The sequence below is a fragment of the Gastrolobium bilobum genome, unplaced genomic scaffold (genome assembly GCF_033153095.1).
Source record: "Gastrolobium bilobum isolate Gb01-03AN ecotype WA unplaced genomic scaffold, APGP_CSIRO_Gbil_v1 utg4102, whole genome shotgun sequence".
NCBI classification, from domain to species: domain Eukaryota; kingdom Viridiplantae; phylum Streptophyta; class Magnoliopsida; order Fabales; family Fabaceae; genus Gastrolobium; species Gastrolobium bilobum.
In genome coordinates, this window is record NW_026896431.1 from 74,938 (window position 1) to 219,116 (window position 144,179).

A 144,179-nucleotide genomic window follows, 5' to 3' on the forward strand; every position below is an offset into this window, starting at 1 on the left:
AACACAATGGGTAGGATCGAAGGTTACAGTACAATTCAAATCTTTTGTAATTTTGTGAATAGAAAGAAGATTCGTGGAGAGTTTAGGAACATGAAGAACATCCTTAAGATGTAAGGACTGCTGTAAGTTTATCTCACCAGAACCCGCAACTGATGTATGAGAGCCATCAGCTACGGCTATTGTATGAGTTCCAATGGTAGGATGATAAGAAGTAAATGAGTCAGCACAACAAGCCATATGATCAGTAGCACCAGAATCAACAACCCAAGAATGTTTAAAATCATTACATGAAGAAATGAAAGAATAAGTTTTGGAGCTCATACCAGTCATAGTCAAAGCACTAGTATCAGATGGCTTACTCATAGAATCAAGAATGGTTCAGAGCCGTTCCAACTCATCCGGACGAAATGCAGGTTGGGTCTTATTAGGTGCAGGAGTTATTTCAGTGGAAGTAAAATGCGCTTGACCACGCAACCTTGCCATCTTTTCTAAGACAGTTTGCTTTCCATTGAGGCGAAAACATAGATCTTTGATATGACCTGTTCTTTCACCATAAGAACACCATCGATCATCTCTTCTAGAAGATGCACCATCAGAAAACTTGGTAAAGGAACTCCTTTGAGAAGAGGCCATACTGCACAAAACTTGTCAAAGAATAGCACCAAGTATCCAAAAAATACGGAAAAAATACCAAACGACGTCCGATCTGAGAAAAAATCACAGATCCAGAAAGAGGATGAAGAGAAGATCAGAACGCTGTTGACCGGAGCTGGAAAGAAGTAGTCACGCGCCGGTGGAGGTGTCGGCGAGTGGGCCTCACTCGCTGGGAGTGTGGGAGCGCGTGCGGCGGCCGCCGGAGCTTGGATTTTCACCGTGAGGTCGTCCGGAGGTGGCGGTCCCTTCTGTGGCTGAGCGGAGTCCAAACGGTCACCAGAAAGTACTGTTCCAGTGATGAACAGTAGTGGGTTTGAGTCGTTCTTAAGAGATCCGGCCGTCAATTGATTGTAAAAGGTCCACAGACTGATAGATCAGAGAAAAAAAGGTTTGAAAACAGGTCCTCTCGATCCAAAAAAGGTCCCCGGAAAAAATTTCCGGTGGCGGCTGATTGGCGGCGAGATGAGGAAAGGAGAAGCGGTAATTGCGGAAGCAGAGCCCTCAGGATCGAGAGCTCTGATACCAACTTGAAAGAAAAGGGTATTTGAAATATTATTGAATTGTGTATAATCTGTACAAAGGGTTCTCTATTTATAGAGAATACTTGACCTAATTTTGACCTAATGGGCTTGGCCCAATACAACAAATAAATAACTAAATAATAACTAAATAATTATTATTTACAACACTTAGGAATCACGAATAGCATTTTTATTTGCTAGGGACTAAAGAGGACATTGTAAAATTTGCTGAGAACTATAAAAAAGTATTTACTCTTTATCATAATTGAGTGGACGAAGTCAGGCAATAGCATTTTCAAATTCAGGTCAATTATTCAAGTTTTTATTTTTATTTTTGGTAAACCAATTATTAAAGTTTATATTGTAAAAAAACATTTCGAGAATATTTTATCGGATTAAGAAAATAAATGAATTACAGCACGTATAATCAATTCTTGACCAGAATAAAGAAAATCTCATATTTTATTTTTCTGTTGCTATTTTCAATTAACGAATCAGTTTACACGCATGATTACATGCATAACGAATATTTTTATTTTTTTTCATAAACTAAATTATTATAAATTTCAAAATACTGCACGTTAGTGCTCTTCGTTTTTTATAACTATTTTGGCTTGGCCTCTCCATTTTGACTGCCGGCAGTTTTAGTCATTTATGACGGTCAATGGTACATGAATTTCCAAATTTTAAAAGGAAAAAATGTGTGTCATTTTAAAGGTTGTAAAGTTATGTCATTTTAACAGAGAGAATACATAGATAAAGGAGGAGAGAGAGTTGACAAAAAAAATAAAGGTATGAGTACCACTTCTTTGTGAGAGTGAAATGATATAAGTTGTGTCATTTAAAAGGATAGACATTTTTCCCATTTTAAAATCAGTTTTAAATATAAATCAACGTTTATCTTAAGTCCTATCTATTAAATTTATTGAATTGGAATATATTTAGTTAAGTGCGTGGATCAATTTTTATTTTATTAACAGACGTGTACCACTCTAGATTTTAATTTTTCTAAAAAAATAACATGCCAATCTTGATTTTATTTTTAATAAAATTCAAATACAAATTATCTTTCAATTAATTATATATTTTAATATATATATATATATATATATATATATATATATATATATTAGGAAAAACATTTTTCCTGCAACTTGAGATAAGTTTATCTCTAGGTACTTCAAAATTACGTCGTTTTGTTTATTTATTTCTTTATATTAATTGATTTATCTTTGAATGATTATAATATCTTTTTTCTCTCTCTTCCTTTATCACCATTGATCCATCTTTGTACGGTTGTAATTTAGTAGCCGTAGATAAAATTATCTCAAGTAACTTGAGAAACGATAAACCTATATATATATATATATATATATATATATATATATATATATATATATATATATATATGAAAAATATTTCTGCAGCCACTTTAGATAAGGTTGTCTACAACTGTCTCTTTTTAACTAAGTATGATCGGTCATACCTTAAAATTGCATTTTTTCTCTCCGCCACGTTAGTCGACAGTGTCTGAGGAAAGAGAAAAAAAGAACAGCTTTATTATTATAACTAAGTATGACCGGTCATACTTAGTGAAAAACAGTAGCTGTAGATAACCTTATCTAAAGTGGCTGTAGAAATACTTATATATATATATATATATATATATATATATATATATATATATATATATATGGTTTTATAATAGTTATGTAAAACAATTGACTTTGTGCATAGAGATTCACCATTTTTTTTATTTTATGGTGTTGTTAACAATCATGGATTGAATAGTATTATTTTGACTTGATGGCATAATATTATCTTTTAATTATTAAATCACGTGGGCTTCATGTTGATGCATGGTTTTGGCTTCGTGACGGAATTTTTTAATATATTCTAGGATTTTTATATAATTTTTACTTAAAAATTAATACTTGGATAAAAAAAAATTCTGTCTTCTTTCATCTCTTTCCTCAATTGTCTCTCTCTCTTTCTCTTATCTTCATTCTGCCAAATTCGTTTTGCTCCTGGACCATAGAAATATTGGTCCTTCAAGACATAGTGTTCTCTTTTATTTTCAAGATTCGTTTTTGATTTTGAAATTCAACTTTATTGTTTTATTTCTTTATTACTTTTCTCTTATTAAATTATTATTTATTTGTTTTAAACTGATTTATTTTTATGAGCAATAATTCACTTCAAAACGCGTTGATTTTATATATAAATTTTGAATGCACGATTACTATTATAAATATAGAGCGATTATATTTACATCATTTTAGTTTTGCGATTCTTACTATTTGATTGATTACTATTAAATCAATGATAATTAATTTTTTTTATTTTTTAACTGTTGATTTTAAATTGATCCAACTATAATTAATCAAATAATAATAATAATAAAACTAAAACAGTAATAATTATAACCTCCTTATAAATAATTCCTAATACAACTGTTTTTATATGAAATTTAATGAAGTTGTTTTTTATTGAATATATTTATTATGTCATATACTGTCACATGTTCACAAAATTCTAATTTAGAAATGATTCTGTTCACAAATATCGGTCCAATGGAACTAGTGCTCCATGACACATGACAGCGTATATCCCGGAGAGATATCTCTTTCTTTATATCTTATCCCCTTTGACGGTTTAATTTCAATAAACAATACTACTTAAGTATTATTGCAAACATTTTTTAAGGTTGTGACTCTTTTCTTTTAAGAAATCACGAGATATTCTTATTCTGTTTGAATATGAGACTAAATCTCATGAGAATGCAAATTTAGTTTAATTCTGATCACAAAGTATTTTAATAGGTTTCAAATCCACGCTGTACATAAGTAAAATCAACTCATATGAAATTCAATTAATAAGTGAGACATATGGCTTGTGACATGCTATGTGGTTAGTTATGCAACGTCACAACTTTCTATTCTTTTGAAGTTTTAATTGTCAAAAAATAAAGTTTCAAGTCTTTATATTCTAATATAAATATTTTTAAAGAAATTTGAAAATACTAATGTTAAAAATTATCTCAATTTCTATTTTACAATTTTCTCTCCACATAACTACATCAATGCACAATATGTAATAATATATTAATCTATCGTTATATATTAAATTAAAATTCTTTTGAGACTAATTAAATATTTATCTATTAATCTCTCTTAAACATCATTCTTAACATTTAAAAATAAATAAATTTAAAATGTTTCAGTAAATTATAAATATTTTATAATTTATATTTTACCCAATTTTAAAAGTACGTACCCGTACAGCTACAATCCTTGATATACTTACTAAAATACCTAAATCACAATATACTTTTAAGATTTCCTATCAATGTAACAAAATGCAAAAAGATAGTAGTAATCGTGAGTGAAATATGTGCAGTATTATCCTCTGTAATCCTAAAAATCTTCAATATCTTCTTCGGTTTGAACTAATCTTCTTTTGCTACTATAGCAACCTTAGTTTATAATATATTCTTCAATACCTACAACCACAACCTTAGTTTGGACCACATCTATGGGTTATATCTCCATACTCGGCACACAAATCATCAGTGTTTTGAAAACAACGGGCATTACATGATGTTAGGGTCTTCTTCACCCAACCACAATTACGCTAGTTAGTATGAAGTGGAGAGCCAGCTAGTTTTAATTTTTGCAATAACTTATTAAAATTCTCTATCACAAATTTTCGCTTTTAAACCTAGCCTCAATGAATTAAACAGATAATACGTCGCAGCAAATATTTTGAAAATTTAATTATGTACCGTCCATGTTGTTTTTTACATCTAATTCATTTATGTAAAACCATCATTAAATCCGTGATAGATCATATCAAAAAAGTGACTCATGGATCATAAAGTAAAAGATTCTTTTGAAAGTAAATCTACCAAACAAGGGAAAAAGATAAAAAGAAGAGAATCTCAAGATCGTAATAGACAAGTTGAGACCTTTTTTGTGAACCAGTTATTTGTCCGACTAATAGTCATTTATAGCCATAGCTCAAGCTGATAGGAAAAAATATTTTAGAAACTTGTTTAAAATATATAAGAACTTTTCATTCTTTCGCAGGGTTCCAATTTGGACGTACCCTTTTGAAAAGGCCAAAGAATGAGTGGCGAGTAAAGCTTTCAGGGATTGCTATAAATCTAAGAATATTCTGTGCAATTAATTGTTCAGAAAGTTAACAATATAAACTTCAGTGTACAACACATATATGGATACAAAATAATGTATATGAAGGCAAAAATGAAGCTCATTGTGAAATTATATGGTGATTGAGATAAATTGTATGCATTCTTGCCCAATGGCTAACGTACATGACCCAGATGAATATGGGTTATGTCTTCAAACTTGATACACATGAATATTTTGACGAACGTTGATTTTATCTCGACAATGTCATCTTTCATAGATTTTTTTGAACATTTCACCTGTGCATTGAGGTCTTTAAATACCATAAACCGATACTTCAAATTTGATGGCATTCATCTTTATGAAAAATACAAATAAACTCTTTTGATTGTGACGTTATAAGATGGAGATGGATATGTGCTGACAATTTATAGCCATAAAGATGAAGGTCATTGTGAAATTATATGGTGATTGAGATAAATTGTATGCATTCTTGCCCAATGGCTAACGTACATGACCCAGATGAATGTGGGTTATGTCTTCAAACTTGATACACATGAATATTTTGATGAACAACGTCGATTTTATCTCGACAAGGTCATTTTTCATAGATTTTTTTGAACATTTCACCAGTGCATTGAGGTCTTTAAATACTATAAACCAATACTTCAAATTGATGGCATTCGTCTTTATGAAAAATACAAATAAACTCTTTTGATTGTGACGTTATAAGATGGAGATGGATATGTGCTGACAATTGCCTTTATTGTTGTTCTTCTAAGTGAGAAGTTGGAACATTGGTCGTAATTTCTTAGCCTTCTTCTACGTTTTCATATTACATGGAGGCATGGTATTTGTCTAATATCTAATCTTCTGCACCAGGTATATATAGGGGAGTGTAACCTTTCTAGACTTCATAGCCTTATGCATCACAATGCATATATAGTGCATCCAGTTCACCCTAATGTCGTGAAGGATGGCCCACATAAGAACAAAATCACCTTCCAGCACCTTCGAGTGATTATGCGGGTGCTGGAAAATAATGTGTATGATGATATAATTTAATATACGGAGGACTGCTTTTAGTACAACATCAAAATCATATCGTAGGAGCTCCGTCCAGATAGGAGCAGTCATGATATTATCAACCCTGCAGATGCGGGATGTAAGCTCGCCCTATGAGTAGTTGAGGTTCTGGTAGAAGGCCCTCACCGTAATCTTCTAATACGGGCACTTCATCTCAACAATCACCAATAAATGCGTCTGTCCCAACATTGTCACAATGTCGAACCCCTTCACGGTGAAGAATGCTGAATCCAGTGATTTCGGCTCACAAATGGCGCGACTCATGAAGGACTTCACGAACCGATCATATGCTGCGATGTCATCCTCAAATAAATATCCAAATGGCATGTCAAGAGCCTCCGTAACAGCTGGCTATGGCTGAGAGGATGAGGACCAGTCATGGCGGCGATTTTTCCTTCGCTCGGAGGGCACAACTTTCTTCAAACCTTGTCAGTCAGTCATTTTTCACAATTTCAACCTAAAAAAACACAAAGGTTGTATGAAAAACACAAAACACAAAATAAAAAAAGAAGAAGAAGACAAACACAACCAATTGAGAATATGGTTGGAGGCTACCAAAAGGATGAGAATATGTTTCAGAGGCACATATGAAGCAAAACCAATTGAAGTCTTGTAAATTGGAGAACTTGAACATAATGACTAATCTTTATACTTTAAAAAGCAATATGGTGGAGGCTGAAACAGCCTTGAAGGTTAGGAAATCATCTCTTACACTTTTGCTATATTAGATAATTTAGAAGTTGATTATAAATAATTTTCTAAATATATTTAGGTCTATATGTAGTACGTTTCATTCCATTTTTTGGGTAGGGTTCATCCAAAAAAGCTAAACAGAAAGTACTACTCAAGCACTAAAGACATATGCAAAATATCCACAACAAAAAATACTTTGATAATCCCAAATAAATTATTCACTAAAGACACAACTCAAGTCTACAACTCTTATATAATGACCAACCATCCTTCCAAGTTAAATGTATGAGTTAGGCACAAATCTAATGGACTCAAAAACAGCTTTGACATCCACACACTTTCAACTTAGTTCATCAACATAGAGATGCTATGGAATGTGCAATATTGTAAGGCAACAAATTGGAGATTGTAATTTAACAAATCAATTTATATCTTTCGCCCAACTAGCATTCATTTCTCTATGAAAGCACTACTCAAGCATTCTATCATATAGTTTGTCTACAAATGAAATAAAAATTGAATTAAATGGTCAAAACATTGCAGTAATTAGATTAAGCTTGATTCACAAGACTAAAAACACACAAAAAAAAAAAAACACCTGAACCGATTGCTAGGGCCTACTTGAGTTGTATGGATTGTAACGATGATAGAGGAATAATACGCAGATGAAGACGATGGCAAACGGAGACGACGCAAACGGAGATGACGGCGATGAGAAAGAATGTGAGGGAAGGAATGTCAGCACGTTATACTCGAGTAACTAATTTAAAGAATTTCCCAAATTATGAGCAATATCCGGTTAGTGCACATGTGTGTTCGAGCATAGCCTATTTTTTCCCGTAAGATACTTGAGTATATCTCTATATACTCGAGTATATTATTGGGCCCCCAACGGATCAAATAGAGACAGATAGGTGAAATATTTTGGTATGAGGGTAAATTAGTAATTTTTTATTAATTTAAGGGCACAATAGTAAAAAAACCATAATTCATTCATAATTTTTTTTAATATATTGACAGGTTGAAATTTTCAACCTTTTTTAAAAAATAGAGCGAGACGAGTTCGGCGATTTTGAGGCAGATTAGAGATGAGGCAAGTTACTCGTTTTACTACCTCTGTCATTTAATGACTAATGCCACAGTGCAAATATTAATTATTTATTAGCAATCGGTTATACTTAACCAACTTTAAAAAGAATTATTATAAAATAAATTTAGGCGAATTACAAGTTTAAATTTATAAACCTTAACGTTAGAATATATATATATATATATATATATATATATATATATATATATATATATATTTTGGTATGCACGTTAGAATATTTTTTACTTGATCATCATTTTTACTAGTTAGCTTGAAATTACATCAACAGGTAATTACATAAAAAATTATTATAAAATCAACAATAAGGAATCAACAACTCATCGTAAATACAATATTCATAAAGGTATGATTACAACTCCCTTTAAAAAAATTATGAAATAATAATAATAAAGGAATATTTATCTTTTTAAAGAATAGTTATTTTACTTAAAATTAATATTTTATTTTATTTTTAATTTTTTTTAAAAAAATTCACTTGCTTCCACCATGAATTTTATTTCTCTCACCATAAAATACAATAATTTTGAATAAAATGATATAATTCTATGTTTTTTAAAAGAACAAACGTCAATTCCTAATAATAATGAGAAAGAGTTAAGGAGGAAATACTGTTGAGTTTTGATAATAAAAGTTACGTTAATTCATGGACATTGAAAAAAAAAAACAAAAAACAAAGGAAGGTCTCAAACAAATGTTCGCTCTTCCTTGCATTTCAAATTTTCAATCTTCATTTCTTATACAAACATCATGCAATCACGTTGCCAAACATATATAATGAGCTTTTTAATTTTTTAATTTTTGTGGGAAAAAACGTGTAATACTCAGATCTGGAGTATATATTGGGCTTCATAAGTTGTTGCCCAAACTCTTGGGTCTAAAAGAATCGTAATGATAGTGAGGGGGAAATAAAATATATAAAAATGGCAAAAGGTAAGACAAAGAAATGGGAAAATATATTTTTATGTTGTTGGAGAATGTTTTTCTCTCTTACACATACATCGATTTTCGTGTTTTTTTTTTTTTTTTTTTATAAGTGAATGGATCCCATACATAATTATTTCTATAATATGAGAGATCTTCTCTCCTATTGCATGAGATTAATAAAGTTCCAAAAGAAACAATTAAAAAAATAACAAAAGGAAATATACAAATAGAGCGAGAGAACTATGTACCCAAAAAGGGCAGGATGGAGGGGCAATCAAAGCACAAAGCATGTGACATGAACTCATGAGGTGTGAACTGTTTGCTTTAAATCAAATCGGCCCCTTTCTCCTTCAATTTCTCCTTTGTTTAAAGTTTGAACTGCGAATATGGATTCAATCATTGTGAAAAAAGCGATAGAGGACTCATAAGTTGTCCACACATGAGCCCAATTTCAGTGCGCACTCCTTTCATGATAGCTGAGTGAGGCAAGAATTAAGTAATTTGAAAAAGAAAAAAAAAATACCGTGGTGAAAAATATATTATAAACTCAACGCTAAATGATCGTAATGTATGCTGGTGTCAAGGAATTGAACATACGAGGGATGAGATAATGTGTTTGATCTTTTCCAGTATCATCTTTAGAAAAAATTTAAAGTTTTAATCACAAGACCTACTCTAAATCGAACTAATTATGAAATAATGAATTAATTGAAATATTTCCAAAATATTCATAAGGTAAGAAAATTGTGAATTGTCGCTTTCATTTTTTCCTGTTATATTTAGAAAGTACTTTTACTAAAACTTTCCAGATTTCAAATATTTTTCTTATTATATTTAAAATTATTACGATGCTTAAATACATAAATTATGTCAAAATCTTTTTTTTTTTTTTTGTAATAATTATGTCAAAATCTTAACTTGATGTATATATATATTAGAATTTTCAACATTGTGAAGAATGTATTAATGTAGTTAATTTAATAATTATTTTTTATATTGGCCCATGCTTTGGTCATTGGAACAGAATAAAGTTGGTCAGTTATTGACCACAAAATTCCTTTTACCAACTTATCTGCTAATTAAGTAATTTACATTTTATTTAACTTATGTAATATTTGATTGATTGTTATAGCAATATCGTAACAAGATTACGATAATGTTTTTCTTATTATATTTAAAATTATTATAATTACCAATAAAGATGAGCACAATTGGTTAAGAATTAGGTTTATACCTTCTTATTTTTGTTCTTTCTCTTTTTTGGGGTCACGTTATAGGTGTAAACATTAGGATAGAAGAAAAGTGACTTGGAGGAAGAACAAACCTTAATATCGAGAACCATTTACTTTCGAGATGAGAACACTGAAACCATCTTCTGTAACCTTTAGCAAACCCTGCAAATCATAATTATGATTGTTCTTTAACATTGCAGCATATATTTTATCTTGAAGTCTTTTGGCTTTTTCTTAAGAAAGTTAGAGGCTAGAAAAATAATAACCATGCTCTTCTTGCAATTAATTCAATATCCACACCATAATATGTCAGACTCATATACTGTAAGACATGTTTTTCCCCTGAGAGTTTATCTTTACCTTCAGAGTATCACATACAAAGAGACCAATTTTTTTTTTTTTTTTGATAAACTACTATTATTTTCTACGGGAGACAATTCTGTTCGGAACGAGTCTAGAATTAAGGCTTCAAATTCCTCTCAAAGATAGTACTAGGGAGACCACCTTCTTTTGTTGTTGTGATTCCTAACAAAGTATGACTATCAATATTTTTCCAATTCTCCCAATTTCATTCCTGCGCATTCTTTTAATCCAACCATCTCGAGTAGCTGTATAGATAGTTCCTTCTTTATACACACAAACATCTTCTTGATGCATCGGAAATCCTTCTCCAAGTTTAATAACATTCTGTCAAGGAAACAATATTAAAGAGAAAAAGTTATAAATACTAATTCTTGAACGCCATAAGACCATATAAGAAGTGTTAACTTTTCACGTTCAATTAGTTGATTTGGTTGAAGTTAAAGATGAAGGTAAACTGGATCTATGGGTGAGAAGTAGAAGACTTGAACTGTGAAAGCAGCTAAAACTGCCAGAACCAAGCTTGAACTCACCCCATATGAATGTGAGTTCGTATTACTTATGTGAGAATTTTATTGGTGAACGATTTGTAATTTTCTTATAAATTTTCAAAGAAATTGGTTGTCTTTTTAGCATTAGTTGGATACCAATGTCTAATTCCATTTAAATTTTTATGCAAAAATAAATAAATTATTATTATGATGCTTAGTTACATAAAATATGTCAAAATTTTAAATTGGAGATTTCAACAATTGTTTATGGAATATCTATTCATGCATTTAATTCATTAGTTATTTTCTTTTTTGGTTGGTTAATGCTTTACTGGTTGAAACATAGCGAAGTTATCAAATAATTAACACAAAATTTGTATAGAATGATTAATGTTGTTGTGCACAATTTAATATAAATACATGAAATATATGCATACTATACTGGACATAAAAGTGATCCTTGGATAATTTAATATAAATAGGAACGGACTATTTAATTAATATAATGGTTAATTAAAAATCTATATTTATTGCGTATAGTACTGTAAAAAATATATATACAAATAAGTCAGCAATAAAAAAACCTGCGCTCTAGTTGTAAATAAAATAATAAAATAATATTATATTAATAAAACTAATTAAATCAAGTTATTTAAATCTTTTTAATTTTTCCTAAAATCGAAGCAATTAAATTGGCAATATAATAGGTTAATTTTCATGTGCTGTTAGTGGGTGTCAAACGCAAATCCTCCCATTGAAAGTTATGACACCAATCATTATGCCACAATAAGTTATTAATTTTAGTGCTCTTATTATATTTATTATATACATAATATAAATTTTATTATATTACCACAAAATAAATTAAAATATTTTTATATCTTAACAAATTAAAGAAATACAAATTAAAAAATAAAATAAAATGAGTTTTATTTATTGTTTGATATAATGTATTGAGTTTTTTTAATAAAAAAATTATCTAATTCAAAATATTTTAGATTAAAATAAATAAATATTTTTAAACAAATAAATCAAATGAGAAAGAAAAAATTTTAAAAAAATTTCCTTAGAATTTATATTTTTAATTTATTAAGATAGAAAATTTCTCTGATGTAAACTAGGTCATAGACTCTTGTAAGCCCACCTAAACTCAAGTGAAGAAACCGGATTACCGAAAAGGTCAAAGTCAAAGTTGTCGTCATTTTGTATTGAGAGTGAGAGCCAAAAGCCGCATACATTGTGTCGCTATAATCCCATTCCACCCAATATTCGCTAATACGGTCCAAAGTCCAAACCCCTTTCTCTGCTTTCCTTCACTTCATACACAAGCCAACGACCAATCACCGTCATAGGATTCCTCCGTTCTTTCATATCTTCATTCAAAATCGGACACGTGTTCGCGCTCCACAGGGCAGGTCGCACAGGATTGCTCCCTCCTTCTGTGTTCTCTCTCTTTTCTTTCTTTCTGCTTTCGCAGTGACTCTGTCTGTCAGTGCTCATCAAATCACTAGCAGCTCCAAGATATAGAGGGGTTTGTGATGCTGAGGCAAAAGCGAAGCAGCATGGATATGATTCCTGGGAAGATCAGAAAACGAGGGTGTTCCTCGTCGGCATCGTCTTCGTCATCCGTGCTTCACAACTACAGGTTCAAAAGGGCTATTCTGGTAGGCAAGAGGGGCGGATCCACTACACCCGTGCCCACATGGAAACTCATGAGCTCGAGATCTCCGCTGCGACCACTTGAATCCCCAAAGTACCCTCCATCACAGACGGGTAGCAAGGCCAAGCAAGCTCCGGTGTCGGCGAGGAAGCTCGCCGCAACGCTGTGGGAGATGAACGAGATTCCTTCTCCGTCGCCCAGCGTCAGGGAAATGCAAGACGATACGAGGTTGAAGAAGGAACACAGAGCAAGGGAAAGGTTGGCAAAGTCCTCGCGTTCTGGTTCTTTGCCTCCTCATTTGTCCGATCCATCACATAGTCCTGTCTCAGAGGTCCCTTTTTTTTTCTTTAATATTTATATTATTATTATTCTTTGGTTAACTCACTCGAAATTATATTTCTGTCTGTGACCTATTGAATTGTTGATATTTTATGAATTCAGTAAATAATGTGGAATGTTTGGAGTGTGGAATTTATAAAACCATTAACGGTGATTGATTTTTTTATTTATTTTTGTAGAGAATGGATCGATCTGGAACAGGTAGTCGCCATAGAAGAACTCCATCCATTTCTCACAGGCCGAGGCTTACAGAACACCATGTTGGCCCTTTAGATTCTCTTAGCAATGTCAGTCACATGGAGGTATCTAATTCAGAGTTTTATCTCGTTTTCTAACATCCCAACAACCTCGTTTCTAGGCATTGCATACTTCCCGTTCCCGAACACCTTGTTAATATTTTGGAGTTCCATGCCCTTCTCACCCATTAATTTAATAGTTCCATGGGGTTGCTGAAAGGTTAATGAAATTGCTTTATGATATGTAAATGCAATATTTATGCTTAGACAACTTATAACATGCTGATGTCTTCTCTGTTAGTACTGGAATGGCCAAATTACATATCAAAGTTGATGTATACTTTTTTTTGTTACTTTGGATTGAGGTTTTAAATTTTGTCCTTATTGTTGTTTTTAGGTGTTGAAATCTATCCCTCTGGCATGAAATGCCCTGTCGTGTATAGCACTATTTTTGACAACTCAGTTGCTTATATTTTTCCACTGATTTTTGGACAAATTAGGAGCTTCTTACAAGTTACAATGAAAATGCTGTGTAGGTGCCAACTCCCAAGGATTTGTATGCACACGGTCCCTTGTTGATGCCCTTACCAGTAATTATATTTTTAATACATCTGCTGGTAGTTTGATGGCACTGCTGACAGATTAATATGACTTGTTCATGATGTGCAAGTAGAATATTTATGCGGAAACTGATTATAAACTGCCAATGAGTTTTCTGTTCATATCGTAATGGCCACACTACATATCAAAGTTAATTTATACATTTTTTTGTCACTTTGAATGGAGAGTTCAGTTTTGTTCTTTGTTAACTTTATACGATTTGAAATGTAACGCTGGCACAAAACACGCTGTCATGTACATGCATAATTTAACATACAATTGCGTGCACAATGCCTCATGTTATATGACTCAGCTTTTTGATAATTTAAAATTTCTGTTGAATAATATGTGATTTGCATAAATCCTTATAGATGCATCTTGGTTTTGTTGCAGACTGAAACCAGATCTCGAGCACAGACTCCTGCTTCCTCTACTGTTGGAGTTAAAACACGTTTGAAAGATGTTAGTAATGCTTTAACAACATCCAAAGAGCTACTTAAAATTATAAACCGCATGTGGGGTCATGAAGATCGTCCCTCTTCTAGTATGTCCCTTATCTCAGCTTTACATACAGAGCTGGAGAGGGCTCGCCTACAGGTCAATCAGCTTATCCAGGAACAGCGCTCGGAGCTGAATGAGATAAGTTACTTGATGAAGTGTTTTGCTGAAGAAAAGGCCGCATGGAAAAGCAAGGAGCAAGAAATTGTTGAGGCTGCAATTGAATCTGTTGCGGGAGAACTTGGTGTTGAGAGGAAGCTCAGGAGACGGTTTGAAAGCTTGAACAAGAAGCTTGGGAGAGAACTGGCTGAGACCAAAGCTATCCTTCTTAAGGTGGTGAAAGAACTTGAAAGTGAGAAGAGAGCAAGAGAAATTATTGAACAAGTATGTGATGAGTTAGCAAGAGATGTTGGTGAAGATAAATCGGAGATAGAGAAACAAAAGAGAGTATCTACAAAAGTTTGTGAAGAGGTAGAAAAAGAAAAGGAAATGATGCAGTTAGCTGATATGTTACGTGAGGAGAGAGCTCAAAAGAAACTCTCTGATGCAAAATATCAGCTTGAGGAAAAGAATGCAGTTGTTGATGAGCTCAGGAATCAACTTGAAGCTTTTCTGGGAAACAAACAAGTTAGAGAAAAAGGACGCAGTTCCACTCACTTGAATGGTGAAGAAATTGTTGCATATTTAGGTAGAAGCCGATTAGGTTCCCATCATAATGAAGATAAAGAAGATGATGGAGAGGTTGACAATGGAGTAGAATGTGAAGAGGAATATGCTGAAAGTGACCTGCATTCTATAGAGTTAAATATGGACAACAACAACAAGAGCTATAACTGGACCTACCCTTCTGAAAGCAGATTTGATACCAGAAGATTTCCAATTGAGGAAGAAGTGAAAGGTAGGAGGTCTACCTCTGGGAGAGCTTCAAGGCGAAGCACATCTCTGCAAAGGAGTATATCAGATGGAATGGAATGGGGAGTCCAACCTGAGAAGCTTCAAAATTCAGGAGAAGGAATAGACTGGGAAAGCTTTTATGAACTGGAGAAACAAGCTCAAGTAAAAGGTCATGGCGATGAAATGCAAGGCTATAAATCAGTGAAAGGTCTAAGAGATCAGATATTGGCCGGTTCCAGGCTTGGATCTTCCAGAGGTTATGCCAGTCCAACTAGACAATTTTCTCAGCCTTGGCCATCACGTGATCTCACGAATACCTTCCAGGAGAGACCTGCTATATTGCAGGGCAATGGTCTAAAATCAAGGTTAGGGGAAACCAGGGGTGAGAGCCAGAATGTAAGGAAGTCGAAAAGGTGAGAAGATGCTCATCTCTTTTGACATAATGCTTTGCTTGCCAAGAGGCTATCATGAACGATGGCTGGTAAAAATGAAGGACTGCCAATATCATGACACAATGCTCATATCCGTTTAAGTTTTATTTTGCTGATAGCCATGGCTGCTAACCTTGCAGCACTCGCTGCTTAAATTTTCATTTGACCATACACAGGTATGGTCGTGTTTGTAGAGTTCAGAACATGCGTTATAAATATAACCCGCGAGTTTTTCTTTTCTCCTGTAATATATGCTGAAGCTGATTAAGAACATTTTGTCTTTTTTTTTTTCCTTTTGTATTTAAGGATGCTACTTTGTCTCCCACAAGGTGCTTCAATGAGTGAGGAGGATCCAATTAACTTGATTTTGACATTTCCTCGAAATAAGGATGAATAATGAGCCAAAATTATTGAAGTTGAGGGGTTGGAATTTGGAACTAATATTCGCAATTTAATTATTTTCTGCCAAAGGGTGGTTCTGTCTCTTCCCGTGTCTTTGAATATTTGAGAAATGTTAGCCAAGCGCGAGGGGAACTATAACAATTATTGGTTTGATCATGCAAGCGCATGCTCCTTTTTTTATTTTATTATTGGACTAGAAGAATTTGCTATAAGGGCATGTTGGGTAAAAAATTTCCTTTAAAAAGAGAGAGAAAATAATCGTTTTTTCAATTGCTTTTAACAAGTTTTGATTAAAAGTTTTTTTTTTTAACTTTAAAATAAGTAAATCAAAACAAACGGGAAATCTTAAAAGTTAAATTGAAAATTTAATTAAATAAAATCAGAAATAAACTTTATTTCCAAATTTATATAAAAAAAGTTCCCGAATATCTTTTATTTTCAATTTAAAGAAGGGGAAGGATATTGTGACAACTAAATTGTGTTACTACCAAGTGACTACCAATCAATCTCACCGTTAGATCGATTATGTTGATACAAAGATTATATTTATTTCCATCTTTGTATGGTTATGATTCCTCATATTTAAAGTGAAAGCATTAAATATGAAAAATCATAACCATACAAAAGTGAAAATAAATATAAATTGTTAAATTTAGGAAATTATGACCATACAAAGATGGAAATAAATATAACCGTTGGATCAACATAACCAATCTAACGGTGAGATTGATTGGTAATCACTTGATAGTAACACAACTTAGTTGTCACAATATCCTTCCCCTTTAAAGAGAGTGGAGATTGACCTATACATTTTCCAAAGAGAGAGAAAGAGAAGAGAAATTCACCTATGCATCTAGAAAAAAAAAACAGAGTGATGGCACCTAATTTTGATGTATCAAAGTGATATTAACTTAAAGGATCATTCATATAAACAAAAAAATGAAATTCTTTACAAAGAAAAAAGAAAAAGAAAAAAGTAAGGACAATGGCTAAAGTAGAGTGTTCTAAATACTGGATGTACAATTGTTAATATAATTGATTTATTTTTCCTTTATTTGATAGATTATAAGTTAAACTAAAGGAAAAAAAATATATTATAAGATTTATTTATGCTGATTTTATATATGAAATATATTATTCTATCTATTAATGATAGAGAAATATAACCTATCTCATAGAATCATTCACAAAATAATATTCAGAATTTATCATATTTGATGTCAGAGAAAGCATCGTGCGCAAATGCAAGCTTTTCCCTCCAATTTCCATGCGTTCAATCTGTCAACATTATGCCTCTCCTCGGTCAGCTGCGAGCATCGCAACCCTCCTGAAGGTGTGCAAGAGTAGTGAACATCTCCAGCAAGTCCATGCTTGCATCATCAAAAGAGGTCTCGAGCAAGATCACTTCCTCATTTCCCACTTCATTTCCCTCGCCAACTCTCTTGCCACTCTCGCTTATTCTGTCGCCGTCTTCGATCGCCTTCTCATGCCTACTTCCTTCCTCTGGAACACTCTCATCAAATTCCATTGCCAAAAGAGTTCTTTTTCCGATACCCTCTCTGTTTTTGTTCGCATGAAGGCAGATGGGGCTCTTCCCGATAGCTACACATACCCTTCAGTGATTAAAGCCTGTTCCATCATGTGCAATGCCCGGGAAGGAAAATCGGTCCATGGGTCGGCTTTGAGGTGTGGAGTGGAAGGGGATCTCTTCGTGGGCACCAGCTTGATTGATATGTATGGCAAGTGTGGGGAGATTGGTGATGCTCGCAAGGTGTTTGATCGAATGTCTGAGAGAAATGTGGTTTCTTGGACGGCTGTGGTTGTTGGGTATGTCACTGTTGGGGATATAGTGGAGGCAAAGAAGATGTTTGATGTGATGCCGCAGAGGAATGTGGCTTCCTGGAACGCGATGATGCGAGGGTTTGTAAAGGTGGGAGATTTGAGCAGTGCTAGGGGTGTGTTTGATGCTATGCCTGAAAGGAATGTGGTTTCTTTCACGACCATGATTGATGGCTATGCGAAGGTTGGTGATATGGCAGCCTCAAGGTTCTTGTTTGAACAAGCTACGGAAAAGGATATTGTTGCATGGTCTGCTTTGATAACAGGGTACGTCCAGAATGGTCAGCCTAATCAGGCGTTGAAAGTCTTTCTTGAGATGGAATCAAAGAATGTGAAGCCTGATGAGTTCATATTGGTTAGCTTGATGACGGCTTCATCTCAGTTGGGTTGTTTAGAACTGGCTCAATGGGTTGATTCTTATGTAAACAATAGCTCTATTGATCTTCAGCAAGACCATGTAATTTCAGCACTTCTGGATATGAATGCAAAATGCGGAAACATGGAAAGGGCATTAAAATTGTTTAAAGAAATGCCAAAACGGGATTTAGTCTCATATTGTTCAATGATACAAGGGTTGTCAATTCATGGGCGTGGCGAAGAGGCGGTGAATCTATTTAACAGGATGCTGATGGAAGGGCTAACTCCGGATGAAGTGGCTTTCACAATCATCCTGACAGTTTGTAGTCATGCCGGCCTTGTTGACAAGGGTTGGAGCTACTTCCAGTCCATGCAGCAAAAATACGGCATGAGTCCTTCCCCTGATCACTATGCATGTATGGTTGATCTTCTAAGCCGGTCAGGGCAATTAAGGGATGCTTATGAACTTATAAAATTAATGCATGTGGAGCCTCATGCTGGTGCCTGGGGTGCACTTCTTGGGGCATGTAAACTATACGGTGATTCAGAATTAGGAGAGATTGTTGCTAATCGACTTTTTGAGCTTGAGCCTCAAAATGCAGCTAACTATGTGCTGTTGTCTAACATCTATGCAGCAGCAGAGCGATGGATAGATGTTTCCCTTGTGAGAGATAAGATGAGGGAAAGGAGAGTGCGGAAGATACCTGGTTGCAGTAAAATTTAGTCCAGAGCTGAATTCTTTGGGTATTTTAAGCTTTCACAATTCCATGTATCAAGTTCTCAATTGGTTAATTTGGTTGCAGAAAATGGAAAGTGATGTAATTCTTTTGCAGTTGATCTGGAAGCTAAACAGTTGCTGTATGATTGTTAAATTGTAAATGGAGTTGACGGGATTAAAGTTTTTTCCGGTTTTCATTTACTGCCATGTATCAACTAAGCTTGGGGTCTTAATTTTGAGAAACAGGTTTTTACACAGCAACTTCATTGTTGCTCTGGATTTTTTGATACTGGAACTGCGAAACAAACAGGTCGGATGCAATTCTTGGTGATGTATTGTCAGGGTTAGATTTAAACTGCAGTTTTCTGTATTGCTGAAAAAGGGATTATTGTAGCATGATCAGGGTTAGATTTTTTGGAAGCTTTTCATTGACGATTAAGATCCTGTTTGTATTAGATACTTATGTTGGTCATGTTGACTAAAAGGAACAGTAAATATTAATCCTATAAACGCTATCAATAATAGTAAATGGTGCATAGGAAATCATGTATTTCCTATCTGTTTCGGTTAAAATTTTAACCAAACGCACTGTAAATATGTTATATTGGCTCAGCCAACTTAATGATTTTGAATAATCACACTTTTTTTTTCCCTCATGGGCTGTCCCATCCTTTTGAATAATCACACTCTAAGCATGAGTTTAAACACTCGGGTCAGTAGTCCCGTCTGATGGTCATGCGATTCCGGAGAGATCTATTGAAGCTTGCTATACGTGAGTGTGAATTTGGATGCACTGACGTGGGAGTAAATCTACTTGACTATACTATAATTTTATTTTATTTTTTATTTTAAAAAAAAGAAACTTTGAATACCTGGCAAAATATGCAGTCCAGGACGAGAAACATTTGGTCCCAGTTGCATTTTGCCGCCGCCGGTAGCAAAATATATAATATAATTTGTTCAGGATATATAATATAATTTGTTCAGGAAAAGATTCCAACCTGATTATTCTTAGTCGGTAGCAGCTGCTAACTTTGTCGAATTACCTCGGCATTATAAACTCGGGGAATGCGATCCGTGACAGATACAAACAAGATTGCTATACAAAAAGCTTGTCTCTTTGTTAAGAAGAACATGGGACTATAAAGTTTTGTCTCTAATTTCATATTCCAACACATTAATTGTTCCTCCTCTCCCTTTCTCTCTGTCTCATAGATCACGCAATGGCAAGTTCAACCTTTGCAGTCAACCGAAGGTATGTGTTAATAGTAACATATAATACAAACTTCCATACTTATTGCATAAACATTGAAAGGTTTCTAAATGGAATTAAGGCCTACTATGAACCCTTTCTTCTGTGCAGGTTGGAAGGAAAAGTGGCACTGATAACCGGCGGAGCCAGTGGCATTGGGAAACGCACTGCAGAAGTATTCGCACAGCATGGAGCCAAAGTAATGATTGCAGACATCCAAGATGAACTTGGACATTCTGTTGCTCAATCCATAGGGCCCTCAATTTGTTCATACGTCCACTGCGATGTCACTGACGAGAACCAAGTCAAAAATGCAGTGGACACAACCGTAGAAACATATGGGAAGCTAGACATCATGTTCAACAACGCCGGCATAGTTGATCCCAACAAGCCCCGAATCATTGACAATGATAAGGCAGATTTCGAGCGCGTGCTCAGTGTCAATGTCACAGGTGTTTTCCTGGGCATGAAACACGCATCACAGGCCATGATCCCAGCTCGTACGGGTAGCATTATATCTACGGCTAGCATAAGCTCTTACCTTGGTGGTGCTGCTTCGCATGCATATTGTTGTGCTAAACATGCTGTTGTTGGTTTAACTAAAAATGCAGCCGTTGAGCTTGGCCAATTCGGGATAAGGGTGAATTGTTTGTCACCTTACGCTCTTGCAACTCCTTTGGCCACCAAGTTTGTTGGAGCTAGTGATGAGGAGTTTGAGAATATAATGAGCTCGCAGGCTAATCTCAAGGGTGTGACCCTTAAAGTTGATGATGTAGCAAATGCAGCACTTTATTTTGCTAGTGATGATTCAAGGTATGTGAGTGGTCATAATTTGCTCATAGATGGAGGATACAGCATTGTTAATCCCTCGTTTCCAATGTTTAACTACTCGAACTCTTGATTTTCTCTGTTGGGGTAGTAGAAACACTGCAATAAGGCCTCGTATTGAGCTAGTGCTTGTGGGATTGGGCTTTGATTGTAATACTCTGCTGTTACTCGGATGCTTAGGCTGCTTCTGAAAATTATATAATTTGTGATCTTGGAATTGTCCTACTTGAATCTATACAAGAATAAATCAAAACAAATATGAATAATTAAGTGTATGTTTGGCCTGAAATTTGCAAAATTGATTTTGGATTAACTTGAATTTAGTCAAAAGAAAATTTGTACTGAAGTGTTTCATATTTAGACACCTCTATCTGAAAAATAATTTTGGAGAAAAAAATATTGATCAAAATCAATTTAATGTATAATGTAAAGAACTCTGGGATACACCACCTAAAAAGCTAGCTCAAAGGGTGAGAGTGTCCAAGGCCTTATAAAGGCCATATTAGTTGTCCATCCAATCAATGTGGGACTATATACCTCAACACGTCCCCTCACGCAAGAGCCCTTTAGGCTAGAAGTGTGGAAATTGCACAGGCCCATTTTTGGTTTACCTTTTTGTGCTTTTTTTTTTTTTAATTCCACTTTTTAAAGCGAGGGACGGTGAGGCTCTGATACCATGTAAAGAACCTTGGGATACACCACCCCGAAAGCTAGCTCAAAGGGTGGGAGTGTCCAAGGCCTTATAAAGGCCATATTAGTTGTCCATCCAATCAATGTGGGACTATATATCTCAACATGTAATAACATGATTCTATTGTATAATTACCAGAGAAAACATAAGTTTCATTCTAAATTAAAAAAAAAATTAAAATGATGGGTGCAAATTATTAACGAAGGGCGAAAGTGGAAATATCCCTGTTTGAATACTGGTTTTAAAAATAATTTTTTGGTTTTCAGGAAAAAAAATTCGTCACGTAATGTTTATTTTGTAAAAAAAAGTTTTAAGAATTGTAATTATTTTTTTATTTTTAAAATCATATTTAGAGACCATATCACAGTTATTTTAATTTTGTGTTTTGATTTTCAACTTTCAAAATAATAAAAGCACATAAAACATATATTTTCATAACTGTTTTACAAAACAATTTTAACTGAAAAAAATTAGAACACAATGAAAATATCCTTGCACAACTTTCGAAGTGCATATCAAACTTCATGTACGCTAGTATCCTTTGAACAAATTAAAGGTACCTAAATGTTTATCTTTAAAAAAAGAAATTTAGAGTAGCCCAAGCTTTGGAGCTTCTTCGAAAGTTGTCTAGTATTGTTTTAAGTGCCGGTAAAACCTGAGCCAGCCGCATGGCCCATACCACGATTTTTTATCATTGTGCACCTTAATTAATAAAAAATTACCACTTTGCTCTCGTACCAAAACATATTACTCATATGCCCCTGTTTGACTGTTGATCAAATAATATACTCGAGTATATAGCCTTATACTGGAGTATCCTGCGAAAAAGAAAGCTAAACTCAAGCACGCAGATGGACTGCCTGGGTAATATTCATCTGCTGGATATTTGTTGAATTATTTATCCAAGTATTGTTCGCGGATAGGGTTTTTTAAAACCCAACCACTCATTCTTCCTGCCCCATAACAGATACCCGAGTAGAGCTGTGAATAAGAGGAAACTTTTGGTACCTTCGCCCTCATTGACTCATTGAAATCCATTGTTCTTTCCTCCTCCCCCATCATCCTTCCTCCACCACTGTTCCTGCCTTCAACCGATTGAAAACGAAGAAAGATATGTCTTTTGGGATTTTGGTTTTCGATGAACCTAACCCAAAACGTATTTTCGATGTCAATGTCTTGATTTTCGTTTGTGGGTACCTCTTTATTTTTCACTTCACCCTGTCTTTGCTGCTTGTGCCTCTTAATAATATAACAGTGAAAATAAGAAGAGGTACCCACATGGTTGACATATTAAGAGGCACAAGCAGCGAATTAAGTGAAAAATAAAGAGGTACCCACAAACGAAAATCAGGACATTGACACCGAAAATGCATTTTAGGTTAAGGTTCATTGAAAACTAAAAACCCAAAAGACATACCTTTCTTCATTTTCAATCGGTTGAAGGCAAGAACAATGGTGGAGGAAGGATGATGGTGGAAGAAGGAACAGTGGATTTCAGTGTGTCAATGAGGGTGAAGGCCCTAAAATTTCCCTCTTATTCGCAGCTCTACCCTGGTATCCGTTATGAGGGAGGAAGAATGAGGGGTTGAGTTTTAAAAAACCCTACCCACGAACAATACTCGGGTATATATCCCCATGGATACTTGGGGTAAATAATTCAAGAAATGCCCAAAAGAAGAACACTACTGGGTAGTCCATTTGCATGCTCAAGTTTAGCTTTCTTTTCGCAGGATACTTGAGTATAAGACCATATATTCGAGTATATTGTTGGGTCAACGATAGAAAAAGAGCATATGAGTGATATATTTTGAGATAGAGGTGAAGTGGTAAATTTTTATTAATTAAAAGTCACAATGGTAAAAAAAAAACTTTTAATCTTAGTGGGAATGTTTACTTTAGTTTTAGAAAAAAAATTGAAGTGAGCAGTATTCGTCTTAAACTCGAATGTATAATATAATTTGTTCAGGATAAGATTCCCACTTGATTATTCTTAGTTGGTATCGGCTGCTAACTTTGTCGAATTACCTCAATGTATCACCTTGGGGAATGCGATCCGGGATAGATACATACAAGGACGGCATTGTCGTGAAACTAATCAATTTATGTAACCAAGATGGTACAAGTTAAATTATGTGGTTGTTAATAATAAATTTATATTTAAATAAAGTATTTAAATAATAAAATATGAGTTATTTTGGCCTACTTCATTATTGGTATGCTCAAGGCTTTATCTCTTTGTTAAGAAGAACACGGGACTATAAAGTTTGTCTCTAATTTCATATTCTAACAAATTAATTGTTCCTCCTCTCCCTTTCTCTCTGTCTCATAGATCACGCAATGGCAAGTTCAACCTCTGCAGTCAACCGAAGGTATGTGTTAATAGTAACATATAATACAAACTTCCATACTCATTCATAAACATTGAAAGATTTCTAAATGGAATTAAGGCCTACTATGAACCCTTTCTTCTGTGCAGGTTGGAAGGAAAAGTGGCACTGATAACCGGGGGAGCCAGTGGCATTGGGAAACGCACTGCAGAAGTATTCGCCCTGCATGGAGCCAAAGTAATGATTGTAGACATCCAAGATGAACTTGGACATTCTGTTGCTCAATCCATAGGGCCCTCAATTTGTTCATACGTCCATTGCGATGTCACTGACGAGAACCAAGTAAAAAATGCAGTGGACACAACCGTAGAAACATATGGGAAGCTAGACATCATGTTCAACAACGCTGGCATAGGCGGTTCCAACAAAACCCGAATCATCGACAATGACAAAGCAGATTTCGAGCGCGTGCTCAGTGTCAATGTCACAGGTTTGTAAATAATCATTTCATCTTTCACCTAAAAATTTATGTTATTGCTAGAGAATAAATATAAAACCATTAAAAGTTTCATCACCTATAACTTTAAGCTTTTAGATTAGTTATATAGTTGTCTTAATTATGTGATATTAGAGTTTCCGTGATCACGAGATTACGAGTTTAATCATTATCGCCTCTTACTTTTTGCTGAGATTAAATGAACACAAAATAAACTAAAAAATAAATTTTGAATATGAAGAATATGTTAAAGAAATATAATATAAAATCATTAAGAGTCCATTATGTACTATCTTAAATTTTTTGATTGAAATAATTCTTTTAAATTATTACTTATAATTATTTAATCTAAAAAATTAAGTTCTTAGATGAAGTAGCTATTAATGATTTTATATTTATTGTTTTTTACAAAGGTGTTTTCCTCGGCATAAAACACGCATCACAGGCCATGATCCCAGCTCGTACGGGTAGCATTATATCTACGGCTAGCGTAAGCTCTTACGTTGGTGGTGCTGCTTGCCATGCATATTGTTGTGCTAAACATGCTGTCGTTGGTTTAACTAAAAATGCAGCCGTTGAGCTTGGCCAATTCGGGATAAGGGTTAATTGCTTGTCACCTTACGCTCTTGCAACTCCATTGGCCACCAAGTTTGTTGGAGTTAATGATGAGGAGCTTGAGAATATAACGAACTCGATGGCTAATCTCAAGGGTGTGACCCTTAAAGCTGGTGATATAGCAAATGCAGCACTATATTTTGCCAGTGATGATTCAAGGTATGTCAGTGGTCATAATTTGCTCATAGATGGGGGATTCAGCATTGTTAATCCATCGTTTCAAATGTTTAATTACTCACACTCTTGATTTTCTCTGTGGGGCATTAGAAACACTGCAATAAGGGCCCGTATTGAGCTAGCGCTTGTGGGATTGGGCTTTGACTATAATACTCTGTTGTTACTCCTGATGCTTAGGCTGTTTCTGAAAATTATATGTTTGTGATCTTGGAACTATCCTACCAGAATCCATACAAGAATAAATCAAAGCAAATATGAATAATTAAGTGTACATTTTTGGCCTGAAATTTGCAAAATTGATTCTGGATTAACTTGAATTTAGTCAAAAGAAAATTTATACGGAATATTTAAAAAATACTTTTAAAAAATATATATTTATTAGTCTTTTTTCCGCCAAATTTCTATGCATGTTGTGATTTATTACGAATTAAAAAAAAATAGATAGGAATGTTAAAGTTAAAAGAGAGATAAAAGTTTATATATAAAGAAAAAATCATGCATTCAAATAAAAAGTAGCATAATAAATTCACTGAAAAAGAAAGCATTTAAAGAAGAGACATGTAACGTTTAAATAAAGAGAAATGTATACCCAACCAAGCCAGCCTAAATAAAAGTATTCAAAATTGTTATATAAGAATAGATTTTAGTTATATATATCCTGGTAAATTTAGAAAAGATATCAGTCACATGTTTTCTCTTAAGGAGCTCTAACTAGCACTAACTAACCAGCTCTAACTAATTGAAAAGCTTTATTATTTTTCTTTTGTTAATAATAATTTTTTACCTAGCTAATAAAAGTATAACATTTATTCTTTATACAATCGCAATGGACTTTAGACAGCGTTATGAATTTCGACCCATTTTCCTATGTAAAGAACTGACCTCAGATGAAAAGAGAAAGGAAAATGTGTTATTTACATATATTCAAATGAAAAAAATGGGAACGGCTCCGTCAAGCAACGGAGCTCTCCTCCATTAAGCAACGGCTCCGTCAAAGCCCATTCTTCTCCAATGGCCCAATCCAACCCGTTGAAGCCCACTTCCCTTGGCCATCGTCAGACCCTCTCCTAGCAATTAATTCTAGTTATTTTATTTACTTTTTAAACAATTTCAGGGTCCAGCAGTCAATTTGTAATAGTGGGAACGCTAACCAGTTTATGTGAGCCAGAAACTCAGGAAGCCTATACTCCAGACGTTGGGGCTAACAAAGGTTTCATAAAATAGTTATTAGAGGATATTGTGTTATGTAGTGGTCAGTGGGTCAAATATATATCACTTATTAAACTGGATTTATATAAAAATATATAATAAATACAGGGGAAAGCATTTATGCTTTAAAAGCAGAAAATATGGTCTATGACACGGAGAGAAAACATGTTTGGTTCAGATTGAAAAACATGATGGGATCCACTTCAAATTATCTCTCATAATATTTTCTGCCTTTAAAACAGAAATGTTTTTTTCATAAATGTAATAATAAAAATATTATAACTAATAATTTGATATGACTTAATGATTGGTATTACAAATTTGCTCGAACAATCCAAATGCCGGACCTATTAATGATTCGATTTCTGTTTCAACCATTTGGACTGACCTGTCCAGTTTAATTTCAACGAATCTGGTTTCCCGTATATTTTGATGATATTGATAAATATATAAAAGTCAGCATCAGTGGAATAAGATAGGAAAACAAAAGTTAAGAGCAAAAGTCACCCATATAGACTATAGTTTAATTACAAATTTGCTCGAACAATCCAATTGCCGGACCCGTTAATGATTCGATTTCTGGTTCAACCATTTGGACTGACCTATACAGTTTAATTTCAACAACACTGGTTTCCGGTATATTTTGGTGATATTGATAAAGGGAGTGATGTTTGTTATGTTGTAAAAGATATATTTTATCTTTTATAAATGGGTTTTATAAGAGTTATGTTGTAGGAAAAATGATTCTGTTATGTTATAGAGATTCGTTTTGCGTACCGTAGTTTTTTGTTTTTTTAAAACATGCGGGCCCCACAAAATATTGTGTGTGTAGGAGAGTTGTTGTAGTCATGTTAAATGATAGATGTAAATCCCATTATAAATATATATATATATATATATATATATATATATATATATATATATATATAGGGAAATAGAAGTATAATGTTATAGGAAAGTTGTTATGTTATAGAGATAGAGATTGTGGGACCCACACTTGTTTTATTTTTTTATTTTTGAAAACACATGTGGGTCCCACATTTCCTATCTCTATAACATAACCATAAAAATTTCCTACAACATTATTCTTCTTATTCCCATATATATATTATATGGGAAAAATAAATCTTAGGTTGTAGGAGATTCTAATATCATGTCATAAATACACCATGTGTGGAACCCATCTATTTAAAAAAAACAAAAAAATGAGTGGCACACCTTTTTATGGTGTGTGTAGGAAGTGTTTGTTTTCTCATGCAACATGAGAAAAACAAACCCATATATATATATATATATATATATATATATATATATATATATATATATATATAGGCAGGATCCTTTGACACCGGTGTCAAAGGAAAAGTTTGACACCTCATCTGAGAGCCTTATATTAAAAAAAATCAATGGTGTCACATGCTTACAAATCAGAATCGTTGATTTTTTTTAATCTAACGGCTCTCAGATGAGGTGTCAAATTTTTTTTTTTGATACCGGTGTCAAAGGATCCTGTCTCATATATATATAATTGTGTGAGGCTTATATTTTTATTTTTTTTTCTTTTCTCTTCATATGACGTCACATAAGCCACACTTTTGTATGTGTATACAGAAGATAAAATATATCTCTTATAACATAAGAAACATTGAGGTTAATATTTTTTATATTGTAAGAAATATATTTTATCTTCTATATATTCATAAAAGTATGTAGGCTCATTGGAATAAGATAGGAAAACAAAAATTAAGAGCGAAAGTCACTTATATAGAGTATGCATGACAACCTTCTTGAAATCAGCTTTTTTTTTTTTTAATTTTTGTTCTAGGGAACATAAATGGATAAAAAAACTAGCTTGGTAAAATCAGTTTATTTTTTTTGTTTTCGGGATGAACAAGTTTAATTTTTGTGCTAAGAAACAGAAAAAAGAATAAAAAATTGATTTTTTTTTTGTTCCAGGACAGAAAATGAGAAATATTTGACTCTCTTAGTCACTTTCCACCACTACCATCATCATTATCCGACACAACCACCGCCACCATCGTCGTACCACCAGTGCTGTCGTCACCACCACCAACACGTTGTCATCGCCACCATCACCACCACCTCCACCTCCACTCATCGCCATCATCACCAACATCACTACTACCAATGTTGTCAAAATTGAGTTTTTACGTAGAAACGGAAGGGGAATATAGAACGTAAATCGTAGAAACGAGACGAAACGTAAAATTTTTACTACTTAAGGTCAAGATACAAAATTTTATATATATATATATATATATATATATATATATACATGTAAAAATTTTCACATAAATCACTACTAAATATTTAATAAATAACTTCATTTTTAAAAGATATAAGTCACATAATTATATAAGACATAAGTCCAAAAATATTAAAAGAGAAAATTGAATTTAAAAAAATTCACATAAATTACTACTCAAAATTTAATAAATAACTTCATTTTTAAAAGATATAAGTCACATAATTATATAAGACATAAGTCCAAAAATATTAAAAGAGAAAATTGAATTTAAAAAAATTCACATAAATCACTACTCAAAATTTAATAAATAACTTTATTTTTAAAAGTTATAAGTCACAAAACTATATAAGACATAAGTCCAAAAACATTAAAAGAGAAAATTGAATTTAAAAAATTTGAAAATAGGATTTTTAAAAATAAAAAATAAAAAAATGAGTTTAAGTAAAAACATAAAAACTTGTGTGTCTACCATTTTTATGTTTTTACACGACATTTTTATCCGTTTCAACTAAGAACCATTTCTACTTATGTTTTAATACGATTTTACATTGCGTTTCTACGTTTTTACGTTTTTAGTTTAGTTTTTGACAACAATAACTACCGCCAAGCTACCATCACCACCACCACCATCACTACTACTACCTCTGTCGTTACCACCTACACCAACCACCATTGCAGCCACTGCCGACTCTATCACCAAGCAATCGCCACCACCATTGCAGCTACTGCCGACTCTATCACCAAGCAATCGCCACCACCGCCATCACCACCACGACGCCACCACTACCACATCACCAACCATCACCACCACCGCCATAATTATCACCACCATTGTCGCAATCACTGTCATCAGACTCATCACCATCACCATTGTCGCAGCCACAGCTGTTACCACCACCATCACGTTCAGTGGCGAACTCAGAAATTTTTATTTATGTCTGCATATTTATTGACGAGGATTTGAAGGCAGCGCCTCCAGAAAAGTTTTTTTTTTAATTTTTTTTAAATGTATTAAAAAATAAAAAAAATATAAACAAGAAAAGAGGAAAAAAAACTTCAGCTTAATATAAAAAAATAATAATCAAATGTCTTGTAAAGTTGATTTTTATGTTGTTATTTTTTCTATTTTCAATATTCAGAATTTTGAGATGTTATAAATAATAATTATATGCAAATTGTTAAATGGCTTACCGAATAGTTAATTTTTACAAGAAGTCCCATGCCTTGACGAATACTTTTTTCTCCAATTATCGAATAGTTAATTATTTGTTCTCCAAAATTTGTGTCTGCAATTGCAGACATGCAACACAGTGGATCCACCCATGATCACGTCATCACCGCCGCCCCTACCACTACCACACCATATGAAAATGAAAGTGATGATCTGAAAAAAATTTATGCTTAATAGAAATATTTTTTATTATATTATTTGTTGTGTTATCAAATGCAATTTTCATTCTCAGAATAAAAATTGAAAATGTTATCAAACATATTTTTTTCTTAGAAACTATTTCAAAACACAAAAATAGAAAAGAATTATTTCTTTCAGAAATAATACAAAGGAACAAAATAATTGTCATGCACATCCATAATTTTCTAGCTATAAACACAAAAATGAGAGTGAGTTCTATCACTTTCTCTCTCTTATTTCTTTATATTTTTTCTCTTTTTCATTTTTATGTACGTGGCGGTACGAAAACTATTTCTTCCACAATAGTTTAATGGGATTAGCATTTGTCATTTAATATGACACAACAAATTTTTCTACACACACAATATTTTCTGGGACCCACACTTTTTGAAGAAAAAAAAGAAATTACGATACGCAAAACGAATCTCTATATCATTACACAATCACTTTTCCTACTACATAACTCTTATAAAATCCTAGTTTAATTTCAAATTTGCTCGAACAAATCCAATTGCCGGACCCATTAATGATTCGATTTCTGGTTCAACCATTTGCAGTGACCTGTCGAGTTTAATGGTTTCCGGTATATTTTGATGACATTGATAAATATATAAAAGTCAGCATCAGTGGAATAAGATAGTAAAACAAAAATTAAGATCAAAAGTTACCTATATAGTTTGACTTTGTTTGGTTACCTTAAAAACAAAAGAGAAAATGGCTCAAAGAACTCAAGGTATTTCCATCTCGATGGCTGCCACGAACTGATAGGTTTTTGATGTGTTCATCAAAATATTGTCGGGGCTTCTAATAAAGAGAAAGTTGAAGGACAAATATGTCAAATATAATAAGTTTAAGCATGATCCTTGCCAAGAAGCATGCCACATTTTGCATCTTTGCAATGAAGAATGGCATCTGGACACTTCTTAGAGGAGTTATACCACCCGGTTTCCGTTAAATCTAATCAATTTAATAAATAACATAAATTAAAGTTTTTTTTTAAAAAATTATTATAAAAGTTAAGTTTAAGGGGGTCAACTTGTTTAATTGAATATAATATATCATAATAATTATCACTTATTGACATATTTAATTGTCTAATTTTATTAGTATATTTAAAGGTCTTATTATAATTAAGAAAAGGAAAATGTGTTATATACATATATCTTAAAAAATACATCTCTTCACGTCCATTAAAAGGGTTAATTTATATCAGAAAGTAAATAGTAAAAATATGATTGTTTATAATTAAATGATAAAATTTGTATAAAAAAAGTTTATATTTTCAACATTGATTTAAGAAAAAAGGGGACTTTTGAGATAAACAAAAAATATAAACAGTAATTACTACCGGTGCTCGTGATCTGAATTGGATTAATTTTAAAGCAAAAATTATCTTATCATATTCTTTCGGTTTGATTATTTAATCCTTCATTAAGTTTGGATTTTTTTTTTAAATTCAATACAATTCAATTTTATTCGATTTGCATTATATCGATTTTAGATTTTTTGAAAAGAAAAAAATTTCAATCATACAAATTATTAGTTATATCAAAATAAAATCATTCAAAATTATAAAACATTGAAAGATTCAACTCTTAAAACTAAAATAAGTCTTAAAACGCATGAAGAGTTGTAATAGACAATAAAAGATAAATCAAGATAGTTTGCTGGCTATCAATAACATCCAAAATTTTAAATCTATACAATAATAAGATTCCAAGTTACCATCTTTTAAAAATAATAAATACATAATACATAATACATTAGATCAGTTTGGATTAGATTTATTTTTATCAACCAAATTAAAAATCGATCTAATCTGATTAAAATATTTACTTTTTTGTTATCAATTTTTTAATTGGATCATCGCAATTTGAATTACTTGATGAAAACTCTAATAGTGTGGGTGGAACTGGAAACAATTAATTGAGACATTGGCAGAGGCTACAGATACACTTCACTATTTACTTTCTCTCTTCTTTTATTTCTCTCGTCGGATTTAGTAAAATAATATAATATCAGTATAACAAGTTAAAAAAAAAATAGCACGAAGCTGTATTTATAATGGGACGACTATAATTTATTAAAATTATATTTATAGTTTTGTTCGTTAATGTTAAATTATTTTCACAGTTAAAATTTTTTATAGTCACTTTTAACTGTAGAATATTTTATCTTTGCAATTACACATTCTGCTAATTTAAATGAATTAAACTGTTCAAATGATTTTTTAAAATTATTTTAATACATTATTAATGTTATAAAAATTTATCATGTCATTTAATCTTATATGATAAATTCGTTATTAATTGCATGATTCATTTGTAGGACGGTAGGACCCAATTCATATGTTTTCATGTCGCATCGTCCTGTCGGTGCAGATGTACAAGTTGCTAATCCGTGCCACACTCACGATAATATTAAGCTAACTACTAACGAAAGTGACAAATGGAATCGAATAGAAGTAAAGATTATATTTAAAGTTTGTTTTTAATTTTAAATACGGTGGAGTATTTTTTTTTGCCTAGCTCGTGCATGCTGTAGTTGACTTGACTGCATTAATTAAGAGTAGTTGTTGGATCACTTGACAAAAAAATTTAAATATTATAAATATATAAAAAAAAGTAATATTTTGGAATATATTTATGAATGTATAATAATTAATTGCGTCCAAATGGGCACGTTAGGGGTTGGGTTGTGCCTAAATTTAGCCGTGATTTACACGGAAATTGATGACTTTTTAACAGTTTTGTAAAATTTTATAAGTTCATAATTTTTTACTGGAGTATTCAAATTAGATATTTTTTTTATTTCACATAATTTTTTAAAATCTACGTGCTAACAAATATCTGGCGGGAATTTTGTCAAAAAAATGCTTCTTACCCTATTTGACATATTTTATTAATGAATGAACCATATAAGATTCCTCCTCATCGTTACCCTTTATAAAAAGATTTACATCCAGTGAGTGAAAGTTAAAAAATACATATTTTATTATAAACATAACTTTACAATCCTTTTATTTTATTATCTATTTTTTTCCATTGGGAAAGTCATATAATTATCACTAATCAGTTCTCAAACGTCAAATTTGAGTAGAAGTTTCGTCTACCATAAACACAGTTCTAATTTATAACGGGTGTCATAACCACAAGAGTGTTTAAACCCAAAAAAGCCCCTGAGTTCTCTTTAAACCAGTGCCATGAGCTACAACATGTGTCATCGATTTCTTAACAGTGTATAAAATTTTAGAATACAAATACCTACTTTCTGGCGAGTTAAATAAGTTTTACATAATCTTTCTTCTCCATTATTATAGCCACAATTATTTGTTAGAGTCGGAAAGTAAAAATAAGAATAGAAATTAAATAATGTTATTCACATTCAGAGAGATAAAATGTGCCAAACGGGGCACAAGAAAGTATTTTTTTGGGAAAAATTTGACAAGGGATTTGCTAACGCGTAAATCTCGGAAAGTTGTCGGGAATAAAAATCACTTGATTCAGACACCAAATTAAAAGTTATGACTTTCCCCAATTTTACGGTAAAACTGTTAAAAAATTTGAGCCACATGTCATCTCCGCTGCGTCGCGCCCAAAATGAGGTGCAACCCAGCCTCTAAAACGCTTACTTTTTGGGCGTGACTGGTTGTTATACATTCGTAAATAGGTTTCAAAATATTATTTTTTTTGTATTTTCTTATTTAATTTAACTGCGCCTATGTGTGCTCGCATGCATGGTCTGTCCCAAGCTAGGATAAAAGAGGAGGGTTGGCGTCAGATGTAGCGAACTGGCATTAAAAAGAAGCTATATTTTATGTGATGAACCCTTATGATTTTTCGTTGGGGCGTACCCTTCATAGCGACGCGTTGCATTGGGCCTCGGATGTAGCGAAAAATAGACTAGAGCCCTTGCCAGAAGGCAAGGCGTTGCATCGGGCCCTATGTGTAATGAAAAATATGCTAGGGTCTTTGCCTCAAGGCAAGGCGCCAGGTCTTCACCTAGATTTGGTGAGAAGTATGTCAAGGTCCAAACACGCAGATGGGCGAGCGTGGCAGGAAAGTACAACCCAGGGGTTAAGGATACGATTGGGAAGCTGGAACATAGGAACCTTAACGGGTAAATTGAAAGAGTTAGTAGATGTTTTTTCTAGAAAGAAAGTGAATATTGTTTTCTTGCAGGAAAGTAAGTGGGCTGGAGAAAAGGCCAAGGAAGTGGATGGAACTGGTTTCAAGGTATGGTACACAGGTATAAACAAGAGTAGAAATAGTGTTGAAATTATGATCGATAAAAGTTTCAGAGATAAAGTTGTGGACGTCAAAAGGAAAGACGACATGATTATTTTGATTAAGCTTGTAGTGGGTGATTTAATCTTGAATATCCTCGGTGTGTATGCACCCTAAGTTGGATTGCAACCAAATGATAAAAGTCAATTTTGGGAAGACTTGGAGGAGGTTTTGAGGGGAATACCACGAGAGGAGAAGATTTTCTTAGGAGGAGATCTAAATAGTCATGCTGGTAAAAGCAATGGAGGTTTTGATAGAATTCATGGAGGTTTTGGCTATGGGACGAGAAACGAGACTGGAGAAGATATCTTGAATGTTGCACTAGCCTACGATTTGATGCTAGCGAACACCTTTTTTCAAAAAAGGGAGTCACATCTAATCACATATCATAGTGGCCAAAATCATAGTCAGGTTGATTTCTTCATGGCTAGAAGAGAAGATAGAACTTCTTGTGTTGACTGTAAGGTCTACCCTGTAGAGTGTGTAGCTACGCAGCATAAGCTAGTAGTCCTGGAGGTTCGGTTCAACAAAGTACTTACAATGAAGAAGAGGACGCAGAACCCAAGGATAAGATGGTGGAAGCTTAATGAGGAAAAAGATAAAGAGTTCAATGAAAAAATGTTGCACGAAGGACCTTGGGAGTTTGAAGGAGGAGCAAATGCAATATGGAATGAGATGGCTATGTATATACAGAATATGGGAAGGAGGGTGTTAGGAGAAAGCAAAGGAAATGGATTTCATACAAAGGAAACATGGTGGTGGAATGAAGAGGTGCAAGAGGCAATTAAACATAAGAAGGAATGTGTAACATCACAGGCGCTGACGAGGGCGGGGAGTGATCGCCGGTGCAAAAGGGCATGGTACGAAAGGGCACAAACAAGGAGCGGCTCCTGGCAGGCTTCTAGGGACGGGGGTACATGGATGAATCGAATCAACACCCGAAAGAGAGGGATTCCAGAGACTGTGCTTGTATGGAATAGTACAGTTGGGAATAGCTTATAAGAATTAATTGGTACTACCTATACTAACAAGATGCATCTTCTTTTCGGTAGCCCGAAACGGAAGAACTCTATAGTTAAGCGTGCTTGACTTGGAGCAATTCTGGGATGGGTGACCTCCTGGGAAGCTTTCCCAGGAAGTGTGTGAGTGAGGAAAAAGCACACTGAAAAATCTCATGTTAGTATGTGGGAATAGTCATTGATTCTTGAAGCGGCCGGGCGTTATAGAATGCTTTAGATCTTTGCATAAAAGTCCCAGTGAAGAGAACTTGCAAAAGTTTAGATTGGCGAGAAAAAAATGCAAAGAAAATAGTGCGAGAAGCTAGAGACAAGGTTTTCGCCGATTTGTATAAAAAATTTAGGAGCAAGGATGGTGAAAAAGGTATATATAAACTTGCAAAAATAAGGGATAAGAAAAGTAAAGACCTCACCCAGGTTAGATGCATCAAGGATGAAAATCAAAAACTTTTGGTGAGAGATAAAGATGTAAATGAAAGATGGATGAACTACTTCAACAAGTTGTTTAATGGGGATGGCGATATAATTGAGGTGGGCTTGGAGGATGATTTGAATAGAAGATTTGTGCACAGAATTAATACACATGAAGTTAAGGAGACTTTAAAGAGGATGAAGACTAATAAAGCCTTGGGACCTAATGGTGTCTCTATTGAAGTGTGGAGAGGCCTGGGGATATGGCAATAAAATGATTGACCAATCTTTTCAATAAGATTCTTCAGATAAATAAGATTCCTGATGCATAGAGGAAAAGTATGATTGTTCCTATTTACAAAAACAAGGGAGATATACGGAGATATACAGAATTATTCTAACTATAGAGGCATTAAGCTAATGAGCCATACTATGAAGTTGTGGAGAGGGTTATTGAACATCGCTTGAGAAGAGATACCAAGATTTCTGTAAATCAATTTGGATTTATGCCAGGACGATGTACCATGGAAGCCATTTTCTTGATGCGGCAATTAATGGAAAGATATCGAGAAAAGAAGAAGGACTTACATATGGTGTTCATAGATCTTGAGAAAGCATACGATAGGGTTCCAAGGAAAGTTTTATGGTGGGTTCTTGAGAAGAAAAAAGTACCATCAAAGTATCTAAAGGCAATCAATGATATATATGATGGGGCTACTATATGTGTGAAAGCTTGTAACAGAACATCAAGTTATTTTCCTATCACAGTAGGTGTACACCAAGGTTCAGCTCTAAGTCCTTACCTCTTTGCCTTAGTTATGGATGAACTAACAAAAGATATTTAAGAGGAAGTGCCATGGTGTATGCTTTTTGCAAATGATATTGTGCTTATTGATGAGAACAAAGACGGTGTTAATAGAAAACTTGAATTGTGGAGAAGCACGTTGGAATCTAAAGGATTCACATTAAGTCGGAGCAAGACTGAGTATTTGAAGTGTGAGTTCTCTCTGGTAAGAGATGTAGACCAAGATCCCATGCATCTAAGTGGTCAAGAGGTACCCAAGAAAGATGCTTTTAGATACCTGGAATCCATTTTGCAAAAAAGGTGGAGAGATTGATGATGATGTAAATCATAGAATCAGAGCGGGTGGATGAAATGGCGTAGTGCATCTGAATTTTTGTGTGATCGCAAAATCCGCCTTAAGTTAAAAGGAAAATTCTATTGAACGGCAGTAAAACCTGCAATGCTATATGGAGCTGAATGTTGGCCAACACATAGGCAACATGAGCATAAAATGAGAGTAGCAGAGATGAGGATGTTAAGGTGGATGTGTGGTTATATGAGGATGGGTAAGATAAGAAATGAAGATATTCAATGAAAAGGTAGGAGTACTACCAGTGGCTGAAAAGATGAGAGAACAAAGATTGAGGTGGTTTGGGCACGTAATGAGAAGGCCCATGGATGCTCCCGTAAGAACAAAAGTTTGTTATCAAGAGCTCAACACACAAAAAGGTAGAGGTAGACCGAAACTTACTTGGGGGAATGTAGTAAAACAAGATTTAACGGAGTGAGATATAGATTGGCGGACAGTAATGCCTTAAAACGGAATGGAGAAAAGCTATAAGCATGGTGGAGGATTAGACCCGTTGTTATTCCTATGTTCCATATGGTCCATTTTTAGTCCGTTTCCTCTTCATTTTCCCTTCTTCTTCTTTTCCCCTTCTTTTATACATACATATATATATATATATATATATATATATATATATATATATATATATATATATATTACTATTTTATTTATTTATTTTTCTTTTTCTTTTTTCAACCTTTTCGTATCTTTTATTTGAGTTCATCTATCACCGACTCCAATTAATTTGGGATAAATGTGTTGTTGTTGTTGATGTTGATTTTCTTATTTAATTTATAATATTTAAATTTTTTAGCCTCGTTTTGGTTGGTGACTTTCATTTTCTATTGTTTTAACATCTGCCCTTTTTTATTTGGGCCCCTTTGATCTTGACATTCGCTCACAAAATTATCTCCACACAAAGCTTCTATATATTTAGGAATATTGGCATTGAAACTTATAATACCCATTTACTTTGTTGCTATAGTGCTGGTTCAAGACGAGCAAATCCTTCTCCATGGCTTCAATTACGAAAAGGTAGGTTCGGACTTTGATTTCTTTCATCCATATGTATGAATCAAATTTGAAAATTTTAATTAACAAGAAATGTGTCATATATATCTTGCAGGCTAGAAGGTAAAGTGGCAATAATCACAGGAGGTGCTAGCGGCATTGGAGCCGCTACTGCTAAACTATTTGTTCAACACGGTGCTAATGTAATTATTGCTGACGTTCAAGACCAGTTAGGCATGTCCCTTTGCAAAAGTCTTGGCACAAATGCCACCATTCTCTACGTTCATTGCGATGTAACTTGTGATTCAGATGTCGAAAACGTGGTTGATATGGCAGTGTCCAAGTACGGTAAGCTTGATATAATGTACAACAACGCTGGCATAACCGGCGACTCGAATCACTTACCAATATTGGCTTCTACTAATGAAGACTTCAAAAGGGTTTTCGAAGTTAACGTTTATGGAGCTTTCTTGGGTGCCAAATATGCTGCTAGGTTCATGATCCCAGCAAAGAGTGGGGTCATTCTTTTTACTTCAAGTGTTGCTTCAGTAATTGGTGGCGAGACAACACATGCTTATTCTATGTCAAAGCACGCAGTAGTGGGGCTTATGAAGAATTTGTGCGTAGAACTTGGGCAGTATGGGATTAGAGTCAATAGCATCTCCCCTGGAGGCATTGCTACCCCAATGCTATACAATGCACTGAAGATGAACAAGAATGAGGCAGAGGAATTTCTATACTCAGCTTCAGTGTTAAAAGAGGCAATTCTTGAGGTTGAGGACATAGCTGAGGCAGCACTTTATTTGAGCAGTGATGAGTCAAAGTTCGTGAGTGGAGTCAACCTTGTATTGGACGGGGGTTATAGCACGACTAATGGGTCATTCACTTCTGCACTGAGAGGTCTAATGAACCAAACTACCAACCACATACAGTAACCCAGTTCTATACACATACATAATAAGCCTATCTCTTCGATCTTTATATTTTGTGGGTGTCCTATTAGTCCGCTGCGTGAAACAATTTAGTTTTAATTGGTGCTTTTACTTGGTTAAAATGTGTGGCGTATTACCTTCCTATAACAAAAAAATGTTGTTTATCTTCTATCTATTATTATATAATATCAAAGACTAATCTAAACTATGCTCTTCCTTTAAATATTATTATAACTAATTTTAGCAGCTCGGTATTTATTTTATTTCTATACTCCCCTGTTGTTTGTATGTAGGAAATTAAGAATAAAGTTTTGGTGCGATATAATAAAATTCTAAACAAGGGAGATGTTCTACTAGCTTGAGCGAGATGACCCAATGTTCTCCGAGGGATTAGTACACAATTTTCTGCAATTATCTTGACAGAACATTCATTTGTACGGTGATCATTCATTTTTTTCTGCCCCGTTATAAAGAAGGAAAAGGAAATAGTAGGCTAATTAATAACGTGCAGGCCCAACTAAAGTTCTTGGTTGAAATTGAATCTAGGAATTAAATAACATTTAAAAAAGTTTGGAACCACTTGAACTATATTCCTGAAAACGGCACTCTCAAAAGATTAAGAAAGCTTATTAGTGATGCAACCGGTTGGTCAGGTACTGCTACTTTCGGTGGCTTTTGTTTGCATATGAATCAAAATCCATACCTCTATTGTTCTAGTGGCATTTTGGTGGACGGTGGCAAAAAAATAAAAAAACAATAGCAACAATGTTATTCAAACTGGGAAGAAGAAAAATGCGTTTACGCGTTAAATCTTCAGCCTATAAATAGAATTCATTATCAACAGTTTTTTGCATCCCAAAAATTTCACAATATAGACAGAAAACTCAAGTTTTCCTTGAGTATTATTTTGAATGAAGAGTATTCTCTTAATATAAGAAAGAGAGTAATATTGATTTCTCTTTATATTTAAAGAGATTATAATTTCTTTCACTTAATGAAAATCTTTTTTTGATATTATCTGTGATTTTTTCCAATTTGAATTTTTCATGTAAATTTTTTGTATCACTTCATTGGTTTTTGTCAATCTCTTAACTGGTGAAATTAAAATAAAATTAATTATGCCATTTGTATTTTAAAAAGATAATTATTTAATTATTATTGAATAACACGAAAAGACTCACTGAAATTACGTGTACCTAACTCATTGATATATATGGTTAATAATATTTTAAAATTTGTATTTCCTCTCCACTCTATTTTACCAAGGCAATACTTTATTGGGTTTATCATCTATCATTTAACATGACCACAAAAATTTTCCTACACACACAACATTTTGTGGGGCCCGCAGCAAAAAAAAAAAAAAAACTTCGGCACGCAAAACGAATCTCTATAACATAACACAATCACTTTTCCTACAACATAACTCTTATAAAACCCTACTTTTTATTACATAACAATTAGTCACAAGATTGCTCTACCTAATTACAGCTGTATACATTTTGAGATTTTAAATCTGTACAATTTGTCCATCAGCGGTCAATCAACATTTAACAAAAGCACTATTCTTGACCATCATGATTACAAATCCACTATTTACCTTAAAATATATATTTTTTTTTTATAGACACCTTAAAATTTATTATGCGTCTTTATCTATCTAACAAATTTTTTCATGTTTTTCAAAATAACAAAAGAGAATATAATTGATGATGATGCACAATTATATTTTTGTGATATTTTTAACCACAGAAGAGGATTTAAATGTGTGTTTAATATATCAAATAATGGTAGTTCCATTAATATTAGAGAACTGAGCAAGTGAAATAAGAGTATCTATTCAATTCTCTTCCGTATTATTTTTAAGATATGTTTAAAGTCTTAATCTCGAGATCCACCACAATTCAACTAATCACGAAGTGATGAACTGATTGGAATATCTCAAAAAAAAAAAAATTGTGTGTCTAATATTTATAAATTTAATTATTTGATGTTGGTGCACAATTATCCCAAAGAGTTCATAGATTAAATAAGAAAACAATTCTTTTAATGTAAATTATTCTTAAAATGAATAAGTAAGGATGTGTTTATTTTTTAATTTTAATGACTTAAAATCACGATGCACTTTAAATTAAATTAAAAATAAATATAATCTTACTTACTCATTTCAAATACTAATTTTTTTTAAAGAAAAATATTGTCCTACATATAAATATGGAAAAATATTTTCTCATGTTGCAGGAGAATTCAATTCTTATGTGGGTGACCCTTCGATTTACGTGCAAAACTTTTTTTTTTAATAAATGTGGGACCCACCACTAGTTGAGTCACAACATGAGAATTGAATTCTCATGCAACATGAGAAAATCAAACCCCTATAAATATTCACGAAGACAAAAATGTCATCTATAATATAACAAATCTGTTCATCAAAACATTGCACCATGTTGTTGAGATATTCAAGTGTGATGAGTCTCACATTGGTTGGTAATGAGCTAAGTGAAGAGTATACAAGTGAAAGGACCCATGAACTCAATGCCTTAAGGTTTTGGGTTGAGACATGGTGTCGGATCCACTTGCTACAGTTGATTTAGTCTTAGCTCATTGGTGGTGACCCCCCGCCACGAGCTTCCCCTGGACCCGCTTGACATTGGAGTTTGAGGGAACGAATTTCCCAACAGTGGTATCAGAGCCGGGCTCGAGCTAGCCTAGTGATTGGCTAAGAGACGGGTCGAGTACTTTGCGCTTCGGGTACTCGGTTGAGGGGGAGCATACCAGTGGTGGATTTCACACTTGAGGGGAAGATTGTTGAGATATTCAAGTGTGATGAGTCTCACATTGGTTGGTAATGAGCTAAGTGAAGAGTATATAAGTGAAAGGACCCATGAACCCAATGCCTTAAGGTTTTGGGTTGAGACATGGTGTCGGATCCACTTGCTACGATTGATGTAGTCTTAGCTCATTGGTGATGACCTCCCGCCACGAGCTTCTCCTAGACCCGCTTGAAAATTGTCTTAAACAAACCATAACCCAACAAGAAATTTGCTCATTCTTTATTAATGACGGTTAAAAGTTATCTGTGACCTGAGAAAGTCATCACTAATAATAATTATTGACGGAAGACGGTCGTTTTTAAGCACTTCTCCATAAAATTAAGTGGAGAATGGCGGTGATTAACAAAAGCCATCATTAATAAAAAAATCTGCTAATACACAAACTTAAAAGTTTAGATAGTAAATGTAAGGATTAATGTTCAATGTTTTATAGAAAATAATTTTATCTTTTATACATATACAAAAATATATGTGGTCTATATTTTTTTCTCTCTTCTTCTCATATTGCCTCAGATAGATTCCATATATTTTTATTCATTTTATCTTATATAATATGATAAATATTAACTCCTAATAGGGACTTTACCATCAATAATTCATTACCTAAAAAAAAAGTATAAATCCTAACCCTCCTCTTGAAGAGCATATTTTTTGTATTATAGAAATAGGTACTCTTTTATTAAAAATTTGATAAAAGGGATTTAGGTGACAATAACTATAAAAGGATGGGTAAAATGGGTAAAGTTAATTATATTATTTCTTTGAAATAGGATATTATATATATTTTTTATGCATACTCTACCTACTAATCTCAAAAATAATTAAATCAGAATCTCAATTAATTTTTACTATTTCTCTCTCCTCTTGAAATGTTAATCTAACGCGTTAAGAAAAAGTAGGTAAAATAAGTTAATTTAGTAAAAGATGTATTTGATTTTGAATATTACAGGAGTCATGAAGATACTTTCCTTTATCAGACTACTCGAGGAAAATTCAAGCACACCACACACTGTGCTGAGATACACAAATCAATTCATTAATCTTAGTCAAGTGTTTCATGACTAATTATTATCTTGTTACAAATTTTGATGCCAGATTCGCCCTTTGTTTGAGGTACACGGGAATGTGATTGAGGTTGCCCTGATCAAAGATATAAAGACAGGATAGCATTAATGAAGGGCTTAAGCCCATTAGCGCCACAGGAGGAAGGCCCAAACGCAAGAACAGAACTCCCTCACATCTGAAGGATAATCACATGGGCCCAGTATAGGGATTAACTGTTTATGTTAGGAGTATTTCCAAATGTCAGTTTTGAAGTTTTTGCTTATCCGTCGTTTGATGTATTCTCAATCATGGTTGTTGCATTAAGTGGTCCGGTGAATGAAAAAGCAAGAAGAAATCATCCAAAGCTCTCTTCGTCTCTCTCATTTCCTTCTCTCAACCTTACTCTCGCCCTCTTCTCAACCCTCACTTCTGAAAATCTCACTACATTCAACATGGCTCTCTCTCTTTTAGTGTATTCTTGACCTCTCATCTAATTTTGTCAACCTTTTCAAATTCAAAATCAGGTAATATTTCAGTGTACGGTAGAATCAAAGTCCGTCTGAGATTCAATGGAGATTATTTTATAAATTATTCTATTTTTAAAAAAATATATACCACGGAACTCTATATATATATATATATATCTTCTTATATGCAGGACACTTAAGTATAATAAAAGTAAAATATATATAGTCCGAATAAATTGTTACTTGGATAATCCATGAGATGGTTTTCTGTCTTTCTCATCCTCTCATTTTTTTCTAAAAGATAAATAAGATAAATAATGATTTTATCTTCATTCGTGTTGACTCGGGAAACTTGCCGACAAAGTCCGGGACCATGATAACATCTCCTTATTGTAAAAGATTATATTGTATGAACGCAAATGTAATTGCCTTTTTATCCGGTAAGGCTTATCGGAAGCAAGATGCAAGGGTGCTCCTCCTCGGTCCTTCCAATCGCCAAGAGGTAATCAAATCATAAATCAAATTATGTACATATATATGATACTCCTGCTAACTTAGAATATATATATATATATATATATATATATATAAAAGGATATAACTAATAATTAAAAAAAGTCGAGATTATGAATAAGACTTTTTAATTATACATACATAATCATTTTAACAATTGATTGATTTGATTCCACTTATATGTATTCAAGAACTTTGATTTTCTCCTTGGATGAGTAATCCAATACAAATGAATCAAAGTGTAAAATTTCTTATTCTTATACCTGCTTAACAATAACCATATATACATCACCGAGCACTTGCAGGTTACAAGGCAAGGTAGCACTAATAACCGGGGGAGCAAGAGGCATCGGCGAAGCCACCGCAAGACTTTTCCTTCGCCACGGAGCCAAGGTCATCATCGCTGACGTCCAAGACGATCTCGGACGTTCCCTTTGCAACGCCGTCCAAAACCCCAATATTTCCTATGTTCACTGCGATGTCAGTAACGATTCCAACGTTCAAACCGCCGTCAATGTAGCGGTCTCGCAGCATGGAAAACTTGACATCTTGTTCAGCAATGCCGGCATCGTTGGCAATTTGAACCCTTCAATCCTGTCCCTTAATCTTGAAGACTTGAAGAGGGTTTTCGAGGTCAACGTCTACGGTGCTTTCTCTGCTGCCAAACACGCCGCTAAGGTAATGATTCCTGAAAAGAAAGGGAGCATCATCTTCACCTCTAGCGTATCTTCGGTGATTCATGTGGTTACACCGCTTGATTACGCTGCAACGAAGCACGCAGTGGTGGGTTTGACGAAGAACTTGTGCGTGGAACTGGGTAAACATGGAATCAAAGTTAATTGTATTTCACCGTATGCGGTGGCGACCACTCTTCTAATGGGTGGAATGGGGATGGACAAAGAAAGTGCAGAGAAAGTGTATTCAGAGGCGGCGAACTTGAAGGGAATGGTTATGAAGGAGGAGGATGTGGCAGAAGCAGCTTTGTTTCTGGCCAGCGATGAGTCCAAGTACGTGAGCGGATTGAACCTAGTTGTGGATGGAGGTTACAGTGCAACCAATGTTTCTGTTGAAGAAGCTATGAGAAAGTTTTCTGCTAAGACCAAATTGTAAGCTTCAATTTCTGGGTTACTTGGAGTCAAAAGCTGCTCTCTTTTTAATGTTGACTAAATAAAGTCATTCCAGACTTTGGATGAACCTATGAATTAAATTCATTTCCATGGTGGAAAGCTTGGGTGCATGTATTATTGCCAATTAATAAGTGATGGTATCAGTATCAGCTACTTATTGTATTTATAAAAGATATTTACATCTCTCTCCCTCTCCATTTTTAAGAATTTACCCTCTCCCTTTTTAAGAATTTAATTTAGTCAAATCAATTTTTTATTTATCCACTTATTTGACTATCGGATTAGTTTGGTTCGAATTTGAGAGAACGAAAGATGGTTCATGTACACTTACCAAATAAAAAAAGATGGTTCATGTATACCATTTTTATCATTTAGTTATAACACAAACTAATTGGGATAAAATATTATGTACACTTACCAAATAAAATATTTGGTTTAGCTTATGCATACTTAATTCTATCACAAAAAGAGGGTCGATAAGGATCCAACTCTGATACCATATAAAAAGTCAATTCAAGCCATTGGATGAATTTTTTTTAATGATTTATATTATTCTCTAACAATACCCATAATAACACAAACTAATATTTTAGCCCAATTAGTTTGTACATTGGAACATTAGGTAGACCAAAAAATTGTGCATGTGCAATATCCACGCTTTAAGTCTAAAGGTCTCTTGCATGAAGGGATATGTTATAGAAATATAAAATCACAAATGTAGTCTCACTCAATACCTTAAAGTTTTGGGTTGAAATAATTCTTTATACCTATCTTTTTTTCTTGTTTATTTTACGTATTCCTTTTCCAACATAGTTAGATTAGAATCTCAATTAACTTTTATTTTTTCTTTCTTCTCTTAAGATTCTGATCTAATAGTATTAAAAATGAGTAGCTAGGATAGACATAATATTCTATTCCAAATTAATTTATCTTGTTTTTATAAGATATTTGTTAGAGAGATATAATAAAAAATTATTAAAGGCCCATGATTTATCGATTTAAATTTTTTGGTTGAATTAATTTTTGTTTACCATGTTTATATTTTAATTTTAATCCCTCACTCACAAATGTGTTTAAAAAAAAAACCAAAAAGGTGCTTCTCACCTACACAAATAACATCGAAAAAGCTGACGGGTTTAGAATCTTAGCTAAAACCACAATCACTACTAGAAAAAACCTATATAGCGACGGAATTGCTATGGAAATTCCGTCGCTAATTTCATCCTCGCTAATACTTTCCTTCACAAACGATTTTGCAAGGGAATTTGCGAGGGAAAACAATAGCGAGGATGAAATTAGCGAGGGAATTTCCATAGCAATTCCCTCGCTATACAGGTTTTTTCTAGTAGTGAATGTTCCCTATACACGTGCTCCATTTCACTGGATTGATGCTATGTATATATCAAGAAGTTTTTCAATGCTTTTGTTTTAGGGTTTGTTTTTTCTGATGTTAGTTTAGATAACTTTATCTAATGTTCATCAAAACGACGTCGTTTTGAGACGGAAATCATGTTATTTTTGTAATTTTAATTTATTTCAGGGTTATAATAGTCTTTATCACTCTAATTTTTTAATTTTTCAACCCCAAAATGACGTCGTTTCGATGAACATTAGATAAAGTTATCTAAAGTAACATCGGAAACTTTTTTCCCTTTGTTTTATTATATCAATCATTTGAGTCAAATTCAAAGTATCGACTAGTTTATGTGGAGAAGAATTTTGGTGGTCATGGGTCACCATTAATTTAGTGGCCCAAACCAATTAAAATGAGATAATTATTGAAGAGAGAGGAGAAATAAAAAATAAAATTTTATACAAGTGTCACTTACTGAATAGAAGGACCACATAGAACCTGGAGGCTGGAGCACCAAATTTTTTTCCGTTTATGTGACCATGATGGATGATACTCATTGTTAGTAATTGATAGAATTGCATATATTCAAATAAATCTCAATATATGATTGACATAACAAAAGCATGTATTTAATCCTTTCTAATATCATCTTTAAGAAAGGTTTAAAGTCTTAATCCTGATACCTGTCCCGAATCAGACTAGTCAAAGCGATGAACTGGCTGAAATATCTCCAAAAAAAAATTGTATACAAGGATTGCCCTCGTCCCAATTTCGCTAGTCAGAGTTTAATGAGAGAGTATTTTTAATGATTTATATTATTCTCTAACACACTCTCTCACACAAGAGGGGCTTTGGTTTGGAAGGGTGGATATTACACAGGCTCAATTTATGATTTACATTGTGTGTTTTTTCGTGACACACTGAAGCTCTGATACCATGTATAGAACCACTTCAACTCAAAATCTTAAGGTGTTAGGTGAGTGCCTTTTTAATGGTTTATATTATTCTCTAACACATCCCCTCACGCAATAAATTGGGCCTGTGTAATATTCACGTTTCAAGACCAAAGCCCTCTTGAGTGAGATGTGTGTTAGCGAATAATATAAATCATTGAAAAAACATTCACCCAATGCCTTAAGGGTTTAAGTTGAAGTGGTTCTTTACATGGTATCAGAGCCTCAGTGACCATAAGATCACAAATTCGATCCTCATGCCCCCACTTGTGGAATTAAATAAGTACAAGGTAAACAAAAAATTGGGCCTGTGCAATATCCACGCTTCAAGTCCAATGGGCTCTTGTCAATGGTGTGTGTTAAAAAATAATATAAACTATTAAAAAGATCTTCACTCAACACTTTAAAATTTTGGGTTGAAGTGGTTCTTTATACGGTAAAAGTCATTAATTTAATTTTGATCTAACCATAATAAACTGGTTGCAAGGAAAAAAAAGTTATATATATAACCTATCTTTATTTATAAATAAAAAACAATATCATGTGTAATATATTTTTAAAATGACCAAATGTTCTCCTGGGCAATAATAAAAGAGATGTACAAAAAAGAACGAAATTCGATCAATTCTCAATTTAATGTTCATATTTATCATGTCTATAACTTTTTTTGCTAAAAAAATATTATTTATTGGACTAGTTTATTCCATGTCAATTCTCCCTTCATGTTGTAAAACATACAAAAATAAGTAAAGCTATTCGATAGACAAAAAAAATATTGACAGATTTTTAGATACTTTCATTTTTTTTTTCAGTATAATCTGGAGGGTATCCCTATTCAATCTCTTCGGTCGCCTTGTCCTCAGAGTACTGCTAGAAGGCTACTCTCTCATTAGAACCAGTGTTTAAAAACCCGGCCCAGCCATCGACCCGGTCAAGGTAAGGGGTCATGGGGTCACGGGTTCAACCGAGGGGTCACGGGGTCACTACGCTGACCCGGTTTTATATATTAAAAAAATATAAATATATATATCCTATATGAAAATATTAAAAAATAAACCACCAATCATCAAATATTCAAAATATAATTAAAATAATTCACCGATTACAACCACAAGTTAATGGGATCACTACGCTGATCTGGTTTTGCCTCTTTTGAGAAGGTCTCTAACAAAGGAAAATTTAAAGGAAGTAAGAATGAATTTTTGTTTTTCATCGACGACCATAAAGATTTCATTTGAATGGGTAAATTTGTATCTTTTCTAGAAGATTTATGGCAGCGAGGTGAAGATTGAAGAAGTCTAAGTCGCTGGGACTGGGAGAGAATAGAACGATAAGATTTAGGTTTGCAAGGATTTTTATTTTATTTTTTTAATAAAACAATGTCATTTCATGGAATTTTTTTTTTAAAAAAATATATATATGCAATGACCCCCTTCGACCCGTCTGACCTAGGAGTCACTGAAACCCGGCTGGGTTTTGGGGGTCAGAGGGGTCGATGTGCATATAGGGTCCAACTTGTGACCCCAACCCTCAAAGGGGAGGGGTCAGGGTTGACCCGGGTCAACCCGAGGGGTGGGGTGGGGTTTTAAAACACTGATTAGAACAGCGGGTGCATTGATTTTCGCTAGCGAAAAAAATATGAGACTAATCTCACTTTCGTTCTTTCACTGATGTCCATAACTGATAAATATTTAATAATATACAGAAAAATTTTCTTGAATATTTTTTGTCTAAATTTTTCGCATGATTTACATAAGGAAGTAGTCCTGTTGGAAACATTGAAATTTAAATAAGAGTGCGATGTCAAACATTGGTTAAAAATTGCTCAAGTGACAATTATATAAGTGGAGAAAACTTATACGCTGATTGTATTATGGATTCGTCATATGGGCTCATATCTAATAGCTCCCAACACATAATCACTTAAGAGAGATAAAAAAACAATCCTATCAGATAAGATATCAATCTTATCATATTACTAGTGGTTCAAATATTGGGCCCTCAATATTTTCAAGAGGCCCAAAATGTTACTTATATTACATAACTCATCTATAAATAAGAGATTCAGCCAACCCAGTACACTCCATATTCTCTTAGTTGTCATTGTGCACACATCTCACATTTTCAACTATACGTCATTATTATTGTGCACATCTTCGACTATACCCCATTATTATTGTACACAATGATCTGCTACCCTTGCGACGTTTCTTCCATGGACTCACGCAACAGTATTAAACCAAGATATAATTACCAACCACTGGTTGGACATTATGATCCTCTCGGATCGAACATTGGCGCCATCTATGAGGATCGATAAACTTCGATTCTCACCTAATAGTGGTGAATGCACAACAGTCATCGCCATAACCAAATCCTAATACGATGGATGCAGAGCACAAGAAGGCTACCTCATCAATATTGTCGTAGCAGGTAAGTATCCAATCCACCAACACGGAAATCGAGTAAGGCACAATATCATCCCATGAATGCGAGTCCCGCCTCACGAACGGTCCTTTTGTATACTGCTTCAATGCACTGACCAACAAAACAGGGCCAAAGCAAACAAAGAGCATAAGATGCGCATATTGCATCTAGAGGTGGCAAAGCCGGCGCCCCACCTCGCAATCAATTCGCCAAAAAAATGAGCTAGTCTGCCCCGCTTTTAAGAGTGGGGTGAAAAAACTCGGTCTGTTCTGCCCAGTTTGGCGGGCAGGGCGGGTTAGCTCGCCAGCCTGAACATATTTTATATTAAAAAAATCTAAAAAAAAACTCAGCCTGGCGAATTGGCGGGTTAGGCGGGTTATAAAACTCAGCTCACCGGGCCGAACCTGTTTTGTTGGCCCAATTGCAGAGTAGGTTATAATATCACCTCACTTCCTAAATGTGGTTAGAATTAAGGGGTGAAAAATATATATAAAATGAACTAAAATAGATGGTATAATAAACAATTATATATATATATATATGAGGATTATATTTACAAATTTTTTGTTTACAAACTACATTATGTTCTCCCGGGAGAACACTAGGTTATACTATGTTCTTCCGGGAGTACATAGTGTAATTTGCAAAGTTTGTAAAAAATTTTTGTAAAGGGATCATTCCCTATATATATATATATATATATATATAAAATTTAATCGGTTTAAGAATCAAATTAAATTTTTGAACCGATTAAAATCTGTTATTTTTTAAAATTGATTTGGTTTATAATGGAACCGTTTTTCTGTTTTCATTTGATGCAAGATAGAAAATTGAATTTAATTGTAAATCGAATCCAATCGCATTATAAATAACCACGGTTGTCCTGAACAGTTAAAAGATTAAATCTTTTTTAACTAATTTAAGAATCTGTTAAGAACCTTGAGGTCACCACCCCAAAAGTTAGCTCAAGATGTGAGAGTGCCCAAGGCCTTAAAAGATTAAATCTTTTTTTAACTAATTTAAGAATCTGTTAAGAACCTTGAGGTCACCACCCCAAAAGCTAGCTCAAGAGGTGGGAGTGCTCAAGGCCTTATAAAGGCCATATTAGTTGCTCATCCAATCAATGTGGGACTATATATGTCAACACGCCCCCTCACGCAAGAGACCTTTAAGCTAGAAGCGTGGAAATTGCACAGACCCATTTTTGATTTACCTTTTTGTGCTTTTTTATTTATTTTAATTCCACTTTTTAAAGCGGGAGACGATGAGACTCTGATACCATGTTAATAACCTTGAGGTCACCACCCAAAAGCTAGTTCAAGAAGTGAGAGTGCCCAAGGCCTTATAAATGGCATATTAGTTGCCCATCCAATCAATGTGAGACTATATATCTCAACAGAATCAAGCCTTTTATCTAAACCGATTCAATTTGATGAAATTGAATTATATTAATGATTCGATTTAATTCTGCATAAAAAAAACGAATGTAAATGAACAGTGACAATCTCTAATCAAAATTTTACATATAATAACTTTGATAACTTTTTGAGCTAATCCAAACCATGCATGCTCATTTTGGTCTTATTTTTAAGGGTTTTATAAGAGTTATGTTGTAGGAAAAGTGATTGTGTTATGATATAGAGATTCGTTTTGCGTGCCGAAGTTGTTTTTGTTTGCTGCGAGCCCCACAAAATTTGGTGTGTGTAGGAAACTTTTTGTGATCATGTTAAATGATAGATAATAAATTCTATTTTTGATATGACAGTGGAACCATTTTTAATATTGCTGTTAAGCCTCCGATAGATATCCAATCATTAAGATCCCAATCAGTAGTGTACATAGACAAAATATCTCTTATAATGACTTGGACAACCATGATGGAGAAAAACTTGAGACCACCAAATTCGATGTTCCCTTTTATTTAAATGGAAAAATTTTCTTTCGTTTTAACAATTTTTTATTTATATTTCTTTTCAAATCCTAATAAATTTTATTTTGTTTGTAAAAAAGAGTACGTAATTCGATATTTCAGGTACATTGAAGATTTTTTCACCATGATATTAGCTTTCTTTGTATTCTTCAAAAAAAGTCTTCATCTGAATTAAAAATTAAAAATAGAAAAAACTTCATAAAATCTCATTTAAATTTCCTCGAAAAACACATATCTTCTTCTCAAAATTTTGAATCATTTATACTATTTCTTGAAATTTATTTTACTTACTCTCTAACTTAGAGAATAAGTGATAATTTTTTTTTTAAGTTATGGGGTTAAATAATTCAAAATTTTAAGGGGAGGATAAGAAATCATGAGAAAAGTTAAAGGGTTTCTTTTTTTTTCCTTGAATGTTTCCCTTCAAAATATGAATCATATGCAACAATTAGTTTATATAAATGCAAATGTGATTGCCTTTTTATCGACCAATAAGGCATGGGAAGCAAGATGCAAGAGTTCTACTCCTCAGTCCTTCCAATCGCCAAGAGGTAATCAATCACAACTCAAATTCTATACATATATATGATACTTCTGCTAACCTATATTATATATACCACTAAAAATGTATATCTTCGCTCTCGGTTTGGAGCACTTGCAGGTTACAGGGCAAGGTAGCACTGATAACTGGAGGAGCCAGAGGCATCGGCGAAGCCACCGCAAGACTCTTCCTTCGCCACGGTGCCAAGGTCATCATCGCCGACATCCAAGACGATCTCGGACGCTCCCTTTGCAACGCCGTCCAAAACCCCAATATTTCCTATGTTCACTGCGATGTCAGTAACGATTCCAACCTTCAAACCGCCGTCAATGCTGCGGTATCGCAGCATGGAAAACTTGACATCTTGTTCAGCAATGCCGGCATCCATGGCAATTTAAACCCTTCAATCCTGTCCCTTCATCATGAAGTCTTGAAGAGGGTTTTCGAGGTCAACGTCTACGGTGCTTTCTCTGCAGCCAAACACGCTGCTAAGGTAATGATTCCTGAAAAGAAAGGGAGCATCATCTTCACTGCTAGTGTAGCTTCGGTGAATCATGTCGTTAATACACCGCATGATTACACTTCAACGAAGCACGCAGTGGTGGGTTTGATGAAAAACTTGAGCGTAGAACTTGGGAAACATGGAATTAGAGTTAATTGTGTTTCACCGTATGCGGTGGTGACCCCTCTTCTAATGGCTGGAACCGAGTTGGACAAGGAGAGTGCAGAGAAAGTGTATGCAGAGGCGGCGAACTTGAAGGGACTGAATCTGAAGGAGGAGGATGTGGCGGAAGCAACTTTGTTTTTAGCCAGCGATGAGTCCAAGTACGTGAGTGGACTGAACCTAGTTGTGGATGGAGGTTTCAGTGTCACCAATGTTTCTGTCGAAGAAGCTCTGACAAAAATTTCTGCTAAGACCAAATTGTAAGCTTCAAATTGTGGGTTACCTGGAGTAATAAGCTGCTCTCTTTTTAATTTTGGCTAAATAAAGTCGAGAGTTTGGATGAACCTACGAATTAAACTCGTTTTGGTGCATGTACTGCCAATGAATATGAACCTAAATTAGTGATTGGTTTCAGTATCAGCTGCTTATTGCATTCATAAAAGATTTTACATCTCTCTCCCTCTCTCTCTCTTTAAGAATTTAATTTTGTCAAATCAATTTTTTATTTCTCCACTTATTTGACTATTTGATTAGTCTGTTTCCAACGAGACAGAATGAAAGGTGGTATAGCTCTCTTCATGGTTACCGTTTTTATCATTTAATTATAACAAAATAATTTATGTCGTTTTTATAACATGTTCATATTTTAATTTTGATAAATTTGTCTCTCACATTACATGAGACAAATTAATTTATTCTCTCTTTTCTCTTTAGTAAGTCGCAACCTTTTTTTGTGTATTATATGAAATAAAATTGTACAGAGCAACATGAGAAATATATTCCTCTTTCATTTTACGGCTCGTTTTGATGTGCTTTTTTCCTTGAAAAAGCTATTTTTTTTCAAAAAAAAATCTCAAAATATGTCTGTATGGATGTCTGCTTTAAAAAAAAAACAGAAATTATGAAAAAATCAAAAAAAAAATTAAAGTTAAAAATTTTAGCTTCTAAACAAATCAGAAATCAAAAACCAATTTTTTTTTTTCAAAAATCAAATATTTTTTTAAATCTAAATAAAATTAATTTTTATAAAAAAAAAACACTTATAAAATAAACAAAGGAAAAAAGGTGTGTCATTTTAATTGACACATATTGTATTCTTTCACTATCATGAAAAGGCGAGACTCACATCTTTAAAATTTTTCTCTCTCACTCTCTTCTCAATGATCTATCTCTCATATAAAATGACATAATTTTATATTTTTTAAAATAACACACATTATTCCCATAAATAAAACATAAAATATACTCTCTCTTTTTTTGGAAGTCCATCGGACCCTTAATCCCTCAAGCACAAAAGCGATGCAATCTGCTTTCGTACATCGACAAATAACATCGAGAAAGCTGATGGGTTTAGAATCTTGGCTAAAACCATGATATTCCGGAGATTCACGTGCTCCATTTCACTCGATTGATGATATGTATATATCAAGAAGTTTTTCAATGCTTTTGTTTCGGGATATTATTTTTCTACGTTATATAAGAGAAGAATCTTTTCTTACATAGATAAAGTTCAATATAAGTCCCATTAAATACAGGATAGAGAAATATACAAAGTAAAACTCATATTATATTTTGTGTATACATAAAAAGATTTTTTATTTATGTAACACAAAAAGATAAATATCATTTATTTTATGAATTTTATAGTTCTCATATTACATAAAATAAGTCTTCTTATATCATAAAAATAAAATTTACGTGAGATTTACATATTAGAAAAAATATATATATATATATATATATATATATATATATATATATATATATATATATAAGGAAATATTACTCTCATTTTATATGAGATAGTTATCTCATTTTCTCTCACTTCGAAAATCGCACCCTCTCTTTTTCCTTTTGTTTTTTAATAGTAGGCTCCACTTGAATTCTCTCTATAGCATGAGAGAATTACTCTCATATAACATAAGACTAATATATATATATATATATATATATATATATATATATATATATAGAGCAATTTTATTTACAAATTTTTTTATTTACAAACTACGTTATCTTCTCCTGGGAGAATATTAATCACACTATCTTCTCCTGAGAGAACATTAATCACACTATCTTCTCCTGAAAGAACATAGTACAATTTGCATAAATTTGTAAACAGATCCTTCCTATATATATATATAAACGGTTTTATAATTCTCATTTAACATGAGAATTCAAATTTTTCTACACATCCTTCGATTTCCGTGCTGACATGAGTCCTACATATAATTTTTCTAACACATGAGCCCCACATAATTTTTATCTCTACAACATGAGAATTGAATTGTGATTTAACACGAGAAAATCAAACCCCATATATAAAACTTATGTTAACATAAAAATCGAAAAATATGTTAAAAATTATTTTATTATATCAATCATTGAAGTAAATTTCAAAGTATCGACAAGTTTATGTGACCATGATGGATGATTGTCAATAATTGATAGAATTGCATGTGCTCATTATGAACTGACGTAAGCCATGATGTTCTCTGCCGCAATTTTCTTTCTCGTCGGTTCACATTTTTCTTATTGCATCAGAACAGTGATCAAAATATCACTATTTTGTATCTTTTTTATTTAAATGACATATCAACAGTGTTATTTTTAATATGTTACGTGAGAAAATTTGTTGGATATTATAATGAATTATGTTTGCTGATGTGTCACATTCTTTATGAATAACAAATTTCTTATCTAAAATAGCAAACTTTATTGTAATAAATACTGACAACTTGCATAATTTCACTACCACTTAAAACGAACTAGGTGTGCCTGACACTGGGGTCCAAACTAACTATGTTTGGGAAGCTTAGCTACTGTTTACTCGTATTGGATTGTGAGCAAGGGCAGACCTACATGGGGGGCGTGCATGGGCGGCTGCCCCCCCTCTAAAATCTGAAAAAAAAACTGTCTACATCCCAAAAAAAAATACACAGTATATTTCAGTTTTCATAACTAGTGGGTTACTTTAGCAAAACTAGTAGTGTGTGCCTTTTGGATCTGAAATGAGTTGCATTGATTTCATCTTGTTGATGATCGGTACAATCTTTTTGTTCAAAGCTTTCGACTTCACTTTCTAAGTCTCCTTCTTTTGCTTCATTTGATACCCAAAATCTGTTAGCATGAGAAAGAAGCTCGATACCCATTTTCTTGTTGTGAGTATTTTCACTTTCTCTTTGTAAAGTTTTGATCTTTTTGTAGTTTCATGTTGTTCGAATGCTCAAAAACCAACAAAAAGTGAAAGAAAAAAAAATGGGTATAAAATAATTATAGTTTGCAATAATTTTTGGAATTTATTTGTTTAGCTTTATGGTGCTTGATAACTGAAGTATATGGGTCTATAGTGATGTGGGCATTATGAAACTTTATGATGTTAGTTTTAGGTACTCGCCTAATTTGGGTTCTACGAGCTTCCTCCTCTTTTTGGATTTATTTTAGTTATGTGATTATATTTGTTATTAAAATTATTTAATGGGTGCATCTCTTGAGACCGTTGTACATATTTTTTGGTTTAAGATTGTGACTCTCTTACTTTTTATTGTTGACATGGCACATGGCAATGAAGTAATTTATGTTAAATTCGTCAATTTAGTATACTTGTTAAATTATATTTTATTTAAAATTCTATAAGTTGAATTTGATAAATTTTTGCCCCTCTTCATATAATTTTCTGGCTCCGCCACTGATTGTGAGTTGATGTTTTGTGTGTGTCTCGAACAGAGTTTCAATTTATTTTGATGTTACATGACTTTTTGTGTCGAATTCAATTTTTTCTTCTAGTGATGTGACGTGATTTTTTGTGCCTGAAAGCCTGCACTGCACATACCATCTTGAAGGAAACTTTGCAAACTTTTTAATTGTCGAACATAGGAACAATGACTATTGTGCCACTGTTCCCAGTGTTATTTACTTAAATGCCACGCACCTGAACTTTTTTTCCAAACTGTCACGCGGGCTAGTTCGCTGGGAGTAGTAGCGAACTAGGCATGATGATGTGTCAGTAAGCTGGTGGTTGTCAAGTTTGCTTGTGTCAGTAGCGAACTTGGGTGAAATAAAGCCTGCAACGTATTTTGAGTTCGTTGCCTACGCAAGCGACCTAGATGGCACGTGTCTGACCCCAGCCAAGTTCGCTGGGGGCCAAGGCGACCTAGGTGCCACGTGGCAGTTCCCTAGAAGTCCGTTGCCTTGGTCAGCGAACTACTTGCCGACAGTTACAGGTCGCTGGGCCATAAAGCGAACTCAGTGTTATATTTAGACCCCCTTCCTCGATCAGTCATTCATTCTCGTTCGTTTTCAAAGGAAATTTTTCCATTTCTGTGTGTGAATTCTATTTTCAGTACATAATGAGTGAGAATAACAATGATGTAATATGCCTTCTATATTACAATGGGAGAAGATATTTTGGACCGAACGATCAAGTGTTTGAAGGAGATACGAAGATCTTCCGCATGAGTCCGCGTTGCAAATATAATGAGCTCAAGAAAATAATATACAAGAAGTTGAGATTACAACGAGGTCAATCCTTGTCTCGACTGATTGTTAGATGTGCTTCTGGTAACCCCGTGCAATGGGTTGCTGTGAAGGTGATTGAGGATGAAGATGTGTCACTAGTAGTTGATGCATTTCGACAGCATGGAGAGTCCTCATACATCGAGTTATATGCGGAACTAAACAACGGTAGAGAGGCAAGCACTCAATGTTTCATCCCTACCAGTTACTCCATAGACATTAACAAAGAGCCGGAAGTAGATGCGGAAGATATGAATGTGTCAGCCCCACCATCATCTCCCCCAATAACACAACCTTTAGATGTGATTCATGCCAATGAAGTAGATGATCCATCGGGGCGTACTGATAGTTCCGAGGAGGAGGTTGATGAAGGTCTAGTCCCTGACAGTGACTCGTCGGATACAGACGTTGATGGTGATTTCGAGTTGGAAACGTCCACTGCTTTGGTTGAACCGTCGCGACCTCTCTTGCATGCACGCCACGTGGCCTGGCTGGTCAGGCATTAATTGCAACAGAGGTCGCCTGCGTCAGTCGCGAACTCTGACACCACCAGGAAGCTGACAGCTCAGCATTACGAGGTCGCTACTACTCCCAGCAAACTAGCCCGCGTGGCAGTTTGGGAAAAAAGTTCAGGTGCGTGGCATTTAGGTAAATAACAGTGGGAACAGTGGCACAATGGTCACTGTTCCTCGAACATGAAATCTATAATATGCATGGAATTGTGGCGGAGAAAATGCTTCGCAGGTTTTCAATGGTAAAGAACCTTGACATACATCACCTCAAGAGTTAACTCAAAGGGTGGGAGTGCCCAAGGTCTTATAAATTTCATATTAGTTGCTCATACAACTAATGTGGGACTATATATCTCAACACGCCCCCTCACACGAGAGCTCATTGGGCTTAAAGAGTGGAAGATGCAACAGCCCAGCCTACCTGTGCTAAGAAAGTCCACAAGAGAAAGTGGGGGGCGACGAGGCTCTGATACCATGTAAAAAACCTTGGGATACACCACCCCAAAAGCTAGCTCAAAGGGTAAGAGTGCACAAGGCCTTATAAACTCCACATTAGTTGCTCATACAGCCAATGTGAGACTATATATCTCAACATGCCCCTTCACACGAGAGCTCATTGGGCTTGAATGGTGGACAACATACAAGCTCACCTACATATGAAAATTCCACTACAAAGAAAGTGGGAGGCGATGAGATTTTGAACGCTCTGATACTATGTAAAGAACCTTTGAGCTTGAAGCGTGGACAATGCAACAGGCCCAAAGATTCTTTACATCAATAATAAATACCCAATATAGATAAACGAAAATGCAATGTTACAATAGTGAGAATGATAATCACCATCCCAGATGCTTAGAACTTTGATTTTTCAAAGCATTTATTCTCCCTCTCTTCCTCGATATTCATAAATGAAAATAATATAGAAAAATGCCCAAGAGCAACCGGCCCAAATGCCTAATCAATATGAACGCAAATTTCTTGAGTTCAAACTATAGCAGAAATCTGAATCCTGAGATTTGGTGTCCCAAGAAAATCCACAAAGGAATACACATCCTTGAATAGTAGCAAGACCGTAACCCATTTGAATAAATCCTGAGGCAATTCCAAATGGGTACTATGTTAGTAGCTATTACACTTTTTAGCTTCCCAAACATATTTCGCTTGCACCCCGAGCGAACTATGTCGAGTAAGTCATAGCGAACTTGTCCAAGTTGTCACTATTTATTACAGCGTAGTGAACTTGTTGTCCACCAGAAACGTGACACATCAGCAAACAGAGTTCGCTACAGTATCCAACAAACTTGTCCACGTGACATATTGGGAAATAACATTGTTGGCATGACATTTAGGTAAAAAAGATAGGGAACAGTGATATTTTGGTCACTATCCCTATTGTATCGCCGTGCCAGATACGGAAAGCAAGAGAGGAAATTGTGGAACAGTGACCAAAGTCTCACTGTTCCCCATCTTATTTCCCTAAATGCTACGCGCCAACAGTGCAATTTACCAATCTGCTACGAGGGCAAGTTCGCCCAACAAAGCAGCGAACTCTGTGTGCTGACGTGTCACGTTTCTGGTAGACACGTAGTTCGCTTGTGTCAGTAGCGAACTCTGCAACAATTAATGCTGACACGTTGGACAAGTCCGCTGCTACAAGTAGCGAACTAAGTGTGCCACATATCTGAAATGCACCAAGTTCGCTGATGGTTCAAGCAAACTATATGCCTGCCCAGAAAAAAAGTACCTTTGAGTACAAGTTCGCTAAAAAGTACAATAAATATTCACGAAGACAAAAATGTCATCTATAATATAACAAAGGGTTTTATTAATCTCATGTTAAAGGAGATAGTTATCTCATGTCATAGAGATAAATTTGTGGGTTCCACCACCTCAAAAAAGAAAAGAAAAGAAAAGAAAAAGGTGGCACAGTTATCGAAGGGTGTGTAGGAGGAAAAACTTATCTCATGTAACATGAGAATAGTTTTTCTCTATAACAAATCTGTTTATCAAAACACTGCACCATGTGTCTATATTCTCTAACAAAATTTTCAGTTTAATGATAATATTATAATTTTCTTAAAAAAATAATATTTTGAATTGAAGTTACTTACTTTTTAGTACGGAACACGGACTCTTGCTCTAATTACTCAAAAATTGAAACCCAAAAATGGCAGCAAAAATAGCAGTAGCGGGGGCAACGAAGGAAGCCAAAACAAGGAGCATTGGAGCACCGACTCCATAAGTAGTTGAATTTGAGGTAGTTGGGTCGATACCCGACGGTGCCATGAGGTGATAGAAATAATAAATTGAAAATTGTCTTAAACAAACCATAACCCAACAAGAAATTTGCTCATTCTTTATTAATGACAGTTAAAAGTTATCTGTAACCTGAGAAAGTCATCACTAATAATAATTATTGACGGCAGACGGTCGTTTTTAAGCACTTCTCCATAAAATTAAGTGGAGAATGGCGGTGATTAACTAAGCCATCATTAATAAAAAAATCTGCTAATACACAAACTTAAAAGTTTAGATAGTAAATGTAAGGATTAATGTTCAATAAAATAATTTTATCTTCTATATATATAAAAAAATATATGTGGTCTATATTTTTTTTTCTCTTCTCCTCATATCGCTTCACATAGATTTCATATATTTTTATTCATTTTATCTCATATAATATGATAAATATTAACTCCTAATAGGGACTTTACCATCAATAATTCATTACCTAAAAAAAAAGTATAAATCCTAACCCTCCTCTTGAAGAGCATATTTTTTGTATTACAGATATAGGTACTCTTTTATTAAAAATTTGATAAAAGGGATTTAGGTGACAATAACCATAAAAGGATGGGTAAAATGGGTAAAGTTAATTATATTATTTCTTTAAAATAGGATATTATATATTTTTTTTATGCATACTCTGCCTACTAATCTCAAAAATAATTAAATTAGAATCTCAATTAATTTTTACTATTTCTCTCTTCTCTTAAAATGTTAATCTAACGGCGTTAGGAAATAGTAGGTAAAATAAGTTAATTTAGTAAAAGATGTATTTGATTTTGAATATTACAGGAGTCATGAAGATACTTTCCTTTATCAGACTACTCGAGGAAAATTCAAGCACACCACACACTATGCTGAGATACACAAATCAATTCATTAACCTTAGTCAAGTGTTTCATGACTAATTATTATCTTGTTACAAATTTTGATGCCAGATTCGCCCTTTGTGTGAGGTACACGGGAATGTGATTGAGGTTACCCTGATCAAAGATATAAAGACAGGGTAGCATTAATGAAGGGCTTAAGCCCATTAGCGCCACAGGAGGAAGGCCCAAACGCAAGAACAGAACTCCCTCACATCTGAAGGATAATCACATGGGCCCAGTATAGGGATTAACTGTTTATGTTAGGAGTATTTCCAAATGTCAGTTTTGAAGTTTTTGCTTATCCGTCGTTTGATGTATTCTCAATCATGGTTGTTGCATTAAGTGGTCCGGTGAATGAAAAAACAAGAAGAAATCATCCAAAGCTCTCTTCGTCTCTCTCATTTCCTTCTCCCAACCTTACTCTCGCCCTCTTCTCAACCCTTCACTTCTGAAAATCTCACTACATTCAACATGGCTCACTTTCTTTTAGTGTATTCTTGACCTCTCATCTAATTTTGTCAACCTTTTCAACTTCAAAATCAGGTAATATTTCAGTGTACGGTAGATTATTTTATAATTTTTTTTTTTTTAGAAATATATACCACGGAACTCTATGTAAATGGATCCTTTCTTATATGCAGGACACTAAGTATAATAAAAGTAAAATATATATAGTCCGAATAAATTGTTACTTGGATAATCCACGAGATGGTTTGCTGTCTTTCCCATCCTCTCATTTTTTTCTAAAAAAATAAAAATAAATAATGATTTTATCTTCACTTGTGGTGACTTGGGGAACTTGCTGACAGAGTCCGGGACCATGATAGCATCTCCTTATTGTAAAACATTATATTATATGAATGCAAATGTAATTTCCTTTTTATCCAGTAAGGCTTATCGGAAGCAAGATGCAAGGGTGCTCCCTTCCAATCGCCAAGAGGTAATCAAATCATAACTCAAATTCTGTACATATATATGATACTCCTGCTAACCTAGGATGTTTTTATTTCAGTATATATACGATTGAAAAATCTTATTCTCTGTGCTAGCCGTTGATATTTGAATATATGATGGTTATAGTTTAGAGAAAACTTCAAAAACCTCTTAATAACTTTTCTCATAATCATTTATCTTCTCTCCAAAATTTTGAATCATTTACCCTTTGACTTAAAGTTTTTTTATTATTTACACCCCTAAGTGAGGGGGGTAAATGATAAAGAAATTTTATATCAGGGGGTAAGTGATAAATTTTTTTAAATAAGGATGTAAATGATTCAAAAATTTTGTGAGGGGGTAAGTGATAATTGAAAAAACTCAAGGAAATTTTTGAAGTTTTCCCTATAGTTTATTTGAGATTAGTAATTAATTAAAGGATAAAACTAATAATTAAAAAAAGTCGAGATTATGAATAAGACTTTTTGATTTTACATACATAATCATTTTAACAATTGATTGAATTGATTCCACTTATATGTATTTATACGTATTCAAGAACATTGATTCGATACAAATGAATGAAAGTGTAAAATCTCTTATTTTTATACCTATGCTTAACAATAACCATATATACATCACTAAGCACTTGCAGGTTACAAGGCAAGGTAGCACTGATAACTGGGGGAGCTAGAGGCATCAGTGAAGCCACCGCAAGGCTTTTCCTTCGCCACGGTGCCAAGATCATCATCGCTGACGTCCAAGACGATCTCGGACGTTCCCTTTGCGACGCCGTCCAAAACCCCAATATTTCCTATGTTCGCTGCGATGTCAGTAACGATTCCAACGTTCAAACCGCCGTCAATGCTGCGGTCTCGCAGCATGGAAAACTTGACATCTTGTTCAGCAATGCCGGCATCGTTGGCAATTTGAACCCTTCAATCCTGTCCCTTAATCTTGAAGACTTGAAGAGGGTTTTCGAGGTCAACGTCTACGGTGCTTTCTCTGCTGCCAAACACGCCGCTAAGGTAATGATTCCTGAAAAGAAAGGGAGCATCATCTTCACCTCTAGCGTATCTTCGGTGATTCATGTGGTTACACCGCTTGATTACGCTGCAACGAAGCATGCAGTGTTGGGTTTGACGAAGAACTTATGCGTGGAACTGGGTAAACATGGAATCAGAGTTAATTGTATTTCACCGTATGCGGTGGCGACCACTCTTCTAATGGATGGAATGGGGATGGACAAAGAGAGTGCAGAGAAAGTGTATTCAGAGGCGGCGAACTTGAAGGGAATGGTTCTGAAGGAGGAGGATGTGGTGGAAGCAGCTTTGTTTCTGGCCAGCGATGAGTCCAAGTACGTGAGTGGATTGAACCTAGTTGTGGATGGAGGTTACAGTGCAACCAATGTTTCTATTGAAGAAGCTATGAGAAAGTTTTCTGCTAAGACCGAATTGTAAGCTTCAATTTCTGGGTTACTTGGAGTAAAAAGCTGCTCTCTTTTTGATCTTGGTTAAATAAAGTTCAGACTTTGGACGAACCTATGAATTAAACTCATTTTCAACAGTGGAAAGCTTGGGTGCATGTATTATTGCCAATTAATATGAACCTAAATTAGTGATGGTATCAGTATCAGCTACATATTGTATTTATAAAAGGTATTGACATCTCTCTCCCTCTCCATTTTTAAGAATTTAATTTAGTCAAATCAATTTTTTTATTTATCTACTTATTTAACTATCGGATTAGTTGGGTTCGAATTTGAGAGAATGAAAGATGGTTCATGTATACCATTTTTATTATTTAGTTATAACACAAACTATCATTTAGTTATAACGCAAACTAATTGCGATAAAATATTATGGGTATTGTTAGAGAATAATATAAACCATTAAAAAGATTCTCACCCAGTGACTTAAACTTTGGGTTGAATTGACTTTTTATATAGTTTCAGAGCTAGTGTGATCAAGTGGTCACGAGTTCGATCCTTATCGACCCTCTCTTTGTGATAGAATTAAGTATGCATAAGCTAAACCAAAAATGGGCCATTGCAACATTAGGTAGACCAAAAAATTGTACATGTGCAATATTCACGCTTTAAGTCTAGAGCGCTCTTGCATGAAAGCATGTGTTATAGAAATATAAAATTATTAATGTAGCTTTACTCAATACCCTAAGGTTTTGGGTTGAATGATTCTTTATACCTATCTTTTTTTCTTGTTTAGTTTACGTATTTCTTTCCAACATAGTTAGATTAGAATTTCAATTAACCTTTACTTTTTCTTTCTCCTCTTAAGATTTTGATCTAATAGTATTAAAAGTGAGTAGGTAGGATAGACATAATATTATATTCCAAATTAATTTATCTTGTTTTTATAAGATATTTGTTAGAAAAATATAATAAAAAATCATTGAAGTCCCACAATTTATCGATTTAAATTTTTTGGCTGAATTAATTTTTCTTTACCGTGTTTATACTTTAATTTTAATCCCTCACACACAACAAAAACGTGTTTAAAAAAAAAAAAACAAAAAACACAAAAAGGTGCTTCTCAGTTCTCATCCACACAAATAACATCGAAAAAGCTGACGGGTTTAGAATCTTGGCTAAAACCGCGACGTTCCCTATAGGCTATACACGTGCTCCATTTCACTGGATTGATGATATGTATATATCAAGAAGTTTCTCAATGCTTTTGTTTTAGGGGTTTGATTTTCTTATGTTGCATAAGAATTGAATTCTTATGTTGTGACTCAAATAGTGGTGGGTTTCACATTTATTAAAAAAAGAAAAAAAAAAATTTTGCGCACAAATCAAAGGGTCACAACATGAGAATTGAATTCTAATGCAACATGAGAAAATATTTTTCCTTTTGTTTTATTATATCAATCATTAGAGTAAATTTCAAAGTATCGACTAGTTTATGTGACCATGATGGATGATACTCATTGTCACTAATTGATAGAATTGCATATATTCAAATAAATCTCAATATGATTGACATAACAAAAGCATGTAGTTAACCTTTCAAATACGAGAAATATCTCAAAAAAAAAAAAATTGCATATAAAGATTGCTCTCGTCCCAATTTTGTTAGTTAGAGTTTAATGAGAGGGTCTTTTTAATGATTTATATTATTCTCTAACACACTCCCTCACACAAGAGGGCTTTGGTTTGGAAGCATAGTGATGTGCCTCTGGCAGATGTAATTTTCCAAGCTGAAATCGATAAGAATTGAGTCATAAAAGAGCAATTTATATGCATATTTGCTTACTATATTGATTCTTTCCATATAAATGATATTTCTCACCTATTGGTTGTGTTTATATAGGTAAAAGAAGTGAAAACTACAAAATTGTAAAAAGCTTGTTGACGTGACTACACACGGGTTGGGCCAAAATCCAAAGAGTTGGCGCAAGTTGGCGCCACTCGGCGCCAACCCGCGCCGGGTTGCGAGTTTTGCAGTCCGTGGTTTTTAAAGTGACAAAACTACGGCGCGGACCGGCGCCACTATGGCGCAGACCCGCGCCAGTTTGCGAGAAAAATCACCGTGCCTTTTTTTTAAAGGGCAATTTTGGAAAGCGATATGAGATATATAAAAATGAGGTTTATGACAGAAACCAGGGACTTTTCGACGACAGAGAGGAAGGAAACAAGGATTGCAGAAGGAGGAGAGGAACGGAGGATTCTTCTTAGTCTTCTTTTTGTAATCACACTCTTTATCTTTATCTTATATAATTTTATGCCAGTCATGATAATGGTTGGCTAGTTTTTTTATTATTGTGGTAAGGGTCATAACCCTTGATGTAAACCCCTTGTAGTTTGGTTAAATTTTATATTTAATTATTTCAATTGCATTTATTTTATCCTGTTCTTCATCTTATAATTCTTCTAGAATTGATCACTCTTTTGGGATTGCGAGGGTTAAGGTTTTCAATAGGAATATTGAAATTCTAGTTCCTGATAGAGGGTAAAATAACAATTCATGTATACACTAGGAATAGGGTACAGGAATTGCAAACGTGAAAAATTCACCGGTTTAAAGGATTAACTTGAAAATGAATTTCTAAGGGATTAGGATTCTAATAGGGTTAATAAAGTTAAGACCACTAAGGAATTAGGGCTTAACTAATCAATTAACAGATGGTGAATTGTTTGATCAATGGGTAATTAAATGTAAACATTAATTAATATTGCAAGGTGGGGATCAGAAAAGTGTTGGCGTCTTTTACCGCAATAGTCTTTTTCAATATTTTCTCAATCTTAATCTTTTATTCTCAAGTTCTCAAAAGCAACTTTGAATTGTTCACAAGTCTTGAATAATTCTAAATTTTTACAATCACAAATATTCTCAAACCAACTTTTATTCATCCAACAAGAAAGGAATAGTTAAAATAATTCTGGTGCCTCAATCCTCGTGGAGACGATCTCTACTTACTCTTTTATTACTTGGTACGATCGGTGCACTTGCCGATTATACGCAACAAGTAGATATTACACAGGCTCAATTTATGGTTTATCTTGTGTGTGTTTTTTCATGACCTTGTCACTGAAGCTCTGATACCGTATATAGAATCACTTCAATAAAAAATCTTAAGGTGTTAGATGAAGGCCTTTTTAATGGTTTATATTATTCTCTAACACATCCCCTCACGCAATCAATTGGGTCTGTGTAATATTCACGTTTCAAGACCAAAGCCTTCTTGAGTGAGAGGTGTGTTAGAGAATAATATAAATCATTAAAAAAACATTCACTCAATGCCTTAAAGGTTTAAGTTGAAGTGATTCTTTATATGGTATCAGAGTCTCAGTGACCATAAGATCACAAATTCGATCCTCATGTCCCCCCACTTGTGGAATTAAATAAGTACAAATTAAACAAAAGATTGGACCTGTGCAATATCCACGTTTCAAGCTCAATGGGCTCTTGTGCAAGGTGTGTGTTAGAAAATAATATAGACTATTAAAAAGGTCTTCCCACAACACCTTAAGATTTTGAGTTGAAGTGATTCTTTACACGGTAAAAGTCATTAATTTAATTTTGATCTAACAGTAATAAACTGGTTGCAAGGAAAAAAAGTTATATATATAACCTATCTTTATTTATAAATAAAAAACAATATCATGTGTAATATATTTTTAAAATGACCAAATGTTCTCCTGGGCAATAATAAAAGAGATGTACAAAAAGGAACGAAATTCGTTCAATTCTCAATCTAATGTTCATATTTATCATGTCTATAACTTTTTTTGCTAAAAAAATGTTGGGAAAAACTTTTCTTATTTTACAGGAATTAAAATCTTATCTCCTACTGAAATAAAATGGTGGGACCATAAGCTTTTAAAAAAATAAAAAATAAAAACAAATTTGACATGCAACTCGATGTATATTGTGAACACCCAATTTTGTTCCAAATATTAAAAAAAAATCTAAATTCTGAACCTTTATTTTCTTAAAATAAAATAAAAATAGATTTTAAAAAAGAAAAATTAAATGAAAATATTGCTTTTTATAATTTGTAATTAGCTGTTATTAAAAAAAACAAAAAAAACAAAAACAAAAAGAAAACTAAGGTAATTAGATGCCAAATTCTGCACATGACAACGTACATGCAAAGTCCAATACATGTTGAGGTAAGTAGACAAGAGGGTAAAACAAAAGCAAAAAGAGAGCAGCAAATCATATAAAGCAGAGGAGGACAATGACACGTCTGGAGGCAAAGTTTTTTGTATGGTTAGAGATCAGGCATTTGGTTATAAAGACAAAAGTCTTTAATGCTGAAATTGCAAAAAGAACTAAGCAAAAATGAGAACAGAAAAAGAGACCTAAGGATGATCATCAAAATAAGGAGACAACACTGCAATATGCAGAGGCTGCATCATTTCAAACTTTTAGATCAGATACATCATGGACACACTTTGGAGCATGATAGCGATGGGGGAGAGCCATTTTATTTTTTGGAGAAAGACATCAAAAAAAAAAAAAGGGGACGGAGGAAGCAGGGAAGGCTTACTCTATAAAAAAGGGAGAGCTCTACTCCTCGGGGGGGTTAAAAAAAGAAAAAAAGAAAGAGAAGGAGAGAAGAAAAGGAAAGCCATTTTTATCCATATAGGGGTCATAGGAGAAACACCAGGAGCTAAAAATAAAAATAAGAGTGAAACTTATGAAAGAAACTAGAGATAGAAGAAGAGAATGATTGGAGGAAAGCAGTGAGAATTTGCACTGCCAATAATAAGGAGTTCTAAACTTATGAATACACTGCCAACAATAAGTGTGTTGTTACAAATCACCCTTAGGTGGGGCTTCAGATTTTTTTCCTTCAAATACCGGCTGGAGAATTTGCAGCTAGGCGTCCAAGTAACTCATCTACACACTTTGCTCTTTTAGATTGTCTTCATAGTAGTCTAATATTTGTGTCTTGTTCTGGAAAGTACACCGATTAATGATTCACGAAATCACAGATAGTTGTTTTGTAGCATGTGTGTTGTCTTTAGTTGTCGAGTTCTTACTGCATTCATTCCATCATAAATTCTTCTTCTATTTTTGTCATTTTTAAAATAATTGGTTTCTGAGCGTTTAGTCTATGTGTTCTCTCATGTACTTCTCCGCTTGCTTTTACATTTCTATTTCCAAAATTTCATAGTAGTCTCCTTTAAATATTCATTCAATAACTTGTAATAGTATGTTACTGTGCATGTGGATATGAATGCATATTCTTTTGAGTACGTTTTTCTTTTTCTTTTTTTTTTCCGTTTTTTTTAACCATAAATGTTAAATGACACGTTAATGTGCAGGGGTAGAAAGAAGAGTTGTATTATTTCCTCTTACATATTTGTTTCCTGGTTTTATTTAAAATCTAATAAAATAAATAATTAAAGAAAAATATATATAATGATTCTGTACCTCCATGTGAATTGGATCTTCACATATTAAACTACATAGTGGTTTGTGACTTCGTGTGCTAGTAGTTTAATAAGAAAAAAAAACAAAGAAAAAAAAAACAAAATAACCAAATTGTCCGTGTTTCTTTATATTTCATATTTATGTCACTAAACGGTTACCTTTTTGTGTTGGGTATGTATTTATCTATTTGTTGATGAAATATAATTAAATATTCCTAAAACTACAAGAATAAAATAAAAAATAGTGGTTACATTATCGTCTCTTCTGTTTCTTTTATTATTATTACTTGTTTGTTTATGTTATGATATACATTATATACAACATTAATATAAAATACAAAGTACAAAAAAAACAAGATAAAAACATGAGAATAAATTAATAGAGCCTTATTTTAAATCAACCCAATGATTTTCAACTTTGATATATATGGTCATCCATCCTCAGGGGATAATTTAACCGTGACGGTTTGTTAATCCCGTAATCTTTTGAATCATTTTAACCGTGACGGCTTGGTGATTGAAAATTTATACTAATAAAAATTATTGAAACCAATACAAATCATCAAAGCCTAAACTTTCCAATGATTTTCTTTAAAATTATTATTATTATTATTTTTTAAAATAAATTCAATCAACACATAAGCAACAACAATAAAATCATTTTATCACGTAAAAGGGGTAATTTGGCCGTGACGGCTTGTCAATCCCTTATATTTCATTTCGGATCATTTTAACCGTGACAGCTTGATGATCTGAAACAAATCAAATTTATCATATTTTCATATCAATTTAAAACATATAATAATATTAAAATTACGCCTAAGGGTGATTTAGCCGTGACGACTTGTTTAATCCTGCGTGTTTGGTTATGGATCATTTTAACCGTGACGGCTTGATGATTCGTAACTCATTAAAATTATCATATATTGTTTTTTTTATAACCTTAAAATCATTTAAAGGGGGTAATTTAGCCGTGACGGCTTGTCAACCCTGAGTGTGATCAGAATTATTTTAGCTGTGACAGCTTGGTACTCCAAAATATAAAACCAGCCAACATACAAATATTTTTTTAAGAACGACGTAGCTTTGAATTCCTCACTGTACCGGAGGATACGTCGGAGCGGAACTCTTTCCGTCAAGCTAAAAATAAAATTTTAATAATTTAGTTTCCTCACTTCCTAAGTAATTATATTATTTTTTAAAAGAGATTAAGCAAATATTTTTAAAAGCTATTAATAATTCGCACAATTAATTCAAGGTAACCGTTTTTAAACGGATGTGTCAGGGGTGCAGTGGGATTAAGTTTCCACCCTTCCCTGCGCATAATTACACTCCCGAACCTTTGATCTATAATTTTAAAGACCAGTTTGCAATAAAAGGTTTTCCAATTTTTCCAAAGTAAATAAAATTGGTGGCGACTCCATTGTTTATTAATTTTTTAAATTTCGGGTCGTTACATATATGCAAGAAATTCATCTTCTCACATGTGGATGGAGAAAATCATTGCCCAAATATGTTATTCATTGGACTAGTTTATTCCGTGTCAATTCTCCCTTTATGTTGTAAGGGGAAAACAAGTATTATGTTGTAGGAAAATTCTTAGGTCATGTCATAGAGACAATCAATTGTGGGAGCCACGATTTTTAAAATAAAAGAAAAGTAATGGGCCCATTTTATGTGTCTATAGGAAAATTGCTTGTGTCATGTGAAAGGAGGAAAACATTACCCCATGTTGTAAAACATACAAAAATAAGTAAAGCTTTTCGATGGACAAAAAAAATATTGACAGATTTTTAGATACTTTCGTTCTTTTTTTCTTTTCTTTTTTTTTAGAATAACGTGGAGGGTATCCCCATTCAACCTCTTTGGTCACCTTGTCCTCAGTGTACGGTCAGAAGGCTACCCTTTCATTGAAACAACGGGTGCATTGTGTTTCGCTACGGAGAAGAGATGAGACTAATCCCACTTTTGTTCATTTACTAATGTCTATAACTGATAAATATTTAATAATATACAGAAAAATTTCTTAAATATTTTTTGTCTAAATTTTTCGCATGATTTATAGAAGGAAGTAGTCCTTGTTGGAAACATTGAAATTTAAATAAGAGTGGGATGTCAAACATTGGTTATAAATTGATCAAGTTACAATCACATAAGTGGAGAAAACTTATACGCTCGTTGTATTATGGATTCGTCGTATGGGCTCATATCTAATAGCTTCCAACACATAATCACTTAAGAGAATAAGAAAACAATCCTATAAGATAAGATATTAATCTTATCATATTACTAGAGGTTCAAATATTGGGCCCTCAATATTTTTAAGAAGCCCAAAATTTTACTTATATTAGATAACTCATATATAAAAAAGAGATTCAGCCAACCAAGTACACTCCATATTCTCTTAGTTGTCATTGTGCACATATCTCACGTCTTCGACTATACGTCATTATTATTGTGCACGTCTTCGACTATACCCCATTATTATTGTTCACAATGATCTGCTACCCTTGCGACGTTTCTTCCATGAACTCACGCGACGGTATTGAACCAAGATATAATTACCAACCACTGGTTGGACATTATGATCCTCTCGGATCAAACATTGACGCCATCTGTGAGGATCGATAAACTTCGATTCAGACCTAATAGTGGTGAATGCACAACAGTCACCGCCATAACCAAATCCTAATACGACGGGTGCAAAGCACAAGAAGGCTACCTCATCAATATTGTCGTAGCAGGTGAGTATCTAATCAACCATCACAAAAATCGAGCAACGCATAATATCATCCTACAAATGCGAGTCCCGCCTCACGCACGGTCCTTTGGTATATCGCTTCATCACACCGACCAACAAAACATGGCCAAAGTAAACAAAGAGCATAAGATCCATATATTGCATCTAGAGGTGGCAAAATGGGCGCCCCACCTCGCCATCAATTCGTCAAAAAATAATCTAGTCTTCCCTGCTTTTGAGAGGGGTGAAAAACTCGATTTGTTCCGCCCAGTTTGACGGGCATGGCGGGTTAACCCTCCAACCTGAACCAATTTTATATTAAAAATATCCAAAAAAATCTCAGCCCGGCGAATTGACGGGTTAGGCGGGATGGGCTAGGTGGGTTATAAAACTCAGCTCACCGAGTTGAGCCTATTTTGTCGACCCAATTGCACCAAAGTAGGTTATAATATCACCTGACTTCCTAAATGTGATTAGAATTAATGGGTGAAAAATATATATAAAATGAACTGAAATGGATGGTATAATAAACAATTATATATATATATATATATATATATATATATATATATATATATATATATAGGAAAAAATTACTCTTATGTTATATGTGATAAGTTTCACTCCTATACATCCTTCGATAATTGTGCCATCTTTTTCTTTTTTTTCTTTTTCTTTTTCAGGTGGTGGAGCCCACAAGTTTGTTTCTATGGCATGAGATAACTTATCTCCTTTAACATGAGATTAATAAAACCCATATATATATGGGCTTATTATTTCTCAAGTTGCTGGAGATAATTTTATCTCTGGCTACTAAATCATAACCGTACAAAGATGGATCAATGGTGATAAAAGAAGAGAAAGAAAAATGAAATCATAACCAATCAAAGATGAATCAACTAATATAAAGAAATAAATAAACAAAACGATATAGTTTTGGGGTGACCGGAGATAAACTTATCTCAAGTTGTCGGAAAAATATTTTTTCATATATATATATATATATGACTTAATAATTTTATCTCTGGCTACTAAATCATAACCGTACAAAGATGGATCAATAGTGGTAAAGGAAGAGAGAGAAAAACAGAATCATAACCAATCAAAGGTGAATCAATTAATATAATGAAATAAATAAATAAAACGACGTAGTTTTGGGTGGCTGGAGATAAACTTATTTCAAGTTGCTTGAGAAATATTTTTCTCATATATATATATATATATATATATATATATATATATATATATATATATTAATCAGTTTAAGGATCAAATTAATTTTTTGAACCGATTAAAATCTGTTATTTTTTCTAAATTGATTAGGTTTATAATGGAACCGTTTTTCTGTTTTCATTTGATGCAAGATAGAAAATTGAATTGAATTGTAAATTGAATCCAATCGCATTATAAATAACCACGGTTGTCCTAAAGAGTTTAAAAATTAAATATTTTTTAACTAATTTAAGAATCAAGCCTTTTATCTAAACCGATTTAATTTGATGAAATTGAATTATATTAATAATTCGATTTAAATGAACTGTGACAATCTCTAATCAAAATTTTACATATAATAACTTTGATAATTTTTTGAGCTAATCCAAACCATGCTTGCTCATTTTGGTCTTATTTTTAATATGACATTAGAACCATTTTCAATATTGCTGTTAAGCCACCGATATATAGATATCCATTCATTAAGATCCCAATCAGTAGTGTACATAGACAAAATATCTCTTATAATGACTTGGACAATCACCATGATGGAGAAAAACTCGGGACCACCAAATTCGATATTTCCTTTTATTAAATAGAAAAAATTTCTTTCATTTTAACCCATACTTTTTTTTTTTATATATTTCTCTCCAAATCTTAATAAATTTTTCTTTTTAGTAAAAAGGAGTACAGAATTAGATATTTTTGATACATTGAAGATTTTTTCACCATGATATTAGCTTTCTTTGTATTCCCCTAAAAAAAAAGTCTTCATCTGAATTAAAAATTAAAAATAGAGAAAATTTCATAAAATCCCATTTAAATTTTTTGAATCATTTATACTATTATTTAAAGTTTATTTAGTACTTACCTACTAACTTAGAGAATAAATGATAAAAAAAAAGCTTTAAGTTAAGGGTTTAAATAATTTAAAATTTTAGGGAGAGGATAAGAAACTATAACAAAAGTTAAAGGTTTTTTTTTCTTGAAGGTTTCCCTTCAAAATATAAATCATATATATGCAACAATTAGTTTATAACTTTATATAAATGCAAATGTGATTGCCTTTTTATTGACCAATAAGGCATGGGAAGCAAGATGCAAGGGTTCTCCTCCTCAGTCCTTCCAATCGCAAAGAGGTAATCAACCACAACTCAAATTTTCTCTCTCTCTCTCTCTATATATATATATATATATATATATATATATATATAATGAATGATACTTCTGCTAACTTATAATATATATACCACTAAAAATGTATATCTTCGCTCTCGTTTTGGAGCACTTACAGGTTACAGGACAAGGTTGCATTGATAACTGGAGGAGCTAGAGGCATAGGCAAAGCCACCGCAAGGCTTTTCCTTCGCCACGGTGCCAAGGTCATCATCGCCGACGTCCAAGACGATCTCGGACGCTCCCTTTGCGACGCCGTCCAAAACCCCAATATTTCCTATGTTCACTGCGATGTCAGTAACGATTCCAACGTTCAAACCGCCATTAATGCTGCGGTCTCGAAGCATGGAAAACTTGACATCTTGTTCAGTAATGCCGGCACTCATGGCAATTTGAACCCTTCAATCCTGTCCCTTCATCATGAAGCCTTGAAGAGGGTTTTCGAGGTCAACGTCTACGGTGCTTTCTCTGCGGCCAAACACGCCGCTAAGGTAATGATTCCCGAAAAGAAATGGAGCATCATCTTCACCGCTAGCGTAGCTTCGGTGAGTCATGCCGTTAATATACAACATGATTACACTTCAACTAAGCATGCAATAGTGGGTTTGATGAAAAACTTGTGCGTAGAACTTGGGAAACATGGAATCAGAGTTAATTGTGTTTCACCGTATGCGGTGGTGACCCCTATTCTAATGGCTGGAACCGGATTGGACAAGGAGAGTGCAGACAAAGTGTATGCAGAGGCGGCGAACTTGAAGGGAGTGGTTCTGAAGGAGGAGGATGTGGCGGAAGCAGCTTTGTTTTTAGCCAGCGATGAGTCCAAGTACGTGAGTGGATTGAATCTAGTTGTGGATGGAGGTTTCAGTGTCACCAATGTTTCTGTCAAAGAAGCTCTGACAAAGATTTCTGCTAAGACCAAATTGTAATCTTCAAATTGTAGGTTACTTGGAGTAATAAGCTGCTCTCTTTTTAATTTTGGCTAAATAAAGTCCAGAGATTGGATGAACCTACGAATTAAACTCGTTTTGGTGCATATGTACTGCCAATGAATATGAACCTAAATTAGTGATGGTATCAGTATGTGCTACTTATTGCATTTATAAAAGATATTTATATCTCTCTCCCCCTCTCTCTCTCTTTAAGAATTTAATTTTGTCAAATCAATTTTTTATTTCTCCACTTATTTGACTATTTGATTAGTCTGGTTCCAACGAGACAGAATGTAAGGTGGTATAAAGCTCTCTTCATGTATACCGCTTTTATCATTTAATTATAACAAATTAATTTATCTCGTTTTTATAACATGTTCATATTTTAATTTTGATAAATATGTCTATCTCTCATTAAATTAATTTATGCACACACAAAAAGTGAATGAGATTCATTTTTTGGTCTTTCTTTCTCTTCTCTTTAGTTCCCAACTTTCCATCCTTTTTTTGTGTGTATTGTATGAAATAAAATTGTATCAAACAATATGAGAAATATATTCCTCTTTCATTTTAGGGCTCGTTTGGATATGTTTTTTTTCTCGAAAAAGTTGTTTTTTTTTTCAGAAAAAAAAAATTCTCAAAAAAATGTCTGTTTGGATGTCTGTTTTCTAAAAAGCAGAAGTTATAAAAAAAAGATAGATACTATTATTACCATATCTTAACTGTTGATTTTCGTCAATAAACAGTTATCATTTATTTTGAATTAATAATTAATTAATGAGTTTGATTTATGAAAATAATAATTATTGATCGGTGAAAATCAACGGTTAAGATATGGTAGTAACATTATTTTATAGTAACAATATCTTATCCTATCAAAAATCTATTTTTTTTAAGCTAACAATTTTAACTTCTAAAAAATACCGAAATCAAAAATCAAATATTTTTTTCAAAAATTAAATATTTTTTTAAAAATTTAAATAATATTAACTTTTATAAAAAATTCTTCTAAAATAAATAAAGGAAACATAAAATATACTTTTTTGGAAGTTCGGAAGTCACCCTTAATCCCTCAAGCACAAAAGTGATGCAATCTGCTTTCTATCTACATCGACAAATAACATCGAGAAAGCTTATGCCTTATGGGTTTAGAATCTTGGCTAAAACCATGATATTCTGGAGATTCACGTGCTCCATTTAACTCGGTTGATGATATGTATATATCAAGAAGTTTTTCAATGCTTTTGTTTCGGGATATTACTTTTATCTGTTACATAAGGGAAAAATCTTTTCACGCACGCATAAAATATAACATCAGTCCCATTAAATATAGAATAGAGAAAAATACAAAATATGACTCATATTATACGTGTGTGTATGGAAAAATAATAATGTAATATGCGAAAAGTAATATTCTTCATTTTATGGATTTTATAATTTTCATATTATATAAGATGAATCTTTTTATATCCTAGAGATAAAAATTACGTGAGATTCATATATTAAAAAAAATTATATATATATATATATAATCTATATTATAATACAAAAATTGAAAGAAGTGTACGAAAATTGTTTTATTATATAAATCATGGGAAATATTAATTCTATATGATAGGAGATAATAAATCTTTCCAACACACTTAAAAAGATATAAGTTCATTTTATACTTTTTTTCATCTTTTTCTTTACAGTGAAATCCATGCAAATTTATGAGTCCAACATAAAATATCTTATCTTATTACGTAAGAAAATATAATCTCATAAATCATTAAAGTAAATTTCAAAGTATCGACAAATTTATGTGATCATGATGGATCATATTCATTGTCACTAATTGATAGAATTGCATGTGGGAAGAGTGACCATTTTGTCACACTTGACAAACAAATTTACCAAACTGTCACGCCAATAGTAAATTTTGTCAAAATACCACGCTGCACCTTTAGCCGTCGTTGAAGAAGTCTGAAAATAATTAAGAGTTAAGATAAGATAATGCGAATTAGTTATATTTTCAGACTTCTTCAACGACGGCTAAGGGTGCAGCGTGGCATTTTGGCAAAATTTACTGTTGGCATGGCAGTCTGATAAATTTTTTTGAGTGTGACAAAATGGTCACTCTTCCATTGCATGTGCTATTATGAACTGACGTAAGCCATGATGTTCTCTGCCGCAATTTTCTTTCTGGTCGGTTCACATTTTCCGTATTCTATCACTGTACCAATTACGGAAAGCAAGAGAGGAAATTGGGGACGATGACAATTCGTAAAAAATCACTTCAATGCCACCATGTCAAATATTTTTTCCAAAATGACAAATCACCTAACATGCTATAACCCCTAACTTGTTAGGTGAGGATAAGTGACTTGAGATTTATGGCCTCATAAGTCTCAACGCAGTATAACAAGATTACATAGCAAACAATTTTTACCATAGTTTTGAACTGTTAATATATTTGATATGTGAGATTATATTTTCTTATGTAACAGGAGATATGTTATCTCATGTTGCACTCATAATTTTGTGTGGGTCTCACTGCAAGGAAAAAAAATATTAAAGTGAGACCATACCTTTTTAAGTGTGTAGGAGAGACTTGCTCTCTCATGTAACATGAGATTAATATTTTCCTTGATATATATATGTAAAATGCTATGCTGCAAAACACGATTACCAACACGTAAAATGTTATGCTGCATAACAAATTTGACACATGTCAGAATTGTGGCAGAAACTATCTGTCATGTAATCTTGCTGCACTACACAACGACTTACGTGATCATGAACCTGCTGCTATGTATGCACACCTAACTCGTTGTTGTGAGTTAGGTGATGTGACATTTTGGAAAAAATTTCTATGACATTCAGGTAATTTTTTTGCAAAGAGTGTGGCATTTTTGTCGTTGTCCTAGAAATTGTGGAGTAGAATTTTTTTGCAACAAATGATGTAGTTACACCCTTAGCGCCGCCTCCCCCAAAAAAAATATAGAAATAAATAACCATAAAATAAGAATAGTGTAAATGTATTATTTTTTTCATATTTGATAAAGGTGTATCGAGTGATTAGTATATCCAGTATTTTAAAATTAAGCCCGACCAACGATTCATTCACTGACTTAAGATACTAGGTCATTAGTTCAACCGGTGAATTGCTGGTTCAATCTATTTAATTAAATTTATGTTAAATTATATAATAAATATGCTATAAGATACATTTTGATCAACAATTGATGGTAGCCTAGTGGTAAGTGGTAACACTGCTCATTCTAATAGGTTGGGTTCGATTTCTAGAGTAGAATATTTTGTCCTGAATTTATATTAAATTATATATAAATATATTATAAAGTGCATTTTGAGAAAACAACTTGACCTGCCTGGTTCCATTTTGACACGCGAGTCATCAAGACTCGACCGAGTCAACCATTCGAAACTAATTCAATTGCATGACCGATCCAATGGCTAGCTCAAACCGATGCCTGAAGGATATCTTAGATTTATGCGGAAGCGGTTTAGGACCTAGTACATTGGTATGCTTACCGAATCATCCTTGTTTCACAATTACCTCTCGGTGCGCAGGTCTCGTGTAGAATCTTCCCTTGTAGGATTCCTCTTCACGAACAGCTCACCTCAGCGCCGCAGCACGAACAACCTCCTTGAAGCTGGACTGTGGCAAATCTTCCAAACTATCTCTCGAGGAGGAAGGGGAAGTGTGTGGGCACTGATCAGATTCTAAGCTTGCCTCTTTCTCACAAAAAGGACCTAGGAGGCTGATGACTTAAGAGGTACTATTTATATGGGTTCCAAGAAACCCTAGCTCATTGGGCTCTAGGTTCCTTGGGCTCTTCTCATACTAATAACTCATTTGGGCTTTAGTAAAAGAGCAAACCCAACAATCTCCCACTTGCTCTTTTGGATACAAACTTGAGTCGTAAAACCCAAGATCATGTAACCCATAAGTCATCATCTATCCGAAAAATACCCCATCCCTTGTCTCAAGCTAGCTTGGGGATCTACCATCTGTTATTAATCAAGGCTCCTGATAATCAACGAATGATTATCTAATTCGGTGCTACTCCACTAAAAGCCCGAACTTGAACTCCAAGATTAACAACACTTATAACATGAATATGCATCGCCCCTTTGTAGAATGTCTATAATTGATTGACAAGTTTTCTGTAACTCAATCAATTATTTATTCCCTTGACTATGATAGTTTCTCTGATGGATTACATGCACTGGCCAGTGTCTTTAATATCCAAGTACCGAAACATATCAAGGGGACATATCCTACAAATTCCATGTTGTTTATCTCATAAATACCGATAATCAAATAATCTCACACCCAAAATACCGAGTTATTGGTCGTCAATAGATCGAACCTCACCCGTTGGTAAATCAAAGAATGAAAACTATTTGATTACCTATTTATAATAAACTCAGGATTAAGAGCAATCACATAACTATAGTTAACTGGAGATTTGATACCTTATGACAGAAAAACAACCTTAATCAAATCTCTCCTTGATCCTTTCAATGTGAATGTTAATTCACACCAATATTTTACAATGATTCGACAAAATCACTTCATAAAATATTGCAGCCTGAATAAAGTGCCCAACTTTATTTAATGGCTATGACTCCATTCATCAATTGTGAGATCCTATGATCATGTCCTCCATGAACGTATCCATATGATCATATACTCCACAATTTGATCCGGACCTTTATGTTTGTAAATAGTGCGCAAAATAAATAAATAAAACCTTATTTATGAAATTCAGAAAATTATTTTATTGTTTCATCGTCTTACTCCAAGAGCACAATGAAACCAATAACTCCCACTTGCTTAATGCAAGTCTGGGATCCTCCTAAAACCCAAAGAAGTAACATGCCTCTCGAACACAAGTTCAGGCAAACTCTTAGTAACTGGGTCTGCAAGATCCACCTCTAATGCTATCTGAGTTTAGTGAAAAACTCATAGCTCGAGGTTGATTTTCTTGAGTCAATATCCACTTGAAATAACTGAATTTTTGAAAACTCAGCTTTTCAAGACTCCCAACCAGCATATAATCTCTCGTTCTCCAAAGATACTTGAGTACATGCTTAACAATAATCTAGTATTCCTCTAGGTTCAAAATGGTACTATCTCACTACTCCCACTACGTGACAGATGTCTGGTTTAACGCCCAACATGATATGCGTGAGTCTACCTTTGCCAAAGCATAAGATATTTTGCTCATGCATTCTTCCTTCTTAGAAGTCTTTGGTCACTCCTTAGGAAGATGAATTCCACATCTGAGAATTATAATTCTTCTCTTAGAATTCTCATGTTGAATTTTGGGTTTTGTCAATGTAAGTAGCCTGAGGTGATGCCAACAACTTATTCTTCCAGTCTCATAAGAGTTTTATACCAAGAATATAATTGGCTTCCCCAGTACTTCCATACCAAAACACTAACTTAGCCAACTCTTTATGCTTGATATTACCTCCACATTGTTTCTAATAAAGAGCATATCATCTACATAAAGTACCAGAAAAGTTATTGTCTTCCGTTGTATCCTTTACATACAAATACACATCATTCATCAAGGTTCTCTCAAAATCAAAATTTTGATAACCTAATCAAAACTGATGTTTCAAGACTTGGATGCTTGCTTAAGTCTATGAAATAGACTTTCACAATTTGCATACTGTGTGTTCCTACTCATTTGCTATAAACCCTTTTGGTTGTTGTATGTAGATATCCTGACATCCAACTCCCAAAATGAAATCTCATAATTGAGACTTATAGCAAGTAAGAGAATCTAGATAGACTCAAGCATGGCGTCTGGCAAAAAATGCCTCCAAGCTAGCTTTGAAGGTTTTCACCTTTCTGTCTATCCTCTCTTTACCTTTTATGTCCACATGCACCTTGTGGGTTTTACCCCTCTTGGTGTCTTTACTAGGACCGAACGGAGTTGAAATACAAGTATTTCATCTCATTGTTCATAGCCTGAGCAACACTTGATCAACAACATCTTCTAGTGCATTATCGTAACTAGTAGGATCAATGTCACTCAACAAGAGACAACTTGAGAGTTAACAAGGTTCTCTCCTACTACGAATGTACTGCACTAGGTAAAACAAATAGTGGGTCAAATGATGGATCTTCAATTTCTTGAGGATCCGATTATCCTTGATATTGTTCCTTTACATGTGATACTAATATTTCTACTAGTTTCACTTATATATTATCATGTTGAATTTCCAATCATGGTTCTCTTGTTTGTTCACTTAGAGATATATCTATCCCCTCTTGAACAATCAAGGGAACAGTGGATGAAGCTTCTAGAGATTCTGGAAATTCTTGATCTGAGATAAATCTCATCAAGAATAACCTAACTTAAGAGCTTATAATTTCTTATCTAGTCCTCCTTTAAGAAAATCATATAAGTGCTCACTTAGATTATCTTGTCCTTAAGACTAAATAAGAAATCATCCCTAGTTCTCTTAGGGTAGCCAAAAGATATGCACTCTTCCATACAAGATTCCATCTCATTTGACTGTTGTTGTAGGACGTGTGTCGTAGCACCCTAAATCCGAATATGGTTTGATCTGGGCTTGCACCCTTTCCATAATTCTTTAGGTGTCTTTACAACAAACTTTTGACGGAATCAAGTTAAGAAGGTACATTTCCTTCTCTTAGGCATCTCCCTTGAACAACATTGACAAAGATGAATAATTGAACATGATCTTCACCAAGTCTAGAAATGTTTGATTTTTGCATACTGCAACTTCATTCAACTAATGCGTTCTTAGAGTTGACAGTTACAAAAACTATCCCCTCTTAAATCAGGTAAGACCTGAACTTACCAGACAGGTAGCCAACACTTTAGTCAGACCAAAGTGTTTTTGATTTGAACACCTACATGCTTTTCTGCCTCAGACTAAACCTCTTGGAATTTCCAAAAGCTTTAGACTTATGGCGCACTAATCTGTCCAAATCCAGAGTAAACATTCATATAATGAAGTACTCATCACCTCTTCTGGTCTGAACACTAATTGGTCCACATACATTAGTATGTACCAGTTCCAGTTGAATAGTTGCGCAAACCTTTTTGGCCCTTGTAGGATTGCTTGGCCACTTTACCTTCCAAATAGGACTAACATGTAGCTGTTAGTTAAAAGATTATTGAACTTTCAGTCCCTCTTTTAACTAAAATATGTTTCCTACTTGAGATAATATAACTCAATCACAAAGGCCAAAGTGATGTTTCATTTGAAACTTTTATTTCTTTGGTGAAAGTTCTTGTTCATCATCCTTTCCATTCAACATAACAAATTTAAAAAGGGTATAGGACATAGGTAATAAAGACTATTTAAACAATGTACCAGAACAAACAAGACGAAGATGAACTTTGAAATGTAACTGAGGAATCAATTGCATTGTCAACCCATGTTTTAACCAAAACAACTAACAAAAATTGAATTCCTCTTGAAATCTGGAACAAATAAACAATCACCCAAAACCATAGTCTTATAAATAACTTGTCTTACTGCAAATGCAGACACAAGTTCCCATTTTCAAGCTTAAAATATCTGTCCATTGCTGACAGGTATGCCATGTTTGAACTACTACAAAGAGTAACAAACATAATCAGTGATTCCTGAATCAATAATTCATTCACTGATCAGGCCTTGATATGCCCATGTCAGGTTCTTTTCATCACCTCTGGACAATTTTTCTTTCAGTATCCCTTCAGTCTGCACTTGAAGAACTTGCCTTGCGGCTTCTTCATAGCAACTGGTTTGACAACTTATAACCAAGTCATTTTGTTCTTGTTACCACCCTTGGGTTTCCCTTTGGATTTAACAAGACTCTTAGCAAAACCTGCACCGACTGCATTCTGTCTAGCAGAGCTGCTAAACGCAGCAAACATGTCATTAAGAGTCTGAAGCATTTCTACTCCACTCTTAATCATGTACACTTGCTTCTGCAAGTATTTGGAAAGACTGACAATAATATAGCAGCGAACTACCATATCTGCCCTTTCCTAATCTGAGAAATGCATCTTAGTTTCCTAAGACGCATCCTCTGCAGGTTGCTATGGCCCTCGCATTGTCAGAACAAATTTTAGCTTCCATGTTTTAGAACAATATCAAAAAATTTGCTTTTCACTTATTCATAGTTGGTACCATCTAGAGGTTTTCGACTCAAAATCATTTCTAAGATATTTTCTGAAAAACATATAAAGCACACAATTACAAACAAATAATGCAATAAACAAACAAAGTGCAAGTAGATTCTCATAACTACTCTTGTTTATTGTTAACAATCCTTCAGTTTATCTTTACAAGGCTTACGATTGGCAAGTCACTTGTAAAAACCAAAATTGTTATTTGGGCCTTCAGTGCCATTGCCAGAGCCTCGATGGGAGGGTTAACAATTTTACCAAAGTTGAATGTAATTAACCATTGTTTAATTTCAAAATTATCCTTAGTGTCTAAGCATTGCCGACGATGGGCCGTACAATACTTTACTAAAATTTTGAAATTATTAAGATTTAATCTAGTGAAATCTGATTATCCTTATCCGATGGGGCTTCAGCGATAACCATTTCACTAATAAACCCACAAATGGAGCCCGCAGGTTTTAAAATTAATTAATTTTTAAAACCTTCACCCATTCAACATTTTTGTTTGAGAATTTTCATAAGCCCAGTCGAATTCATTGTTTAATTTCAAAATTATCTTTAATAACTTAGTATTATCGACGATGGGACGTACAATACTTTATTAAAATTTTGAAATTATTAAGGCCCAATAAAATCCAATCATGCTTATCCGTTGGGGCCTCACATGATTATTTTATTGATAGGCCCACAATGCGCCTGGAGGTTAAATTAATTTCTTAATTTAAATCTCCTCCCATAGATATTTAAGTCCAATCTAATAAAATCCAATCATGCTTATTCGATGGGACTTCACATGATTATTTTATTAATGGTCCTATAATGCGCTTGAAGGTTAAATTAATCTCTTAATTTAAATCTCCTTCCATTCAACATAAGCAACATTTTCTAATTTCCAAGAATTATTTAATTGAGAGTATCCTTTGTTCGATTTCAAAAACTATATAAGTAAGAGCGCCGATAAACGTGCACTAAGCTTAACATAATTTTGAAAGCATTAAGGTCCTGAAATCCGGTCACTTTACGTCAGCGTGTGCTCCAAACAATCATGATACATGAATGTTGTATGCAGCGTGTGTTATTCCATGACCATTTCAAAAAACCCACAAATTACTCGCAAAATAAAAGAATTCTCTCAGAAATTTCTCTAATTATTTTTCTAGATTTAAATCATCCAAATAGCTGACTTAATTATTAATCTAGATTGCAACAATCATAATAATTATCATTTATGAGGATAATTTGAAATCAAAATAATTTCCATAACGATTATTTGTCTTGATGTTAATTATCCAAAATTAATTAATTCAATTATTAATCTATATTTTTAATAAAAATCATAATAATTATTAATTAATTTTTTAGGATGATTTAAAATCAAAATAATCCCATAATAACTATCATACCAGTCGCTGAAGACATAATAGCTATTATGCTCATGCAATCATACAAGTTATGCAACAATGTGGCACCACCTATTCTATATGGCATGTTATCGCAATAAAGCATGTTATCAATCATATAATTTATACCAATCAATAAAAGCATTAAATAATAAATCATAATTACTTTAATCCATGGTCTTCCTACTTTAAAGAAAATAAAATAAAATAATACAACTTTGGAATTCGACTTTCGCCTAGCCCATAGTATCTGTCTCAAGCCCCTTTAGGGTTTCATGGGCCCAAAAGCCCAAAGACCCAATCCTTTGGCGAGAAACCCTAGGACGCGAAAGAGGAACCCTAGCCGTCAGGTCTGCCGCGCCGTCACCCAAAGTCAAATCAGGCTGAAACTCCAGGGGAAGGACCGCCACGTATAGACGAGTGCACCTCCGCCAGAACCACCCAAAAAGGTGGCCGGACGCTCTCTCACTCTCCCATTCTTTGCCGGAGAGTGGCGGCCACTCTCATAATCTTGTGGAGGCGCGTGGAGGAGCGTGTAAACTCAGATGGCGGTGAGCCACCCATCGTTGCGTTCTTCTTTCCGTCCTCTTTCCAACCATATATAGATCGCCCCATTCCGAGATCGGTAAGTCCTCGAAAAGTCTCCGACAGTGCTGACTGCGCGTATTCCTCGCGATTTCTCGATCTTGAACTTTTACAAAATATTGAAAAAATACACAGAAATTCCAAAAATAAACAAAACCAACAAGGAGGAAACCTAATCATATGGGATTAGCCTCCTTGTTACAAATCGAGAAATACACGAGAGACCCTAACCATGGATTAAAGCATTTTTACCGATTAAAATTTAAACTTTTATGAAAATGAATTATAAAATACACATGCTAGATTCATACCATAATCCTAGAACCCTAGGTGCCACATTTCAAGAAGCAAAACTAATTACATGAATAGTGAAACTAGATTCACATACCAATGTACAGCCAAGGCTCTGATACCAATTGAAGGATATCTTAGATTTATGCGGAAGCGGTTTAGGACCTAGTACATTGGTATGCTTACCGAATCATCCTTGTTTCACAATTACCTTTCGGTGTGCAGGTCTCGTGTAGAATCTTCCCTTGTAGGATTCCTCTTCACGAACAGCTCACCTCAGCGCCGCAGCACGAACAACCTCCTTGAAGCTGGACTGTGGCAGATCTTCCAAACTATCTCTCGAGGAGGAAGGGGAAGTGTGTGGGCACTGATCAGATTCTAAGCTTGCCTCTTTCTCACAAAAAGGACCTAGGAGGCTGATGACTTAAGAGGTACTATTTATATGGGTTTCAAGAAACCCTAGCTCATTGGGCTCTAGGTTCCTTGGGCTCTTCTCATACTAATAACCCATTTGGGCTTTAGTAAAAGAGCAAACCCAACAATGCCCTCACCAGGTTACTGAAACCTGGGTCGCCCTGGTCGGGGTGATCTGGATTTTAAAACACTGAGTATATCCATATTATCGAAATATTATAAAAATTGTGGTGCATAGTAACATCATATGTCTATAAATAGGAAGCTTCTTAGTGATTATTAATCCATCCCAAAATCCCAACTTAAGGAGTTTTCTCAAGTGTCTCTTGTATTATTTTTGTGTAAGGCATATTTAAGTGATAGGGATATTATACTCTCTTTGTATTGAGAGAGATATTATAACTTATTCCATATAATAAAAATCTTCTTTAATTTTACTCGTGATTTTTTCATTTGGATTTTTACATAAATCTTGTGTGTCATTTCAATTAGAGTATTTATTGCATTCTTGACTACTAGAATGAAGATAAAGTTAATTACACAATTGAAGTCTAAAAAAACGATTAAAAGGCATAGCTTTAAATTTATTTAATTACTTACCGTTGCAATTGGATGTAGAGACTCCCACTTATATTTACCTGACCTATTAGCGTGATTCATAATGTCTTGAAATTCTTACTTTTCTAAACTCTATTTTAGTTGTATTATGTTTTATTACCTAACGTGAACTTCAGTGGTATATAACTATATATAATAAACACACCCAGTTTACAAAAAAATAAACACACTCAGAATATTGTATCAGTTATATATGCTATTTGCATATATATTTTTTGTACTATTTTCGTATCATTTTTTTTTTCGGATGATAAAATAAGATAAGTATATATTTTAGTACATCTATTTTTTCATCTTTTTATTTTCCCTGTCCTCCTTAATGGTGTGAGTATCACGGGACTATATTTTGTAACAATCTAAACTAAATTCTTTTCCCAAACATTTTTAAAGATATATTCTCTTCACAGACAAAATACATTTTAGAAAAATGAATGTTGTACATTACACACAATCATCAAACACTTATGCTTTGGTCATAATAAACAATATAACATGAATTCGGTTTTTTTTTTTTTAGATATATATAGCTTTTGGAATTCAACCCGAATGTGGTAAATGTCAAATGTCTCTCCAAATGTACTTTTTCAATAATCAAACTTTAAATTTTGAAATTCAAATAACCATTTTTAACCACCGGAACTCACACTCATTGGTTGATTTTTTTTTAGACAATGGGGCTAGACACCCAAAACAAAAACAAATTACTATTTTAAAATTTCGCCCCTATCCCCGAGTTGACTTGGGTCAATCTTGACCCCCTCTCTTTGAGGGTTGGGATCAGTAGTTAAACGCTGCATGCACGTTGACCTCTCTGACCCCAGAAACTCAATCGGATCTCAATGACTTCTGGGTCATAGGAGTCAAGGAGGTCAATGCATTTAAAAAAAAATCACACAAAACGACGCCATTTTGTGAAAAAAATCGTTGCTAACCTAAATCCCATACGTCTTTCACCTTGGTGGTCCCTCATCCTCTCCTCTGCAGCACCGCCTCTTCGGTCTTCCCTCTTCGTCGAGTTGCCACCTCTCCTCTGTTGTGCTGGTTCTTCTCTTTATTAATCCACTATTTTTCTTGGTTGATTTCTATACTCTCAGTCTGTATATATGGTATTATTATATAACTGAGCAATAGGGTTTAAAGCTTTCTCCGATCCTGATGTATTTACTTTCATATCAAGAAGATAGTAGATAAAAATTATGCAAATTAAGACTTTTAAATTGTATCGCAACGATAATGAATTAGAAAATTGACAAGTGTGACCTAAGTTTGGTGATATAATTTTTCATTAACTTCATTGGAATATGTGTTTTATACTTTGATACTGATACTTTGATACTTTGATTAGTCTGTGTAATATTGACTTGTTGACGTAATTTGTTGAATTATGTTAAGTATATCTTGAATCTTTGATGATTAGTGTTTTGATTTTTTAAAAATTTTCATATAGGATATATATTTATATTTTGTTAATATATAAAATCGAGTCAGCGAAGTAATTCTGTGAATCCCCGGTTAAACTCGTGACCCTGACCTCGGCCAAGTCGATGGCCGGACTGAATTTTTAAACACCACCTTTAGAATGACACCCTAAATGCCTAGTGCAGCTAGCTTGGTATGCATGGAACAGGTCAGTAATGGCTAAAGGCATACAATTGGCTATGTGAGAACTTAATTTATTGGTAGAGTGATATATAATTCATTCCAAAAAATTTCTGTAAAGTTGAAGTCTTCTCTTAGCCTAATGGAATACTAATATCTAATTTCATCTAAACTTTCTAATTTCTAGAAATAAAATATACAATTGAAGTTTCGGAGGCGTTGGATATTGAGAGGAGCTTGTTTGGCCATCGAGTCAGCACAACCATTTGAGGCACGAGGGCTACAGTGGAACTTAACAGTCCAATCTCTTCTTACCCAAACTTTAATGCGGATACCAGATGAGAGGCGCACGGGTCAAGATCATAGGTCTCCAATATCTTTGCCACGGAGGAGGAATCACCCTCTACGATCAGATATCTAATAATACCCAAGTGCCAAGCACACTCATTTCTGCACCTCAAATAATTTGAAGCATTTGTGTACTTAGCTTACAAAATATATTTTATTGTTTGTGCTAAACGCAACGCAAGTAATGATTAAATACCCGCGCGCACATCCGGATGCATTAATTTTCAACAACTCGATTGCGTTGGAAATTTTAGTAAACAAAACACCACAAAAAGACAAATCATCAACAACTTTATTATAGAAAGAAACCTTACAAATCTCTCACTTATTCTTTTCTTTCTCACACAGTCCATCGACACTTTTACAACGATGTTTTTTCTTTCTCGATTGATTCATTTGTTAAACACACAATACATCTATCTATTTATATAACTTCAATTCAGCCACCGAAAACTGGTTCTCATCAACCACTCCATGGTGGTTTTTTTTTTTCATCCACTACTTGTAACCGACTAACTTGACAGTTGACACATACTAGGAGAGCTAACATAACACCTATTAACTAATATGACACCTCTTCTTGTACAAGGACAGATAATAAGCCTGACAATCTCAAATCTTGCAGATTCTCATGGAAGAGTTTGCATTTCTAACAGATTGTGCTCTTTCATTAATTTTGCTCTTTTTTTTAATGACACTAGATTCAATTTTAATATTGCTGCCAAGCCACCGATAGATATCCCATCATTAAGATCCCAATCAGTAGAGTATATATCCAAAAATATTTCTTATAATGAGTTGGACAACTGTGATGTTACCTTTCTTTGTATATGCCCAATAAGTCATATCATATCCGACAATAATTGCCTTTTTAATGACCAATAAGCTATGATGCACGGACATTAACTCAGGATACGAGACACGATACGACACGCTGACATGTTAATTTTAAAAAATAGTATATTTTGACACGTTGGGACACGTTTTGAAATTAAATAATATTTTTAATATATAATATAATTTATATTTAATAGATATAACAGTCCATAATAAGTCATATAATCAATCAATTATCAAATATTCAAATTTCATAATATAAATATAAACAAAAATAATTTTTCGTACCTTGTTAATTTTGTCAAATTTCATAACAGAAAAAAGTTGATTTATAAATGATTTTTTTTATTTTTAGTTAATAAAATAAAATTAAGACTAAAAAAAAAAAGTGTCCGGGCGTGTCCGAGCGTTGACCACGTGTTCGAAAAAGTTGACTGTGTGTCAGAAAAATGTGTTGGAGAGTTGACCACGTGTCCTAAAATATTGATCGCATGTCAGAGCATGTCAGTGTCGGACACGTGTTCGACACACACAATTCAAAATAAATGCGAGTCCGTGTTTCAGAGCCAATAAGCGCCTAAACTAAAACACCATTTTTAAATTTTTGGGCAAAAGAATTGCTCAATTAAAGTTGATTCGATAAATTTTTTCAAAGTATGTTTGAATTTGAATTTTAATTTGTAACAATTGTATCACAATCACAAGAGCGTTTAAATTCAGAAGATCTTCAAACTATGTTTGTGGAAAATTCATTGCGTAGATCTCGAAAAGTTGTTTGAAATCAAAAAAAATATATATCTGATTTGGATATCCGAGTCGATCACAAGTTATGGTCTTTCGAAGTTTTACGGTAACGGGAGTGCTGACGTGGCACGAGTCCCGTCAGTGTCATTGACGGAACTAGTCTCGTCAGCATATGTGACATCTTTTGCCCAAAAATTTTAAAATGGTGCTTTTTTTCCAATAAGGCATGGGAAGCAAGATGCAAGGGTTCTCCTCCTCAGTCCATCCAATCACCAAGAGGTAATCAAATCATAACTCAAATTCTATACATATGTATCTGATACTTCTGCTAATTATAATCTATAATATACAGGAATGGTTATATTTACAAACTCTTAAAATTACACTATATTTCTTTGGAAGAACACAATGTTCTCTAATACATAATGTAATTTGCAAAAATTTATAAAAAAAAAACTTGTGAACGGATTCTTCCCCATGATATATTGAAAATTAATGTGTATCTTCGCTCTCGTTTTGGAGCACTTTGCAGGTTACAAGGCAAGGTAGCACTAATAACTGGGGGAGCCAGAGGCATCAGTGAAGCCACCTCAAGGCTTTTCCTTCGCCACGGTGCCAAGGTCATCATCGCCGACGTCCAAGACGATATCGGACGCTCCCTTTGCGACGCCGTCCACAACCCTAATATTTCCTATGTTCACTGCGATGTCAGTAACGATTCCAACGTTCAAACCGCCATCAATGCTGAGGTCTCGCAGCATGGAAAACTTGACATCTTGTTCAGCAATGCCAGCATCGTTGGCAATTTGAACCCTTCAATCTGTCCCTTCATCTTGAAGACTTGAAGAGGGTTTTTGAGGTCAACGTCTACGGTGCTTTCTCTGCAGCCAAACACGCCACTAAGGTAATGATTCCTGAAAAGAAAGGGAGCATCATCTTCACCTCTAGCGTATTTTCGGTGATTCATGTGGTTACACCGCTTGATTACGCTGCAACGAAGCATGCAGTGTTGGGTTTGATGAAGAACTTGTGCGTGGAACTGGGTAAACATGGAATCAGAGTTAATTGTATTTCATCGTATGCGGTGGCGACCACTCTTCTAATGGATGGAATGGGGATGGACAAAGAGAGTGCAGAGAAAGTGTATTCAGAGGCGGCGAACTTGAAGGGAGTGGTTCTGAAGGAGGAGGATGTGGCGGAAGCAGCTTTGTTTTTAGCCAACGATGAGTCCAAGTACGTGAGTGGACTAAATCTAGTTGTGGATAGAGGTTTCAGTGTCACCAATGTTTCTGTCGAAGAAGCTCTGACAAAGATTTCTGCTAAGACCAAATTGTAATCTTCAAATTGTAGGTTACTTGGAGTAATAAGTTGCTCTCTTTTTAATTTTGGCGAAATAAAGTCCAGAGTTTGGATGAACCTACGAATTAAACTAGTTTTGGTGCATATGTACTGCCAAATTGGGAGTATCAGTGATGACCAATAGAGCTACATGGTTTCTCTTAGTTCAAATTCTTTTAGCTACGTGGCTCTTGTTTGTTGGCACAGACCTGGTGGTAACAATTAGCATATGAAATTAGCATTAAATTATGGGAAAAGATTTGTTCACAATTTTTTTTACAAATTACACTAAGTACGACCAGTCATACACTCTTGATTAAAGTATGACGGTCAAACACAATATAGTTTGTGAGAGTTTCTAAACGAAAAGTTTGTAAATACAACATTTCCCTTAAATTATAGTTTAAACCTTGACTTGAAACTAACAGTTTCAACTTTTATTATGCTTAGATGTTAGCACAAATCTTCCCATCCATTAATAAAAATAAGAAGTCTGAGAGTCTTATGAAAGAATGAACCTTATTCTTTCGATCCCTCTCCTTTTCTGATTATTTGTGACAGAGAGGGAAGTGAGGGGCTGATGTGCCTCTGGCATGTGATGTTTTCCAAGCCAAAAATAATAAGAATTTAATCATGAAAGAGCATTTTCTGTATATTAATTGCTTTTATTATTTAGTTTTTTCATTTCAGTTTATTTCTCATATTTTTTATAATTTTTACAGATTAAAGCAAGAAGAAATAGGAAATTGCGAAAAATTGAAAAAGGAAAGTGGCGCTACTACCGCGCCATTGTGGCGCTACCCGCGCGGACTTCAGCAAAGCAGTACAAAGACCAGAGAGTTGGCGCGGGTGCAGCGCCAGTTTGGCGCTACCCTTGCGAGAAACCAACCTAGTGTAAAATTGTGGCACTACGGCCGCGCCAGTCTGGCGCTACCCGCGCGAACTTCGGTGTGGAGGCAATTTCAAACTTAAAAGGACGCTGCGAGGGTTTTTTGTGGGATTCTTTTGGACGACGGAGCAGAACAAGGATTCGAGAAAGAGGAGAAGAGCAGAGAATCATTCTTCGTTTCTCCTAGTAATTTTATTTTGAATTCTATTTTATAATTGTATGTCAGCTATGTCTATGGCTGGATAATTTTCTTTTATTGTAGTTAGGGTCACAAACCCTATGTGAACCCTTTTTACGATGGATTGATTTATTTTCGCTCGTTTATTTTAATATATTTTATTTTTACCGTGTGTGTATTGTTTATTATTTCTGTTAGACTTGATCAACCTAATAGGAAATAATAATTTGGGAATTAGAATTCACAATAGGAATATTGGGGTTTTGATTCTGAAAGGAGGTAAAGTAACAATTTATGCATGCTCTAGGGATAGACTTGTGTGGATTGTAGTCATTGAATTTATTGTGGTTAATGCTTAATTTCATGCGCAATTGCTAAGGAATTAGGGTTCCAATTGGATTGAAGGGTTAGATTGCCAAGGGATTGAGATTTAACTAATTATTTTAGATGATAATTTGTCTGAGTTATTAAATTGAATGAACATTTTCAATCAATCCAAAGTTTAAAGCGAGGATCATATGATGCGTGTACCTTAGCTGCAATGCCTTTTTATTATTCTCTCAAAAATACATTTTATTTTTACCATTGCTTATTAAATTGAAAATTCTATATTTTAAATACTTGTTTTTATTTTACCATCAATTCACTATTTTCCTAAACAACCGAATTTTCCAACTTAAGGGGACTCGTTATTGTGGTACTTGGTTTATAATACCTATGGAGACGATACTCTACTTACTCATTATATTACTTGTGCGATCGGTACACTTGCCGGTGAGCTTCATGGGCAGAAGGGTTTTGGTGATTGTGCTTCTTGGCAATTTGTTTCTTCTGATTTATCTTTGGCTTTTTTTTCTTGTTGGGCTAACAGTGAGTAAATAGAAAAAGAGGTTAAGAAATAAGGGGGGGTCTGCTTTGAATTATCTATTTAGATTATAGTAATTAGTACATATTTTTTGTGAAATCTAAACCTTTGCTCTCTTCTCTTTTTCTTTGTTTTCTTTGAATAAAAAATGTTCATTTTAGGGGTTGTAAATGTGTAGTTTTTTTTCAAATTGATAGTAGATTTTACCGTGATATCTTCCACCTCTCTCTCTTTGTCTCCTTCTTTCTCTCTATAACAAGTTAAAAGAGGTATTTATGAGTTATGTTCTCTGGATTGGTATTTCGGCCTCCCACGTATTGTGGTTGAAGAGAGGAACAAATATTTAATTTTTTGTATTTTGACTTCTCATATATTATGTTTGAAGAAAGAAACAAATATATAATTTTTAACCCCCCAGAGGACAAATTCCTGGGTCCGCCACTGAGCAACACCCTATCCCTGTGTGTGCTTGCTAATGGTTTTTCATCCATACCAGAATCCCAACTCAGTATTATTTTTGAGTATTGTATATTCTCGTGAGAAGTTATTATTTTTAGGGTAATATATCTCTTATGTGACAACAGACCATTGTTTTTCCCGCAGACACAAAAAACAATGGGCTTCACCTGTGTTGAATTTTCTCTTTCTATTATCTGTGGGCTATACTTGTGAATTGTGTCTGTAGCAGAAGATTTATAAATTTACAGCAACAGAAGAATTATAAACCCCTTATTTTTATCACATAATAATTTTTTTTTGATTTTTTTCTATTGATTTTTTCATATAAGTGTATTTATTACTTTTTTTACCAGTGAAATTAAGATAAAATTACTTATATTATTAATGTCTAAGAAAAATAGTTTGAAAACATAATCTTAAATTTAGAGATTATTTGATTAGTCTTCGTTGTAATTATACTGCTTATATTTACCTAATCAATTGATGTAGTTAATCGTGTCTTAAAATTTTTGTTTTTTAACTCTATTTTTATTGTATAATACTTTATTATCTAACATTAACCTCGATATTATAATAAAGTAATAAACACACTCAGAATTATTATATAAGTTATATATGCTATTTGCATATCATTTTTTGTACTATTCTCATATCATTTCTTTTTTGGGATGATAAAATAAGATTAAGTATATATTTTAGTACAATTTTTTTTTTTATCTTTTTATTTTTCCTGTCCTCCTTAATGCTATGAATATTACGGGACTATATTCTCTTCACAGAAAAAATACATTTTAGAAAAATGAATGTTGTACATTACACAGAGTCATCAAAGACTAATGCTTTGGCCACAATAAACAAAATATTGAATTCAGTTTTTTTTTTTTTTTTTTGAGATATATATAGCTTTTGAAATTCAACCCGAGTGTGGTAAATGTCAAATGTCTCTCCAAATGTTCTTCTTCAATAATCAAACTTTAAATCTTGAAATTAAAATAACCATTTTTAACTATCACAACTGACACTCATTGGTTGATTTTTTTTTATTTTTTTTTTGTGGAATTTAGTTTTTAAATACAAGGGGAGCCAACCTCAAAGGCTGTAATTTGAAGCATTTGTGCACATAGCTTACAAAATAAATTTTATGAAACAATAAAGGGTGCATATTTTCTTATGTTGTAGGATAGTAGGAGAGAAAAAAGTAGAGATAAGTTAAATGTGGGTCCCACATTTTAAATTAAAAAAAAAAAAAATTAATTGGCACGGAAAACGAATTTGTGTAGGAAAAAGTTCTTATCTCATGTAGAAGAAGATAATAATTTCCCAACAATAAATCCATCTAAGTGGTAAACGCAAATAATGATTACCCGCGCATAACCAAATGTATTAATTTTCAACAACTCGTTTGTGCTCTTTCATTAATTATCGTAACATCTCTCTTGCTTTGATTTTCGTGTTTACATTTAAAATTTTTTTTATACCAAATTACAATTTAATTCTGCATAAAAAAACGAATTTAAATGAACATTGACCATCTCTAATTAAAATTTCACATATGATAACTTTGCTAATGTATTGAGCTAATTCAAACGATGCATGCTCGTTTTGTTCTTATTTTTAATATGACATTAGAACCAATTTTAATATTGATATTAAGCCACCGACAGATATCCAATCATTGAGATCACAATCAGTATATTATATAAGAATGAAATTTATCACGTGAAAAATGATTATGTTATTTGATCATAATTACTTATTTCATTTATTGATAATGAGATAAGAAAAAGAAAAATATATAATTTTTAAATGAATAATTGAGATCAAATAATATGATCAAATGATATTTTTTAATATGAAAGGATCGATTTCCATATTATATACACAAAATATATTGACTTGGGCAACCATGAATCATGGTGATAGCTGTCTTTGTATCCCCCCAAAAAGTCTTCGTCTGAATTTAAAATATGAATCATATTCAATAATTATTTTATATAAATGCAAATGTAATTGCCTTTTTATCGACCAATAAGGCATGGGAAGCAAGATGCAAGGGTTCTCCTCCTCAGTCCTTCCAATGGCCAAAAGGTAATCAACCACAACTCAAATTCTATGCATATATATTATTGAAAATGTGTTTCTTCGCTCTCGTTTTGGAGCACTTACAGGTTACAGGGCAAGGTAGCACTGATAACTGGGGGAGCTAGAGGCATTGGCGAAGCCACCGCAAGGCTTTTCCTTCGCCACGGTGCCAAGGTCATCATCGCCGACGTCCAAGACGATCTCGGAAGTTCCCTTTGCGATGTCGTCCAAAACCCCAATATTTCCTATGTTCACTGCGACGTCAGTAACGATTCCAATGTTCAAACCGCCGTGAATGCTGCGGTCTCGCTGCATGGAAAACTTGACATCTTGTTCAGCAATGCCGCCATCGCTGGCAATATGAACCCTTCCATCCTGTCCCTTGATCTTGAAGACTTGAAGAGGGTTTTCGAGGTCAATGTCTACGGTGCTTTCTCTGCAGCCAAACACGCTGCTAAGGTAATGATTCCCGAAAAGAAAGGAGCATCATCTTCACCTCTAGCGCAGCTTCGGTGACTCACCCGGGGGCATTGCATGAATACACTGCTTCGAAGCACGCAGTGGTGGGACTGACGAAGAACTTGTGCGTAGAACTTGGGAAACATGGAATCAGAGTTAATTGTATTTCACTGTATGCGGTGGCGACCCCTCTTCTAATGGGTGGAATGGGGATGGACAGAGAGAGTGCAGAGAAATTGTATTCAGAGGCGGCGAACTTGAAGGAAGTGGTTCTGAAAGAGGAGGATGTGGCTGAAGCAGCTTTGTTTCTATCCAGCGATGAGTCCAAGTACGTGAGTGGACTGAACCTACTTGTGGATGGTGGTTTCAGTGTCACCAATGTTTCTGTGGAAGCGGCTCTGAGAAAATTTCCTGCTAAGACCAAATTGTAAGCTTCAATTTTTGAGTTATTTAGAATCAAAAGCTGCTATCTTTTTTATGTTGACTAAATAAAGTAAAGTCCAAACTTTGGACGAACCTATGAATTAAATTCATTTTCAATGGTGGAAAGCTTGGGTGCATGTACTCAAGGGCGAACCCACTTATTGCAGACACAAATTTTAGAAATTTCTTTTTTTAACTATTCTATAAGGCATTGGACTTTATGGACAAGACACCGTGAAGCATGCAATGCAAATGAATACTTAGAGATGTGAACCATTGAATTTAATAAATTGTGGAATTTAAAGCAGGGTTTAATTATTTTAATAAAATTTTTAATTAGCAATGTTAATAATTACATAACAGGTTGTAAGAAATTTTTAAAAATGTTAAATTTTTTAATTAGTAATGTTAAATTTTTTTGAATCCCATCATTTAATGTGCAGACATAAATAAATTTTTTTAAGTCTACTAGTACATATACTATTGCCAATGAAAAATGGTACGTATATATCAAGAAGTTTTTAAATGCTTTTGTTTTATTATATCAATCATTAAAGTAAATTTTAAAGTATTGACTAGTTCATGTGAGCACGATGGATGATACTCATCATGGTCAATTCAAAGAAATCTTATTATGAACTGACGTAAGCCATGACGTTGGTTTCTGCCATTGTTTTCTGCCATGATTTTTCTACCGCAATTTCCTCAACCATTTCTGTTCACATCTACCGAGAAAAATATATTTAATATTATTTTAAATAATTTTATTTAATATCATCGAAATAATATTATTTTAGATTAAAAAATTAAAAAATTTGTAAAATAAAAATTATTATGATCTTAAAATAATTTAAATTTTTATTTTAAAATAATGTCATTTCTATAAATATTTGATAAAATTATTTAAAATAAGTTTATAAAAAGTTAACCCTTTTATATTGTACCTTTTATTATTGTACCAATTACGGAAAGCAAAAGAGAAAATTGTGATCCATAGCAACACCCTGGTTCATATTTGGTAATGGAGAAATATTTTTTGTCATAGATGTACAATTATTAAGAATATGATAGAAAAATGAGTTTGATAGAAAAATTAAAAAAAAAGTTGTTTGACATGCCAAAATATTACCTTAAATATTGGGTTAAATTTTTTGAATTTATGTTTGGTCGAAGGTGGAAGATTGATGATAAAATGAGATAAAATTACCAAACTAATATTAATGGAAAAATGAGATGAAATTACCAAACTAATATTGATGAAAAAATGAGATAAAATTATTAAAATAACCTTTGACAAAATACAAAAAAAAATTTCTGTATTCAATTTTCTTTTAGCACATTTTTTGTGAAAGGTTATTTATGACCATTGCTTTTTTTTGTACTTTTTGATTTGATGTGGTAACGAAAATACTTTTTTTTTTTTTTTTTACTTTCTGGGTGGTATTTGAAATGACAATTTTTTTCATTTTTACATATAAACTAAGATTGTTTTGTAAATTCGAATCATGAACAAATTTTTAGAAACCTCCTACCAAGTATGATTAATTAAAAAATTCATCTCAATTTTTTTAAGGGAAGTTATACTCTTATGCTACATAAGAGTCCTATCTCATTTTACACTCACATAAAAAGACGTGCCTATTTTTTATTTCTTTTTTCTTTTTTTAAAAATTGATGGGTCCCACTTAATTTATCTCACAACATGAGATAGCTTCTCTCATACAACATGAGAGAAGTAAAACCTTTTTTTTAATTATTCTAAAAGAAACCTTCTACCCAACAACCTCCAAATGATTTTTCATCCATACCAAATCCCAACTCAGTATTGTTTTTTAGTATTGTATATTCTCGTATACCAGAATTCCAACTCAGTATTATTTTTTAGTATTGTATATTCTAGTGGTATATGAGAGACTAATATTATTCTCTCATTGTATCAAACGAGAGGTTAATATTTTTTTTACATAACAATTTTTTTTTTTTTTGATTTTATCCGTGATTTTTTCCAATTGAATTTTTTATGTAAATCTTATGTAGCAATTCAATTGGTATATTTATTATCCTTTTACCTGTGAAATTAAAATGAAGTTAATTATATCATTAGTGTCTAGAAAAATGCTTTGCAAGTATAGCCTTAAACTTAATAATTATTTAATTAGTCGCCGTTGTAATTGTACGGAGAAACTCCTTCTTATATTTACCTGACCAATTGATGTAGTTAATGATATTTTGAAATTCTTATTTTTCTAAACTCTATTTTAATTATATGATACTTTATTATCTAACACGAACCTCGGTATTATAATAAACACACTCAGAATTATAAGTTATATATGTTATTTGCATATCATATTTTTGTACTATTTTCATATCATTTCTTTTTTAGGATGATAAAATAAGATTAAGTACATATTTTAGTACAATTTTTTTTTTATCTTCCGGGACTATATTTTGTAACAATCGAAACTAAATCCTTTTCCCAAACATTTTTAAAGATATATTCTCTTCACAGAAAAAACACATTTTAGAAAAATGAATGTCGTATATTACACAGAGTCATCAAAGACTAATGCTTAATTTGGCCATAATAAATAAAGGGTTAAACTAATCTCTTGTTAAAGGAGATAGCTTTTCTTATATAAGTGACACAAAATCAAGGTAGATTCCTTCTTAATTTTTTGTATTTTTTATTTTTTAGTGACACTCATATTAAATTTATCTCACAACATAAAATATACTCTCTCATATAACATGAGAATAGTTTAAGCCATAAACAAAATAACGAATTCAGTTTTTTTTTTAGATATATATAGCTTTTGAAATTCAACCCGTGGTAAATGTCAAATGTCTCTCCAAATGTTCTTCTTCAATAATCAAACTTTAAATCTTGAAATTAAAATAACCATTTTTAACTACCGCAACTGATACTCATTGGTTGAATTTAGTTTTTAAATACAAGGGGAGCCAACCTCAAAGGCTCAAATTTGAAGCATTTGTGCACTTAGCTTACAAAATATATTTTATGAAACAATAAATCCATCTAAGTGCTAAACGCAAATAGGTAGTGTTTGGTAGAAGATTTATTTTGAGATTGATAGAAAAGTGTAAGTGGATATTGAAAAATATCACGTTTGGTTCAGGTTTTTAAAAAAAATACTAGGCAAATAGGATAGATAGATAAATGACTTTTGTGTTGTTTTTTGGATAAAATTCACTGTTACAGAATACCACTTGAGATATGGTATTTTGAGATAACTGGGGAAGTGAAAAATAGGTACGAAGTTTCTCCCGAACATAGATTTTGCAAATTTAAATAAATTTCTCTGGTAATATTTTGGTCAACAAAACAACTTTTTTTACATTTTCCTACCAAACTCACTTTCCAATTATTTTCCTAATAATTACATTTCTTTAATATTTAAAAAATTTCTCATCAACCAAACGCTCCCATAATAATTACCCGCGCATGATATATTAATTTTCAACAACTCGATTGTGCTCTTTCATTAATTATCGTAACATCTCTCTTGCATTGATTTTCGTGTTTACACTTCAAAAGAAAAAAAAAATTAGACCAAATTACAATTACAACACTTTTTCAAATAGTTTATGAAATCTACATTAATGTTAATTTTTTATTTAGAAACACCAAATAATAATCGATGTTATCATTTTCATCATTTACAAAGTAATTTAACATTACATATATTTAGAGAACTAAATTTAATGCATTTATAAGAGGGAAGTTATACGAATCATATTTTTTTAATAATATTTTATTATTATTTTTATTATCGTTAGTTCAAAATCTAATTAACGGTTATATAATGATATCGATAAGACCCGTTAATTTAATTTTAATATAACAATAACAAAATGGTTGTAAGGAAAAGAAGTTATAAGTATAACCTATTTCTATTTATAAATAAAAAACAATATCATGTGTAATATATTTTTAAATGAACTATTCCTGTGCAATAATAAAAGAGATGTACATATGCTTACCAAAAAAAGAAAAAAAAAAGATGTACATATAGGTAAGTAGCAATACTTCTGGTTGGGTTGCAAGGGTGAGAAAAAAAGAAAGAAGAAGATGTACATATAGGTAAGTAGCAATACTTCTGGTTGGGTTGCAAGGGTGAGACTTCTAATTTTTTAGTGATGTAAATAATTAGATATAAGTGAATCAATGGTCAAGATTGAGTGTAAGATTTTTTATTTTATACTTGTGTCAAAAATAATTTGTTCCATATATATATATATATATATATATATATATATATATATATATATATATATGCATTTTTCTGTTTTATTTAAATGCATTTGGTTCATAATGGAACCGTTTTTCTGTTTTCATTTAATTCCGGATCCAAAATTAAATTGAAATGTAAATCGAATCAAATCGCATTATAAATAACCACGGTTCTCCTAATCAGTTTAGAAATTAAATATTTTTTTAACTAATTTAAGAATCAAATCTTTTATCTAAACCGATTCAATATGATGAAACAGAATTATATTAATGATTCGATTTAATTCTGCATAAAAAAACTAATTTAAATGAACATTGACATTTGACCATCTCTAATTAAAATTTCACATATAATAGATTTGAGACAACTTATCGAGCTAATTCATCAAACGATGCATGCTCATTTTGTTCTTAATTTTAATATGACGTTAGAACCAATTTTAATATTGCTATTAAGCCACCGACAGATATGAGATATCCAATCATTGAGATCACAATCAGTATGTTATACAGACAAAATATGTCTTATATTGACTTGGGCAACCATGATGTTAGCTTTCTTTGTATCCCACCGAACCCCTCCCCCATCCCCAGAAAAAAAAAAAAAAAAAAAAGTCTTCTTCTGAATTAGAAATATGAATCATATCCAATAACTATTTTATATAAATGCAAATGTGATTGCCTTTTTATCGATCAATAAGGCATGGGAAGCAAGATGCAAGGGTTCTCCTCCTCAGTCCCTCCAATCGCCAAAAGGTAATCAAACCACAACTCAAATTCTATACATGTATATGAAACTTCTGTTAACCTATAACCTATAATATATATATATATATATATATATATATATATATATATATATATATATATATATATATATGAGATAAGATCCTTTGACACCGGTGTTAAATTTCAATTTTGATACCTCATATGAGAGCCATTAGATAAAAAAAGATCAATGGTGTCACATGCTTGCAAATCAGAGTCGTTGATTTTTTTTTTTCTAATGGCTCTCAGATGAGGTGTCAAAATTGAAATTTGACACCGGTGTCAAAGGATCCTATATATATATATATATATATCGGGGTTTGCATTTATCATGCTACATGACACAAAAAAGTTTCCTACACACACAACATTTTGTGGGGTCCGCATTTTTTGAATCACAAAAGAAAAAACTAAAACTAATGCGCGCAAAACGAATCTCTATAACATTACACAATCACTTTTCCTACAACATAACTCCTATAAAATCCATATATATTACTGAAAATGTGTATCTTCGCTCTCGTTTTGGAGCACTTGCAGGTTACAGGGCAAGGTAGCACTGATAACTGGAGGAGCTAGAGGCATCGGTGAAGCCACTGCAAGGCTTTTCCTTCGCCACGGTGCCAAGGTCATCATCGCCGACGTCCAAGACGATCTCGGACGCTCCCTTTGCGACGCCGTCCACAACCCCAATATTTCCTATGTTCATTGCGATGTCAGTAATGATTCCAACGTTCAAACTGCTGTCAATGCTGCGGTCTCGCAGCATGGAAAACTTGACATCTTGTTCAGCAATGCCGGCATCGCTGGCAGTATGAACCCTTCCATCCTGTCCCTTGATCTTGAAGACTTGAAGAGGGTTTTCGAGGTCAACGTCTACGGTGCTTTCTCTGCGGCCAAACACGCCGCTAAGGTAATGATTCCCGAAAAGAAAGGGAGCATCATCTTCACCTCTAGCGCAGCTTCGGTGACTCACCCGGGGACACTGCATGAATACACTGCTTCGAAGCACGCATTGGTGGGACTGGTGAAGAACTTGTGCGTAGAACTTGGGAAACATGGAATCAGAGTTAATTGTATTTCACCGTATGCGGTGGCGACCCCTCTTCTAATGGGTGGAATGGGGATGGACAAAGAAAGTGTAGAGAAAGTGTATTCAGAGGCGGCGAACTTGAAGGAAGTGGTTTTGAAGGAAGAGGATGTGGCTGAAGCAGCTTTGTTTCTGTCTAGCGACGAGTCCAAGTACGTGAGTGGACTGAACCTACTTTTGGATGGTGGTGTCAGTGTCACCAATGTTTCTGTGGAAGCAGCTCTGGCAAAGATTTCTGCTAAGACCAAACAGTAAGCTTCAACTTGTGGGGGTTACTTGGAGGAAAAAACTGTTCTCTCTTTTTAATCTTGGCTAAATAAAGTAGAGTCCAGACTATGGACGAGCCTATGAATTAAACTCATTTTCAACGGAAGGAAGCTTGGGTGCATGTATCGCAAAGGAATATGCGGGTACCTTAGTAATGGGATCAGCATTAGCTACTTATTATATTCATAAAAAGTATTTATCTGTCTCACCCTCCCTCTTTCAAGAACATCCTTGCATCTTCTCTTTTTGAAGTTTAAGTTACAAGTTATTTATAAGTTAGAGCTAAAAAAAATTTAAAAAACTATTTGGTGATTGTATATAATTTTTAGCTTAAAAATTATTCAAAAACACATATTTCAATAAAACTCTTTTAATCTCTATAGCTCTTCATTTAAAAAAAAAAAATAAACAATTCAAAACAATCTGGTAAGAAAATAGAAAAAGCTCCTTTTTGACTTTTAACTTTTTTCTTCATTATAAAAAAAATTAGTTTAAGAGCTTTTCTCAAAACCTGTTTGACTTAGTTTCTTTTTATAAATAACGTTTTTCTTAAAAAAGAGAGAATCGAAACAGACACTAAATATATATATATTGTTGGTAATCTCTCTTTTAAGTATTTAATTTTAATGCATTGCTTAAGTATATAATAAATTAAATCCATTAAATATAAATAAAATCAAATATCAAGATTGAAAATGTAACTAATGTAGAATGATTCTGACTGTGTTTAATAAAGTTCTTGATGTGGGCCACTAACATTGAGCATAGAGGGCAGTGGCGAACCTAGGAATTTTTCCTGTGGGGGGCTAAAAATTAAACATTTGTTTCTCTCTTCAAACATAATATATGAGAGGTCAAAATACAAAAAATTAAATATTTGTTCCTCTCTTCAACCACAATATGTGAGAGGCCTAAACACCAATCCAGAAAACATAACTCATAAATACCTCTTTTAACTTGTTATAGAGAGAAAGAAGGAGACAGAGAGAGAGGTAGAAGATGTCACAGTAAAATCTACTATCAATTTGAAAAAACTACACATTTTCAACCCCTAAAATGAACATTTTTTATGCAAAGAAAACAAAGAAAAAGAGAAGAGAGTAAAGGTTTAGATTTCACAAAAAATATGTATTAATTACTATAATCTAAATAGATAATTCATAGCATACCCCTCTCATTTCTTAACCTCTTTTTCTATTTACCCACTGTTAGCCCAACAAGAAAAAAAAGCCAAAGATAAATGAGAAGAGACAGATTGCCAAGAAGCGCAATCACCAAAATCATTCTGCCCCTCACTTCCCTCTCTGTCACAAATCATCAAAAAAAGGAGAGGGATCGAAAGAATAAGGTTCATTCTTTCATAAGACTCTCGGACTTCTTATTTTTATTCATGGATGGAAAGATTTGTGCTAACATCTAAGCATAATAAAAGTTAAAACTGTAAGTTTCAAGTCGAGGTTTAAACTATAATTTAAGGGGAAAGTTATATTTACAAACTTTTTGTTTAGAAACTCTTACAAACTACACTGTGTCTGACCGTCATACTTTAATCAAGAGTGTATGACTGGTCATACGTAATGTAATTTGTAAAAAAAATTTGTAAACAGATCTTTCCCCATAATATAATGCTAATTCCATATGCTAATTGTTACCACCAGGTCTGTGCCAACAAACAAGCACCACGTAGCTAAAAGAATTTGAACTAAGAGAAACCATGTAGCTCTATTGGTCATTGATACTCCCAACATGATGTAATCTTAAATAAACCTATTTTTTGTTAAATCAAAAAAAAGACAAGAAAGTGCCAATCATGGTACTGCACTCTTTCTTATTCTTTTTTTGTTTTGTTCATTTCGTTAACTTTCTTGGAGGGAGAAAAAATGTAATAAGAGTTAGAGGGGTTTCAATAGATATAGGACCTGCGAATATAAAGAAGCTCTATAAACTCTCTATGGTGGGAGAAAACTACTTCACATTAATGCAGAGAAAAAATAGAAATTTCTTACATTATACTTATGTTAAAAAATTTCTTCTATATACCAAAAAAAAAATTCTTCAATTTGAAGGGGGCTACCCTAGCACCCCCTCGTTCCGCCCCTAATAGAGGGGCTGTAGGAACAAATATCATATATAATTGTAATTATTGATATAAATATATTTATTAATTGATGTATTACAATTTACAATGATATTTAATAATAGATAAAAAAAACCTTTACATTGACATTGCATTTTTTTTTTTTTTTGAGTCTCCTCGAGGTATCTCAGCCGATAGCCGAAAATTAATATTTTTAATGTGAAGAGATCATCAAAGTGAGTTTTCTCTCTACTAATAAAGACTAATCCTTTACATTGATATTGCATTTAATTAATTCTTTTTTATTTTTAATACAATGAGTGCATATTTAGCTAGTTTGTGTCATTGGAGATTAATGACACACGGGTGCCCCACATCGCTCTAATTTGGAGTTTTTTTTTTATTATTTTTATGTGTTGTCCTAAGATGTAAGCCTCGAGATAGAGAGGACACCTCTTTAGTTGCTAACCCAATCCTTGAAAAATGAATATGCCTCAATTAACCAAAGTAAATACGTGAGTGGACTAAGCTAGCAAGAAGGTTGTTATAGTGCCAGGAAGGAATGTTTCTGGAAAAGAAGCTCTATGAAGGTTTTCCCCTAAGACCAAATCGTAATTAAGGTTCATTTTCACGTATTCCTGAAATTTATAGTTTAATATTTTTAATAATATGTATGATTATGCCATTCAAATGTTATATTTTTAGTAATTAATTGTAGTGCTTGAGAAGTATATTTTTAGATAAAATAATGAATTCTTGGGGAGGGAGCTGGACCTTTAGCCATCACTGTTCCCCCGCACTTCGGATTAGTCCTATAGCCGGCTCAAAGAGTCAAAGCTCGTGGGAATACCGGAGGGAGCCAACTTGTCTTAAAGAGATAATTAGGGTTGAGTAACTCCAAAAAAAAGATAAAATAATGCTACTCAGGCACATTTATCTACACTAGCTCATTGTTTATGACAATTGACAATGAATTTATTATTTAATAATAAAATATTTAATACATATTTAAATTAATAGTATTAATTAATCAAAATATTTAACAGGTGCTTTTGAAAAAAATGAATTCAAATATAATTACAATTTTATAAAATATAATAACGATATTCATATTTAAAATTTAATAATTATAAGACTTTATTTTATTGTTCGTTAATAATAATTAAATATATGTTTTGACTTTATATACGTGTATGTGTGTCATTAAATTCATTTTTACATATTAAGTAACTTAATTTTGTGTAATTTGTTTCAAAACAATATTTATTAGTATTTTCATAACTTTATGAACATAATTTAAAAAAATTATGAAAATTATATTTTGTGTTGATTTAATGTACTTTTTTAAAACATAAAATGTCTATATAATTTTTCCTGTAAATATTTTTTCTGTTTTTATTTGATTCACGATGGAGAATTAAATTGAATTGTAAACTAAATCAAATCGCATTATAAATAACCACGGTTGTCCGAATCACTTAAAATGTTAAATCTTTTTTTTTTTTAACAAATTTAAGAATCAAATATTTTATCTAAACCGATTCAATTTGATGAAACTGAATTATTTTAATAATTCGATTTAATTCTGCACGAAAAATATATTAATTGAACAGTGGCAATATCTAATTAAAATTTCACATATAATAACTTCGATTATATTATTGAGGTAATTCAAAGCATGCTCATTTTTATTTTTTTTGTGAGTTAAAGTCTAAGTGAGATTAGATATCGATATTCCACTGCGGTCAAAGAATAACTCCCCCAATTTCTTTGAGAATTTTTGAAAATGATTACATATCACCCACCAACAAAACCCTCACATCAATCGACGGAATTTGAATCCACACTTTTGTAAAACATGAACCAAACAGTTAGCCAACTGTTCTCACTTTTATTGATATTTTGTTCTTATTTTTAATGTCACATTAGAACCAATTTCAATATTGTTGTTAAGGCACCGATAGATATCCAATCATTACGATCTCATGTCAGTGGTGTATATAAACAAATGGATTATTGTTTCATATATCGTTTATCTGCCATACACATATAAAAATATTTGAAATTATTGTTTCACGTATCGTAACAGATAATTTTATCTGCTATATACATATAAAAATATTTGAAATTTATATATTTTTTTTTACTCTTCTCTTCACGACACCATATGAACTCCACGTATTTTTATGTATGTATAAGTAATAAAATTATCTCATGTTGACATTAGAAACACTAATCCCATAAACAAAATATCTCTTATAAATTATAATGACTTGGACATCCATTTTTTCTCTAAGTAGGCTTTAAAAGTGGAGTTAAATACCACTAGTCTCATAGAAGTAACGAAGAAAGGCAAAAAAATAAAATAAAAATAAAAATTACTGCTACATGTGGCGTATTAACAATAATTCAAAGGAAAATCCGGGAGATAATGGAAAGTGGATTAGATTACACAAATGGACTACTTTTACTCGCTGGAATTTGCTAACCCTACCATATTGAGCATATGACGATCTTCCTTAAACCTCTCGAGTACAGTGCCCTTGACGGCGTCGTTCTTGCCTTGTACCGCACCTTGAGTCACTCCCCAGCACTCTATTACTTCTGGCAATATATGGTTAGTCTTGGAGAGGCAAGGACTAGCAAATGTAGAACATGAAAACGTATGCCCTTGATCGAAGTTAGCTGAGAGAAATAAACCCAAGTGATTAACTCGTCCCCCAAAACCAATGCCATTTGGAATGTCCCCCGAACTGAAGTTGATGGCGCACTACAAGACATTATTAGCATTCAAGAGTAAAAACAAAAGAAAAAGAGTGAGAACTGTGTAATAAAATAGTCAGCAATTAGCGTGAGATCACTATCCTTCCCTGTGGAATGCATGGTAACTAAGTGATAACCATCTGACAACTGTTGAAAAAATAAACTTGATTCAGTTTTTTGGTCCATTGGGCTTTGTTATTATTTAGCCCAACTTCTAGAATAATCTTTAGGAGTAGTTTAGCCCAAATTCTAGAGTAATCCACTCTAGATTACTCCATGGAAATATCTAGAATAGTTCAACCTAGAAACTATCATGAAAATATCTAGGCTAGGAAAATAGTGGAGAATTCTAGAGAATGATTTGTAGCCATTAGATGAGAATAGTGTTGGCATAATCCTAGCCATTGGTTAAGGAGGTGCCACTAGTATAAGTAGGTGTGTCCTCCATCATTTTGTATCAAGCTAAAAAGCCAAAAGGAAAAAGAGTTCTGTAGTAATAAAAGTGTTCTCTTCCTCCAAATCTTTCTAAACTTTTTTTTTTCTCAAATATCCTCCTCCCAACAAAGTGGTATCAGAGCCTTAAGATCCTTAAGATCCTTTCTAGAGAAATGGCAAGTAGCAACATGGTTCCTTTCCAAGTCCCTATGCTCACCAAGAGCAACTATGATAATTGGAGCATCAAGATGAAGGCCCTCCTTGGATCACAAGATGTGTGGAAAGTGGTAGAGAAAGGCTACGATGAGCCAAAAGAAGGAGTCACTCTATCCCAAACTCAAAGGGATAGCTTGAAGGATTCAAGAAAGAGAGACAAGAAAGCTCTCTATCTCATCTATCAAGGATTGGATGAAGATGCTTTTGAGAAGATTTCGGAGGCAGCCACCGCAAAGGAAGCATGGGAGAAGCTACAAACCTCTTACAAGGGTGTTGAGCCGGTCAAGAAGGTACGTCTTCAATCTCTAAGAATTGAGTTTGAAACTTTACACATGAAAGATGCCGAAAGTATCTCCGATTATTTTTCTAAAGTCTTGACGGTGACTAATCAATTAAAAAGAAATGGTGAAAAGATAGATGATGTAAAAATTATGGAGAAAATTTTGCGATCTTTAGATTCGAAATTCGATCATATTGTCACTGTCATAGAAGAAACAAAAGATTTGGAAGCTATGACAATAGAGCAACTCTTGGGCTCCTTACAAGCATATGAGGAGAAGCAAAAGAAAAAGCAAGGGGTTGGTGAACAATTACTCAAGACACAACTCAACTTCAAAGGAAAGGAAGAAGACTTTGGCAACACAAGAGGACGAGGAGGATATCGTGGTCGAGGAAGAGGTCGTGGACGTGGAAGTATAGGCTTCAACAACAACTATGCCCATGAAGATCGAAGAGAAAGCTCAACAAGAGGTCGTGGAAGAGGTGGCTTCCAACCAAGGCGTGACAAATCACAAATCAAGTGCTACAACTGTCAAAGGTTCGGCCATTATGCTTCTGAATGTAGAGCCCCTACAAGGAGGATTGATGAGAAGACAAACTATGTGGAAGAGAAAAGTCAAGAAGATGGCACTCTGTTGATGGTACGCAATGACAATGTAGGAGAACAAGAGAATACATGGTATCTAGACACAGAATCAAGCAATCTAGAATCAGAATTCGATATCCAAAATGAATTGGAGTCAGAGAAATCAGAGACTATGGAAGAAGAAGAGCATCAAGAAGAAACTGAAGCTGAAGCTGATAATATTGATGATATGGAAGAAGATACAGAAGCTGCTGAATGGATAAATAAATCCGATTTGATGAAAGAACATGAAGAAAAAAGAGGAGGAGAAGGTGACAGCGAGCGTAGTGGTGATCCTGACGACGTCGATGATGGTGATGAGGAACGTGAGGAAGAAGAGGAGAATGAAGCAGTACTAACACTGCCAGAATCAAAGATAGAACCCCAAAGAAATTTCATATTGGATGAAACAATGACAACCAAGAAAAAACATATAGCAACTGAAGAAATGAAAGTTGAAGGCGTATTCTTTAGAAATGTTGATGACTCAGAAGGGCAGACACTTCAAGAAGAAAATGATCAAACTTCGCCACCAAGTCCTACTCCAACAACTCTTGCATCTACACCATCAACAGGAAGAAGCAACAACAACAAAGAAATTAAACTAAAAGTGAAGCCAAGGAGCAGTAGCAACAAGTCAGGAGGAGTACCAACAAAGAAGACAAACAAAGGAGAAATAATTCTAATAAAAGAAAAACAAACTCTCATTGATGTGCCAGAAAAGCAAAAGAAAGAAGATATTTTGGAGAATGAGCAAAGGGAAAAACCAAGGATTACTTGGTCAAATCTAGCAGAGGTCGTGTATGTACCGGAGACGTCACAAACACCGATAAAGATTGTTTATCTTCCACCAATCCCAAAGCCACCGGACAAATGTGTTCCACAAAATATAATTGGTTTACAAAATCAAGTTTAAGAGGGGGTGTTGAAAAAATAAACTTGATTTAGTTTTTTGGTCCATTGGGCTTTGTTATTATTTAGCCCAACTTCTAGAATAATCTTTAGGAGTAGTTTAGCCCAAATTCTAGAGTAATCCACTCTAGATTACTCCATGGAAATATCTAGAATAGTTCAACCTAGAAACTACCATGGAAATATCTAGGCTAGGAAAATTGTGGAGAATTCTAGAGAATGATTTGTAGCCATTAGATCAGAATAGTGTTGGCATAATCCTAGCCATTGGTTAAGGAGGTGCCACTAGTATAAGTAGGTGTGTCCTCCATCATTTTGTATCAAGCCAAAAAGCCAAAAGGAAAAAGAGTTCTGTAGTAATAAAAGTGTTCTCTTCCTCCAAATCTTTCTAAACCTTTTTTTTCAAATATCCTCCTCCCAACAACAACATCATAGTATGCACACTTGTGTGTGAAAGATGCTTAACCGTGTGAAAGTTCATTCATGCTTAGTTTCAGACAAGCATTCATTCATGCTTAGCCTTGTTTGATACTCTCTATAAAGAACACCTCATAGTTCTTGTTTTTGGATATTATTATTGTTCAAATTACAGCATCAATGTTACTTAATGTACTTTGTAACACTGGTGCAAAATGAGAGCATAAATTAATATCCAGTAGTTTAGAATCTTAGAAACAAGTAAACAGTTACCCATTGTAGATTACTGTTTGCTCCAGTAGGTCTGAATATAGATGCCTTCGGATTTAGTTGAAAAAGGTAACATTTCATGTCTCCATAAAAATCAGCATGCCGCTCCCAGGGCTGAGAAGCATATCCTCCATATATATAACCCTCTTTATCCTTAATAATTAACACAGTTGGTCCTTCATGATTTCTGCAGTTAAAATTAAGAGTTATTTATGCAGTCCAAATTTCCAATTCTACATAGAATTTAGTTGGAGTAGCCCAGAAACTGAAATAAACATTTCTTACATAAAAAGAAACTGAAATGAATTTAATTGCATTTAGCATTTACAACCTCAGAAAACTACACAAATTGATAAATTGACAAATGAAGCCTCTTTCTCAATCAATGTTCTCATAATGGTAATAATAAATTAGTCACATGTTATTTCCTACATTTACTGTTATGATAGATAAACCTTTAACTTCTGGATTGTAACAACAAAGCTCCTACAATTTTTAGTTTATGACCAAAAACATACCAGTGAAATCTATGCATAGCTATTGGCTTGTAAACCTAACAACAAGCAACAAACCAAATTTTAGGACATGTGTAATACCAAACGCTTGCTAAGATTTAGATATCTCGAATGTCACTCAATTCTAAAATATTCTGGAGAATGGAGATATTGTCAAAGTAAAAATAAAAACGTCTCTGTCCTGCAAGTCATCATGTGTTTCTCACTCATGTTAACCACTAAAGGTCGCATACATGTCATGTATACTGTTTCTTCTAGACTTAACCCCATTGATTAATTACAAGGTCCAGCTGGCAGCTATTCACAATCTCCTCTACTGCTAAGTTCTGCAATTTTGTCTTTATCTGTGAAGTAGCCAGAAATCTACTAATTTAAAGGAGTAGGATGCTTCAAAGGCAAGAATATGTACTCACGAAATATTTCCCAAGAATGTATTAAAACTAAGACCATTAACAGCACTATGATACAAAAGCTTCCAATCTTCCAGCTCTTGCTGAGAAAGTGCTCCTCCTATATGCCAAGCATATTCCTTTCTCAAAAGTACAATGTTAGAATCAATAGCCTTTGATGTCAATAGTTTAGGAATTTGAGAACCTGGTCGTCCTAGAAAAAAAAAGAAAAACATTGGAATAAGAAAATATGCCAACCGTCTATCCTGAATTTTCCTAAAAAACAATCGTGCATATATTTATCTGAAAAATGGTACTAAAATGAATAGTCAAAAAGTGAAGCATATAGTTTAATGAAATTGGATGTGTCTGTTTAACAGTCTAACAGATGCATGTCTGAGTTCTATGCAAAGACAGTTAGCGGAAGAAATTCTTTTACAACTTACAAAAGTAAGTTTTTGGTTGATACCAGAATACTTACAAGAGTATATCATGCAAAGAATTGATCCTAAGTCACTGATATTCATTTGGGGAAGTAACTAGTGTGTATTATGCAGATCATCATCAGCAGCTGCTATTTACATTCAATATGAATGAATAATCTATGCTATTAGAAGAAAGAATATTATTTCAACCAAACTATTTTCATCTAGCGTAGGTCAAATAAAACACATAAAATAATTTTTGGTCGCTCATAATATTCCTTTTGCATCCAAGCTTAGGACTGAGTGTGTAAACTTTGGGGAAGCGAAAAGCAAAATCAAAGGCAAAGTTTGATGAGCATGAAACTTAACTAGGAAAATTGAAATCCAACCAAATCTGTGGTTCATCTGCTCATAACTCCATGATCTTGATCTTTTTATGTCATAATTCAGATAAACTCATACGAAATTAAGTCAAGAACAAAAATATTTGAAATTAAGCGCAGCAATACCTGAATCAGGTGGCAAAAGCAAGCTTCCAAGAAGCTTCCTCACAGATGGGAGATGAGTACACCAACTTCTGAAATCTTCAAAAGACATAGTCTCCTCAGTGCACCCTTCATCATGCACGGAGAAATTTGCAGCATTCAGAAATATGTTGACAATGTCCAGATGTGAACTTGATGTAGTTTCAGAATCTTTTATGCATAATATATTGTTAAAAATGGCAGTCATAACAGATTCCAAATCAGACCTGCATCTCCAATGTAACATGCATCAACATAAATATGAAAGGGGAAAAGGAAAACAAAATAATTTTTAACACAGCATTATAACTGGATAAATCTATATGTCCCAAATAAGAAATTTCAAATTCATAGCTGCTACCTTTTGAGGATCAGCCTTGACACCTTCAGCGCAAACTATGTGTCCCAAATAAGAAATTTCAGATTGTCCAAAGGCACATTTGCTAAGCTTAACAAAGAACGCATGTTGTTGCAAACAAGCCAGAACAGAATCCAAATAAATGACATGCTCCTCAATAGTAGCACTGTAGACAAGGATGTCATCAAAGAAGACTATGACAAATCTCCTTAAAAATGGACGAAAAAGTCTGATTGATAGCGGATTGGAAAGTGGATGGAGCATTTGTTAATCCAAATGGCATTACTAGGAACTCATAATGTCCTTCATGCATTCGAAATGCTGTTTTATGGACGTCTTGAGGAAGCATACGTATTTGATGATATCCTGCTCTCAAGTCCAGCTTACTAAAAATGGTTGCTCCCAACAATTCATCCAAAAGTTCATCTATCGTTGGTATGGGAAAACGATCAGGTGTAGTGATGGCATTTAATGCCATATAATCAATACACATCCGCCAATTGCCATCTTGTTTCTTTACTAATAACACAGGTGAAGAAAAGGAACTTTTACTGGTTTGGATCATGCCTGCTGTCATAAGATCCGAAACTTGTTTCTCCAACTCAGATTTCTGATGGTGTGGAAATCTATAAGGCCGTACACTGACCGGTTTGGCACCTTCCACTAGGTGAATAGAATGGTCCATCCCTCGAAAAGGTGGCAAGGCATGAGGTGTTTGAAAAACCAATTGATATTTTTGTAGAACCTGCCATAAAATCTTAGCAATAGTAGATTGGAGAGCCATTAGTTCAGGAATTACCTGGACACCAGCTTTTGATTCTGCTTGAGCTAGCAGAGTGCAGCAAGAAGCCTGAGATGTATGTACTTTAGAATCTGAATTTGAACACTCAGCAACACCTTGTAACTTTACCATCTGAGTCTGCCAAACAAATTCCATGGATTGCTCAACATAGTCATGAGTCACACGGCCAAGGCTGCTCAACTAACTCATGCCCAACACAATACTCAACCCTCGTAGGTCCAGATCCATAAGTCCACAGGAAAAGAATGATGGTGTATTGCTAATTTTACATCAGGACACTTCCATTCACAGGATAGGAAATCACCATTTCCCATAAACACCTTCATGCCACGAGCTTGGATAGTTGGTATCTGTAATGTAGTGGCCAATTCTCTGCTAATAAAATTGTGGGAGCTGCCGGAGTCTACCAATACTCACACCACATGATCAGAGATTCGTGCCTCCAGAATTAAAGCTCGAGGACTCAAAGATCCAGATAAAGCATGTAAGGTGGCTTCAACTGATTCATTTTGATTATTCGGTGTCCAGACTATTTCTTCCTCAGCTTCTGGTGTCTCTTCTTCCATCTCTCCAAATAACAAAAGCATTTGTGACTTACACCGATGCCTAGCTGTCCATTTTTCATCACAAGTGTAACACAAACCAAGTTCCCTCTTCCTTGCAATTTCTTCAGGAGAGAGTCTCTTAATGGGAAGGGTTGAGGAAGACGTTGACATGGTTCTGGGTGTCGTAGTACTTACTGGCTGTGTCATGGTACTGGTAGTGGCTGATTTATGAAAGAAGAAGCATGAGAATTACTGGTGTGGCTAGTAGACCAGGATGGTTTCTTGGAAGGAATAGACAGCGAAGAACGTAACTGTTCGTGATGAGTATCTAAGGCATAGGCTAATTGCATAGCATTATGTAAGGATTTTGGCCATTGTAACTGAATGACACCCCTTAAATCAGGATGTAAACCCGAGATAAAGAAACTCATCAATACATCATCAGTAAAACCAGGAACTTGATTCAACAAAATCTCAAATTCCTTAACATAATCACACAAAGAACCTGTTTGAGAGAGTTTAGAAAGTGAACCTCTCAGGTCCACAAACGCTGAGACTCCAAATCTCTGGCGTACTGCTTTTGTGAACTCCTCCCACTGATGGATCGTTCATGTATGAAACATCCATTGGAACCAAGGAGCTGCTTGTCCTTCCATCTTCAACCCTGTATTTCGTTTATCCCATTCTGTATCCCATTATGATATTTTACATCATTGAATGGTCCCGTTTGAAAACAATTCGATGATGACAAAATTATCAAAGATCGGCATTCCATTCTATTGAACAACATACGAATAGTTCCATGATTTTGGCTAAGTGATTGTTGAATTTTTGTCTTAAAAAAATAAGTAGAAAAAAATGGATTGATATTGATCCGATCTGACTCATTATTCGAGATCAATCCTGAACTGAACGGATCATTTCTTTTTCTGATATATGAAATATGGGATTTCACTAAGTTAATTTTTAGGAAATCTCCAATCAAACCATTAGTATTTACCGCAACAAAAGAAGCGCGGGCCTCGTCGATAGAGGAAATATTTTTTTTGTGATCCCAATTTACAACTAAACAAGTCCGAACTAATTGAATCCTTGTTCCAGAAATTCTCCGAATTGATTTTCCATTTCCATAAAGAATATAATGAATAACTTTAAGTTCGAGATTATCTCTTTCTTGGAACAGATCTTTGGGGAAAAGTTTTACTAAATTGATACCATCCACTATTTCATATAGAATTACGGGTCGAACCAAAACAAAAGATTTTTTCTTGGTCGTTGTGATCCATTGGACATAGATCGAATTTCTCATTCTTGTTACTTCTTTAAATTTTTTTTTTTTTACCGTTCCAGGTGGTATCAAAACGGCACTGTGCCGGTATATCTTATCCATCTCCCCATAAAAATAAACATCTCCAGAAAAAATTTTTAATTCAAACCCCCCCTTTTTTTTCTCCACTCGGACTAATCCGCCTACACGACTTCTTAGATTATTTAAAGTGATTGGTGTATCTACTCCCACGATACTATTGTTCCGCACCATTATGCAAGAAGGTTCCGGTAAAATATGTACTTCTTCGGGAATGAAAAAAAATGGATCTACTTTGATTTGGTATTTTGGGTTAAATTCTTTGATTCCCTGATACTCAATTAAATCCTCTTTTTTAGAAATGAAATGACTTCCTATAGTCCTATATTTAGTAATTCCCAAACTCTGTGTTCGGTATTGAGGGTCGTCGAAATAAGCAAGAATACTATTTCTTCGAAAAATACCATTTATAGGTATTTTAATAGATATACTGGAAGGGGCCATCAGTTCTTTGTCTCGTTCTTGAATCGATTGGAATGGAAATGGAGCGATGAATCTATTTCTTCGCCTCTTTGACAATAAATCCGAAGTCTCGTGGAAAATAGTAGAATGTGTAAAATGACAATGATTCATACATTTGATTGGATTAAATATTGAATAATCTGGAATCCTCTTTTCTTTTTTACCAGAAAAATGGAAACTGAAAAATGGATGTCTTACTTGATCATTAGTTACTGAAGGGTTATAAATATTTATCTCTTCGGTAGAAAGAGAGTGAATGTTTATTTGATCTTGATCCTTCCGGGGTGAGAAAAAAGTGGGTCCGGACCTGCACGACTTTCCTGATAATATCCATAAATGGTTTGTTTTTGGTAGGACGTGTACATTACTATACGTAAATTCAGTTGCGTGGTCCACATTGGTACTCCAATGCATTTCCCCCCCCGAATCAGAATAAATATGTTTTCGAACCCTTTCTTTCAAATTCAAAGTGTATGTTCCTGCGCGAATCTCAGCAATCACTTGTTCTGATTCCACATATTGACCATTTTGAACTAATAGAAAACTTTTAGGTGGAATAGTCACGTTATGTATAATATCGTCACTTTCAATAGTTACATACAAGTCTCTATAACATAGAAAAGCGGGATGCCCATGACGTGTACGTGTAGGTTGAACCAAATCCTCATTAAATTTTATTTTTCCATTAGAAGGGGCTCGCACATGTTCTGCAGTACCCCCCGTGAATACTCCGCCAGTATGAAAAGTTCTTAATGTTAGTTGAGTGCCCGGTTCTCCAATAGATTGGCCTGCAATAATACCTACAGCTTCTCCCAATTCCACCAGGTCACCATGAGTAGAACTTCGACCATAACACAATCGGCAGATCCAAGATGTATTCCTACAGGTAAAGGGGGTTCGAATCGATATTGGTTGTGTTTGAAAGGTTATGAATCGATTGATAAGTCCAATCCCAATATCTTGATTTTTAACGGCAATGCATCTTGAACCTATATATATGTCGTCTGCTAATACACGACCAATTAATGTTTGTATCAAAACTCTTTCCGACATCATTCCATTCCGGGTAGTTACAGAAATCCCTCGAATGGTACCGCAATCTGTTCGACGTACAACAATGTGTTGAACCACTTCAACAAGTCTGCGTGTAAGATATCCAGCATCTGATGTTCGTACAGCAGTATCTACAACCCCTTTGCGGGCTCCATAGCAAGAAATTATATATTCTGTTAAAGAAATTCCTTCGCGTAAATTGCTTTGGATGGGTAAATCTATCATTTGTCCTTGTGGATCCGACATTAACCCTCGCATACCTACTAATTGGTGTACTTGAGATGCATTTCCTCTAGCTCCTGAAAAAGACATTATATGGACTGGATTAAGAGAGTCAGTCATCTTAAAATTGAAACTCATTTCTTGTCGCAAATATTCACTTGTAGCATACCATATCTCAATCGATTGACGTAATTTTTCTACCGCATATACATTTCCATAACGATGATGTTTTTCTAAAATGAAACGCTGTTGTTCAGCATCTTGGACTAGCCATCCCTTAGAGGGTACTGTTAAAAGGTCATCAATTCCTAATGAAATGGATGTAACAGTAGCTTGACGAAACCCCAGAGTTTTTACTTGATCTAGGATGTGTGACGTATATGCCATTCCAAAGTGATCTATTAATCTACTAATAAGCCGTTTAATGGCAGTTCCACCTATCACTCTATTGTGAAAGACTAAATTTGCCCGTTCTGCCATAAGTACCTCCTTATTCCGACTCAGTGGGGTTCGTTGGTTCGACAATGGGTTGGAGTCAATGATTGGAAAACTCCCCTTTTCTTTATCTTGATTCGAGTCAAAATTTTAAAATGAAAATCCTAATGGAATCGGGGATACCTGAATTCATACTGGTATCGTAAATTTTTTTAGCCTAGATACCAATCATCTATACGATTAGATATCATATGAATAGGCCCGGCAAAAGCCTTGTATAGCTTCTTCTATTTCTCGATAAAAAGAAATATGACCGACAGTGGTTCGAATGTATATACAACGAACTTGTTTTTTTATATTTCTTATTACTAGATAATGTCCATAAATTTCACGATAGGTACCTAAAGATTCGTAATGAACTTCAATAGGAGCTTCTCTTGAGGAAAGAACCCTTTGATCTAGTCTCCATCGGAACCACAAAGGACTGTCGAAATTTATTCTTTTCTGTCGAAAAGCTCCAATTGCATCATAGGAATTACAAAAAAGGGGTTCTTTTTTTTTCGTATACTTATAGTTATTATCGCGAATTCTTTCATTTTTAAGGTTTCTGCGATTGGACGGATTATACCTATTCGCACAAATACCTTGACGATTCCCGCTAGTTAATACATAAAGCCCAATAAGCATATCTTGAGTTGGTACGGAAATGGGATCCCCAATAGCTGGAGACAAGAGGTTCGGAAAAAACATAAGTAAACGAGCTTCTACTTGAGCCGCAAAAGATAAAGGCACATGAACAGCCATTTGATCTCCATCAAAATCTGCATTGAATCCCTTACAAACTAATGGATGTAAACAAATAGCACGCCCTTGTACTAAAATGGGTTGGAAAGCCTGTATGCCTAATCTATGCAGAGTGGGTGCTCTATTCAGCAACACGGGATGTCCCTTCATAACTTCTTGAAGTATTTCCCATACAATTGGTTCTTTTTCTCGAATTTTACTCTTCGCAACCCCTATATTTGAGGCTAATTGTTTTCGAATTAGACCACAAATGACAAATGTCTGGAAAAGCTCTATTGCTATTTCGCAGGGCAATCCACATCGATGTAATGAAAGTGATGGACCCACGACAATGACAGAACGCCCCGAATAATCTACCCGTTTGCCAAGCAGAGTCTCGCGAAATCTTCCCTCTTTGCCCTCAATTATATCTGAAAACGATTTGTAAATCTTATTATGACCATCCCTCATTGGTTGTCCGCGGATTCCATTATCTAGAAGTGTATCCACGGCTTCTTGTACCAGTTTCTCCTGACACATTACTAATTCCCCAGGCGTAGATCTACTTGCTGTTAATAAATCGATAAGAGTATTGTTCCGATAGATAACTCTTCGATAGAGTTCATTAATATCCGAACTCATTAGTTTACCCCCATCTATTTGAATAATAGGTCTCAATTCAGGAGGAAGAACAGGTAAGAAAGATAAAACCATCCATTCTGGTTCTATATTTGTTCGGATAAAATGTTTAGCCAATTCCATGCGTCGAACCAAAAAACTCTTTCTTCTTCCAACTTTTTTATCTTCCCATTCATTTTCATTGTACGTAAATTCCTCTTCTCCTAATTCCTTCCATTCTACCAACGAAGAATCAATAATAAGTCTTAAATCCAGATCGGATAATTGTTCTCGGATAGCGCCAGCTCCACTAGAAATTTCTCGATTTCGAAATGTATCGAAACCTTGCGTAGTAAAAAAAAGCGGGATGCTATATTTCCAAGATTGAATTTCATATTCGAATGAACCTCGTAATCGTAAGAAAGTGGGTTTTTTAACAATAGGTCTAGCAAACGAAAAATTTGGATAGGATCCAATCGGATCTCCCCCCTTCAAAATCGGATGTGAAGGTCTACCTTCATCCGGCTTAGTTACACCAAATAAAAATAAAAAAAGTGGTTTCCGCTTTCAAATTCTATAAAACCTAAAATCTAAAATAAAAGGTTTACTCTTTACTCAAGTTATACGTAAAAACAAAGCAACATTTCGTCGCCCCATTTTTCTTTTTGTTTCTGTCGTAATTGAGAAGTGGATAAAAAATTCTTGAGTAGTCTGTCCCCTTTCGAATGTGGAATCCCGTTAAATTGAATTCTTATTATTAATTCTTTTTAATGAAAGGAATATCCTGGAATTCATAAGAGATTTCCTTGTCTATATATCATTCCATTCGATCTTTTAGGTCCAAACTTCACCTCGATGGTTATGTCACATGGTTATTTCACAATGTCCTTACTTAAGCCTATATGCGATGTATAGACTACTTTTAAACCATGATATGTTTGCTTATTTGAACATATTTTGAGTTCTTTCAAAAATAGCTGGAATAGTGAATTACACAAAAAAGTCTTTTTTTTTTTCACGAGGTACGTACCAATAAAAATTAATATTTATTTGTTACTGAATCGACCATAGACCAATTCTTCCTTTTTTCTTGGGAGTATTCAATACACCCATAATTCTGAGCTTCATGTTACTTATCCCAAGAGACATGTCAGATCCAGGACATCCCAATTCAATTGAATGGGATGACAGTTTCTCATCCGAAATCTGTACAAAAAGGATTTCGATCAATAAATTATAATTCTGCATAAAAAAACGAATTTAAATGAACATTGACATTTGACCATCTCTAATTAAAATTTCACATATAATAAATTTGACAACTTATCGAGCTAATTCATCAAACGATGCATGCTCATTTTGTTCTTAATTTTAATATGACGTTAGAACCAATTTTAATATTGCTATTAAGCCACCGACAGATATGAGATATCCAATCATTGAGATCACAATCAGTATGTTATACAGACAAAATATCTCTTATATTGACTTGGGCAACCATGCTGTTAGCTTTCTTTGTATCCCACCGAACCCCTCCCCAGAAAAAAAAAAAAAAAAAAGTCTTCTTCTGAATTAGAAATATGAATCATATCCAATAACTATTTTATATAAATGCAAATGTGATTGCCTTTTTATCGACCAATAAGGCATGGGAAGCAAGATGCAAGGGTTCTCCTCCTCAGTCCTTCCAATCGCCAAAAGGTAATGAACCACAACTCAAATTCTATACATGTATATGATACTTCCGCTAACCTATAACTTATATATATATATATATATATATATATATATATATATATATATATATATATATATCATTGAAAATATGCATCTTCGCTCTCGTTTTGGAGCACTTGCAGGTTACAGGGCAAGGTAGCACTGATAACTGGAGGAGCTAGAGGCATCGGCGAAGCCACCGCAAGGCTTTTCCTTCGCCACGGTGCCAAGGTCATCATTGCCGACGTCCAAGACGATCTCGGACGCTCCCTTTGCGACGCCGTCCACAACCCCAATATTTCCTATGTTCACTGCGATGTCAGTAATGATTCCAACGTTCAATCTGCCGTCAATGTTGCGGTCTCGCAACATGGAAAACTTGACATCTTGTTCAGCAATGCCGGCATCGCTGGCAATATGAACCCTTCCATCCTGTCCCTTGATCTTCAAGACTTGAAGAGGGTTTTCGAGGTCAACGTCTACGGTGCTTTCTCTGCGGCCAAACACGTCGCTGAGGTAATGATTCCCGAAAAGAAAGGGAGCATCATCTTCACCTCTAGCGCAGTTTCGGTGACTCACCCGGGGACACTACATGAATACACTGCAACGAAGCACGCAGTGGTGGGTCTGATGAAGAACTTGTGCGTAGAACTTGGGAAACATGGAATCAGAGTTAATTGTATTTCACCGTATGCGGTGGCGACCCCTCTTCTAATGGGTGGAATGGGGATGGACAAAGAGAGTGTAGAGAAAGTGTATTCAGAGGCGGCGAACTTGAAGGAAGTGGTTCTGAAGGAGGAGGATGTGGCTGAAGCAGCTTTGTTTTTGTCCAGCGACGAGTCCAAGTACGTGAGTGGACTGAACCTACTTGTGGATGGTGGTATCACTGTCACCAATGTTTCTATGGAAGCAGCGCTGGCAAAGATTTCTGCTAAGACCAAACTGTAAGCTTCAACTTGTGGGTTACTTGGGGGAAAAAGATGCTCTTTTTTTTTAATCTTGGCTAAATAAAGTAGAGTCCAGACTATGGACGAGCCTATGAATTAAACTCATTTTCAACGGTAGGAAGCTTGGGTGCATGTATCGCAAAGGAATATGCGGGTACCTTAGTAATGGGATCAGCATCAGCTACTTATTGTATTCATAAAAAATATTTGTATCTCTCTACCTCTCTCTTTTAAGTATTTTTTTTATAATCTCTCTTTTAAGTACTTAATTTTAATGTATTCCTTACGTATATAATAAATTAAATATAAACAAAAACAATGATCAAGGTTGAAAGTATAACTAATGTAAAATAATTCTGACTCTATTTAATAAATTGGGAGGGGTTATTGACAAACTTTTTTTCTTACAAAATATACTAAGTATGACTAGTCAGACTTCAATCAATAGTGTATGACCAGTCAGACATAGTGTAGTTTATAAGATTTGTAAACAAAAAATTTGTAAATACAATATTTTCTTAATAAATTTGATATTAAATTGTGGTGGATTTAGAACTAAAGATGTATTCCACAAGGGATGGAGTATGTTGATTTAAGGATGCTCAAAATAACAATGGAATGAACCAAGACTCTATTTGAATTACCCGTGTGCTAGGTAGATATCTTTACAATGGAGGGAAGTGTATTTTGGCTATGATGGCTCTAGATCTCAACAGAATAACAACTCATTAAAGTAAACAAAATCAAATATCTCTTCGATGGAAGAAGGGGAGTATTTATAAGGGAGTGGATACTCCTTAACGCGGGAGAAAGAGGGGGGATAGAGCTGTATCACTGCTAGTCTTGTCTTGCCTTGCCTCTTCTGCAAGGTGTTCTGCACCCTTTGTTGGTAAATGATGGACAATATTGCTTATCATGGGGTGCCCTATGAAAAGTTTCTTATGCGGGCCACTAACATTGAGCTTAGAGGGCCTGCAAGAACAAATATCATATATAATTATTGATATAATTAAATTTATTAATTAATGTATTACAATGATATTTAATAATAGATAAAAAAACCTTTACATTGATATTGCATTTTTTTTTTAGTTTTCTCAAGGTATCTCTCAGCCAACAGCCAAAGACTAATACTTTCGAAGTGTAGAGATTATCAAAGTGAATTTTGCCTCTACTAATAAAGACTAATCCTTTACATTGATATTGCATCTAATTAATTCTTTTTTATTTTTAATACAATGGGGGCATATTTAGCTAGCTTGTGTCATTGGAGATTAATGACACAAGGGTGCCCCACATCGATCTAATTTGAAGTTTTTATTATTATTATTTTTATGTGTTGTCCTAAGATTTAAGCCTCGAGATAGAGAGGACGCATCTTTAGCTACTATAACCCAATCCTTGAAAAATGAATATGCCTCATTTAACCAAAGTAAATACGTGAGTGGACTAAGCTAGCAAGAAGGTGTTAATAGTGCCAGGAATGTTTCTGGAAAAGAAGCTCTACGAAAGTTTTCCCCTATGACCAAATCGTAAGGTTCATTTTCACGTATTCCTGAAATTTATAGTTTAATATTATTAATAATATGTATGATTATGCCATTCAAATGTTATATTTTTAGTAATTAAGTGTAGTGCTTTAGAAGTATATAATTTTTTTTAAAAAAAATTTAGATAAAATAATGCTACTCACGCATATTTATCTACACTAGTTCATTGTTTATGACAATTGACAATGAATTTATTATTTAAAAATGAAATATTTAATAAATATTTAAATTAATAGTTTTAATTAATCAAAATATTTAACAGGTTCTTTTAAAAAAAATGAATTCAAATATACTTACAATTTTATAAAATATGATAACGAGATTCATATTTAAAATTTAATAATTATAAGACTTTATTTATTGTTCCTTAATAATATTTAAATATATGTTTTGACTTTATATACGTCTATCTGTGTCATTAAATTCATTTTTACATTTTAAGTAACTTAATTTTGTGTAATTTGTTTCAAAACAATATCTATTAGTATTTCATAAATTTATGTACATAATTTAAAAAAAAATTTATGAAAATTATATTTTGTGTTGATTTAATGAACTTTTTTAAAACATAAAATGTCTATATAATTTTTAAAACATATATATGAAAAAGGTATATATGTTTTATAATTTATTACTATTTAGAGTAAATACCTTTTTTGGTCCTCAGCAAATTTCACGAAGCCTGTTTTAGTCCCTAGCAAATAAAAATGCCCATCGTTGTCCCTAAGAAATTTAAAATGGACCCATTTTAATCCTTTTGAGGACTAATATAGGTCTTTTTTGAATTTGTGAAGGATTTCGATTTCAACTAAATGGATCCATTTTGAACTTCTTAGGGACCACAATGGAACTTTTTATTTGCTAGGGCCTAAAACGGGTTTCGTGAAATTTGCTGAGGATCAAAAAAGGTATTTACTCTAATATTTAATACACTTTAACTTCTATTTGTTTAAAAATGTAGAAAGATAATTCTAAAAAAATAGAATCAAAAGTGAAAAAAGATATAAAAATGAAAATTTGAAAGAAACATAAAATTAAGTTAAATTTAAAAATTCACAAGTGAAAAATTATAATGATATCATAAGACAATTATTTTTTTGGTAATAATCATATGACACTTTTAGTCAAACCATTTTTTTTTTCTTTATTTCTTCACCTATTCAGTTATCCGATTAATTTTATTCGAGCCGAATATGCTCAAAGATGGCAAAGCTCTCATGATGTATGCTTATAGCAGAACTTAATTTATCTCGTTTTTAACATGTTCGTATTTTAATTTTAATACCTCACACACAAGTGTGAGGAACAACAATCAAAATGTCACACTATTCATAAAAAATTATCTGAATGTGATTGAATTTTTTTCCCTAAAATACCATAACACCTAACTCGCCTATGATTTACCGACACTGACACGGGACACGCGACACGACATGACACGCTAAAACGTAAATTCTAAAAAATATCATATTTCGACACGTTGAGACACGTTTTGATATTAAATAATATTTTTAATATATATAATATAATTTATATTTAATACATATAACAGCCCATAATAAGTCATATAACGAATCAAATTTTCAAATCTTATAACATAAATATAAATAAATTCTTTTTCTTACCTTGTTAATTTTTCATGTCAAATTTCATAACAACAAAAAATTGATTTAGAAATTATTTTTACATGTTTAGTTAATAAAATAAAAATTAGCTCTAAAAAAAATGTTGGATGCATGTCGGAGCGTTGACCGTGTGTTGAAAAAAGTTGACTGCGTGACGAAAAACTTGTAGGAGCATTGATCGCATGTCCTAAAATGTTGATCGCGTGTCGGAACATGTTAGAGCGTGTTCGTGTCCGACACACATTTTTTTCAAAAAGCTGCATGTCTGTGCATCGCAGTAACTCGCTACAACACTTGGCGAGTTAGGTGTGAACACGTGACAGTAGGTTAATGGCCATGTAAGCCTCTGCACAGTGTAACAAGATTACGTGACAGACAGCTTTTGCCCAAGCCTGCCACGTGGCCTGAAACGCTAGGCAACGTAACGTGTTACGTGTCAGCTTTTCTGACACGTGACAAATTCGCAATGCTGCATAGCATATTACGTGATTGTTGTGCAGTGGCAGAGTCGAGCTCCAATTTGAGCCTGGGCAAAAATTTATATGTGTGTTTATTTTTCTTAATTTTAGTTAGTTCATATTATAATATATTTAAGTTATATTAAATACAGAATACCTGAGCAAGCAGCACTAAGGAGAGTTATAATTTTATTAAAAATAATTTATTTTTTTATACAAGTGAAAATTAGACACGTAACCTAATACAACTTACCAAAATCTTTCACCAAAAATATTTTAAGTTTTACATAGGGCCAAATTACAATTTGTAGTCCGGGCCAAATTACAATTTTAATCCAGGTTAAATTATAATTAATAATATAATTATACATAATAAGTACAATTTGTTAAATTTTAGCCCGGGCCGAGGCCACACCCACACTATATGTGGCTCTGCCACTACTGTTGTGACACGTGTCACACATGCATTGCTTGGTGCTGCGATGGCCATGTAAGATGCTACGTTGCTCAACGAGTTTGCCACGTGTCAGACACGTAACACGTCAAGCTGCCTAGCATTTAGGCTGCGTGACAGAAGTTGTTTGTCATGTAATCTTGCTGCATTGTACAACGGCTTATGTGGCCATGAATTTGCTGCCAAGCGCGCACATTTAACTTGTCAGGTGTTATAACAAAATAGATGACGTGACATTTTGAAAAAGAATCTAATGCGTGGCATTTAGATAATTTTTTGTGAATAGTGTACCATTTTGGTTGTTGTTCCCAAATGTGATGCAACGTGCTTCTTAGTTCTTAACCAACCAGTCAACGACAAATAACATCGAGAAAGCTGATGAGTTTAGAATCTTAGCTAAAAACACGATGTTCCGTATTCACGTGCTCCATTTCACTCCATTGATGATATGTATATATCAAGTTCTTCAATGCTTTTGTTTTATTATATCAATCATTAAAGTAAAATTCAAAGTATGATGTCACAAAATACATTTAAGAAAAATGAATGTTATACATTACACGGAGTCATCAAACACTAACCAGCGTATAGGGTATGTTTTTGATACACAATATGAAATAAGGTATGATAATATAAGTTTAATAGTATAAGATCTGATTGTACTAAATTTATTTAAATTTTAATACTATCTAACGTTTGACATGATATTATATAAGATAATATTATACAGTGTTTGGTAATGCATTGTATAATATTATAGGATAGAAATAAATATTTTTGTCAAAAATACTTTTTAATAAAAAAATGATATAATTCTACCAAATATGTCATATGATATTAATTTTTATAAAAATATATTGATCAGTGTGTTCAATGTATATAATATTTTTTATAAAAGTAAAAATATCCAATATTTTAAAAAATAATATATTGAAAAACTAATTTTTTTTAATATGTTAATATTAAAATAATATATTAATTCTTGAAAATTAATATTAATACATCAATCTCTTATCAGGCCTAATCCTTCCTATTTAGGCATGATTAGGGGTGTAAATGGGCTGAGCTAGGCTATGCTTTGGCTTAAATAGGTTAGGCTTATGTAAAAATATTGGGTATGGCCTGGCCCATTAGCCTGTGTAGGCCCCAAATTACAAGTCTGTCCTGACCTATATTTAAAAAATAAAAGTCTTGACCTAGGCCTATTAGCCTGTTTAAGTTCATTAAACGTTCAACAATTAAAAGAATAACTAAAATAATATAATTTTATTATTCAAAATTATTAAAATAATAATTTTATTTATTATATTTTAAATAAATAATATGATATAGGCCGGCCTATACGCTTATAGGCCCGTCATGTACAAAAAAAGCCTATGGCCTATTTTCTAAATAGGTTTTTTTAAAAGCCTAAGTTTGTTCTATTTTACTCTTTATAATAGGTCAAGTCGGGCCTAATATAGGCTAGGCCGTAGGCCCCTGTAGGCCGGCCTAGCCCATTTACACCCCTAGGCATTATTAAGTTATACATTATTTTGATGTATTAAGGAATTTTGTTGTATAAATTTATATTATACGATAATTGTTGCGACTTCGGCAATTGCACCGGTCATAAAAGTAATAAAAGTGTACTGAGTACGAGATCGTTCTCACGAGGATTGATTTTCAAGCACTAGTTCACTAACAACGAGTTAGTTGGACAATCGAATTTGAGACAAAAAGCAAGAAAATCAAGAACAAGCAAGAACATGCAATTCTCAAATTTAAAGCAAGCAAAGAAAAACAATTTGGTTTTTGTTATGGATATGTATATCATATCCCAACTACCTACTAGAATATCCGGAGAGATATGGAATCAGCAACATCTCAACAGCCTCAAACAGCCAAAGGATATAAGATAAGGATCACACCCCAACAGAAGGGGAGGGAATCCTACTACAATTGGGGGATCTCAAAAGGAACAATCCTAGGAAGGTAATCCTATAAATAAGAGCCTAAGGACCCCAGGTAAACACTTGGAACTCATTTATTACTTATGCCCACACTGTGCACACACCCACCCCTTGGCTATAAGCCTAATGCTTGTGCGCAGTCATTGGGACATCGGCTATAAGCCTAGTATACACTTGATATACACTATCTCTGAGCGCATACCATACGGTATAGCAATACGGTCTATCCAGGACCAAACAGTTTTGAAAATCAAGAAAGAGCGTAGTTAATGTTTCAACTTCCCTCAATATCCTTCTTATGTTATGGATTAAACAATCAAATAATCGTCTTTAATATAATGTCAATCGATTCCTCTAAAGTAATTAAGGTTCAATCCCTTATTACCTTAATTCTATGTAATCTTGAAAGAATCATAGTTTCCCGTTTGTTCCCGAAGAAAACATGCATTAACAACAAGAATCTAAAGATTGCATAATTACCCTATGTATATCCCTAGATCACAAGAATTATGATGAATTTATCAAATCAGGGTTTATGCACTAACATCCCTATTGCCCTATTGTCATACAATTCTCCTAAATCAATCTACATGAGCAAACTCCGAGAAAACATTACATATAGATAAATTCATTCAACTATAAAAAGAAAAATTACAAAGACAATTTAATCCATAAACTTAATAATTTAATTGGGTTTCATCTACCCTTAACTACATAAAAATCTAGTCTAACATAGCAAAATCAAAGACAAGATAAAGTAAAGAAAATCCCCCAAACTCCATTATTGGTATGATGGCATAAGGAATCCTAAAAACCCCCCAGCTTGTTCTTGAATTCAAACCGCTCCAAAGCTTGAAAGACGCTTATCTCTCCAAAATAGGATTTGCTCTTCTCAATTCTTAAAAAGCTCCTTTCTTTTTTAATGTGCCACCTTTTTATAGTGATGAAATCATATCTTTTAATTCCCATAATATCTTCAATGTAATCTTTACTGTAATCTCCAATCATGTCTTTAATCAAATCTTTAAAATCTTCTCTTTTATATTTAAAGGAAATAATTTCCTTAAAAATATTCAAGAGAATCTTCAATAAGATCTTCAATCAATTGTATGATTCAGAAAAATAAATCCACTTGAGCTCTCCAATTTATCTTTTTATTGAGCTGAAAATTACTGTAAAATATAAGAATTTTTATGAGAATATTACTGAGAATAAAATAATATCTTAATTATAATTCTCATAACTTTTAATTATTTTTAAATCAATTTCATACTCATATTAACCCTTAATTCATTATAAATTGGAGATTTATCAATAATCATATCAAACAATTAAAAATATCATAATATATAGTATAAACTTTAAGCTTTGGTCATGAATTTAGTTTTTAAATAAATGGGAGCTCACCTCATATTTGAAGCATAAGTAATCTATGTTTAAGCATTTGTGCACTTTAACTTACAAAAATAAATTTTATGAAACAATAAATCCTTCTGAGTGCTGGACGCAAATAATTATTATCCGCGCATAACCAGATGTATTATTTTTCTGACAATTGCGCTCTTTCTCATAAAAACAATTGTCCTCAACTGTAATTAATTGAGTATCATTTTATATTACACATTCCGTAAATAATAATTATTTTTTGTCCAAAATTTTCGCATGATTTTAAGATAGAAGTAATATTTGTTGAATATGAAATTGAAGTAGATGAGAAGTCTCACAGTAATTATTAATGGACCAAGTAACGACAATAATAATGGAAAAGTGTATTATATATTTATTATTTTGAGATTTTGGATTGAGATATGTGATTAGTCCACAAAAATATTTAGATAAAATATTTCTTTATTTGTCTTTGATGATATTTAAGAGTTTACCAAATTTATTTATAAAAGATTATATTTTATTTGGAAAAAATATTTGTCATTTTAAACGATATAACGTTATGTCATTTTAGATCATAACCGTTGATTTCCGTCAATTAGCGGTTATAATTTATTGGGTCAAATTTATTAATTAATTAATAATAAGTTTGACCCAATAAATTATAATCGTTGACTGACGGAAATTAACGCTTATGATTTAAAATGACACAACGATATATCATTTAAAAGAACAAACTTTTTTTCCCGAAATTTATTAATATCGTGTTTCTATCTCAATTCAACCCGATTGTTTCCCATTCTTATTTCAGCGAATCATTTTGGTAAATCATTACAAATTGTTTTTTTTTTTGGTACACTGTAAATCATTACAATTTACAAAGGCCTACGGTGAGGCAAATCTAGAAGAAACAGGCCCACTGCACTGAAGGATGACCCCGTTGTTAAATTCTTTCCATTTTTGTAGTTGCTGATTATATGAAGCGTCTCTGTTGTGCAATATAAAAATAGCAAAAGTTTGCAATTATAGCCACGTTACAATTATTATTAGGCAAAGCCTTATATTGTCTTGTGATTTCGATGGAATTGACGACTTTGTACCCCTGATTAAAAATATCACCTCACTTCCTACACGTGGTTATAATTAAGGGGTGAAAAAAATATATAAAACGAACTGAAATGGATTGTATAATAAACAATTATGGGATTACTTCCTTATAAATTATAATGACTTGGACATCCATTTTTTCTCTAAGTAGGCTTTAAAAGTGGAGTTAAATACCACTAGTCTCATAGAAGTAACGAAGAAAGGCAAAAAAATAAAATAAAAATAAAAATTACTGCTACATGTGGCGTATTAACAATAATTCAAAGGAAAATCCGGGAGATAATGGAAAGTGGATTAGATTACACAAATGGACTACTTTTACTCGCTGGAATTTGCTAACCCTACCATATTGAGCATATGACGATCTTCCTTAAACCTCTCGAGTACAGTGCCCTTGACGGCGTCGTTCTTGCCTTGTACCGCACCTTGAGTCACTCCCCAGCACTCTATTACTTCTGGCAATATATGGTTAGTCTTGGAGAGGCAAGGACTAGCAAATGTAGAACATGAAAACGTATGCCCTTGATCGAAGTTAGCTGAGAGAAATAAACCCAAGTGATTAACTCGTCCCCCAAAACCAATGCCATTTGGAATGTCCCCCGAACTGAAGTTGATGGCGCACTACAAGACATTATTAGCATTCAAGAGTAAAAACAAAAGAAAAAGAGTGAGAACTGTGTAATAAAATAGTCAGCAATTAGCGTGAGATCACTATCCTTCCCTGTGGAATGCATGGTAACTAAGTGATAACCATCTGACAACTGTTGAAAAAATAAACTTGATTCAGTTTTTTGGTCCATTGGGCTTTGTTATTATTTAGCCCAACTTCTAGAATAATCTTTAGGAGTAGTTTAGCCCAAATTCTAGAGTAATCCACTCTAGATTACTCCATGGAAATATCTAGAATAGTTCAACCTAGAAACTATCATGGAAATATCTAGGCTAGGAAAATAGTGGAGAATTCTAGAGAATGATTTGTAGCCATTAGATGAGAATAGTGTTGGCATAATCCTAGCCATTGGTTAAGGAGGTGCCACTAGTATAAGTAGGTGTGTCCTCCATCATTTTGTATCAAGCCAAAAAGCCAAAAGGAAAAAGAGTTCTGAAGTAATAAAAGTGTTCTCTTTCTCCAAATCTTTCTAAACCTTTTTTTTCAAATATCCTCCTCCCAACAACAACATCATAGTGTGCACACTTGTGTGTGAAAGATGCTTAACCGTGTGAAAGTTCATTCATGCTTAGTTTCAGACAAGCATTCATTCATGCTTAGCCTTGTTTGATACTCTCTATAAAGAACACCTCATAGTTCTTGTTTTTGGATATTATTATTGTTCAAATTACAGCATCAATGTTACTTAATGTACTTTGTAACACTGGTGCAAAATGAGAGCATAAATTAATATCCAGTAGTTTAGAATCTTAGAAACAAGTAAACAGTTACCCATTGTAGATTACTGTTTGCTCCAGTAGGTCTGAATATAGATGCCTTCGGATTTAGTTGAAAAAGGTAACATTTCATGTCTCCATAAAAATCAGCATGCCGCTCCCAGGGCTGAGAAGCATATCCTCCATATATATAACCCTCTTTATCCTTAATAATTAACACAGTTGGTCCTTCATGATTTCTGCAGTTAAAATTAAGAGTTATTTATGCAGTCCAAATTTCCAATTCTACATAGAATTTAGTTGGAGTAGCCCAGAAACTGAAATAAACATTTCTTACATAAAAAGAAACTGAAATGAATTTAATTGCATTTAGCATTTACAACCTCAGAAAACTACACAAATTGATAAATTGACAAATGAAGCCTCTTTCTCAATCAATGTTCTCATAATGGTAATAATAAATTAGTCGCATGTTATTTCCAACATTTACTGTTATGATAGATAAACCTTTAACTTCTGGATTGTAACAGCAAAGCTCCTACAATTTTTAGTTTATGACCAAAAACATACCAGTGAAATCTATGCATAGCTATTGGCTTGTAAACCTAACAACAAGCAACAAACCAAATTGTAGGACATGTGTAATACCAAACGCTTGCTAAGATTTAGATATCTCGAATGTCACTCAATTCTAAAATATTCTGGAGAATGGAGATATTGTCAAAGTAAAGAAAACGTCTCTGTCCTGCAAGTCATCATGTGTTTCTCACTCATGTTAACCACTAAAGGTCGCATACATGTCATGTATACTGTTTCTTCTAGACTTAACCCCATTGATTAATTACAAGGTCCAGCTGGCAGCTATTCACAATCTCCTCTACTGCTAAGTTCTGCAATTTTGTCTTTATCTGTGAAGTAGCCAGAAATCTACTAATTTAAAGGAGTAGGATGCTTCAAAGGCAAGAATATGTACTCACGAAATATTGCCCAAGAATGTATTAAAACTAAGACCATTAACAGCACTATGATACAAAAGCTTCCAATCTTCCAGCTCTTGCTGAGAAAGTGCTCCTCCTATATGCCAAGCATATTCCTTTCTCAAAAGTACAATGTTAGAATCAACAGCCTTTGAGGTCAATAGTTTAGGAATTTGAGAACCTGGTCGTCCTAGAAAAAAAGAAAAACATTGGAATAAGAAAATATGCCAACCATCTATCCTGAATTTTCCTAAAAAACAATCGTGCATATATTTATCTGAAAAATGGAACTAAAATGAATAGTCAAAAAGTGAAGCATATAGTTTAATGAAATTGGATGTGTCTGTTTAACAGTCTAAGAGATGCATGTCAGAGTTCTATGCAAAGACAGTTAGCGGAAGAAATTCTTTTACAACTTACAAAAGTAAGTTTTTGGTTAATACCAGAATACTTACAAGAGTATATCATGCAAAGAATTGATCCTAAGTCACTGATATTCATTTGGGCAAGTAACTAGTGTGTATTATGCAGATCATCATCATCAGCTGCTATTTACATTTAATATGAATGAATAATCTATGCTATTAGAAGAAAGGCCATTATTTCAGCCAAACTATTTTCATCTAGCGTAGGTCAAATAAAACACATAAAATAATTTTTGGTGCCATAATATTCCTTTTGCATCCAAGCTTAGGACTGAGTATGTAAAATTTGGGGAAGCAAAGAGCAAAATCAAAGGCAAAGTTTGATGAGCATGAAACTTAACTAGGAAAATTGAAATCCAACCAAATCTGTGGTTCATCTGCTCATAACTCCATGATCTTGATCTTTTTATGTCATAATTCAGATAAACTCATACGAAATTAAGTCAAGAACAAAAATATTTGAAATTAAGCGCAGCAATACCTGAATCAGGTGGCAAAAGCAAGCTTCCAAGAAGCTTCCTCACAGATGGGAGATGAGTACACCAACTTCTGAAATCTTCAAAAGACATAGTCTCCTCAGTGCACCCTTCATCATGCACGGAGAAATTTGCAGCATTCAGAAATATGTTGACAATGTCCAGATGTGAACTTGATGTAGTTTCAGAATCTTTTATGCATAATATATTGTTAAAAATGGCAGTCATAACAGATTCCAAATCAGACCTGCATCTCCAATGTAACATGCATCAACATAAATATGAAAGGGGAAAAGGAAAACAAAATAATTTTTAACACAGCATTATAACTGGATAAATCTATATATATCCATAAAATAAAAACACAAACTTTTTAAAAGCCCTTGTCCTTTGTTAGAAACATAAACAGAATATCAATCCAGCTGACAACACCATTTCCAAATAAGTAATTATCACTTGTAGAACCAAATCACAAATTTCAACCAATTAAACTAAATTGTTTAAATCCAAGAATGAAACTCCATTGCTTGAAAAAGTAAAGTATCTATACAATAATTCGACAGACTGAGAGATATCTAGATATAAATTGACTAAAGTTCACTTAAATGAATTCGAATTAGCAGATAAGTAAACTAGCTTAATTTCTTTATTATTTGTACAAAATGGAGGCTTGTGTATGATCAGTCTTGCATTTAGCTTTTAAAAGGTATAGAACTAGAAGTTGTAAGTCAGTATTGCTCTACCTCCCTACGAAATTATCCCCAGATACATCTAACAAGCGAAAGATGAATTCTTCAATTTCATCTTTTGTTCCTTTCTCATAATTAGCCTGCAACATGAAAAATTAAACCCATGATGCCATGTCAGATAAATCCTAATTTTGGGACAATACCAAAACAAAACAAAAAAAAAAAAGATCATGGTAATGATAATGATAACGATAACGAATAACTCACTTTAGCAAGAACGAGGTCTTCAAATGTTAAACTTTGATCCTTGCGCTCCTGAGTAACTAAATCAAACATCCTCTCCCCAATGGGGCCATGCAGTCTAAAATATGACTACAACCCAAAAAAAAAAAAAAAAAAAACATTTATAGGTTTTAGAGAATAGTAACACTTGGGTTCTGAATGAAGGCAATTAATCATTGGATTGCATATAACAGTTAAAAACAAACCTGAAAAACGGAGGGAGAGATTTGTTTTCCATTGCCTTGGGATTGAGCAGCCAAAGAATTGAACAGAGACCTCAAGTCTTCTAGTTCCTTTTGAGTAAATGCTCTGCAATAATTTTTTAGATTACTCTATGAAAATTGATTTTGTGACAGAACGTGTGCGTGCGTGTGTGTTTGTTAGTGTGGAGAAAGAAAAAACAGAAACCTGGATGCTGAAACATAACGAGGATCATTGGGAGGTGACTGAGCGTTTCCCATTGCTTGCTTCGCCTCCAATTCCTATGATTTCGGTTCAGAATTTGTAGGTTCTGCAAACTTTTGTTTTACGTCCTTCATTTTTACGGTATTTATTTGTGCATAAACCCCTCTAGTTTTTAAATTTCCGAAACATAATGCGCGTAAAACTGTGATCTTAATCCTAAAACAGTTATTTACCATCTCGAAAATAATGTTTTAAATTGATTAACGTATTAACTATGTATTTATTCGTTTATGTAACGTAATTATTCATAATTTTCAAATTATAGTTCTTCTAATATAAATTTATATTTATAAACTAACTAATATTTTTAATACACCGTTGGTGACAACTTAAGACCTTGTGTTCTGAAACTATAAATAAAACTAAAATAGAAGAATGTAAGATTGAAAATCATTACGAGGTCCAGTTAAATTTATTAATTAAATCTGAAATAAAGAGTGTTTCTTCTAGCAGTTTTATTCTTATTGGGGATTGGTGAAAAATTAAACCAACCCAATAAAATTTAGTAATGCTCAGATTAAATGGTTAAAATTAACTATTTAACAGACCTAATCTTGAGTCTTGAGTCTTGAATAACATTACTGGTTAAACGTACAAGTGAATTTTAGTAAAACTTGAGGTAGCACCTGGAATTATGTAGTAAATATTTCTACATCAGATGCAGTAGTGTATTCATAGTTACGTGTGAACTTTAACATGTAAGCCTTTGTCGTAGAAACTCAACCTCCAACAGATTTAATTATTGATGAGAGATGCAATTATATCAAGGATCATAACTTCTCTAAGGGAGCGTTTGATTGAAGAGAAATTTCTTGAATAGTAGGGAAATAAAATTGATAGGGAAATGGTAAGAAAGTTAGATAAAGTGAGATAGATAGAAAAATGTTAAAAAAAGTTATTTGGTGGAGAAAAACTTTACTGGGAAAATTAGGTAAATTTTAGAAAATATATGTTTGGTTGGAGGTGAGATATAGATGGGAAAACAATCTTAAATTACTAAAATAACCCTATGTTTCTAAGAGAGAGAAACACAAGTTGAGAGAGTTCTGTCTCTCGTTGTCTTGTTGTTATACTTCAGAATCTCGTTTATTAAAGACGGAAAGCTTTTCAAAAAATCGATTCGTGCTGGTTTTTCAAAAAACCACATATGAAAAGCTTTTCAAACAGTATCAAAAGTTGGCTTTTCCATTTAAATTGAAAAACCTATGCATTTTGGATGACTGACTTTTTGCCTGAATCTACTCAACCATACACTTCTATTCTGGAATCCTTCTCTCTCACTTGTCTAGGAAAATTTTGGAAAGACCTCAGCCAAACACCACCTAAGGAGAAGCATAATTCTAGAGAAATATAACATAGGCCTTTCCCTGACAGTTACATTTTTGGGCCTTACGACCTCCATAAGTTTATCGATTTTTCTTTAGCAAATTTTCTCAGCGTCTTGTTAGAAATATCATTTTGGATATCTTCTTCCCCTTCTTTTTTTTTTTTTTTTTCTCTTCTTCTGTCATCCTTGTTTTTTTGTCACAATTTCTTCTTTATTCTATGGGTGTTTGGGGCCGTGACTCATATTTTCCCATGTCCTCTATTGAGGAAAATCATGTGCTGCTGAATGGGCCTGTAGGTAGAACTTGGTATCTATGGATAACTTCTTCATAGCCCAAGACTAGAGCCCAAGGTGGAGGTTATCCACGCAAGGAGTCCACCGTCAATGTTTTTCTGTTCATGCGTAGGTAAGCATTGAGCACATTTGACCACAATAATTGAATTCAAATATTATTTATTATCTTAGAGAGAAATTATGAAAATGAAATAAAAAAGTAAAAAACAGCAGTAAAAATAACTTTTTTTTCCTTAGCAAATTTGCATATATTATCTTTTAATTGCAAATCATGCCTTATCGTAACAAATTATCTGACTTATTTACCCCTCTATCTATAATAATTATATTGAAATAAAAGCAAATTCTTAAATGGCTATAATATTTTCTAAAATTTTGCTCACGAGTAACAAAATATATTTATTAAGAATTTAAAATAAAAAATACAACATTTACATTAGAAAGTTTTTGAAATATTACTTTTTTATTTTATTTTATTTTATTTTTTTTAATAAGTGCTTTTAGATTTTACCACACTCGTCAGCAAAAACTTTATAATTTATATTTCTTCTTACTTCTTTTATATATCATTTTAAAAAGCTTGTTTCCTTTTAGGAAAAAGATTTTTTCTTCTATAATAGAAATTTTTTTCCTTTCACATTTAAGTAAAAGTGAGTGGGTTTCATTATATCTTACTAATTTTTTCTTTCTATTCTCTTTATAATGTATCTCACTCATTTTTATGTGAGTGTGGCAGTAAAAATATTTTTTCTTTCTTTTTATTTATAAAATTAATTAAGCATTACTTATTATTTTTGTCCTTAATATTAATAAGTAAAAGACAATATCAATACAATAATAAAAGTATTTTGAGTATTTAAATCAAAGATAACTCATCAAATGAGGCTTTTTGACCCTTATGACCCTTAATTAATAATTAATTACCAAATTGCCCTTCATTCAAAACTATTTCGAAAATTTACCCTCCCCAACAAACATAACACCAATCTGCCCCTGTTTGACCGTTGACCAGGAAGCCTACCCGGGTACACCCTTACTTACCCGGGTAATTTTTGAAAATTTTTATCTACCCGGGTATGTAGGGGTGTACCCGGGTAGAGTTATTGAATCTGGGAAAATGGTTGAATTATTTACCCGGGTATGGAGCAGTGTACCCGGGTAAACATCGACGGTAGGGTTTTAAAATACCCCAGCAGCCCCATTTCGAAAACCCACAAAAGGGGTACCCGAGTAGAGCTGCTGGAGGTGTGTCTTCTTGAGCGATTTCAGGCATAATCTTGCACCAATTCGTCTTGTTTCTGATCATCATTCGCGGACCTTGCGACCTCTCTGCCTTCTACCAATTGAAATCGATCAAAGGTGCATTTTTTTTTCAGTTTTTTCAATTATGTTCTGATTTCTGTTCTGATTCATTGTATTTTCATTTATATCATTTGATTCTGTCCGGATTATTTTATCAATTTGTATGACATACGCTTACCCTAACCCTAACCCTAACCCTAACATGTATCTAATTTTTGATTTTGGTTATTTTTTCAGTTTAATAGTGTGACACAATGACCTCTCGACGCGTTTCAAAGCTGCCAGTGACCCATTCCGAGAGAAGAACCAAGAGTCGTCACGATGGGTCGTCATCCTCTCAGCCCCAGGCTGCTTCGAGTCAGGCTCTGGACTTGACGTTCGGATATTTGTTTGAGGATGACATACTTTCACACGAGAAGTTCGTGAAGTTTTTCATGACCCGGAAGATCTGCGAACCGAAATCACTGGATTCGGCATTCTTCAACCTAGAGCGTTTTGACATTGTGCCGCTTCTTGAGCAGACACATTTACTTCACCTGGCGGAGATGCGGTGCCCATACTCGGAGGTTATGGTAAGAGCCTTCTACCAGAACCTTGGCTACTCGCAAGGCGAGCTGACTTCCCGTGTCTGCGGGATTGATATCATCATGACTGCTCCTATCTGGACAGAGCTATTGGGGTTCGATTTTGATGGTGTCACAGGAGTAGCACTATATGATGGAGACAACCATCATATATTTGGTGATTATAACCGGGAGACCATTGTTACAGAGACTAGGAGGGCAGACGCTGAGCCCGGTCATTTTGCTCATTATCTTGTGAGCAACTTGTCAGTTTCTGCTCGAATTCTTCATTATGTGGTGACACATATTATTTTCCAGCGCCCGCATAATCACTCAAAGGTGCTGGAAGGGGACTTTGTCATCCTGTGGGCCCTCCTTCACAGTCAGCAGGTGAACTGGAGGCATTACATATGCATACTGATGTGGAAGGCAGCCAAGTCAAAGAAGGCTGAATTGCCTTTTGCATTTCTGGTGCAGAAGATTCTGCATAGATTTGGAGTGCCTATGGCAACAGAGACCTTGAAGACCTCCAGAGGCTGGAATGCTATATTTGGTGAGAGGCTCCTGAAGCGGTGTGGGATCCTACCGAACAGAGCGGGTATCTGGACGTGGAAGAAGGCACCAGAACCACCTGAGATCCCAGTCCACCACGATGCTGAGATGGAGGATGCACCTGCAGGTGATGTGTTGGTCTTTATGAGTTTATGCAATTTTGTGTTGTTTATTTTTTAATGTGGTATTTATAAGATGTGCTTTTCATGGTTTATGATGTAGGCCTTGATGATGATGACGATGATGATGGCGTTGCTGAGGTTGATGTCAGACCGACACGTCCCACCCGCAGTCGGCGACCACCAGCTCCTCCTGAGGTGGATGGACACTTGATCATGTCATGGCATCCATATATGATCTGACTACTGACTTTAGAGGATATAGACAGAGCACGAGCAAGTGGCAGAACCAGATGGACACAAGGGTTGCACGGTTGGACACAAGGGTTTCACGCTTGGAGGGTTTAATTGGCGAGGGTGCCCATACTCAGGAGGAGGAGGAGGAGGATGACAATGGGGATGACACGCAATCGGATGAAGAGAATGGGGAGGACACGCCATCGGATTAGTGTGTCCATAGGTTTCATATCATTGATTTAGTTTGATGTAATGTAGTCATTTTGGTACATTTAGGAACTTTACCTACATTGCATGGATCTTTTTGTACTGGATGTTCAAAATTTGAATGAATGAAATTTTCGTTTTGCGCACGTTCAGACTTGTTGGTTCTATGCATTAGTATGGGACCTTGCATTAATATTGTCATAATTAATTTGGAAAACAATTCAACCCAGAGTACTTTAATATTCATGTTCAACATTGATTGGCGCACATCTTGATTACTGCATCCTATTTCTACGAAATCAATCCACCCCCAAGTCATACTGTATGTAGGTATTACACAACAATTACCAAAATGCAAAAAAAATGGCCAAAACAGCATATGCAACAACATCTGCAACTGGTCTACCCGGGTACCACGAACTGGTCTACCTGGGTAGGATGTACTCGGGTATATCATTACGAGTTACCCGGGTAGACCAGTTGCAGATGCAGCAGCAGGTGCTGTTCAATCTATTTTTTTTGCATCTTGGTAATTGATGTGTAATACAATAACCTTAACTGACTCGGGAAGGGGTAAATGGGTATGGTAGACATTCGGATTGCACAATACGGAACGAGTGACTCGCTAAACTTAACGGATACATTTCAACAATTCATTTCAACAACACAAGAATACAGTTCAACAATACATTTTAACAACACAATACATAACTAATACAAGGTAAAGTTTAGGGTACAAGGAAACAAAACAATACGTAAAGTGATTGTCATTACAAAACAAAGTACAACACAAAAACAATACGTAATCATGCTTGTCTTAGTCTCAATGGACATGTACGAGGTTATGCCCAACTTGCTTGCAATGCTTACATCTGCTCTGACTGCTCGAGGGTTGAGACTCAACCCAATCCATCTCATTCTGAATCCTTGAAGACTTTGGTCTTCCTTTTGCACGTACCAACTGAGCATCCAGAATTACAGTAGGCCCAACAACAGATGGAATCAACAATTCATTGCTAATAGGAAACCAGTGTACAGCATATACTTTAGCAATGGTTGGAATTTTGAAAACATGATCCACATAATCATAATGGTTTAACTTGGCTACCTTGCAAACTGCTAATACATGACTGCAGGGATACCTTCTTGCTGTAAACCTACCACACTGACATGTACGATTGATTAAGTCCACTCTTATGGTGTCACCGACCTCGTGTGTAGATTGATTGTAGGCATCCTCAACCTCAAACAATAACAGCTCACTATCATATATCCTCACACGATAAGTGCCGGCCAATTCATCATTTTTTTGCAAAGCTGCATCAACCTTCTTTGAAATTATCCAACCTTGTGAGATATCTTTTTCAATCCCTTCACGTCTCTTGACGAAATACTCAACGAGTCTACTGAATGTCATCTTGACCAATGCAGTTATAGGCAGATTTCGTGCTCCACGAAGCACCTTATTCACACACTCAGATAGGTTAGTTGTCATATGACCAAACCTACGTCCTGTCTCATCATACGACCTGCACCATTGCTCTTTCGGAATCGCATCCAACCATGAAGCAACTTCAGGATTGTTCTCGATAAATTCCTTGTATCTAATGTCGAAATTTATCTTTGAACATGTGTACCCTGCAAAAAACCATGACATATGCAATTGGTTAGTGAATTTCATCAACGTTTTCTTCAAATGGTTGAAAATGTGAGTAATTATACCGTACATTACCTAATTTCATCAACGTTTTCTTCAATTCCACATTCCTAAAACGGGTATTGAAGTTGCTTCCGATGTGACGTAGACAAAATACATGATAAGCAGATGGAGGCTGCCACCCTCCGTGATCTTTCACCGCCCTTATGATGCTTCGATGACGATCGGATATTAGACAAATAACATGCCTATGTGTGACATGAAAACGTAAAAGGCTAAGAAACCAGGACCAATCATCCAACCTCTCACCTGGAGGAACAACAGCAAAGGCAATAGGGAGCAGAAATCCATCTCCATCCTGAGATGTTGCAATCAAGAGAGTACCTCTGTACTTCCCATACAGATGAGTGCCGTCAATTTGAATTATAGGCTTGTAGTGTTTGAATGCTTCAATGCATTGGTGAAATGTCCAAAAAACCCTTTGAAATACGGCCATGTCTGTATAAACCCGACGTTCATCAAAACATTGATTTGTATCAAGCTTGAACACAGAACCCACATTCACCTCTGTCATATACTTCAGCCAATTTGGCAAGAATCCGTACGATTTCTCCCAGTCACCAAACAACTTAACGATGGCCTTCATTTTTGCCTTCCAGACCTTCCTGTACGTTATGTTGTATCCATATGTTCCCTGTATCCTCTCCTGTATCAGAGCTGGTCTTGTGGATGGATCTTCCTTTAACATATCTGAAAAAATAAAATAACTTTACCATATTCTCAATTAATCTGAATCATTAAATACACAGTAGAATACATCCTCATTATAGCCGCGCAAATGACATTTGAATCCAACTGTCTATGATCCTGTGATAGGCCTTGATTTACGCATGTGTGACCTTGACCCCATTTACGGACCACCCAATTAGCTCCCTTCTTCGGCTTAATTGCCCTCATATACCAGGGACAACCGTCAGCATGGTTTTTACACTTCATAACAAATCTTGACTCGTCGCTTTTTTCAACTATGGCTGTCCTGTGCCCCTTCATACAATGTATCTTCACAGCATGTTGCAATTCTGGTTTGGACCCAAATTCTTGTTGCACAAATAACGGATCTCCTAACTTCCAACCTCCGTGCAAGTCATCATCGCCATATAGGATCTCCAACTCGTCATTAGGGTGCACCCAGTTAATGAATGAATAATGTTGGCTTTCATTCCAGAATGGCTCCACCTCAGTCCCTGCATCTAAAGATCAACTCTCATTTGTCTGAATGAATACCACCACAAATAATAAATTGTCTAAAGCAAATGTTCAAATTTAATAACTTACCACTATTGACTGGGTCGACATGAAGTGGTGACAAGGCTGGGGTACCCAGACTTACGGCGCTCATGTCAGCCTCAAAATTACCCTCCACGTCAGTGTCTGACGAATCACCTTCTGGAATAGCACTTTCAGGTTCTCCCTCATCTTCGTTGTCCACATAGTCCTCGTCTTCATCCTCTTCATCCTCATCCAATGCTACCTGAGGAGGTGCAGAAGATCGTACAACTGTATCTTCTTGACCGGTGCAGTGTGCAGTAGTGGTTGTATGCACCGGTAAATATGAAGATTGACCAGCATCAACTTCAACATATATCTCAATATATTTTAATACTTTCCATTCAACAAACGCATCTGTTACGAACTCCACATCTTCATCATCATTTATATCGTTTCCAATGTAGTATATTGTATCCATATCCACTACAGTCTCTAACCTGGCTATCATGCGGTGGATGGAATGTATGCCTTATGACCCATTTTTTGAAGAATTCTCTCCTTCAGTTCATTGCATGTAGTGCCCACTTTGATTTTCATCGTTTTTGTTTTTCCTTCAAATCGGACACCGTTCGGACCTTCAAAATGCCTCCCATTGTAGTAAATAACTATAGGGACCATGTTTGGACTTGAACTCATCTTTCACACAAAAATTAGATCTAGGTTTTGGGTTTGGAGGTTGGTTCAGATTTTGACCACAAAATGGGAGTGTGGAGATGTAATCTCGATGTCCCACCAAGATTCACGGATTAAAGAGGGTAGAGAGAGAGATTTGGGGTTTCAAAAACCCTATACCTCGCAACAATGGCCGAAACCCATACATATTGGGGTTTCTGGACGCGATTTACCCGGGTACACTACTCCATACCCGGGTAAATAATGCAACCATTTTTCCAGATTCAAGAACTCTACCCGGGTACACCCCTACATACCCGGGT

At 33.9% G+C, this 144,179-nt stretch overlaps 14 protein-coding genes and 2 pseudogenes across 18 annotated transcripts; 12 read left to right on the plus strand and 4 right to left on the minus strand.

Annotated features, from left to right (window-relative positions):
- The first annotated feature begins 12,758 nt into the window (after positions 1–12,758).
- LOC133299705 (uncharacterized) lies at positions 12,759–16,079 on the plus strand. Of its 2 annotated transcripts, XM_061499191.1 has the most exons (4): positions 12,759–13,214; positions 13,402–13,524; positions 14,452–15,711; positions 15,796–16,079. In XM_061499191.1, exons 1-4 carry the CDS (start codon positions 12,762–12,764, stop codon positions 15,865–15,867), a joined length of 1,908 nt encoding a protein of 635 aa, XP_061355175.1. In that variant the 5' UTR covers positions 12,759–12,761; the 3' UTR covers positions 15,868–16,079. The 2 variants fall into 2 exon arrangements, with proteins under 2 accessions (XP_061355175.1, XP_061355174.1); XM_061499190.1 differs by having other exon boundaries at positions 14,452–16,079.
- Positions 16,080–17,550: 1,471 nt separating this feature from the next.
- On the plus strand, positions 17,551–19,535 carry LOC133299689 (putative pentatricopeptide repeat-containing protein At5g37570). Its single transcript, XM_061499173.1, has one exon. The coding sequence runs from the start codon at positions 17,551–17,553 to the stop codon at positions 19,201–19,203; it is 1,653 nt and encodes a 550-aa protein (XP_061355157.1). The 3' UTR covers positions 19,204–19,535.
- An 813-nt stretch (positions 19,536–20,348) lies between these two features.
- LOC133299708 (secoisolariciresinol dehydrogenase-like) lies at positions 20,349–21,350 on the plus strand. The gene is made up of 2 exons (XM_061499195.1): positions 20,349–20,452; positions 20,561–21,350. Exons 1-2 carry the CDS (start codon positions 20,421–20,423, stop codon positions 21,348–21,350), a joined length of 822 nt encoding a protein of 273 aa, XP_061355179.1. The 5' UTR covers positions 20,349–20,420.
- Positions 21,351–24,305: 2,955 nt separating this feature from the next.
- Positions 24,306–25,653, plus strand: LOC133299709 (secoisolariciresinol dehydrogenase-like). The gene is made up of 3 exons (XM_061499196.1): positions 24,306–24,337; positions 24,445–24,785; positions 25,205–25,653. Exons 1-3 carry the CDS (start codon positions 24,306–24,308, stop codon positions 25,651–25,653), a joined length of 822 nt encoding a protein of 273 aa, XP_061355180.1.
- Positions 25,654–34,415: 8,762 nt separating this feature from the next.
- Positions 34,416–39,264, plus strand: LOC133299690 (short chain aldehyde dehydrogenase 1-like). The gene is made up of 4 exons (XM_061499174.1): positions 34,416–34,591; positions 34,654–34,720; positions 38,304–38,353; positions 38,445–39,264. The coding sequence occupies exons 1-4, from the start codon at positions 34,416–34,418 to the stop codon at positions 39,262–39,264; spliced, it is 1,113 nt and encodes a 370-aa protein (XP_061355158.1).
- Positions 39,265–43,950: 4,686 nt separating this feature from the next.
- On the plus strand, positions 43,951–45,477 carry LOC133299698 (short chain aldehyde dehydrogenase 1-like). The gene is made up of 2 exons (XM_061499183.1): positions 43,951–44,108; positions 44,425–45,477. The coding sequence occupies exons 1-2, from the start codon at positions 44,068–44,070 to the stop codon at positions 45,227–45,229; spliced, it is 846 nt and encodes a 281-aa protein (XP_061355167.1). The 5' UTR covers positions 43,951–44,067; the 3' UTR covers positions 45,230–45,477.
- Positions 45,478–52,414: 6,937 nt separating this feature from the next.
- Positions 52,415–96,978, plus strand: LOC133299697 (short chain aldehyde dehydrogenase 1-like). 3 transcript variants are annotated; one of them, XR_009749964.1, is made up of 3 exons: positions 52,415–52,461; positions 62,886–63,752; positions 96,963–96,978. XR_009749964.1 is itself a non-coding variant. In XM_061499182.1 (3 exons), the coding sequence occupies exons 2-3, from the start codon at positions 62,206–62,208 to the stop codon at positions 63,688–63,690; spliced, it is 837 nt and encodes a 278-aa protein (XP_061355166.1). In that variant the 5' UTR covers positions 61,559–61,840; positions 62,186–62,205; the 3' UTR covers positions 63,691–63,877. The 3 variants fall into 3 exon arrangements, 2 of the variants coding, with proteins under 2 accessions (XP_061355164.1, XP_061355166.1); XM_061499182.1 differs by lacking the exons at positions 52,415–52,461; positions 96,963–96,978 and adding exons at positions 61,559–61,840; positions 62,186–62,237 and having other exon boundaries at positions 62,886–63,877; XM_061499180.1 differs by lacking the exon at positions 96,963–96,978 and having other exon boundaries at positions 62,886–63,877.
- On the plus strand, positions 74,185–75,188 carry LOC133299691 (short chain aldehyde dehydrogenase 1-like). The gene is made up of 2 exons (XM_061499175.1): positions 74,185–74,225; positions 74,381–75,188. Exons 1-2 carry the CDS (start codon positions 74,185–74,187, stop codon positions 75,186–75,188), a joined length of 849 nt encoding a protein of 282 aa, XP_061355159.1.
- On the plus strand, positions 90,437–91,534 carry LOC133299692 (short chain aldehyde dehydrogenase 1-like; annotated as a pseudogene).
- LOC133299693 (short chain aldehyde dehydrogenase 1-like) lies at positions 95,975–96,899 on the plus strand (annotated as a pseudogene).
- A 4,883-nt stretch (positions 96,979–101,861) lies between the features above and the next one.
- Positions 101,862–103,259, plus strand: LOC133299694 (short chain aldehyde dehydrogenase 1-like). Its single transcript, XM_061499177.1, has 2 exons — positions 101,862–101,902; positions 102,455–103,259. Exons 1-2 carry the CDS (start codon positions 101,862–101,864, stop codon positions 103,257–103,259), a joined length of 846 nt encoding a protein of 281 aa, XP_061355161.1.
- Positions 103,260–107,625: 4,366 nt separating this feature from the next.
- On the minus strand, positions 107,626–113,349 carry LOC133299699 (uncharacterized). Its single transcript, XM_061499184.1, has 4 exons — positions 113,104–113,349; positions 112,194–112,383; positions 111,269–111,452; positions 107,626–108,118 (listed from the first exon to the last, which is right to left on the minus strand). The coding sequence occupies exons 1-4, from the start codon at positions 113,324–113,326 to the stop codon at positions 107,816–107,818; spliced, it is 900 nt and encodes a 299-aa protein (XP_061355168.1). The 5' UTR covers positions 113,327–113,349; the 3' UTR covers positions 107,626–107,815.
- A 2,132-nt stretch (positions 113,350–115,481) lies between these two features.
- On the minus strand, positions 115,482–118,425 carry LOC133299695 (DNA-directed RNA polymerase subunit beta''-like). The gene has a single exon (XM_061499178.1). The coding sequence runs from the start codon at positions 118,404–118,406 to the stop codon at positions 115,482–115,484; it is 2,925 nt and encodes a 974-aa protein (XP_061355162.1). The 5' UTR covers positions 118,407–118,425.
- Positions 118,426–118,601: 176 nt separating this feature from the next.
- Positions 118,602–121,263, minus strand: LOC133299696 (DNA-directed RNA polymerase subunit beta'-like). The gene is made up of 3 exons (XM_061499179.1): positions 121,228–121,263; positions 120,870–120,968; positions 118,602–120,326 (listed from the first exon to the last, which is right to left on the minus strand). The coding sequence occupies exons 1-3, from the start codon at positions 121,261–121,263 to the stop codon at positions 118,602–118,604; spliced, it is 1,860 nt and encodes a 619-aa protein (XP_061355163.1).
- Positions 121,264–121,422: 159 nt separating this feature from the next.
- LOC133299707 (short chain aldehyde dehydrogenase 1-like) lies at positions 121,423–122,595 on the plus strand. The gene is made up of 2 exons (XM_061499194.1): positions 121,423–121,463; positions 121,622–122,595. The coding sequence occupies exons 1-2, from the start codon at positions 121,423–121,425 to the stop codon at positions 122,424–122,426; spliced, it is 846 nt and encodes a 281-aa protein (XP_061355178.1). The 3' UTR covers positions 122,427–122,595.
- An 8,473-nt stretch (positions 122,596–131,068) lies between these two features.
- On the minus strand, positions 131,069–135,742 carry LOC133299700 (uncharacterized). 2 transcript variants are annotated; one of them, XM_061499185.1, is made up of 8 exons: positions 135,601–135,742; positions 135,399–135,501; positions 135,178–135,282; positions 134,965–135,050; positions 134,227–134,468; positions 133,321–133,510; positions 132,399–132,582; positions 131,069–131,578 (listed from the first exon to the last, which is right to left on the minus strand). In XM_061499185.1, the coding sequence occupies exons 1-8, from the start codon at positions 135,651–135,653 to the stop codon at positions 131,276–131,278; spliced, it is 1,266 nt and encodes a 421-aa protein (XP_061355169.1). In that variant the 5' UTR covers positions 135,654–135,742; the 3' UTR covers positions 131,069–131,275. The 2 variants fall into 2 exon arrangements, with proteins under 2 accessions (XP_061355169.1, XP_061355170.1); XM_061499186.1 differs by having other exon boundaries at positions 131,370–131,561.
- Positions 135,743–144,179: the final 8,437 nt, after the last annotated feature.

What these genes read in the sequence shown, in the direction of transcription:
- LOC133299705 (XM_061499190.1), top strand. Translation starts at nt 12,762, where the DNA reads ATGCTGAGGCAAAAGCGAAGCAGCATGGATATGATTCCTGGGAAGATC. An exon ending in CACATAGTCCTGTCTCAGAG is followed by an intron (nt 13,215 to 13,401) that starts GTCCCTTTTTTT and finishes TTATTTTTGTAG; the next exon opens with AGAATGGATCGATCTGGAAC. An exon ending in GCAATGTCAGTCACATGGAG is followed by an intron (nt 13,525 to 14,451) that starts GTATCTAATTCA and finishes GTTTTGTTGCAG; the next exon opens with ACTGAAACCAGATCTCGAGC.
- LOC133299689 (XM_061499173.1), top strand. Translation starts at nt 17,551, where the DNA reads ATGCGTTCAATCTGTCAACATTATGCCTCTCCTCGGTCAGCTGCGAGC.
- LOC133299708 (XM_061499195.1), top strand. Translation starts at nt 20,421, where the DNA reads ATGGCAAGTTCAACCTTTGCAGTCAACCGAAG. An exon ending in ACCTTTGCAGTCAACCGAAG is followed by an intron (nt 20,453 to 20,560) that starts GTATGTGTTAAT and finishes TCTTCTGTGCAG; the next exon opens with GTTGGAAGGAAAAGTGGCAC.
- LOC133299709 (XM_061499196.1), top strand. Translation starts at nt 24,306, where the DNA reads ATGGCAAGTTCAACCTCTGCAGTCAACCGAAG. An exon ending in ACCTCTGCAGTCAACCGAAG is followed by an intron (nt 24,338 to 24,444) that starts GTATGTGTTAAT and finishes TCTTCTGTGCAG; the next exon opens with GTTGGAAGGAAAAGTGGCAC. An exon ending in GCTCAGTGTCAATGTCACAG is followed by an intron (nt 24,786 to 25,204) that starts GTTTGTAAATAA and finishes TTTTTTACAAAG; the next exon opens with GTGTTTTCCTCGGCATAAAA.
- LOC133299690 (XM_061499174.1), top strand. Translation starts at nt 34,416, where the DNA reads ATGTGTAATGAAAAATATGCTAGGGTCTTTGCCTCAAGGCAAGGCGCC. An exon ending in GAACATAGGAACCTTAACGG is followed by an intron (nt 34,592 to 34,653) that starts GTAAATTGAAAG and finishes GTTTTCTTGCAG; the next exon opens with GAAAGTAAGTGGGCTGGAGA. An exon ending in ATGGCTTCAATTACGAAAAG is followed by an intron (nt 38,354 to 38,444) that starts GTAGGTTCGGAC and finishes TATATCTTGCAG; the next exon opens with GCTAGAAGGTAAAGTGGCAA.
- LOC133299698 (XM_061499183.1), top strand. Translation starts at nt 44,068, where the DNA reads ATGCAAGGGTGCTCCTCCTCGGTCCTTCCAATCGCCAAGAG. An exon ending in GTCCTTCCAATCGCCAAGAG is followed by an intron (nt 44,109 to 44,424) that starts GTAATCAAATCA and finishes GAGCACTTGCAG; the next exon opens with GTTACAAGGCAAGGTAGCAC.
- LOC133299697 (XM_061499180.1), top strand. Translation starts at nt 52,421, where the DNA reads ATGCAAGAGTTCTACTCCTCAGTCCTTCCAATCGCCAAGAG. An exon ending in GTCCTTCCAATCGCCAAGAG is followed by an intron (nt 52,462 to 62,885) that starts GTAATCAATCAC and finishes AAGCACTTGCAG; the next exon opens with GTTACAAGGCAAGGTAGCAC.
- LOC133299691 (XM_061499175.1), top strand. Translation starts at nt 74,185, where the DNA reads ATGCAAGGGTTCTCCTCCTCAGTCCTTCCAATCGCAAAGAG. An exon ending in GTCCTTCCAATCGCAAAGAG is followed by an intron (nt 74,226 to 74,380) that starts GTAATCAACCAC and finishes GAGCACTTACAG; the next exon opens with GTTACAGGACAAGGTTGCAT.
- LOC133299694 (XM_061499177.1), top strand. Translation starts at nt 101,862, where the DNA reads ATGCAAGGGTTCTCCTCCTCAGTCCCTCCAATCGCCAAAAG. An exon ending in GTCCCTCCAATCGCCAAAAG is followed by an intron (nt 101,903 to 102,454) that starts GTAATCAAACCA and finishes GAGCACTTGCAG; the next exon opens with GTTACAGGGCAAGGTAGCAC.
- LOC133299699 (XM_061499184.1), bottom strand. Translation starts at nt 113,326, where the DNA reads ATGACTGCCATTTTTAACAATATATTATGCATAAAAGATTCTGAAACT. An exon ending in GCTTTTGCCACCTGATTCAG is followed by an intron (nt 112,384 to 113,103) that starts GTATTGCTGCGC and finishes TTTTTTTTCTAG; the next exon opens with GACGACCAGGTTCTCAAATT. An exon ending in CAAACAGTAATCTACAATGG is followed by an intron (nt 108,119 to 111,268) that starts GTAACTGTTTAC and finishes AATGTCTTGTAG; the next exon opens with TGCGCCATCAACTTCAGTTC.
- LOC133299695 (XM_061499178.1), bottom strand. Translation starts at nt 118,406, where the DNA reads ATGGCAGAACGGGCAAATTTAGTCTTTCACAATAGAGTGATAGGTGGA.
- LOC133299696 (XM_061499179.1), bottom strand. Translation starts at nt 121,263, where the DNA reads ATGGTTGCCCAAGTCAATATAAGAGATATTTTGTCT. An exon ending in ATATAAGAGATATTTTGTCT is followed by an intron (nt 120,969 to 121,227) that starts GTATAACATACT and finishes CTTTTTGTACAG; the next exon opens with ATTTCGGATGAGAAACTGTC. An exon ending in TGAAGCTCAGAATTATGGGT is followed by an intron (nt 120,327 to 120,869) that starts GTATTGAATACT and finishes AGAATTTGAAAG; the next exon opens with CGGAAACCACTTTTTTTATT.
- LOC133299707 (XM_061499194.1), top strand. Translation starts at nt 121,423, where the DNA reads ATGCAAGGGTTCTCCTCCTCAGTCCTTCCAATCGCCAAAAG. An exon ending in GTCCTTCCAATCGCCAAAAG is followed by an intron (nt 121,464 to 121,621) that starts GTAATGAACCAC and finishes GAGCACTTGCAG; the next exon opens with GTTACAGGGCAAGGTAGCAC.
- LOC133299700 (XM_061499185.1), bottom strand. Translation starts at nt 135,653, where the DNA reads ATGGGAAACGCTCAGTCACCTCCCAATGATCCTCGTTATGTTTCAGCA. An exon ending in TCTCTCCCTCCGTTTTTCAG is followed by an intron (nt 135,283 to 135,398) that starts GTTTGTTTTTAA and finishes TTTGGGTTGTAG; the next exon opens with TCATATTTTAGACTGCATGG. An exon ending in GGGGATAATTTCGTAGGGAG is followed by an intron (nt 134,469 to 134,964) that starts GTAGAGCAATAC and finishes TTGGAGATGCAG; the next exon opens with GTCTGATTTGGAATCTGTTA.